The 144,179-nt window shown below is 34.3% G+C and overlaps 13 protein-coding genes across 20 annotated transcripts; 6 read left to right on the top strand and 7 right to left on the bottom strand.

The window, feature by feature from the left end:
• Positions 1 to 380: 380 nt before the first annotated feature.
• LOC120775243 (bystin) lies at positions 381 to 5,321 on the bottom strand. Of its 2 annotated transcripts, XM_040105323.1 has the most exons (8): positions 5,105 to 5,321; positions 4,925 to 5,045; positions 4,620 to 4,854; positions 3,528 to 3,692; positions 1,314 to 1,706; positions 1,134 to 1,253; positions 906 to 1,073; positions 381 to 831 (listed from the first exon to the last, which is right to left on the bottom strand). In XM_040105323.1, the coding sequence occupies exons 1-7, from the start codon at positions 5,231 to 5,233 to the stop codon at positions 926 to 928; spliced, it is 1,311 nt and encodes a 436-aa protein (XP_039961257.1). In that variant the 5' UTR covers positions 5,234 to 5,321; the 3' UTR covers positions 381 to 831; positions 906 to 925. The 2 variants fall into 2 exon arrangements, with proteins under 2 accessions (XP_039961257.1, XP_039961256.1); XM_040105322.1 differs by having other exon boundaries at positions 382 to 1,073; positions 5,105 to 5,320.
• A 407-nt stretch (positions 5,322 to 5,728) lies between these two features.
• Positions 5,729 to 6,882, top strand: LOC120774130 (40S ribosomal protein S6). Its single transcript, XM_040103506.1, has 3 exons — positions 5,729 to 5,806; positions 6,029 to 6,233; positions 6,295 to 6,882. The coding sequence occupies exons 1-3, from the start codon at positions 5,801 to 5,803 to the stop codon at positions 6,828 to 6,830; spliced, it is 747 nt and encodes a 248-aa protein (XP_039959440.1). The 5' UTR covers positions 5,729 to 5,800; the 3' UTR covers positions 6,831 to 6,882.
• A 551-nt stretch (positions 6,883 to 7,433) lies between these two features.
• On the bottom strand, positions 7,434 to 10,132 carry LOC120774129 (general vesicular transport factor p115). Its single transcript, XM_040103505.1, has one exon. The coding sequence runs from the start codon at positions 10,066 to 10,068 to the stop codon at positions 7,576 to 7,578; it is 2,493 nt and encodes an 830-aa protein (XP_039959439.1). The 5' UTR covers positions 10,069 to 10,132; the 3' UTR covers positions 7,434 to 7,575.
• Positions 10,133 to 11,375: 1,243 nt separating this feature from the next.
• Positions 11,376 to 14,051, top strand: LOC120774732 (protein DENND6B). Its single transcript, XM_040104485.1, has 2 exons — positions 11,376 to 12,527; positions 12,925 to 14,051. Exons 1-2 carry the CDS (start codon positions 11,445 to 11,447, stop codon positions 13,699 to 13,701), a joined length of 1,860 nt encoding a protein of 619 aa, XP_039960419.1. The 5' UTR covers positions 11,376 to 11,444; the 3' UTR covers positions 13,702 to 14,051.
• LOC120774733 (histone H4 transcription factor) lies at positions 14,039 to 15,660 on the bottom strand. The gene is made up of 3 exons (XM_040104486.1): positions 14,922 to 15,660; positions 14,546 to 14,862; positions 14,039 to 14,478 (listed from the first exon to the last, which is right to left on the bottom strand). The coding sequence occupies exons 1-3, from the start codon at positions 15,556 to 15,558 to the stop codon at positions 14,089 to 14,091; spliced, it is 1,344 nt and encodes a 447-aa protein (XP_039960420.1). The 5' UTR covers positions 15,559 to 15,660; the 3' UTR covers positions 14,039 to 14,088.
• A 1,413-nt stretch (positions 15,661 to 17,073) lies between these two features.
• Positions 17,074 to 17,778, bottom strand: LOC120775941 (60S ribosomal protein L36). The gene is made up of 3 exons (XM_040106351.1): positions 17,701 to 17,778; positions 17,416 to 17,543; positions 17,074 to 17,362 (listed from the first exon to the last, which is right to left on the bottom strand). Exons 2-3 carry the CDS (start codon positions 17,536 to 17,538, stop codon positions 17,138 to 17,140), a joined length of 348 nt encoding a protein of 115 aa, XP_039962285.1. The 5' UTR covers positions 17,539 to 17,543; positions 17,701 to 17,778; the 3' UTR covers positions 17,074 to 17,137.
• A 1,090-nt stretch (positions 17,779 to 18,868) lies between these two features.
• On the top strand, positions 18,869 to 25,383 carry LOC120774287 (A-kinase anchor protein 1, mitochondrial). The gene is made up of 5 exons (XM_040103780.1): positions 18,869 to 19,018; positions 21,659 to 22,871; positions 22,948 to 23,338; positions 23,605 to 23,738; positions 23,929 to 25,383. Exons 2-5 carry the CDS (start codon positions 21,678 to 21,680, stop codon positions 23,995 to 23,997), a joined length of 1,788 nt encoding a protein of 595 aa, XP_039959714.1. The 5' UTR covers positions 18,869 to 19,018; positions 21,659 to 21,677; the 3' UTR covers positions 23,998 to 25,383.
• A 5,788-nt stretch (positions 25,384 to 31,171) lies between these two features.
• LOC120774780 (sodium-dependent nutrient amino acid transporter 1-like) lies at positions 31,172 to 51,727 on the top strand. Of its 5 annotated transcripts, XM_040104554.1 has the most exons (12): positions 31,172 to 31,294; positions 31,353 to 31,552; positions 40,425 to 40,632; positions 40,687 to 40,776; positions 40,846 to 41,080; positions 41,222 to 41,492; positions 43,387 to 43,490; positions 46,284 to 46,650; positions 46,719 to 46,818; positions 48,388 to 48,564; positions 51,278 to 51,372; positions 51,445 to 51,727. In XM_040104554.1, the coding sequence occupies exons 2-12, from the start codon at positions 31,520 to 31,522 to the stop codon at positions 51,616 to 51,618; spliced, it is 1,854 nt and encodes a 617-aa protein (XP_039960488.1). In that variant the 5' UTR covers positions 31,172 to 31,294; positions 31,353 to 31,519; the 3' UTR covers positions 51,619 to 51,727. The 5 variants fall into 5 exon arrangements, with proteins under 5 accessions (XP_039960488.1, XP_039960487.1, XP_039960489.1 ...); XM_040104553.1 differs by having other exon boundaries at positions 31,172 to 31,552; XM_040104555.1 differs by lacking the exons at positions 31,172 to 31,294; positions 31,353 to 31,552 and adding an exon at positions 31,715 to 31,744.
• Positions 51,728 to 52,560: 833 nt separating this feature from the next.
• On the bottom strand, positions 52,561 to 66,107 carry LOC120775846 (sodium-dependent nutrient amino acid transporter 1-like). Of its 3 annotated transcripts, none has more exons than XM_040106214.1 (11): positions 65,935 to 66,107; positions 57,594 to 57,683; positions 57,304 to 57,523; positions 56,940 to 57,210; positions 56,445 to 56,548; positions 56,176 to 56,365; positions 53,609 to 53,785; positions 53,432 to 53,531; positions 53,067 to 53,243; positions 52,829 to 52,923; positions 52,561 to 52,758 (listed from the first exon to the last, which is right to left on the bottom strand). In XM_040106214.1, the coding sequence occupies exons 1-11, from the start codon at positions 65,972 to 65,974 to the stop codon at positions 52,582 to 52,584; spliced, it is 1,641 nt and encodes a 546-aa protein (XP_039962148.1). In that variant the 5' UTR covers positions 65,975 to 66,107; the 3' UTR covers positions 52,561 to 52,581. The 3 variants fall into 3 exon arrangements, with proteins under 3 accessions (XP_039962148.1, XP_039962150.1, XP_039962147.1); XM_040106216.1 differs by lacking the exon at positions 65,935 to 66,107 and adding an exon at positions 65,800 to 65,879; XM_040106213.1 differs by lacking the exon at positions 65,935 to 66,107 and adding an exon at positions 59,898 to 60,140.
• A 519-nt stretch (positions 66,108 to 66,626) lies between these two features.
• LOC120774044 (serine/threonine-protein kinase ATM) lies at positions 66,627 to 83,342 on the bottom strand. Its single transcript, XM_040103344.1, has 33 exons — positions 83,065 to 83,342; positions 82,904 to 83,015; positions 82,669 to 82,836; positions 82,393 to 82,616; positions 82,231 to 82,329; positions 81,919 to 82,161; positions 81,729 to 81,862; positions 80,090 to 81,080; positions 79,830 to 80,007; positions 79,600 to 79,775; positions 77,353 to 77,491; positions 76,899 to 77,269; positions 76,696 to 76,837; positions 76,493 to 76,613; positions 76,281 to 76,425; positions 75,794 to 76,087; positions 75,373 to 75,637; positions 74,937 to 75,322; positions 74,680 to 74,877; positions 74,279 to 74,432; positions 73,782 to 74,217; positions 73,550 to 73,724; positions 72,945 to 73,445; positions 72,707 to 72,877; positions 72,504 to 72,629; positions 72,053 to 72,421; positions 70,773 to 71,385; positions 70,562 to 70,708; positions 67,681 to 68,060; positions 67,437 to 67,582; positions 67,270 to 67,376; positions 66,968 to 67,207; positions 66,627 to 66,904 (listed from the first exon to the last, which is right to left on the bottom strand). The coding sequence occupies exons 1-33, from the start codon at positions 83,266 to 83,268 to the stop codon at positions 66,723 to 66,725; spliced, it is 8,337 nt and encodes a 2,778-aa protein (XP_039959278.1). The 5' UTR covers positions 83,269 to 83,342; the 3' UTR covers positions 66,627 to 66,722.
• Positions 83,343 to 84,516: 1,174 nt separating this feature from the next.
• Positions 84,517 to 91,666, top strand: LOC120775685 (small nuclear ribonucleoprotein F). The gene is made up of 2 exons (XM_040105984.1): positions 84,517 to 84,694; positions 91,442 to 91,666. Exons 1-2 carry the CDS (start codon positions 84,517 to 84,519, stop codon positions 91,531 to 91,533), a joined length of 270 nt encoding a protein of 89 aa, XP_039961918.1. The 3' UTR covers positions 91,534 to 91,666.
• On the bottom strand, positions 89,282 to 90,428 carry LOC120775684. The gene is made up of 2 exons (XM_040105983.1): positions 89,442 to 90,428; positions 89,282 to 89,362 (listed from the first exon to the last, which is right to left on the bottom strand). The coding sequence occupies exon 1, from the start codon at positions 90,410 to 90,412 to the stop codon at positions 89,609 to 89,611; it is 804 nt and encodes a 267-aa protein (XP_039961917.1). The 5' UTR covers positions 90,413 to 90,428; the 3' UTR covers positions 89,282 to 89,362; positions 89,442 to 89,608.
• A 10,212-nt stretch (positions 91,667 to 101,878) lies between the features above and the next one.
• Positions 101,879 to 122,409, top strand: LOC120774501 (small conductance calcium-activated potassium channel protein-like). Its single transcript, XM_040104180.1, has 5 exons — positions 101,879 to 102,074; positions 102,458 to 102,580; positions 118,446 to 119,429; positions 122,042 to 122,143; positions 122,198 to 122,409. The coding sequence occupies exons 3-5, from the start codon at positions 118,446 to 118,448 to the stop codon at positions 122,246 to 122,248; spliced, it is 1,137 nt and encodes a 378-aa protein (XP_039960114.1). The 5' UTR covers positions 101,879 to 102,074; positions 102,458 to 102,580; the 3' UTR covers positions 122,249 to 122,409.
• Positions 122,410 to 144,179: the final 21,770 nt, after the last annotated feature.

The raw sequence follows: 144,179 nt of genomic DNA, 5'->3' as shown, positions 1-144,179 counted from the left end.
CTGAAAAAAGCCAATGAATTCATTTTTATAATAAAAAAAATAATATACTAATAATATACTATATGCATATTCATCATTAAGTTACCATTTACTTTGAATTCTAATAAGTCCAAGCACTAACATTTTGTGTAGTTGTAGTTATTTAACTAATATCTGATTTGTATCTTAACAATTCAGAACTATTAGAAATTAATGAAATCAAGATATGTTTTCTTATGACAGCAACTAATTTAGGTTAGTAAAAATTTCATTATTAGAACTTAAAGGATCGTCTCAGCGTTACTCTCCGAAAAATCACCGAATTTCGCGATAATTTTTTTAAGTTTAACATTAACTAATCGGTCCGATTTTTTTATAAAAATACGTTCGTGACGAATACAAAATGATATTTTTTTATATTTATTCATTGGGTGTATAATAGTTAAATAAAGTGTTGAAATGACACGTAAAAAAAAGGTATTGTACGATGTCCCCAAAACAAAGCTTTCATAGCGCTATAGAGAATGACGATTAAAATGTTCTTTCCAATTTGGAGCTAGATATCTTCAAAACACTTCTTTTGAGAGTGGAAATCGTTTAGAAAAACACTCTGAGAAAAAAGCGTTTATAGATTGGAGTCGCTATGTTCCCCACTCTGTTCCGTTTCTACATGAAACGTTGTAGTGACCGTAATAATTTGTATTAATTTGTATTTCGTTTTCAAAATATGAGAGAATACAGTGCCTACTATCCGATAATGTATAATATAAATATAATTCGAAATTTTCACATTGGGACGATCCCTTAACAGCTCACTCTGCTTTTTACGCTCTCATTTTGTCCTCTCTTCTTCTAGTTTTTAGATAAATAAAAGCTTTTCAAGAAATCTTGGTTAATTATTGATAACTAGCAATAAATAAATTTACATGCTATACGTTGAACATGTTTACTCATAGCAAACATCTTTATCAGTGTACATTTCTACTGGCATTGCAGCAGTCTCATTGCCATATTCCATCATTTCAATATCTCTACAACTTGATGCCAAAAGTTCTCTTCGAATTTCAGGTGTAATCTTTGGGTGTGATTGCTTTCTGTAATAATAAAATTGAAATATATGAAAATGGATTGAACGAACGAACAATATTGTTTACCTTAATAAATTAAGCAAAGCTTCTTTTTGCTCGGAAGAAATGTCGTTCTTATAACGTTGTGCAAACGTTAATAAGCTTTGATGCCACAATACAGGCATTTCACGTTTATCATTTTCAAATCTGCATAGATATATTCATAGAAATGTAATATAAATAATAAGAAACAATGTAAGGTCTTACCTAATGAAATGAAATACGGCGGCATCGATAACACGGTAAGGTAAGGCATAACGCTTGTCAAGAAAGTAGCGAATAAATATTGAATTTGCTCCTGTATATCCCATTTCACATATTTTGAGTAAACATGCTGATGAATGCAATACCGGAATCGAACTGCGTGCGATGACGCTTCCAAATATAATTGCTTCTCGCAATGTGCAATCGCCAGCCTCTAACAAAGGAAGTATTATACCTTTCATAAAAGCAGCTGGTTTGAATAGTGCTTTTTTTAAAGCATTGTACAAATGCATATTAAGTTTTTTATATTCACAAAGATCGTCTCTTATCCGCGGCAACAAAACCAAATTATAAAACCGCTGAGCCATTGCGTGCGAGAGAACTGAACAAAATATACTGAAATAATGTTAAATAGTAATACTGTTAAAAATTGTAACTCCATAAATAAGTGTATACATATGTAAGTATATATGCGTTTCGTTGATTAAGTACTTATGTTTACATATTTTATGTTTATACTCGTAAATAAAAGTTCAAAAAGCCGTTTGGCAGCCAATGAAGATAAGGCGGTTTACAAATATTTGAATGCTAGCAGTGTTAAACAATTTTCAGAATACAGTGAACAAAAGAAAACTTGAACAGAGATATGTTTTGACTTTGAAAGGACTATTCCCTTAAACAATTTTAGATTTTAAGCTTCAACCAAATATACAATCTTTGAGCACCCACAGAAACGTTTCAATAAAACAGAAAGCACATCGATTACTGTGGTCCAAAAAACCATACTAAATATCTATAATTAATTGAGATAGCGTTTTTCAAGAAATTCGTATGGTACTAATTGACTTTAAAGCGCAGCACGATCTTTGGCATTATAGACAGTCAAACGATTGCAATGATAGGCGATGCACATGAAATAGCTCGATCGATATTAAAAGTTGACATTCCGTTCGATGGTCATATCTTCTCATCCTTCCACTGAGTGGTTTTTGATTTATTGATTACCACAAGTTAACTGGGCGCCTACGACGTTAAGTCCTATAGTGATTCTTTACGGAAACCATATTTAGGATCTAAGTTAAGAGGGTGAATGCAAGTCTAGAGTAACAAATCCTCAAGTGTCTTCACAAGGGACATTTCACTAAGTAGGGTTATCGAAAGATCAGACTCCCTTTGGTTAGCAGGTTTCCAGGCTTTCAGTAGTGGGACGACTCTTCTGACTTTCCAAATATCGCGTATATGAAGAGTGATAAACGACAGGTTGATGATCTAGATTAGATATGCTACTCCCGTCGAGCCTAGATGTTTTAGCATCACGTTTTAGCTTATGCCAACTAGAGCCTTCTCTTCGGTGAAAATGAGCGCAGTCTTTTGTACCACATCTTTTGACCTTATATCCTTTAATGAGCATTTCTTTTACAAATTTTTAGTTGCCAATCAATTTATGGGCAAAACACTAATCTATCATCATGTGACGATCCCATCGACATTAATACCTTACTTCCCTTACTTTTGGAACACCACTCTCTATGTTTCACTCTATAATTTCGTAGATTATACCAAAAATATTAACAGGTGGTTGCAGTCTGACTTAGACTGTACTCATATTTGCTTCTCCAGTTTGAAACTTATTTTCATATTTTTCAGAATTTCTTCATAATTTGTTGATGGAATACCTTGGAAATTTTCATCAATCAACGCAAAACTTTCCCACGCTTCAGTTTCCGAAAGAGGGCTTGATAAAATGTGTATGTTTCATTAATTGTCGTGCTGAAGCCTCATTAAACATTCAACCTCGCAATATTTCCTTACTAAATTACGGAAACTTTCTAAATATATAATCCACTGCTTTGAAAACTACCTTTATCACACCTAACTTAGATTGGAAAATGAGGAATGCACCGCGACCTATGGCCTATTGCTCCCTAACTATATCAGGTTTTAAATCACTGAGTAAATTTTGAGGAAATTACATTAGCCTAGATGTTGTACCCTCCCATTCAATGCCACCATGACTATACCAAAATCTGGAAATTTGGCGACAACCTTATTGCTGAGTGATGAATAAATCAGTATGGTATATTGTATGTGTTTATGACCATATATTTTTAAATTAACTATTGACTTTTTTCGAAAGATATTTAAATGTGGTAAAAATAAACTAAAACGCAAATACATATTACGCACACACTTTTACACATTTGTGGATGTACATACCGAGTTCCTTGAAACATAGCTGCAGCACTCCAATTATGCGGTTCCGTTATAAATAAAATCTGCTCCCAATTTCGTAGTCTTGGAATAATTTTAAATGCTTTCGGCACTTTCCCACTTCGATAGCGCTTCATTACATCCCTAACTCCTTCATACATTTCTCGCACCCTAAAAAGATTGAAAATGTTATAAACTAAATTTCAATTTTGTACTGCGTTCGAAAAAAAGTAATATGCAGCGGAATATTGGTTTTTATAAAATATGAAATAATGAAAAACGCCAGAGATCGTTTATTTTTATATTCTTGCAACCTGCTGAAATCCGGTTGACTGTCTGTCCGTCCATCCGTCTCCAATTTGGAACTTGAGTAAAAATTAAGATTTATAGGAACTCGACACTAAATCCACAGCGACCATATTCACGAACTGTACGAAGGAGTACAGACTGGATATTAACATCACAGATTAAGATCTAAGGAGTTAGATGTTACTGCCAAAATACACAGTCGCAACAAAAAGCTCAAGTCGCTACCCGGGGAAAAGATAAAGAAAGGCTGTTAGCAACAAACAAGGCAACGGGCCGGACGGTCATAAACTACGTCGCACCAATATGGTCGCCTGGATATAGTGACGCAGACGAGGAAGCTTGAGGCGTGCCAAAATAAAGGATGTCTCTTGATGTCTCGGTTCGAACATTTGCGCAGCGAGACCCGCATGCTTCGCATTAAGCGGGACTAGACAACCGCTACAACAACACATGAAATTAAGAGCTGGTGGTAATGTTTTTTATCCCATTAACGAAACAAACGAAAATTCCACACATATCTGCATTAAAAATTTCAGCTGAAGGGTTGAAAAGCGTAATAGGAGATAATATGAAATTGGGTGTTGGAAATTTTACGTTTCTGACATTATTTCTTAGGTCTTACGCACTTTAAGAAATTAAGTTTAAGAAGGTACAATAATACTTTTATGTATGTAGAGGTGGTTCGATGAATTTATTTAATCTCCCCATTTTTTTTTTACCATAAAAAAATAAAAATCTATTACTCCAATTTTAGCCAACCAAATAAAAATTTTAGAAAAATAATCTTACCGGGGGTCTATATCCTCTATATTAAGAGATCCATTATCAGTGAGTTTACTCTGAATATCTTGTTGTTTTTCTTGAATTTTTTCCAGTATGATATCAGATAATTTTAATGTTCGTTTTCCTTCCTGAGGATTTTGAAAACGTTCGAATGCTTTGGCATCTTCTTCATCGATTTCTAAATTATCCATAAAGTCATTTTCAGTGACATCTTTATTTTCGTCCTCTTCAGCAATTTCTCCTAAAATATTTGTTGATTTCGCCAAAAGTAAGTATGTATGTATGCATTACTATTGTTTACTTTTACTAACCTATGTTGACATGAGTGTAGGCTTTTTTCCCCCCTAGGCTAGGGAAATTATCATCGTTAAGTTCCAACTGTTGGGCTTTCGCAGCATCTAAAATTTTTTTGCTTGTTTTGCTATCTAGCACCTGAAATAATTGAAATCCACTAAAATGAATACCTTTAGAAATTTCAAAGTTTTACTAACCGAACTTTCTTCTGCGCGCAAATGAAACTTATCTTTGTTTTTTCGCTTCGTTATTTTACCCTGAACTAATTGCTTCTCCAAAGCTACATTTTTATTTTGAACTAAATTAGCTTTTTTTGGCTTAACCATACTGTTTTATTATTATTCCAAATTAATTTTGAGAGCTCTTTATAAAATCACACGTGCGTTTATTGTTTTTCTAGTTTTGACTTAAAAATGACATTGCTGTCATTAGAAGAATAATAATGTTTTTGTTAGTGCTGCCGTTTAAAGGTACAAATACGAATTTTTGCTATGTAAGTCAACTATGGGTTAAGTCATACGTTAATTATTAGAAAGTGCTACCAGAGATTTCTATTCAAGTTTCAATGAGTTTATTTACTTGAAAAAAAAACCTGAAATATGACTAATTTTAAAGAGATTGAATTAATTATAAGAGATTAATATTATACGCAGATATTGTTCAAATTATTTCTTGAAAGTAAGTGAAGTTTCTGCGAAATACTTAACTTTCTCAATAAATTAACGCCATAAATTTTACATTTGAGTGGTCTAACTGTTTTATCGACAAAAATATACTTATCAATACAACCCTGTAACTATTGTGAATTTTTCTGACTTGTCATCCACCCGAGATTGCCGAGCATACTTTGCTTTCCCTTTTCTGTTCGGTGTTCCATGAATTTGGATTGAAAAATGAAGGTGTGTTAATATTTTTTAGAAAAATATAGTTAAATAATGTGTTTTATACGGAATTTAATAAGAAAACATATTTCAAATAACGTGCTTTAGAGTTGAAGGGTAGATTTTTTAATTATACTCTAGTGATCATAGAGATAAAAGTTGATCGAATTTTGTCGTAATACTGGACTGCATATCTTTGTATATGATAGTGTATAATTTACAAAAGTCTTCAATTTGCAGCTTAACGTATCTTTCCCGGCAACAGGATGCCAAAAGTTATTCGAAGTTGTGGATGAACACAAGCTTCGTGTGTTTTATGAGAAGCGTATGGGACAAATTGTCGAAGCTGATGTTCTCGGTGATGAGTGGAAAGGATATCATCTTCGTATCGCCGGTGGTAACGATAAACAAGGTTTTCCTATGAAACAAGGAGTGCTTTCGCATGGTAAGTAGTAATATACATATATACTTTTTAAACAAAAATTAACAGTGTATTATATTTTAAGGTCGTGTTCGTCTTCTATTGAAGAAGGGTCATTCCTGTTACAGACCTCGCCGTACTGGTGAAAGGAAAAGGAAATCAGTCCGTGGTTGCATTGTAGACGCAAACATGTCGGTTTTGGCTCTTGTCATTGTTAAAAAAGGTGAACAAGAACTACCTGGACTGACTGACACAACTGTTCCTAGACGACTTGGTCCAAAACGTGCCAGCAAGATCCGGAAACTTTACAATTTAACCAAGGATGATGATGTTCGTCGCTTTGTGGTTCGTCGCCCTTTGCCCGCCAAGGATAATAAAAAAGCTACATCTAAAGCACCAAAAATTCAGCGTTTGGTTACTCCAGTGGTGCTTCAAAGGAAACGTAGACGCACTGCTTTGAAGAAGAAACGTCAAGCCGCCTCCAAAGAAGCCGCAGCTGATTATGCTAAATTGTTAGCACAACGTAAGAAGGAATCTAAGGCTAAGCGCGACGAAGCTAAGAGACGTCGTTCTGCTTCCTTAAGAGAATCAAAGAGCTCGATTTCGAGTGACAAAAAGTAAATAATTTTTACTCACTTCTGTAATAAAGGTTAAACTATATTAACTTGGAAAACAGTTTATTTTTATATTTATTACGCTTAAATTGGCTAACGAATACCGGTTTTTAACACATTTGAACGCTTTTCCGACGTTAAGTTCAATTGTAGATTATGACTTTCTTCTTCCACCCTTATATTTCAATGAAAAAAAGGGCCACCGGGAAGATACGACAGAATTATCCACAACAGCTGGTTCTACGTAAAGGGTCCAGTCACATTTATATCCGATTACAACTGCAGCATTCCCTAAAGTATTTCGCCATAACGATATCAGAAATATTTAACCAAGGAGCAATGCTCACTAACTTCAGTATTACAGTTTTTTTCTTAAAAGTTCCATTCTTATCTACAAAGGCTAAAAGTAATTTGCGAGCATGAAATATTGACTTTTAAGTGAACACTATCACTTTTTTATCTGGTCATGGATTGTCACTGTATATAAGCGGACGGATTGTAACTTCTAGTTCATCTACACAATATTACAGACAAATGATATTAAATGTGAAACCATAACAACTTAACCACCCTTAGACTTATATAGGCAAGAAAAGAGCGTAAAAACGGGTTATGCTTTACTTTTATGTATATTAAGGAGGAATGATGCTTAAACTTTTAGAATTATAAATTATGTACTGTTTCGTAGTATACAATATATTTTCCGTATGAACTATGAATTAATTTCTAATCATATATATCCGTAAATTAACTTATACGTTCAAATTAGGATTTTCTTGATTGCCTACATCATCTGTGTTATTCTCATTGTCATTTTCAATAGGTAAACCTGCTGATCGCATTTGCTGCTCATATCGATTGATTTTATTTTCTTGATCAGTCAAGAGCTCAAGTAGATCCTCTTGATCCTTTTGTAATTTTTGAAGTTCGTCGTTTGCTGTGTTAGCGCGGTGCACTTCATCTTCCAGTCGCTGGCGCAATGTTTCAAATTCTCGAGTTATTCTAATGTTCTCTGCACAATATAGATTCGTCTGGAATTGAGCTGCACTTAATGCATTAACCGGTGTACCGTCTCTTGACGGGGAAGTGCTGCTCTGTGCGGCTCCTAACTGGGCTTTTAGCAATGTATTTTGATCAGATAATTGTGTATTAAGGCTTTCTACTTTAGACAGTTTTAGTTCGAGTTCCTCATTTTTTATTTCGAGTCGTCTTGAATTTTGTTGCAGCAAATTAATTTGGCCATCAAGATCTCGAATGATGCCTTTATATTGTGCTACAAGCGCAGAAGCTTCAGAGCTGAGTGTTAATTCCGTTAATTCAATACCATTGACATCAAATCCGCTTACGATTTTTCCTAATAACGCTTCCAATTCTTTATATAACTTACAAAATTCGTAATCCAGCAAAAGATCAGAGGAGGCCTTTGGTCTAATCTGAGGTTGTTTGCATGCTCGATTATAAGCTTCATGTCTTGATACTTCGCTAAGTTTATTACAAAAAGTTTCTTGCCCTATACGTTTAATTAACAATTGGCAGATATCATCTCGTTTTTGATTGGCAAGGGTGTTATCATTAAACTGAATACAAATTCCCATGAGGAACGCGCATAACCCTTGTATCAAATACTCATTTTCATCGTGTTCATTTGCACTAATTTGCGCCGTCAAATATGCCATTGTACCACTTGTGCTGAGAAAAGTTTTAACGGCATTGGGGCAATGTGCCAACCACATGCTCAACAACATCAGAAGACCAACTTTACTTTGCAACTTATACCTATCTTGCTGAAGTAAATTTGTACATTGCTCCAATAGAGTAATCGGGTTTCCTCCTCTGGGACTAGCTAAAAGAACGCGCAACAGTTCTTCTTTCTGTGCAACACTATCGACAAGTCCATGCATAAGAGCTACTGCAGAAAACCAATTGGCAAGTGAATCGGATGAAAAGAGGCCCACACATAACAATTGACCAGTTGAATGACTACTCACTTCAGATTCAGAAGAGGGTAATAACGTTTGTACGACAGCTTGATGGCTCTCCTCGTTCCGAAAAAGGTAGCATTGAAAGCAATACAATACAGCACATCTAAGTGTTAATATCTGCTTCTCGTTTATCATTGACATTAAAAGTACGACAATTGCTGGTCGAGGAGGGTTACTAGGCGCCATAACCATGCTTAATTTATCTTGGTTTTCTTTATCACCTCGAACTATTTCAGCAACTGCATTTATAGTTTCCGTTAGTATATCAGCTGGTACTCCGCTGCCCATTAAAATGTCGCATAGCAAATCGAGGAGATTCGATTTGCGCATAACTTTTTGGCAAGATGATACCACTTGCTGTTGATTACTTGGTGTAACTAAAGCACGAACTACTTGCAACATGCAATGTATATTAGAGACCTTTTGTGGGGCCCACTCATTCTCTTCTGCTTCTTGGGTAATACTGAACATTGGTGATAGCCTTTGGATAAAGGATCCTTCCTTAAAAAATTGTTGATTACTGGAATTATTTTTTAACAAGTTCAATAAAAGAATTAAACAATCCTCAACAACAATGCCCCCGTCCGAACATCCCTCACTTTGAATAATTTCAAAAATTTTATCAAAGGCATTTTCAAAAGCAACTATCTTTTGTATATTTGAGTTCCCCTTTGTTAACTGAATTAGCAAAAGTAGTGCATCATTTCGAATAACTTCACGGCTGTCTGAGAGTAAATCCATTAATTTGGATACGCCCATAGGGCTTACCAAAATAATTTCTTGTAAATCACGAGTTTTATTTGCAATCAACGTAGTAATGAGTTGAATTGCGGAACGCCGAACACGAAAATCATATTCTTCTAAGAGAGTCATAATTACAGTAACATTGTCGTGTACTTTTATAAACATTTCAGTAAATTGCTCTCCAACATTTACTGAAACGGCTGGGTTATCAGTTTCTTCATCGAACTCTTCAGCAGTTGTAATATTACACAAAGTATCTAGGGCATAGCCAATGATTTCTGAATCTTGACTATCATGTTTGAGAATCTGGACCAATGCTGACATTCCTTGTGCTCCAACTTCAATACGATATTTTTTAGATAGCGCCTTCAAAGCCCGACAAGCATCCCGACGATCGTCTAATAATGTTGAACTTAATACACGATCAACTAATTTTTCAACGGTTTCTGCTGCACTAGGTTGATGACCAGGTTCAGTACTTCCAAGCACTGTTTTAAAGCCGCTTTTAAGGAACTCCATCGTCCCACTTTATTTTCATACACAAAAGCTAAAGGTACTAACGTCAGCCAAAACAAAAAAAAAATAGCAATTAATGCAACCTGCCACGGCAAATGTCCACGTCTAATGACAAGTCAAGTACAGGTATGTTAATGATATTTGACCTTCATATAAAAAGTATTTTTTCCAAGGCAGTGAGTTTTCTAAAAAGTTGATATTTATAATTAAACATATATGTATTAAGGCTGGGATTTAAAATAACATCCCTCTATTTTTTGCATGCAGCCATTTTGTTATTGTATAAATAAATGGCTTTAAACCAAAGTTAAATATTGAAATAAGGTTAATTTTGCACTAAATAATTCAAAACAAATATGTAGAAACGAAAGTAAACAAGTAAACTTGCAAGGATTACAACCAGGGGAGTACCAAGTACATAAGGTTTGCTAGTTATGGGGTCTACGGCGAGTTTTCACCCGATTTTATTCAAAGCACAAAGATGCATCGTTGTAAGAAAACACGTTCTTTGAATTTTATTAAGATAATTCACATTGGCCGATATATGTATGTATATATGTGGTATGAAGTCACCCGAAAGTTCGAAAATCTTTAGATTGGTTATATGGAGCTAAGAAAAGCATTGACCTTATTCCAACCATTTATATCCCTTACTTTAAATTATATATCGAACATATTAACCGATATTTTCGGTAAAAAATCCACCTTTGTCTACTTATTTGGTACCTGGGGGCTTGAAAAGTTTTAGTTCGATTTGACCAACTCTTTGGTCATAAGGTGGCCCACCTCGTAGGTACTATTAGTGCAACGTTTTATCCCGTTTCTACTACAGAACTCAACTGACAAATATGTAAAACCGCTAGCAAAAGTAATCATATACAATATATAACGATAATGCATTTTAAATTTTTTTTTAAATATAATTTTCGTAAGTTTAGGCTTTTGAATTAAGCAAATGAGCCATACACGACATACGACATCATATATAGGGTATAGTAGAATATATGTAGTTTTTCTGACAAACCTTCTAACTATTAAGTAATGCCCATATCTATTATTCTTGAAATGCAATGCTGGAATTTTGTAGACGTCCTGTATGCTTGGATTAAAATTTGCCTGAGTTTATCCTTAATTAATGTTTGCGAGAATTTTAAACAAAAAGACACATGAAAACCCTCTGATTCTTCAAGAGAAATTGTATTTATAACTTTAAAAAAACCAAATCCTGCATTTAATCATTATTGGCTATTGGCAGCTCTAAATGTTGGCACTGAACATATTTTTCAATTTTGACAGTATATTTTGTTTGATACAAACTTGTTCAATAAATCTAGGCACAAAAATAGCCACAAGTGAAAGTGCATCGATAAATTTGTAAAATGACAGAGAAATCTATATCAACAAATAATTTAACTGATAACAATGACTGTTTAAGAGTTACAAGTGAAATTAATACTTGTAACGATATTAATCATTGGGCAAACTTTTCTCAATGGATTCATTGTATGTGTGTCATAACATTCGATCTGAACATAGGACAAGCTCTCGAATTTGTTTACCCACCTCAATTCGTACCTTCGGAGACTGAAACTGCTAATATATGTTATATGGCATTTCCGGATTCAAACTCCGGGTGCATGGGTGACACAAAATTTCATATGCGTCTTCGAAGGATACACAAAGAAAGTCACAACGGAAACTTAAAAAAAATATTTCACTCATATAATTCGGATTGTATATCTGCACTCCGTGTAGACGAATCACATTACTGGGGATTTGTGTATTTCCGCCAAAAGCGAGATGCTAATCTTCCGAGAGGTTATTTTCAAAAAAGTTTTATTTTGGTGACGCATCTTCCATTTTGCAACCTTTTCTATAATATTGTGGATCAACTGGCTCCAAGGTACTTTGAAAATGGCAACTCAAATATAGAAGAGGCTTGTGATCAAATAAATCGATTATGGCCCCCGTTACAAGCAGGTGTTTCCTTGGACTTACAGCTGTTTGATAACATTTATCAAATTAATATACCAACCATAAGTGGTAAAAAGTGCGGTACTGTTGGACAAAAAACTGATACAATTAGAAAAACTTCATTGAATGCCTTTTCCACGAAAATTTTGAACTCTGTTAACGAACTAGAATTATATCAATGTTTATGTTTTACCTTGGAGAATTTGTATACTTTATGGGAATTAGTGTTAATTGCTGAACCTATTGTAATTGTTGGAACCTCACCCGCTGATTGCTCACATATGGTGCACAGTCTTGTTTCATTAATAGCTCCAATTGAATATTGCGCTGAAGCACGACCTTATTTTACAATACATGACAGCGAGTTCAAAGAATTCACGAGGGAATATGGAAATACGCCTCCACCTGTGATACTAGGAGTAACAAATCCGTTTTTCATAAAGTTACTGAAAGATTGGCCGCATATATTGCGACTAGTCGATAATCAGGTAAAAACGATTAAGTTTTTGATATATACATAAAATATTTGTTTGCATACTCTCTCATCTTGTTGCTACAGTGTTCGAGTTAAATATATTGTTAAGTTAATTATATAAAAATGTAATGTCTGTCGTCTGTCCGCGTAGACAAGCGATAACTTAAGTAAAATTTTAAATTTTTATATATATTCGATTGAAATTATTGCTTTTATGTCGTTGAATATGTAAAATGACTTCTTGAAATTAGTAAATATAAAATACATATTGCAATTCTTGCCCAACATTTTTAAATATGTATTGTATAAAGTTTTTGAAGCTTTCAAATTGTGAGAGTATAAAATGTTCGGTTACACCCGAACTTAGCCCATTCCTACATGTTTGAATATGATTTTTAAAATATTTTTAGATTAATATGCAGCAACATCAGCAACTCCAAAAAAATATTAGAAATTCGGATTCTGTGACATCATTCAATTCAAGCAGTACAGGCAATATAAAAAAAGGATTACCTAATGCAAGCTCCTCTTTGGTACTAAATACGAGTGCAACTATCAGTGACGGTGCGCTCCCGGGATTGTACACGAAATATAAGCCTTTTCTTAAAAAAGACAAGAATTTAATTAAAAAAGTAAAAGCGGGGGTTAAAACCAAACGACCTGATCATGTGCAAACAGCATTATTGCGCCGAAATTTATTGGAACTTACGCAAAGTTTTATGATACCTCTGGAACGGTATATAGCTTCATTAATGCCCTTACAGAAAGATATAAGTCCATTTAAGTCCGCACCAAATGCAAATGCTTTTAAATTGGAGGACTTTTTGGCGACTATTGAACATTCCGGACCACATTTAACTTCGCCTTTAAAAGGTGATTGGAAAGGGTTGTATCGTAGATTTTTCAATTCGCCAAATTTTCGTGGATGGTACAACTCAAGACATCGTGAACTACAATTAACCCTACAAGACTTGCAACTTCAAGCACTTTCGGTTGCGAACCTTGAAAAATGGGCGCATGATAAGCAAGAGGTAGAAATAATAGACATGATACTTAAGTTAAAACAAAAAATGAATCTATATACCGATACCACTAATAACAGTGCTACTCAAGACCTAATACGTGCCCAAATTAATTGTATGAAAGACCTTCTACCTAATGACTTAAAAAATGTGGTTAATATTTGATTACTAAGCTGCCAAGTGAATGGAGCTACTGTTATGGATTATTATTTTTTTTTAGAAAGTTTTCGTTTTAAATAAATGTAGGTTAAGTTAAAGAATTTAAAAACACGTATTTTTTTATGCAGGAATATAGTATATATTATCATAACTAATAAACTAAAGATATTCCTATTCTAGCAAACAACTGAATTAGATTTTATAAACGTACACATATTATTATATACTTAGATTGTTTACTTATAACATATTGTTATTAAATAAAACGATTGCGTAGGAATAGTTTAATGAAAATAATATACTCATCTAAATACCCATGGTACATAGTAAAATTGAGTCATGCTTAAAACTGTCAATATGTATTTGTTTATTGTTTTATTGGAATTTATGGAATCAACTCTCATTGCCTAAAGGCAATGATATAACAACTTCACCTACTAATTGTGCTTCATTTGGATCATTAGCAACAATTACACGTTGATCATGTTCGTTAGTCATAGAGACAATCTCATAACAACTACTATCTTGTGTTACATCAGATGCTTCCATGGCATGGGGTGACAAAATTTGTTTAGTTACTTCTAGGCTTTCAATTCGCAATGTTTCAAGTAAGTAAAAACCATTTTCATCAATACGATATGTAAACCGTTTATGTCCTGATGGTAGTTTAAAGTCATGTTTCTTGATCAAATGCTTTGACAGATATTTACTATGCTTGAATAATTTATCGCAGCAATGACACATGTAAATAAAAGGACTATTGCCATGAACTTCCAAACAATGCTGAAATTTAAGTTTTTGGAAATTGATCAATTGAAAAATACAAAAGAAATTAACGACATTGCCTTACTCGTCTTAATAAATTATATGTCCGGACAGCATAATTACAACCAGATTGCTGACAACGATGAACTTGATTGCTATGAATGTGATTCATATGTTTTTGCAAGTCGCTTTTTCGTACACAACGATGTTCACATTCAGTACATTTGAAAGGCTTATCCTTCAGGTGCCGATAACGTATATGTGTGGCTAATGAACTTGAAGACGGGCAGGACATATTACAAAGACTACACTTGTAACAATTTACATGTTTTAAGAAATGAGATCTTAATAGTTTCTCTGTCGCAAAATATTTAAAACACTGGTCGCATTGAAACTTGTGAGCTAAAATTAAAAAAAAAAATCTATTGTCAAATGTATATCTAAGTAAATTAAATACTGACTATTATTTTCAGGTTGTCTTCTTAGATGATCAAATAAAGTAGTCCTAGTCCTAAATACTTCGCCGCAGTGATAACATGCTAGTGATTTTTTATTCGCGTGAGTAAAGATATGTTCAATTAATCTATACTTATTTTCTAAATGCTTGTGGCATATGCTCCATTTGCATTTAACTTTTGGTCGCGTATCATTCGGAGATTTCTGGATCTCGTATTCAAATAATGCATGCTGAACAATGTGATCTTGAAATTCAACTATAGACACAAATGTTCTTTGACAATCGGTCCATTCACAAAGAAAGTTACTCTTCAAATCGGGGATCTTATCAGCTTCTTTTGGACGCGCACTGCAACTAGGAATATTCGGATTTTGCTCACATTCATATTTTCCTCTTACTACAAGTGAACTGTAATATCCATGATAATATAGGTGGCGCTTAATTTCGGTATAATCAGTGGTAAAAAAGGTGCATTCATTCCAAGGGCAATCAAATGTTTCATTATCTTCTTCAACGTACTCATCCAAATGTATTTTTATATGCTCATTCAATTTCCAATCATCGTTAAACAGATCAGCGCATTCTTTCCATTGACACTGTACTGGGGGAAACATTTGCTTATTTTTCTTTGCAGAAATCATTTCACTATTTGTTCAAATTTTCTAACTGCACTAAAATACTGAAATACCTGTAATTCCAGGTGATGAATTTCGAGTAAAAATCGACTATTATCGATAAATATGATGAAGAGTTTTATTATTATACTATGTTCGGACCGACATTGAAAAGATTTTGAAAACACATTTGTATGTTGTGGAATCTAAGTCGTTCGGACTGACAATGTGTGTTTTCTATGAGTTTTCACTGCCAACCATCAATAACGGCATTCTCTTGCTCTTGCAAGATTGCACGATGACACAAAATGCAAAAATCCTATACCGAAATATGCAAGGCCAAGAGAGCACCCATTGCAGAATCTAGTGATATATGACGGCACGAAAATAAACATGGGTTTAGTCTAATATATTTTACAGCCATTGCAAATAATTTTCTACGTGTGTTTGTTGTTGTGCCGATGCACCAAGAGGAAAATTCTGCAATTTTCTGCATCTTGCAAGGTTTTGCAAGAGCAAGAGAATCCCTCTAATATGAGAATATCAAGTGGCAGCTGTATTTGTATATGGAATGTAAACAAATATCAAGTGACAATTTTGGGCCGGCAAAATATGTCTTCCAAAAACATCGATTAAACTAGAGCAGGCACCGATTATAATGAGAGGAATGTAAGTTTTCAAGCAGTTTTCAGCGAAAACTGTGTTTTCGTTTGACAGATTTTACATGGAAAACACAAGTTTTCGTGTGAAAACCAGTTTTTCCCACGAAAACATGTTTTCGTTGTCGGTCCGAACATTATGCGTTTGACAGGATTTTCGTTAATTTTTTGACAGTAACATACGGCAAAATATCATCTAACATGTAAAATAAAGTATGATCAAAAAATTCGAAATTGAGTGTTTCATTGATTAAGATTCACTACTTCAAATTACACATGTACATATGTTCAACATTTTAAGGTTCTGCTATTAGATATAACCCAGTTTTAACCAATATTTAAGTTTTGTTTCAGTCACGTTCCATTTTATGTGTTTCATTCTTTCCCCTGTGAATTGTTCTTACGTTATTTTGCATTTTAGGTGACGACTGTTTAAAACACACGTTTGTTTACTCAAAGCTTGTTCAGATAATCACTTTTCTATGTTCTCTGCCCAAAGTACCCCTCTTTTCTTTTGTTTCAATATGATGCAAATTTTGGAATCACCTATACTTAATATTTTGTCAGAAATTAATACTTTTAACTATGGTGAGAGAATATAAATAAATGTATAAATTCCGTTCTAAAGTGGCATCCATAAATATCTAGAACTCTTATTCACTAAGAGAATAAATGGCACGTCATTTACAAGCTTACAAAAGTATTTACATGAAGTTTCACTACAGAATTTAATTGAAAACAACGCCAAATGCTTTGTTAAAGAACTGAATCCTTTAATAGGAATCATAACATTTGATAGCCAAATTGTCGAAGCCTTGTCGTAAATTAATATTTGGCAAGTATTGCCTCTTTGTATAAGTTAAGAATCACAACACTTTTCACAATTCTTTTGTAGAACACTTGTTCTTATTTTATTTCTAAGTTTTCTAATAAACATTTTTGCTCAATTACTTTGCGTGAGTTTGCGCCTTTCTCATTTGTGTGAGGATGTTGGACAACTCCTCACGCTTCCTCTTTGCACGAATGTGTGTGCCTAAGCGACGTTTTAAAAATTTCAGGGCACGTTTATCCTTTGAAACTTTCAACAATTCCATGGTTCTCTTCTCGTAGGGAGCATGTCCAACAACTTCACGAACCAAGTCGCGCATGAATTTAGTATGCCGGGTTTGAATCTAAAGACATTGCTATTAATAAGTATATACGAATTATTTATTTATATACTTACGTTCTTCAAACGGGATCCTCTAAGTCCCTTAACCTTTTTGTCTCCAGTATATTTAACATTCTTCACCTTCGATGTTTTATGTCCCTTGTTGAGACCAACGCAGAGTTCGTATCGTACAGCCATTATTGCTGAAAACAATCCACATAGTGAACATAATTTATTAAACAATTCGATAATGTAATAAGAAAATATTGTATCTAAAGTCTCCCGTATTATTATAGAATTATATTTTGTGATGCAAATAATAATTTTAGATTTTTATAAGAAATTTCAACAACAACCTACCTTAGCAGCTGTCAAAAGGCGGAAAGAGCGTAGAGTTGACAAACACTTTCTGAAGTTTCCCCATTTTGGTTTAAGCATTGCCAACATAAATAATTTTTTCAGTAAGCTTGAAGCGTTGCATTTATTACATTTCATAATACTCAACTTAAAAATTTATGTAAATAATGCTAATTCCAATAATGCGTTATCGTTCGTTAATTTACAATACGCAAACGACTCTCAATATACATATGTACATAATTTATAGCTAATCTGTATATATATGGTATCAAAAGGGTAACATTTTCCCTTTGTTGAGTTGGGATGAAAACATTCCTATGGAGCATGAAATTTTATAGTTTGCTGTGTCAGATGGAAAATAAAATTTGGACAATTGAAATTCAAAATAAACACAATTGCCTTATTATTTAAATTATTTAATATATTCACAAAATGAATTAAGTGAAAAGCAAATTATTTGCTTTCTAATAACAATATTAATGAAAATAATTAATTTATTCCTTTGGCACACTGCCAAAAAACATACCCACGTATGTTCAAATTTTACCCAATATCTTTTGACATATATCATAAAGTAAGGTTTGTATTATTGCTTAAATGGTTAATTAATATAGATTTCATAAATTGCATATTTATTTGCTTTGACCATTAAAAGTTCTGATAAAGCTTAAAAGACCAAGCGGTAGCACATATTCACATATGTACATATATTTTTTAAAACGACTTCGAATATCGAAACTAGAATTCGAAAAAAAATATCCACAACAAGATTGCCAACCGTCAACAATATTTTTTTGCATGGTTACTTTCAATAAAATATGTTTTGAATATTTTTTATTAGAGGAAATATATATTCGATTCGTGTTTAAACTTTCGCATAGACTGTTATAACAGCATGTTCTTCTATTAACTAGTTTTGTTAAGTTACTTTTCAACCAAATGGATTTCTAATTTAATTTGTTTTTTTTTTAACCTGAACCCGTCTTTAATACTTTTAAAATCATATTTTTTTCATACATTTAATTTCATCGTTGATATTGACAGACTTACAAATAACATAGCTGAGATATTAATTTTTTTCCAATTGCGCAAAGTGGCAGCACTTTTCGAAATATGTATTGGAAATTTTGTACGCCGGCCATATTGTTATTGTGTGTATGAAAGAAAATACTCTAGACACGTGTTTAAAGTCGCAATTTTTTTGTAAAGATTACAGAAAATTGTACAAAGAATAAAATATATATCAAAAGCGATTAATTTAAAGCATTATAAAAGCTTTGAAAGCTATATATATTTGTTTTGTATTGTGTTTAATAAGGTAAGAGTGAAGGAAAGAAAATATAACATAACCTAGTATAATTGGTGAATCCGAACACTAAAACATTTTGTAAACATATTTCTTTTTGTTATCAATATTCTTTACAATAAATTTGTAATTATTGTAAAAAAGATAGTTGAAAAATCTTGTGCAATATAATCAATACTACTTGATCCGGAAAGAAGAACAACTACAATAAGTGGGTGATAAAAGTATACCATAGGTTGTTAACAGAGGTCGGATTGAGGAAATTCACATACTGCATGTGTGCATTGATAGAAATTTACACGAACAAACACTACTTAATGTTTAAAATATGTATAATATCCGTTTATTTGTATAAAAAATTGTTTAAACAATCATAATCATTATAACTTTTTGTATGAAGCGAATGTCTATTATTTCTTATGTTAAAATTTATCGTTTCTTTCGTCGTTGTATAATTATATGGATATTTTTAGTTTGTGGTCATTGATTTAATCGACTCAAACCTGACTATCATCAAGTAGCACTACATCTCTCTTGAGCTGCGCACACATCGTTCAATTTAAGAACTTAATTGAGTGATTTACATAACTTTAAATTTTAATCTTAATTATTAATGAGAAAATATTACATTTTATAATTACATATAATAAATTTTGTTGTGGCGAATGAAATATAGTTTTATTATTTTTATTATAGTTTTTGGCAGATTTATGTCACAAATGGTTTCTTATAAAAAGATTCTAGTTAAAATTACAATGGGGATCTCAAAATCTTCAAATGAAAGGTTGTTGCATATTTCTTCGAAGCGTTGCTATACGATTACACAAATATTTGTTAGAAAGCTTTGAAAAAACTATATAAATTATTAGACTGTGATTTATATGTGAAGGAAGAAATGTAATATGCTTCCTCATCACATGTATGTTGTATATGATGTTTTTGGTACCTCATTATATTATTGTATATGTATCACTGTTACATAAATAAATGTGACTTCTGTTTTTTTTTTTATTGAGTTTATTAATTACTTCATATCTTTTTTCGAACAATTAACCTTTGTTATCCAGTCTCCGTTATAATACTAAGATATAACTTTTTTGTTTTATAGATAAATAATGTAATACTTCCAAATTCCTCCAATTATATTTAGGTTGTGCAATATGTAGTTGATCTTTGTGGACGAGAATACAAAGCTTATGTGATCACAAATGTCAACAAGAGAAGAATGTTGGCAATAAACTATCCTAATGTTGTTGTCCCAATAGATAACATTGCTAAGTTTTTAAGTATTTCAGTTTGTGCTTGATTATGTAGTATTCTGGTTGTCGTGTACACAAAGATTTTAGTTTTAAATGTAAAAAAAGCAGTTGTTGAAATTAATAAAGTGTAATTGAATGGATTGGTTTTATTCAATCGAATGTGCAATTTAGATTAAGAGAGTCAAAATATATACCTCAATAAAAAATAAAGTTGTAATAAAATTCCTTGATAATAACTTTTGTTAACATTCATAAGATTCGAAGTTTTATATATGCACATTTACATTTTAACATTTACTGAGCACATTTGGTAATATGTTTTCGTTGGCATCTCGAATGCATAATCTAAAAATACGTTTCTCTCAGTAGGAACTAATTTTTTTCGGTAAAGAATTCAATTATACAAAAAGTGGAAACGTATTGGTGTTGAAGTGTGTTAAAACATATTATCGTAAAGATGCTAAAAAGTAGTGATACAATTTATAGAAGACACGTGATTTTATTTAAGTCATTGCAAAAGTTTTAGAATATATCTTCATTGCAAACAGTAGATTGCAAAAGTATTTCTTTTAATTGTTTTTGCAAAATTTATTGTACAAGTATTTTTTTTTAATTGTTTTTGCAAAATTTACCTGAAATGAATATGTTAACGAATTTAAAATCGTATGGATTTATTCTTCCTTATGGCCGATTATTTCAGCGCATAACTATTTAATTTTTGACAGTTTCAATGTTAAAAATTAATGTTACATACACAAACCGAAATAAGGATGTTATGCTTTACGGCGCCATATATAGAAGACTTTGTTATGTAGATACAAATGTATGCATATTTTATACGTTTTGAAATGTTCAATATAACTTTTTATAAAGTTAATACTATTAAATAATAATGAGTCTTTTGCTGTTTAAGTCTTTAGTATTTTAATTACAGTAATTGTTTGTTTTTATGTTTTATGAAATTATTTTTTGATCTAATTAATCAGTTTTGGACACCACTTATAAATTACAAGTACAAGTTGTAATATTGTATCATTTTCAAATTATAAATTTTGACTATAAAAATAGAAAAAAATTACGAAGTGTGATTTTTGTTTTCTAGTTTTCATTTATGAAAATCATTGCATAAGTTATGTTTATATTATATGTTTCTTCGTTTATTTAATTTTGAACTTAAATAAAATTTTTGTAAGCAAAACTGCATTGGTACGAGAGGGGTTTCCATTAGGAAATATATACATATGAATATATATTCAGTAAATATATAATACATGTATATGTATATATGTATATTGTATATACATATATAATGTTTTTTTTTATTTAACGTGTGTGCAGAGAAAAATGTTACCACCTCATTTTTAATAAATTAAAATTCTCTTTTTTCTAACAGTTTTCAATATTCAACGAAAATGGTATCTGGTCGTCCCCTTTTATATTTGTCATTGCCGGGAGTAGTATTTATTCTCGGTGTTTATTGGTATCGACGTCGCAATAAAAATCGTTCAAATGGAGACAGAACTGAAAAAGAACAAGAAAACTTAAATACACATAACTCAAAAGAATCAAAACACCAAATAAATGGAAGTTTTATGCAAAACAAGTCACATCCATTACCAAGTGATTCAGTCAATATAAATAATAAAAATGAAGGTGAAGAGAGTCCAACCGTCAGACTTTTTGGTAAATCAGCTCCAATCAAAATTGTTCAGAATTGCAGAGGTTCGCCTGTTAAACAACAACAGGTAGTCGATTCAGAGGTGCTTAAAAACAAAATACAAAGCGCTGAAAATAAGGTACTTCGCTCCATCGATGAAGACTTTGAAAACTTATCGTCACCAGTTGATTTGCCAGATTCGGTGAATAATCGTATTGCCTTTTATTCCCGTAATGTGAATTGTAAAAGCGATGCACCTGTTGTAATAAGAGCTACCCGTACACCAAAAATCTCACCTGAAAATTCTTTCCTTGAAAATAAGTATACCAAAGAATGTGAAGAAAATAATAATTTAGATCTTATAGAAAATGTAAAAAATAATAGTGATGCAAGAAATCAGCAAGGACATCCAATTCAATCGTCCACCAATATCACACTCAAAACTACTGAACAGAGTCCAATACTGGAAGAAAATTTTAACAAAGAGAGCGCAATGAACATCTCTTGTCAAGATGTTGATATTACAGAAAATGGGAAACGTAACGTAGATGCTGCCAGTCCATCATTAAGTTTATGCAGCGTTCAATCTGGCGATTCAGGAAAAGGTTCAAGTTTACCCCGATCCGAAGCAAATCGTGCCAAATCTACATACGAATTCTTTCTGCCAAATAGTTTTATAGGACACCTGTATGGCAGAAAACATTTTTTTATAAACCAGATCAAAGTCAAAACTTCGGCGAATGTACTAATACGCAAAACAAATTATGCTGGAAAATTGGTTTGCATTTGCATTATCGAGGGTTCTGAGAGTGAAATAGAAGCTGCTTTGGCAATGATAAGACAACGCCTCCCTACAAAACGTTTTCCTAATTTTACTATGAATAAAATACAATCTGCATCTCCTCAAACTGTAGTTCCTTTATCTGCAGACAGTTTACTTAATTTACAGGCAAGTGTGTAATTATGAAATATGTTTTATATGCTTGTATTATCAGCAACTGACGATTCTCTAATATTTCCTACAGCTTAAACTCATCGAAAACATTAATAACGATGTAATTGTCACTGCTGTAGTGAATGGCGCACACATGTTCGTACAACATCCTTTACATCCCTCACATCCTTCTCTGACTGTTCTTCAAAAGTGTTTGTATGACAGCTACACTTTGAGTGAAGCACCGTTGTTGCCTGGTATCGAAATCAATGCAGTTTGTGTACTCCCAGTAAAAGGAATTTGGTATAGAGTACAAATAGTCGAACAAGACGCTGAGGATAAGCAGCGTTGTGTAGTTAAATTTTTAGACTTTGGAGGCTATATGAATGTACATTTCAATGAATTAAGGCAAATTAGATCAGACTTTATGTCTGTACCATTCCAAGCCACAGAATGTGTTTTGTCTAACGTGGAACCGATAGGTATGTACATAAGTTAAAAGCATATATATTTTTATATTAATATTGTGATCTTAAATAGTGTACAGTCAGAGTCAAAAGAAAGTGTACATCATTTGTTTACTACATACTACATTGCTTGATTTATTTAAGTTTTCCTAAGTGATATAATAAAACAATTTATAGGTTTATAGGTTTTAAAATGGTTATGGAAAAACAAGCAATGTAATAAACAAGTGTTGTACACTTTCTTTTGATGCTGACTTTATATCGTACAATTATTTGTCTAGATTCCATGTGGTCATCGGAAGCTGTAGACGTATTGTGTCAGCTAACTAGGGGAATTGTTTTACAAGCACAGGTAGCGGGATACAATAGCCATAATATACCGGAGATTTACTTATATGCTTATTTGGGTCCTGGTGTAAGTATATTGTTATTTGTCCATTATTTTTAGAAGAAATTAAGCTAATTTTAAATCAATTTGTGTTCTGATAAATGTATATTAAAGCGACGATTCCAACTAAATATAATATTATATATAAAATACAAGTTTTTTTCATATTAATATATTTTATATTATTAATATATAAATTATATTTGCTTCATTTCAGAATATTATTTTCATAAACAGGGAACTTGAAGCAAGAAATCTAGCTAAATGGGTTGAGTTGCGAGACTGATTCAAAGGAGTAGAGAGTTTTTGTAAAAACTGTTAATAGAAAAGCCACAATTATCATCTAATTATTTTTAAATATTTAAAAGAACAAAACATCGCTATTTAAAATTTAGAAATAGTAAATGTATTTCATTAGGTAAGTTCTCATGCGCATAGGTTATAAAATAAATCACTTATAGGAGTTGTGAAGAAGGCGTCGTTGAAGCATCATGCGTCATGACAATAGTCATTTGTTTCAAGTGAATAAACCTGTTGTAAATATGGAAGACATAAAAATTAAATCGCGAAAATTGTGGCGATATATACATACATATATCTAGGAATATAGCAAGCAATAGAAGGCTCGTATTAATTCTGCCGGACAAAAAGTTTGAAATAAACTCTTGTACATATAAATGAATATTAAAATATTATTTATGTTATAAATAATACAGTTTTAGGTCTCTTATTGATGCATAAAAACATGTTTTAAACATAAACTTATGTACGTATATTTTTTTACCAAACCTAGAGAGAACTAAAAAAGCAGCTATTTTTGCTATAATTTGCTGAAAGACATTTTGATGGAAATGAAAATAACTGGAAAAAAGTAAACTCGTTAAAACAGGAAATATAATTTTAACCGGTATTTTCTTTTACATACATACATACGTATAAAGCATTTGTGACTACAAATATTGACTGCCTTTTTATCGATTTATTTACTTATTTGAGTATGTTGCATTCTATCCAGAATGAAGTTGCATCAAAATGTCTCCTGTATATTATAACTGAAATTTATAATTGAATATGTAACAAGGTAAAATAATATTTTCTTAAGTAATAATTTAGACCATTTAAGTAAATATAAGTAGTACGCTAAACTGTAATGTATAAGTAATTGTTCAGTTATTCTTCTAAAACGTCGTATTTATTTTGCACCTCAGTAATGCCCAAATGGCATGTTTTTTACCAGAATGAAAGCCCATTAGCCCTAGTGTTAATTATTGTTTGATTCAGCTTAGTTAGTTTTAAATAAAAATTGTTAGATCTATATTTATTCATAAAGTGATTTAAAGAAACGTTATAATGCTGAATATTACAATTGGAGTACACTTATAATAAAACAATGGAGATTTAATATTCTGAAGATAACATAATAATATAACGCTTTGGCCATAGTTCTTCTGCACTTAAGCAAATTACACCGATAGCTACGCAGACAACCATTCATTTCCTCATCTATAGTTTATGTATCGAAAATTGCTAATATTTGTATCTAACATGGATTGTGAGGCCTACAACTCAAGTGTTAAATGTTATCAAGACTCATAAAGAGTAATTAAATAGGCGATAGATATCAGTTGACTCAAAAAATAAATAATAAATATAACGTTATTAAATCATAAAATTCTTCTTTTAATTAATATTGGACGCATTAAAACATTTTAACTTATTTTTTTTACTTCTTAAATATACATTTTTTTTCTCAAATACTTATTATTTCTTACTATTGCTATTACATATTATAAACAAGTAAGGAAGGTTTGGGCTTAGCATGTGCAGATACGAATGATTTTTTGCAACAATATTTTTTCTTTGGGCAATTGTAATAAAAATGTGGAAACTAATTGGGCGACGAGCTACACGATGGAAATAAGATTGAAATAGAGATAAAGAAATTGCATCCAGGCGACCATATTGGTGCTGCGTAATTGAGGACCGGCCGGCCGATTGCCTTGTATGTTGCCAACAACGTTTCTTTGTCTTTTCCCCATGTGCTGCCGGCTAGCGACTTGAGGATTTTGTTGCGGCTCTGTACCTTGGCGATAATCGCGGTCGTATGGGGAGTGAAGGAGCATAGACTATCAAAAGTTACACCTAAAATCTTAGGGTTATTGACAGTCGGAATTTTGACGCTATCGACTGCAATATTAAGTTCAAGTCTATACTCCTTCATCCAGTTTGTAAAAATGGTCGCTGTGGATTTGGTTGGGGAAAGTGTGAGGTTCCGTGTAGTGAGGAAACGAGAAAGGTCGGAGAGGTAGTTGTTTACTTTCGAACACATGCCATAGATTCTATTGCCCGACGTCAATATCGTGCAATCATCTGCGTACGAGGTTATGGAAACCCCTCTCTGGAAAGTGGCTGTGGGAGTTTCGAGATGTAGAAGCGTTAAACAGCAACGGGGAGAGGGACACCACCCTGCGGAACCCCCGTTTAATTCTTCTCAGTTTAGATGTTTCACCTCGAAATAGCATGGATGATTGACGACCGCTCAGGATTCATGGTCCACCTCTTCAGTCCTGGAGGAAGCGTAGTTTTCTCGATGTCCTGCAGTAGCGTTGTGTGGTTGACTGTGTCAAAAGCTTTTGATAGGTCCAACGCCACGAAGATCGTTCTCTTACAGGGTGGTTTCTGGTTGAGGCCACGAAGTGCTGTGGTGGTGCTGTGCACTTTTCGGAGTCCATGCTTGTGCCTGGCTAGGCTCAGATGGTAAGTGAAGGTCGGGAGTAGCAAGGCCTCAAGTGTCTTCCCTACTGGAGAGAGGACAGTTATCGGACGATAGGACTCCCCTTTGTTGGAGGATTTCCCAGGTTTCAGTAGTGGGCCCTATCTTCCGACTCTCCACACATCGGGTATTTGAAGAGTGGTCAGCGACAGGTTGAGGACCTTGGTGAGGTAGCTTACTCCTGTCGAGCCGAGATGCCTTAGCATCGAATGTATCAAAAACATGCCGTGATGGAGAATCTTCATCAGAAACTGAAAATTGTCTTGCATGTCGAAGAAAACACGCATCGCCATCGCGTGCCGGAAAGTCGAGTATCGAGCGGTCGCAGAGGCTTGCTCAATAAAATTTAAAGACTTCTCAAGTGCCCGCGCGGGAGTCGAGTATCGAGCGATCGCTGCGGCTTACTAAGTGTTTTACCAAAAATTGCGCCGAACCAAATGGTATGTGCTATGTTTCTGAAAAAGTTAGTCTTAATCATACACATTCTGTACATTTTTTAAACAACATACGTAGGTACAATAACCTTTTTCAAATGAAAAAGAAATAATTTTATGCTTACTTTTAAAATAGAGGGACAAGTGTATCATCTAATAGGTATCCTTCTACCATCATCGGGCCAAAGTCTACAATTCTTGCAAACCTATTTCATTTCAGACGTAGATCAGCTATCGTTACAATCAAACATAGCGCCAATGCTAAAAATTTATTTAATTAACGAACCACAAACCGCACTGTATAGCAACAATATATACGTACGGTTTGGGACCCGCAACCTATCTACCTTTCAGTTTTCTGCTCTGATCAAAAATCTAATTTTGGCAGGCCAAAAATGATCAACATTTTGGTTAAACTGTACTTTTTTTTTAAAGCCGCCATTTTGTCAGTTATTGTTTTTGTTAGACCGCAGGTCCGTATTATCTAATAGAAAAGTTTAGTTTTTATCCAAGCAGAAGGCCGAAACGTTGCAGCAGTTAAGAAGCTTTTTACCGCCGTCGTAGATTGAATTTAAATCAAAATTAATTTAATTTTGTCGTGTTTTCTTATAATATGTTAATTTTTTTTGCTTAAAATCATTTTGTAATTTTGGACAATTTTTTTATAAATTTCGGATAAAATCATAAGCTAGTATCTGCTATATGTGCATATAGCAATAAAGTAATAAATCGTTTTATGCGTAAATATTGACACGGAGTTGTATCACACGCGCGACAAAGAGTTTATGATTTGATTAAAATCTTTTAGTTCGTAATATACATATGTATGTATGTAGGTGCTCATGAACATCTACACAAATTTTGTTTCAACGCTGATTTGGAAATTTCTCTGACAACTTGAACACAATCTTTTAGCGGTAATATATTCATGTAAATAAATGTTATTTGTTCTTCATTTCCTCCTCTTATCTCCCGCCGGAAGACAGGTAAATTTTTTTTCCTAGGTTGGTACAACTGTCCTTAATTATGATGCCAAAAATTAGCGCGATCCGTCAACCAGCGTGTTTACAGCAGCTGCTTATGTCAGTCGACCTCAGTAGTGTTTATCGAATTTTACAAAATTTGTTAACGTATTTGTATTAAATTTTGAACAAACACCCAACAAATATGATTGAGCAAGCACCGTATTCATCTGATATGACCCCCTCTGACTTTTCTTATTCTCCACACTGAAATATCCACTTCGCGGAACACGCTTCGACTCAATTGAAGACATAAAAACCAATTCGACGCGAGAGCTGAAGGCCATCCCGGAAAGTGCCCATAAAAATGTTTGGACGATTGGAAGAAGCGTTGACACATGCGCATCACTTCAAATGGATGTTATTCTGAAGGCGATAAAATAAGTTTGGATGATGATTGAAAAATTTTTGTTTTATTTATAAATTCCCGATACTCTCTTGACTATCATACAGCGGCAGTAAAATCTCTTGTATTTGTTGTGTGCTGGAAAAAAAATTTATACATTTCATTCAGCCGTTCTCAAGTTATTTGTTTCAAAATTCTTTGTAGAATATGGTCGGACAAAAGCACGTCCAACGATTCGATTTACGTGTGCTTTGTGTGGTAGTAAACGAGGGCAAGAAGAAATATCTAATATCATCAAATAAACAGTTATTGCACTCGCAACTTGACTCCCACGTTACTGTTTATGGTCATGACTTTGAAGTCGTAGATAATTTCGTACCAGTATTAACACTAACAACGATGTCAGCCTCGAAATCTATAATATGTCGCAGATTTACCGAGTTTCACACAGAATTTAATTGCGTACCTCTGCTCTAACGAATGCTGTATTTTCGGCTTGCGTCGCGCGAAAATGTTTGTCCTGACTCTACAGGTGCTCAGAGACAACTAATCAGCCCCTCGCTCGTTAGCTAGGAACGCCCTCTACTCTCGGAAGTACAATCGCGGCGGAAGAAAATTAGTTCTATTCCGCACAAGCCCTGTATGTACCTTTCCTCACCACTAATATGATAAATATAAAAAGATAAAATGGTTATATGTATGACCTATAGCTATGTTATATGGTACATTAAATATGATATGATCCATTTATAATTTCGCCGAATAACCAATATTAAAAATTTTTTAAATAAAATTTTGCCAATACTTAAATCTTCTTTCATCTTTGACTTAAGAGTATAAAGTGTTCGGTTACTTCTGAACTTAGTTTTATTTACTTATTTTCACATGGCGGGAGACCAGCCAACACCTGGAGACGGGAAGTCGAAGCAGAAGCACAGAGAAGTGGTTATTTTTGGAGAGAAATTAAATTTATAGCTGTAAATAAAATTAATTATAATTTGTTTATTGAGGCCCTATGTTCCACCTAAGAACTACGGGAAAAGGTATATATGTATGTATATATAAATCTTCTTTCATCTTTGACTATTTCAAGAGTATAAAGTGTTCGGTTACTTCAGAAATTAGTTTTATTTACTTATTTTCAAATTACTAACTAATAAACACTACTAAACAAATCTGAAGGAAAATTTACGATTGGTTTACTAAGGGATCTACCTTGACTACAACTCTCCGCTAACATCACAGTCGTAGTTTAGTAGTTTAATGTTGTAGATTAGTCCTTTCATATTTTATTGATATGATTTTTTTGTCTTTTCATTCGAACTATAGCCGTCATTAGATACTTTCGGCATTTGTAAGAATTAAAATTGTTGTATGTTAAATTTTGTAAAAAAAACTTCTATATACGATTTTAAAATTCGTTTTCAGCATAATTATCATAATGCCTTTACTGAGAATTATGTTATCAATATTTGCAATAAACTTTGTTTCTCAGGTAAAGTCAAAGCGCTGTTGTAATCAAAACAGAGTAAAGAATATTAGATATCCTCGAGTTATTAAATATTTTAATACAATATATCTTTTTAATATTTGATTTCAAATCAGTTCGTCCATTGTATAATAAGCCGTATCCATTTTGCTCGTTACAGAGTTACAACATAAGTTTCTTGACGAAATTCACTTTGTAAGGTTAACGGATTTATTGATTTACCTTTGGGGTATCTCAGCTTATATCCTCAAGCCAAAGGACTAACAAAAATCAAGGAAGAAACTCATCTCGTCAGACTAATGTTTATAAGTAATAAACATAACAAAACACACAGCTGTCTAAGATATGTATGTTGAAATGATTCACAATGTGAACTTAAATATACATACAATATAAGAACAATTGATATCTGTACCATCAGAACAAACCCGTTTTTTACTTTCATAAATATTACTTTCATCTACATACATACGTATATTCATAAGTAAATGCTATATACCTAAGGTACTTTATTTATTCATATGTTCTTACATACATACATATGCATTTATTTATACATTTATTGATTTACGTCTTCCATATTTATACCCTGAACAGGGTATATTAAGTTTGTCGCGATATTTGTAATACCCAGAAGGGAGCGTCGGAGACCCTATAAATTATATATAGTATATAAATGATCAGTATGTTGAGCTGAGTCGATTTCGCCATGTCCTTCTGTCCGTCTGTATATATACGAACTAGTCCCTCAGTTTTTAAGGTAACGTTTTGAAATTTTGCAAACGTAATTTCCTCTTCAAGAAGCTGCTCATTTGTCGATATCGGACCACTATAACATATAGCTGCCATACAAACTGAACGATCTGAATCAAGTTCTTGCAAGGAAAACTTTCCCATTTGACAAGATATATTCACGATTTTTCATTTGGTATCGATTATTTACTAAGGCAACAAAGCAATCTCCGAAGAAATTGTTCAGATCGGCTCACTATAGCATATAGCTGCCATACAAACCGAACGATAGGAATCAAGGGCTTGTATTGAAAACTATCGCATTTGACGTGGTATCTTCACAAAATTTGGCATGGATTACTGTTTAAGGTAATAATATAATCTCCGAAAAATTTGTTCAGATCGGTTAATTATAGCATATAGCTGCCATACAAACTGAACACATAGTTACTTAAAGGAATGCACCTGTGAAGGGTATATTAGCTTCGGTGCAGCCGAAGTTAACGTTTTTTCTTCTTTTCCATATAAAAAATCATATTTAATTTGTTCGTTTATATGATTGTTAAGCGCATGAAATTTTTGTAAGATATTGAAACACAGGTAATATTTGTTTTTATGTCTGGGAGTTTTCTTATTATTATTTTTTCATTATCACGGCAATATTGGTGTGTTAGCCGAAAGATTGACGCTCTTGCTTGTTGCAAAATTAAACAGTGCTTTGAAGACAATTGTAAGAGAAGGCTTTTAAACAGTTCCGTTCTGAACGCCAACAAATCCACAACTCTAAGTGAGAAATACTTTAATTCAATGTAAAATTTGTTAATATTTTTTATAAATTTTTAAAGGCCGACTTTATGTTTATTGATTACGGATTTTAGGAGCACCTAATACATTTGAAAATTTTAATGTGTGTTTGTGTATATGCAGAGAAAGTTGAAAATAACGTATAATACGTACTTTTAAAAAATCTAATGAAATTATTATAAATTAATACTAAGCAAATCAAGACATAATGAGTACGGAAAATGGTGTTCTCAGTATTGAGGTAAGTAAAAAAGTATAATTAATAAGTTCCCGGAATTCTAAAAAGCACCGTTTATTTTATTGTTTTCCCAAAGCAAACGTGTTACTGATTATATATACACATGTTGTATATGTTGTGTATTAAGACGCATAATTTTCATTGAAAGTTTACCGACTTTATAAGTAAACACATCTATGTATGTATGTGCAAATAGTAAGTAATTATATAAAATTTTGCAATCACTAACTAGATTAGATTTATTTATGAGGAATGCACCGCGACCTTTGGTCTATTGTGCCCTCTCCTAGATCACATGGACTCACTTAGCCCCAGCACGTCGATGAATTCCAAAATTTTACTGGGTGCTAATGAGTCGATGCAATTCCTGTCCGGAAACATGGATCCGAGGGCCTTAATCCTGCGTCTGCAGACTGCTGTGCAGTCGATCAGCAGGTGTTCCGGTGTTTCAGGCTCCATGTCGCAGAACCGGCAGTCAGTGCAAGAAGATAGGCCCATGTTATATAAATGCCTATTTAACTTGCAGTGGCCAGTATAAAATGCGACCAAGAGCCTAAGCTTATTCCTGGGGAGGTTGATTACAACTTTGAACCTACTCATGTTGTACCCTCCCATTAGCAACCTGGCATGCCGCATGCCATGAGTTTGTTGCCAATACTTCTCTCTGCACACTCTCTCTTCTTTGCGAAGTAGCTCCTTTATAGTATGGGGACCCACCCCTGTAAAGGGTTCAGGACCTACCATTTTGGTGGAGGCTGCGGAGCGAGCGAGCTCGTCTGCCAGTTCGTTACCGGCTATTCCTTTGTGACCTGGCACCCAAATTAGGTGCACCTGGTTTCTTTCCGCAAGGCTGTTCAGCCTTTCTCTGCACTCCTGCACTAGCAGCGACTTGATCTCGTAGGAGGAGATCGCTTTTAGTGCCGCTTGACTATCGCTAAGTATGGCTATCCGCTCATTGCGATAGTTGCGATGGAGGTTTATATCTATGCACCGACTTATGGCAAAGACTTCCGCTTGGAAAATGCTCGGAAACTCCCCCATAGGTATAGAGAGCTTGGTGCGTAGACCCGCGATCCCTGCACCAATTCCCTCCGACATTTTTGAGCCGTCGGTGTACCACCTCAAAGTGCTGTTTCTCAGAAGCAGTTCCAGGGTGGAGTTGTTCCACTCATCCTTGCTTCCGAGGGTGACCTTAAACTTCTTAGTGAAGTTAACCGTTTTGGTAGTGCTGTCCTTCGGGAGGAGGGCGATTGGTATATTACCGCTAATCTTTTCCATCCTCTGGGACGATATTACCTTTCCTTTGCCAAACCCTTCTGACGTTATTTGCAGAAGCGTGCTCTTGGCTACTTGGCCGATAACCAAGTGCAGCGGTGTGAGTTCAAGAAGGGCCTCCATAGCTGCCGTTGGGCAGGTGCGCATTGCGCCCGTCATGCAGACACAGGCTAGCCGCTGCAGCTTCGATAATTTAATTCCTACCGAGGTCTGCGACGCTACTGAGGCCCAGGCTACCGCCCCGTACGTGATTATCGGACGCACTATCATGGTGTACAACCACCTAACAATCCTTGGCTTACAGCCCCAGGACTTACCCGCCAGCCGATTGCACACCATTAATGCCTTTGTTGCTTTGACCAAGGTCAGGTCCACGTGTTGCTTCCACCGCAAAGTGGAGTCTAGCGTGAGACCAAGGTTTTTGACCTGGATTGTTTTCGTCTCATCTCCGGACAACATGACCTAGCCAGCGTAGCCACTGTCTTTTAATTCGCTGAACTATGTCAATATGTAATATATCTTAGCAAAATTGAACGGACACATAATTTTGGATATTCTATCTAATGCCGAAAGTATGTAAAATTCATCCAGAAATTACACAAACTCCTATATATTACATATAATGATTTTCATTATTCTAACAAATCTTATGCCGTATATGTATGCTCTAAAGTATAGCTGAGTAATATCAAAATCATACATACATAGATATACATTTAGAGAGTTTAATCTGTTTTAAATAAATCTTTCGAAGGCCCTCTGAAAATAGATTTCTGGCAGTGAAACTCTTTTTTATACTCTTGCAAAATGTTTCCACAAAGTATAATATTTTTATTCACATAACGGTTGTATGTATCACCTAAAACTAATCAAGGTACATAGGTATAGAGTTATACATATGCACACACACACAGGATGATGAGAAAAGTTGAAATCCGGGTGACAGTCTGTCTGTCCGTCCGTCCGTCCATGCAAGCTGTAATTTGAGTAAAAAGTGAGATATCTTGATGTAACTTGGTATACGCGTTCCTTAGTAAAAAAAAAATACAAGTTCGCCCACAAAACACTATTAACCGGAAGCTTATAAAGTGCTTTAACTAAGCACTTAATTAAGATATAAAACTCTAATTTGGCACATGTGATCGCAGTAGCAAGTACCATCAGTAGGCAAAAAATTTTGAAAAAGTGGTTGTGGGCCCACCCTCTAATAAGTTTATTGTAATAGTAACTTTGTGTATCAAAACTTCCTTGTGACTTTATACTGCATGTATCGGCCAATATGTGAGATATTTCAATGAAAGTTACAGAGCGTGTTTTACTCATAACAGTGCGTCTTTGTTCCTAAAATATAAAATATAATATTGATCTAGCCCCCAAATAACTATTATTAGAATTTTCGAAGAATTTCATTACTCCATATAATTGGTTATTGTATGTGAGCTACCATAATGAAACCTAGGAACATTTTTTAGTATTGGTTATGATAGTTTAAAGATAAAATCGGTCGATACTACCCCAACTCCCATATATTACATACTATAATGATTTCGCAGGTCCCAAGATATGTGGTTTCAAATCTAAAATGTTGGCTCCAATGACACCGTTATGACTCAATTGAGGATATAAAAGCTGGATCGAAGAAGGCTCTGATGCTCACGTGCTATGATGACTGGAAGACGCGTTGGCATAAGTGTATTGCAGCGGGAGGGGTATTGAAGGCGATGAAATGGAAAAAATTCACCTTTCAATTTTATCACAGTAGTAAAAAAACGGTGTTTCAAATATCTTTTTAGTTTAATTATGTATTTGTTCTTGTTGTTTTATAGAGTGACAAGTGGTAAAAATAATTCTTTGCGGAGAGCCATTCACGAAAAATTAATCTGACTACAAGTACATCAAATATTGCGGGAAGAATTTCCATATGTATCTTACATATTGACCTTCATACCATATATGGTATAAAGCCAACGTGAAGTTTGAAATTCTTATATATTTTCTTATACCAGATTGACCAATATAGAAGGTGTAAAATCAAGCGGATGATTGAAAATCCGTATATTAGGTGTATGGGGACTAGGAGAAGTCTAGATCGAATTTCATTCATTTTAGGCGAGAGGATTTACTGTTATTAGAAAGAGATTATTTTTGAATTTCATTAGGATTATTTTACATATTGATCGATAGATGCAGTATAAAATTAAATAGAAGTTTGGAAATATTTATATTAGGTATATGAGAGCTAAGGGACGTATTGATTCGATTTTGTGGCACTTTGTATTTTGATCTCCATATGTTAACTGATGTGTGTTTGGCACCTGTTCGCTTACGACGCGAAAAGCTTTTCAGGCGATTTTTTCTATAACAAAAATTCCAACGAGTTTGCTTGACTCAATACTACGATAATAAGAGATGATGTCGGAGCTTTACAACAATCTCCCATACTTTAAAAAACTTTAAACCATTGTTGCCCTGCAATATTGTGATGTACCAATTACAGTTTTGTATCTTAATTTGTGGCTTAGACATGGCATTTTATATTGTATGTTTTTCTGAACGAAGAAGTTATCCGTTTCTACCAATCTACAATACTGATGCTCTTATGATGCCAAGGAACACTTGTAAAAAGTTTTTTACTCAAGTTACAATGTGCATTGGTATAATTCTTTAATGCAGTTTTATAAAGTAAATTTTATGTGCAACCTCTGTTTGTTATACTTATACTTATGGTACATACAACCCATGTTTAACCCACATATGAACATATATGACATTCTGGTTACACAATAGTAAAATTTACTTCATGTTTTTACCAGCGAAATTTATTTTACAAAGCTGTAATATCTGGCACCACATTCTATAGAATAGTTTCAGCAGGTTCACATTAATCTAAATTTAAAATAGGTAAGGAAGAGCTAAGATCGGGTGTAACCGAACATTTTATACTCTTGCAAGAATCAAAGTCCGAAAAATTCCTTTCGGAAAATATGGGAGGGGTTAGTATTGAACCGATTTTATCTATATTTGTCAGTAACACAGACCACATGCTACATACTAAATAAAAATTTGATTTTAGTTACATAGGGGCTAGTAGGACAATTTTTCGCCCAATTTTATCTATTTTAAGCAAAAGTTTTCCATACAAGCCCTTGATTCCGATCGTTCGGTTTGTATGACAGCTATATGCTATAGTTCACCGATCTGAACAATTTATTCGGAGATTACATTGTTGCCTTAGAAGACAATCTATACCAAATTTCGTGAATATATCTTGTCAAATGTGAAAGTTTTCCATACAAGCCCTTGATTACGATCATTCGGGGTTTGTATGGCAGTTATATGCTATAGTCAACCGATCTTAACAATTTCTTCGGAGATTACATTGTTGTCTTTGAAGACAATCTATACCAAATTTCGTTAATATATCTTGTCAAATGTGAAAGTTGTCCATACAAGAACTTGTTTCCGATCGTTCAGTTTGTATGGCAGCCATATGCTATAGTTAACACATTTGTTCAATTTCTTCGGAGATTACATTGTTGCCTTAGGAAATAACATATACCTAATTTCGTTAATAAATTTTGTCAAATGTGAAAGTTGTCCATACAAGAACTTGATTCCGATCGTTCAGTTTGTATGGCAGCTATATGCTATAGTTAACCGATCTGAACAATTTCTTTGGAAATTACCTTGTGGCCTTAGGAAATAACATATACCAAATTTCGTGAATATATCTTGTCAAATGTGAAAGTTTTCCATACATGCATTTGATTCCGATCGTTCAGTTTGTATGGCAGTTATATGTTATAGTGGCCCGATATCGGTCGTTCCCACAAATGAGCAGCTTCTTGAAGAGAAAATGACGTTTGCAAAATTTCAAAACGATATCTTAAAAACTGAGAGACTAGTTCGTATATATACAGACAGACGGACAGACGGACAGATGGACAGACAGACGGACATGGCTAAATCGACTCAGCTCGACATACTGATAATTTATATATATACTTTATAGGGTCTCCGACGATTCCTTCTGGGTGTTACAAACTTCGTGACAAACTTAATATACCCTGTTCAGGGTATAAAAACAGACTCACTCAATCATTTTCATTGAGATAACTCACAAATTGGCCGATATATGCGGTATAAAGTCACCCGGAAGTTCGAAAGTCTTTATATTACGTATATGGGGGCTCAGATAAGACCGATTTAGCACATTTTTAATACACTGAGTTTTTATTATCGGGATAGGATTTTCTCTGAATGAATAGATTGACCGATATTTTCGGATAAAAGTCAATTATAGATCTCTAGCGTGTTTAAATATGGATTTATTGCGCTTTTAGTAGTTCTCAACAGTACCGCTATATGGAGAGTTAACGGGGTTATTTCCCGATTACAAAAAAATTTACAGTATCGGTAGGGGTGCTAAATGGATTTGTCTTGAGTGAATTTGGCGATTGTAGCTTTAATGGTCTAGGAGATATACATATTAAACCTATTAGAGGGCGGGGCCACGTACACTTTTTAAAATTTGTAGCCCACAGGTGCACCTTGCTACTGCGATCCCCTTCGCCAAATTAGAGTTCTATATCTTATTATAGTATTTAGCGATGCTACTTTATACGTTTTCGATTAATGGCGTTTTGTGGACGAGACCACTACCCGTTACGCCTATCTACGAACTCAGTCCTACTTTTTTTCCAAGGAACATGCGTAGCAAGTCTTATCAAGATCTTCAATTTTACTCAAGTTATAGTTTTCACGGTCGGACAGACAGACAGTCACCCCGATTTCAACTCCGCTCTTCATCCTCATCATTTATATATATATATGTATATATAACCCTATATATATCTATCTCGCTTAGTTTTAGGTGATACATTCAACAGTTAGGTGAACAAAACTATTGTACTCTGTAGCAATATGTTGCAAGAGTATAATACAACTTTTAAGTTGAGTTATTAAAAACCGGTATTAACATTACCTGTGTGAATTTTTAATTATTTACATTATATTATATATATTCTTGCTTTTACTCTTAAATTGAAATATTTACATTTGAATATTTGTATGTTTGCCCATATGAGTACTCGTTAAACTTGATAATCTCATGTTGCACAGAGAACAATGTTTTTACTCTCCAAAAGTCATTTGTAACACTTTGAAGTAATCCACATCGATTAAAGCCTGTTACAATTTCGTATATATTACACGTTTCTTGGCACTTTGGTGAAATCAGCGCCACAAAGCGTCGGTAAGGAAGAAAACTCAGTAAGAAATTTTAAATGCAGTAGGTAGGTAAAAGTGTTGTGACTTCGTCCTCTGACATAGACAAATTTTGTAACTGGGAAAATGAGGAAACAGCGGAAAAAGCAACGATACTCTGCGTTTCATAATGTATTTTTTTTTCAATTTAGTAGCATTTGATATTAGAAGGTCTATTTCACATTTTTCCATCATGATCTTAAACTGTATACAGATTACTATATTTAATATAATAATCTTCCTGTTTCAAGTAAATGTTTATTTCCACTTGAATAACAATTGAGATATCTTGATGAATCTTGAGACAAAAAAATATGAGTTCATAGATGGGCTGCCATGCCCGTAAAGCGCCATTAATCGAAAACCTATAAAGTTCCATAACTATAATTTTACATGGGGGATCGCATTAGCAAGTGGCACCCGTGGACAAAAAATTTTAAAATGCAGAAGTGGCCCCATCCCCTAATAAATTTAATGTACATATATTTTAATCATTTACCATCGCGATGGTGTGATAGGGTTTTATTGGAGCCGTGGTCAAAATTGGTCAATGGGCGTAGCACCGCCCACTTTTAGGTGAAAACACATACATATCTGAGGATCCACGCTACCGATTTCAACCAAATTCGGTGAGTGACATTCCATTGTTAAACTACAACCAATTTTAAATTTCATTTGACTTTTCCATCTTTCCTGTGTACAAGTCAAGAAGCAATGAATTTAACCGGATAAAAATGTGCGCGAATAATGCCTAAATATGGTATTCTGCGTTGGATTCCGAGGTTGACGTTGTTGATGCTGTTAATGTTGGTTCCAAGATAGGCGAAGGCGAGGTCGAAGTTATGACTCAACAGTGACATGGGAGCCTAATCGCGAGTACGACAACTGTTTGCTTGGTGGTAGGAGATATTTCGTCTTGCCCAGAGAAAATTTGACAATTTGACTTTTAGGTGAAATCCCATATCTCGGGACCCGACCAATCGATCTCGACAAAATTGAGTACGTGGCATTCTTGGATTTGCCTTTAACGAAGGAAAACTTTAAAATAGCGCGAATTTCGTCGTTAGTGAACTCCATGTTTACACGTTTATACCTGTTGAACGCAATATACAAATTAATTATGGATAGCGTCGTTTTGTAGGTTATGTCAATAACCTGTATAACCAATATCTGAGTTATTGATATTTTTAATGTATGATTGACCGTCATTATTGGTATTTCCTTTTCGAGGATATACCTGTATTGTATATCCGTCAACATGTGTGACCGTATTGTTGGGAACATTTTTAGGGAAACGCTTTCTAAATATTCTGTCTACCAAGAAAGGGATGAACGATTCAGATCTCCGCATGGGCCATGAATCATTTTGTTAGTAACTCATCAGTAGACTGGAACTTCCTCACGACGTATTTTGTCTATGAACCAAATCAAAATGTGCAAATCGCAGTTAGTATAAATAAAATGCTGAATCATAAAAAATTAAAATTTGTCTTAAAAAATTGAGGTGAACACTATTCAAATTTAAAGGTATGAAAAATGCATGCTGGCCGATTCTCAGATCTACCCAATAAGCACATCAAAATCAATGCAGCGAGTTTCAGAGGAGTTTTGCAGCAAACACCGTGACTCGAGAATTTTGTAAAGTACTATATTAGATAACTCACACGCTGGCCGCTATATACGGCTAAGGTTTGTTAGAATAAAATAATAACATCAGTAACATTATACTTAAATTTAAAAAAAAAACATTATATGGGGAGTGGGCGTGGATATCGTCCGATTTCACTTATTTTCACTTTATCGAAACAATATCGAAATAATTTAAGCTGAGCAAATTTGAGTGATATATGGTAGCTTGAATAGTAAAATAAACATATTAGAAGTCCAGCCCTAATTTTTAATAATTCTCAACCCTTATTATTGCAATCCCCTGAACCAAATTCCGGTGTTATATCTTCTTTAGTGCTTCGTTATGCATTTTATAGGTTTTCGTTTGAAGGGGTTTTGTGCCCTCATCTACGAACTCGTCCTTACTTTTTTGCCAAGGAACACATGTACAAATCTTCATAAAGATAGATACATTTTTAATCATGTTATCGCTTCAACGGGCGAACGGGCAGACGGAAGGACAGACACACAGTCACTCGGAATTCAGTTCGCCTCCTCATCCTGATCATTTATGTATATATATTATATTGTATATAACAAACAACCGTTAAGTGAACAAAACTATTATACTCTGCAGCAACATGTTGCATGAGTATAAAAATTGATGTAAACATTTTAGACACACCTTAAATAATCAAATATTAAAATTAATATTCTTCATTTATAGATGCGCAGAAAAAATGATAAAGAAAGTAAACAATTTCAAGGGAAAGACTCAATTGAACGTCCCAATTGGTCAAACGGGTTAGAATTTCTCATGTCATGCATATCAATGTCTGTTGGACTTGGGAATGTATGGCGATTTCCTTTTACAGCTTACGAAAATGGTGGAGGAGCGTTTTTGATTCCATATATTATCGTTCTCTTCATAATAGGTAAGCTTCCATAAAAATAATATAATAACTGCTAAAATGGTATTTTCTTTTAAGGAAAGCCAATGTATTATCTCGAAATGATTTTGGGTCAGTTCTCAAGTAAAGGTTCGGTGAAGATTTGGAGCATTTGCCCCTCTTTCGTAGGTATGTACATATTTATACCAATAACAACTTTCACACTGATTTTATATAATTAGGTTATTTTATTTGTAGGCATAGGGTATGGTCAAGCGTTCGCTACAATTTGCATTATCACTTACTACTCATCTCTTCTGGCATTGACATTATATTACCTGATAGTTTCATGTCAATCGGTGCTTCCGTGGACATATTGTAGATCCGAATGGGGTAACAATTGTATCAATTCAAATCCAATTGGAGATGGGAGAGAAAGCAGTATTGAAAACCCCGCAATGCATCTACAAAGCAGTTCTGAGCTCTACTTTTTGTAAGTTTTGAAACAAGCGCCCCAATTATATATTGTTTAATACTTTTTAATTAATCAACAACATATAGGAATATATACAACCATTACATTAAATGTATATATGTACATGTTTTATTTATTATGTTTCTTTACAAACTACAGAAAAGAGGTTATAAAAGAAAAGGAAAACATTGAGGATGGACTAGGAATGCCAGAATGGAAATTAACTTTAACACTTTTTGTCTCGTGGATTGTAATTTTCTTGGTTATCATGAGAGGCGTAAAAAGTTCCGGCAAAGCGGCTTATTTTTTGGCTCTGTTTCCTTACGTAATACTCGTGGCATTACTAGTGCGTGCAGTTACACTGGAGGGAGCGGCAAAAGGAATAATGTTTTTCCTAGAACCAAATTGGCATGAACTACTTAATCCAAAGGTATGCTATTTATATTCTATGCTGTGCATAATGCACGATCACATTTATAAAACGGTTCAATAAAATTAGGAAATTAGGATAGGAATCAGTACGTTGGAAAAAAATTAATTCCCTGAAAGGGCATACCATTAATTTGAATATCAAATGCATATATTGTAATATATACTATACATGTATCTATATATATAAGTATAATGAATACGTATACCAAGTTTCATCAAGATATTATGTTCTGTGCATCATGTTGCGAGAGTATAAAAAACCTTAAAACCCAGCTAAAAGCAACAACTTTCCATGTTCTCATTTGAATAACAAATTTATTCAACACACATTCTTAAAGAAAGAGAAAGTGAAAAGAAAGCGTAAAGCTAAATAATAAATATGGTTTAAAAGGCTAAAAATCCAGCTTTTAAAGATTCTTATAAAAAAGGATAAACAGATGTAACTGAACATTTTATACTCTTGCAATTTGCAAGGATGAAAGCTAGAGAAATACCTTAAGAAGCAAGACGTCAACCAGAGCATTGGAATCCAAGCAAATTTATATATACATAAATAATAATAATTTTACATATTTTTGGCATTAAACTATAATATATTCAATTTCATATGTTCAGTTAATTTTGACGAAAGTTTGAAGATTTTATATTAGGTATATAGGAGACAGTATTGATCCAATTTTTGTCTATATTTTTCCAATATTACATGTAATTAAAAGACCACAAGCTAATAAAATCCCCCAAGGTTTCATCAAGGTTCCTCACGTACAATCACCAAATATATGGAGTAAAGTAAGCCGGGTGTTCGAAAATGTTATCCATTCGAGACACAAAGTTACACCGTTATACAAAAACATGTTTATCTATTTTATTAAGATAAATCACATATTGGCCGATATAGGATGTATAATGTAGGATGACATAACCGTATTACAGTGTGAAAATGAGTGAAATCAGAATACAACCACGTCTACTTCCATACAACACAATTATAAGTAATTAATATAACGGAGTAAATATTTGAAATAATGCCTTTGAAGTATACCACCTTATGACCAAAAATAGTATAAATGGAAGCAAAACTTTTCAAGCACGTGGGTACCGAATATGTGGACCCCAGAGTCTTTAGTTTTCTTTTTACCGAAAATATTACTATAGTATCTCTGATTATCAAAAATGGTTTAAATCGGGTCAATACTTCTGTTATACCCCATATGCCTAATATAAAGATTTTTTCTGTTGGACTGTATACCACATATATCGGCCAATATGTGAGTTATCTTAATTGATCGTGAATTGAGGGTGAAAACTCGCCTAGACTCCATATAACTAACAAGCCAAAGTACATGAGAGTATTACCCCGGCTTTAATCATGGCAAGTTGCAAGAGTATGAAATGTTCGGCTATGCCCAAAATTGGCACATCTTTACTTCTTTAAACTATATTATGTTATTAGGACAATTAATGTCGCATTTTTCTTACGACAGAAATTGGGTTGGACAAATATACATACACATACCATCGTTTACCTACTATATTCGTTCAGGAGAATAAAGTTATTTCATTTTATGTCGCTTACGTTATACTATTTTGTAGCTAATTTGTTACTACAATGTATCTAATCTCTTATGAAAAATCAAAATCCCATCTGAAATACATAGTTACTATTTTGTGGAGGCGGACGATGTTTATTGCATCCGTTCACGCAGTAGTCTGAATTTTACAGAAATTACTTACCTCTTGGGTAAAGTTTACAAAAGTAGGCAATTAAACAGTAATAAGAGTAATTGTTGTATTTAATGATGATAATTTTAATTGACTCGTTTTATATAGAAGTTGCAGAAATATTTTAATAATTACGTATATTATAAGTTTCATATAAATATATTTTACAGGTGTGGAAGGAGGCTGTGGTACAATGCTTTTTCTCTCTGGCAGTTGGACTTGGTCCCATAGTTATGTTTTCTTCTTATAATCATTTCGATCACTGCATTTACAGGTAAGCTAGAAAGTAGCAACTTAAATTTATAATTATACTTGCAACTTTTTTTGGTGACACAGACAACCAATGGAACTGTAACAAAATAATCAAGAGTATGGTAAAAACCATACTTTTAAAGTGCATTAAACGAAGAGGTAGTCTGAAAAAGTAGGGAAAGGTTAAGTTCGCTTACAATATTTTATACTTTTGCAACTTGCCAGGACTAAATATTAGGTAAATACCTTAAGGTGTAAAACGTCAACCAGAGGATCCAGAATCTAAGCTATTTTATATTTATGTATATAACTCAACACTGACCGCTATATTTGGAATACGGTTTGTTAGAGAAACCGAGATAATTATATGTACATAGTACTATATGTGGACTCGGGTAACTCATTTATTAATTTCACATATTTTTGGCATTAAACTACTTATAAAAAAAACAGAACAAATGGTTTTTTCGGCAAAATCAATTTATTTTATTCAAAATAGTCTCCTTCTGCTTTAATACATAGCTTTTTGCACGGTCCAAAAGCATATCGAACGAGTGTTTTAGTTCGTTGGCCGGTATAGTCGTCAGTATGCCGGTGTAAGCCTTTTGAATGAACTCCAAGTCTGCATAACGCTTTCCTTTCATGGGCAAAAGCATTTTTCCGAAAAGGAAGAGCCATATCAGGTGAATACGTGGAGTGGTTAATGGTTAAAATGTGATTTTTGGTCAAATAATCATCCTTCGAATGTTGGAGTCTGAGCAATTTTTGGTCGTCATTCAATTTGTGCGGAACAAACCGTGCACACACCTTTTATAAGCCCAAATGTTCGGTCAAAATGTGATAAATCAATGTTTTGGAGATGTTCAATTCCAATTCCATGAATTTCAATGATGATTTCGGCTGATTTTTGATGAATTCACACACAGTTTCGATGGAATTCACATGTTGATCGTCATTATGTCCTCACGACCACTTTGAAAACGTTGAAACCACTCGTGCACTTTGCTATGGGATATGCAATCATCGCCATGAACTTGTTTAATCAATTGAAACGTTTCGCTAAAAGTTTTACCAACTTCAAAAAAAAAATTTAAGGTTGGCTCTTTGTTCGAAGTTCATTTTCGCACCGATAACACAAACATACTGACACTTAAAACGCAAAAACTCCACTTCCAATCAATGAAATGTCATGAAATCATAAAGGTACCAGACTCTAACCAGGGGCGCTAGATTCAAAAAGTCCTGTTTACTTTGGAACACACCTTGTATAAATAATCAGGATGACGTGACGAGCTGAAATCCGGGTGACTGTCTGTCTGTCCGGTCCGTCCGTGCCAGCTGTAACTTTAAAATTGAGATATCTTGTTGAACTTTAGTAGATATGTTCCTTGACATCTAATGAAGTTTGGTATTGTAGATGGCGCAATCGAACCACAACTACACCCACGAAACGCCATTAAAGAAAATCCTCTTAAGTGCCACAACTAAGCAGCAAATTAAGATAAAGAACTCAAATTTGGCACAACGAATCACAATAAAGAAGGGCACCTGCGTATTGAAAATTTAAAAAAAAGCGCGTGGCCCTGTCCCTTAATAGATTTAATATATACATATTAGTATATATATTCTAAACAAAAAAAAAAAATAAGCAATTTGAAATTCCATCTGACAAAGCATCAATTAACATAACATAACATTAGCGGAATAAAGCTTTGCAAGAATAATGTCTTTGATTTGAGCCATCGCAAGTGACGTCTGTTGACTTTACTCAATAAACTTGTAGATAGGTGATGGTATGTGAGGTACCTTAATGAAACCGAGAGAGCATTTAAATATACTGTGGTATGTTAATGGTATGTGGTATTGGCTGAAATAGATAAAATCGAGGATGATTTAGTATAATTTTCGCTTTGATTGTAATCCATTCACAATTTCGTCGAACAATTATTGAACCCTTTCGCTACATTTTCCATCTGAAGGTATGTATTTAGTCGGCTGTTATCCTTGCAAGTTGCAAGAGTATAAAATGTTACGCTACATCCGAACTTAGGCCTTCCTTACTTATTAAGACTGTTTTTGTTTCAGTGTGGACAGATAGTGAGACCCCTTCTGTTCTTGACAGATATGCTTTATAGCAGTATACCAGAAAAATGCAAACACGTAAGTTATGGCTGATGTTTGTATTCTTCCTTCTTTGTAGCTTCTTGTGACATAACGCGACATCACGACATAAAGATCGCGTCTGATACGAAAGATCTTTTTAAACTGTAATTAACGAAAATAATGGCAGTAAGCATCTCTTTACAACACATTTTCTTTTACCTCCGTGTCGGAGTAAGCGTTCACAACGTCTTCTACGAATCCTTTCACCCTGCTAGAGAATATACATATTTCAACAACTTGGGATCATTCTCTGATTAGATTATAATTAAATTGACTGATTCATTTTACTGCCAAACATACCATCACCAATATAGTATATGGTGTAAAGTCAACCGGATGTTTAAAAATTCTTATATTAGTTATTTGGGAGCAGATTTTCATCCAATTTCAATCGTTTTAGGAGAAACCGATGCACCATTATTAGAGAAAAATTCCCACTTACTCTTGTTAAGATAGCATACATATTGGACGATACATGCGGTATGAAGTAAATTGGAAAATCCAATGAAATGTTAGGTTACACCCGAACTTAGCCCTTACATACTTGTTTAAACTATATTTATTATGATTGTGAGTATACATATAGGGGATATACGTACAGTTATATGATGAAGATATAAATACCTACATATATAATGAATTATATTTTCAGGGATGCTATGATAGTTACAACATTAGATACCTTTACAAGCTTACTGGCTGGTGTATCTATTTTTGGCATTCTTGGAAATTTGGCTCATAACCTTCAAATTACAGACATCAAAGAGGTCGTCAAAAGTGGTACTGGTCTTGCCTTCATTTCATATCCGGATGCCATTGCAAAATTTCAAGCAGTTCCACAGATTTTCGCCATACTTTTCTTTTTCATGCTGTTCGTATTGGGGGTTGGATCCATTGTGGCGCTACACTGTACAATTGTCACAATAATATGCGATCAATTTAAATCACTTCGATACTGGAAAGTAGCACTGGTGACATGTGTATGTGGATTTCTCGCGAGCATAGTATACGTTACACCGGTAGTGAATATTCACCACTAGATATTTATGTAATATTAATATATATTTAAATTATTTTTCGCTTTCAGGGAGGGCAATGGATATTAAATTTAGTGGACTTTTATGGAGGAACTTTTGTTATTTTTGGCCTAGCGATTTTAGAAACGATCAGTATTTCATGGATATATGGTAAGCTTGCCAAAGTCTAGATATACAGATATGAGAGTAATCCATTAAGATGAGCAGTATATTGTATATAACTATCACAAACGAGAAAAATGCAATTTTGATTTACAGAAAGTTGAAAAAGTAGTCAAGAGGAAAGACATGTGCAAATTTTAGGATGGATAGGATGAGTTAAATGTGGACGTTGGGCTTGGCACCTCACTGCTTTAGATAAAATTACCATTAATCGGGAACCTGGAACTTGTCATAACGAAGCTGCCAATTAAGCCATAGAACTGTAATTTTACAACGAATCGAAATCTTTAAAAAGTGGGAGCATGACAAATATTTTCAACTCCTCTTGCGCACATTGTAGCCTCGCCCGCTTTTTTCTTCTGATAATAGTGTGTCTGTATAACAAAAGTCAATACTTTGCTTAGCACCCATATGCCTAATACAATTATTTTCGAACTTCCGCTTTACTTTATACCACATAAGTATGTATATCGGCAAATATATAAGCTTGGTGAAAACTTGCTTTAGGCCCCATATAACTAATATCTGAATTTTTGATTCTGTTAAGTATGAATGAATACATTGGGATAAAACTTTGCACGAATAGTGCCTTCAAAGTATGCTTTATGACCAAAAATTGTCCAAATCGTTGAAAAACTGTCAAGCGCCTAAGTACCGAATATGTGGACCACAGTACCTATAGTTGACTTTTGACAGAAAATATCGGTCAATATGTGAGATATATGCGTAGTTACCTCTTCTACTCTTCAAGTCAGAATGACGTTTATTTTCAATAATGGTTTGCCTGCGACTTCGACAGACACCGACAATGGGTTCATGACATTGTGATGGAGCACTTGAACATGCGCAAGGTGTGCGCGAAGATGGTCCCAAAAGTGCTCACAGATGACCAGTGCGGCGAGGGGAAGTGTGCCAAGAAAATTTGAACATGTGTGAAATTAGAATGCCTTCCGTGACGCCTTCCAATGCATCGACACAGAAGGAGCCTATTTTGAAAGTTTTTAAAGAACTGTAACGATTGGTTCAATAAATTTTTTTAAAACGATTCAGTCTTATTACTTTCCAAGCAAAACTCTACAAACAACTATTAAGTGAACTCTTTTACTCGTAGCTATGTATGTACATGTTGCAGCAGCATAAAAATGTTGCTAAAAAATTAATTCATTATTCGATGAAGCGGTGAAAGGATTGCAATCATATTTGATTTCTTATTAACATATGTATATTATAGGTCGTAGATTTAGTCTCTTAACTATATTTTGGTTCTTATCCAAGCCATAGGTACTAAAATAAACATAGGTACCTCAACTTATTAAATTTAATATATTGGGTGTTTTTCTACGGCTCTGATCCTTGCTAGAGTAAAAAATGTTCAAATTCACCCGAACTTAGGTCTTTCTTACTTGTTTATTATTGCTATGATTAGATATTAAAAGAAACAAAATACATATGCTTCCACATATGTATGTATTTAACATAAAACCACATACTTATCTTAAGTGTGTAGTGAATACACTATTTCATTATGGCTTTACGAATTGCAATACTTTTTTTTAGGGATAAACAATTTTTGTGATGATGTTCAATTCATGACGAAGCGTGAGGTGTCTTTTTACTGGCGGGTGTGTTGGGCAGTTCTTACTCCATTGTCAATGATCGTAATTTTTGTATACTCGCTGTCATCCATCGAGCCTTTGACTTATAGTGCTAAGCTGTATCCAGACGCTGCAAATGGTAAGGCTAATTCATATTTCATATTTCTAAATAACCTAATTCACTCCTAACATACTGAACCGACTTTAGTAAAATATATACAAACATCTCCAGTTTAATCCAACATAAAGATAGAATAGTTTTTATCTCAATTATGTGAATGTCAAAATAATTCATACATAAAAATACATGTGTGTTAATACACACGTGTTTAGAGTATTTGAAATCTTTTTCTAATAATATGTACACGCTTAAAAATTAAAATCCTTTCTGTCGTCCGATCATCATGCTTAAGCTACTTAATTAAAGGTCGTGAAATTTTCTATACTCATTTTGCAGGTTGATGGAAATGTTGAAAATTCACAGAAACTGTGAAAAAAATTTCATACATAAGAACATGTGCAAACTTAAAAAGAATAAATATAATATATAATTATAATTTTCAGAAAAATACCAAGAAAATTCATTATTTTTTCCATTGACAACTACACAGTACAACAGCTAATCTGGGGGGTGAGAAATTCCAAGTCAGGGTGATGGTGCTAGGTCAGTATAGTAAAACCCTCAAAGGGTTTGGCGTTCATATGTGTAAAATTTAGAAAAATTAATAATTACAGTTTCTCAAAAAAAAAAAAAAATACATATACATATTAATAAAAATAAATAAATAAAATTAAAATAAAAAATTATAAAAATGTTTACTTTTTTTTTTAGTAGTTTATGGCCAGAAGTCTTTTGTTTTTTTTTAGAGAAACTGTAATGCTTAATTTTTCTAAATTACTTTCCGCCTTTTTTAAATTTTTTATTAATTTTTTGTATTTTAAAACAGTTCTTTTTAAGAACATTACATAATATTATATAACCAGAGCAAAAAAATTGTGTTGCGCTGCACGTACCTTTCCCACCTTACCGCTAGTGCGAGATAAAAAAGACTATTTAATATCAAATGAAAATATTTTTCATTCTGATTTTTATTTTGATTTTCTTTACTTTTTATATATTTTTTAAATCTACATATTTAATCAAATGTATGTATATACATATGTATGTTTGTGTATATATAGTGACACACGACATGGGGTTGTTTTTAATTGTACAACTCAATGCATGTGCGTATGTGTGTGATGATACTACAGGTATATGAATTTATTTTTACATACATACATACATTTAGCTAACAATGCTAGTTGTATTCATAATTGTTAATTGAATGAGTAATGCATGTACACACATAAAAACGATTGTTTATGTATTGTATGTTAAGTACGTTTTGTACTGCCTCAACATTATCTACGATAAGCATGTTCAAAGATATTTGAACAACCATGGTACATCAAACCATGACGCCGCGGCTTCCACTTTTGATCTTAGTCATAATACAGACGTGACATATTTGCAGTACTCATTGTACGAACGGCTTAATTTTAGTTTTAGCAATTTTCGGGTTTGTTTTGGTTTCATTTCAGATATTAATTACAATTTCGAATATGTGACCATTTTGGCCGACCACTTTTTGCCATTTTTTGGTTTCTTGGCGCAAAACTGCGACAAGTAATTTTCACAGGCTTCTCTTGAAGCCAACATTACTCCATTAAGGGAGTTCTGCATTGATCGGAACAAATGGTAGTCCGATGGTGCAACGTCAGGGCTATATAGTGGATGCATCAAAACTTCCCAGCCAAACTCTCCCAATTTTTGCAAAGTCATCAAATATGTGTGTGGTCTAGAGTTGTCCTGATGGAAGGCAAAGCCTTTTCTGTTGTTCTGCCCATATTTTTCGATTGCTTGCTTTAATCTCATCACTTGTTGTAAAATGTAGAATCAATCGTTCTACCAGACTGAAGCAGCTCATAGTGGATGATTCCTTTCCAATCCCAGGAAAGGATTAGCACAACCTTTCGAGGCGTCAATTCTGACTTTGCGACCATTTGTTGAGCTTCCCCACGCTTGTACCATGATCTGTTTTCCATATTATTGTCGTATTTGATACACTTTTTATCTTTTGTTACCATTCGCTTCAGAAATGGTTCGATTTTATTTCGTTTCAGCAAAGAATCACAGATGCTAATTCGGTCTATTAAATTTTTCACAGACAATTCATGTGGTACCCAAACATCGAGATTCTTTTTGTAACCATCCTATTTTTTTATGATTCAAAACCGTTTGATGATGAATGTTAAGTTCCTTAGCGATGTCATGGCTGCTTATGTGTCGGTCCTAGTCAATATTTTCCATAATTTCATCGACTTTTTCAACGGCAGGTCGTCCCAAGCGAGGTGCATCTTTCATATCGAAATTTCCAGAACGGAAGTGAGCGACCCATTGGTGTGCTACACGAACTAGTGTAGCATCGTCTCCGTAAACTTCACAAATTTCATTGGTGGCTTGCGTGGCATTCTCCCCGTTTTTATACAAAAGTTTCAAAATATAGGGAATTTCTTCATTACTTTCACTAATTTTTGAGCAGCTGTAACTTTTTTTTTACTTTTAACCCGAATTTAATTTAATTTGGTTGAATTAAGCTTAAAATCTCACCTTTCCAATACTATATGATTTTACACAATGTGATTTGTAGCACTGGAGATATACGACTGCAACGAAATTTATTGACATAATACGAAAAGATTACCCAATATATTGTAGTATACCTATAGTATGAGTATATCTTAAACTTTTACCCTTAACATGAACCCAGTACAATACTTTGGTTATAGAGTTTTTTGTTATATTTTAGTTTCAGGATGGATTCTATTTACGATTGGAATGGCTCAATTTCCTCTCTGGGCTATATGGAGTATTTCTACTCATAGGAATGAAGGAATATGGAATGTAAGTTTTCGAGCACAATCATATGTATTATTAAAACATATAATGAACAAACTTTATATTTTAAAATTCTAGTCAATTCGTTCATCTATCAGATCAAGTCCTAAATGGGGTCCTTCTAAAGAAAAAAATAGACAGGATTGGATTGCATACAAAGCAAAATGTGCACAAGAGAGTGCAAACCGAAATAACGAAGGAAAAATAAAACAGTTATGCCAAAAGATTTTCAATTTAATAAAGTCATCATAGTAAACAAGTTAATATGACACAATATCTGTATAACGATACTTTGATGTTTAGTTTTTACAAATCGGAGTATAGTAAATAAACATATTAAATTAACAGTGTCTAAAATGGATATTTATCTCCCCGTCCTCCCTCACTTTGGGCACAGGTCGGACTAGCAGGCAAGCAGATTCATTTTAAAAAGGCATAATAGAATAATAATATAACAAAAACAATTCACTTAATACTTCTCTTTTTTATTAACTGTATGAACGTTCATTTGTTGAACAACATAAAAGAACATACTACAAATAAATTTACATATTTGCTGATTTCAAGACGTTCTCAAGAATGGGGACTGTCTTAACCCAACACCTGGCCGATTTCGAAAATGGATCCAAAAAATTATTCATGAATAATCATTACATTCATTTAAATTGACACTTTGGTGTAGCTTTTGGTCTGGTGGAATCATCGGTCCACACTTCTTTCGAAATGAAGCTAGTGACACCGTTGCTGTCAATGGAGAGCGGTATTAATCGATGATAACTATTTATGTCCGATTGCGATTATTTCAAGAAATTGTGATAGTGTTGAGATTTAACACCATTAGACTACTTCATTACTCGAATATTTGAAGTTATTGGTCTTTAGCAATAAACCAGATTCTCTTCAAGCTTTAGAAGTCAATATTGAAGGTGATATTCATGACAGACGGCTTGATTTAGTGGAAAAAGTACTCGAAAATTTGGTTCATCGAATTCGTTCCTGCAAAAGAAATCGTGAAACCCATTTGAATGATGTTATATTCAAAATATAATTGTATCGATTGTACTTAACATTAAAAAAACAACATTTGAATTTCCTAAAGAATTAGTGTTTTTTGTTTTAAGTAAATCATATCACCCTTATTGAAAAACCATGCGCATATATGCATATCGAAGAGATATGGTACACATTACTCACTTATATTGCCATTTATCAACTTTATTTCGATATGCCTATTAGATAATAAATATTTTGCTTAAACTTGCTAAGCGCCTTTTCATTTCTCTCTTCTTCCCGCAACCTCTTCAGAGATTCCTTGTGCTGCAGCCATTCCACATATATTTCTGGATCTGTTGGGCCCCACTGCTGACTCGGAGATATCGATTTTTTGATTGTCTAAAATGTAAACAATTCTTACAATAACGTGAATGTTTATGTATAAAACAATTTAATTTTATATAATTACTCTTCTAAAGGTAGCTTCTTTATGAATATATAAGTACCAAATACCCCACAACGGAAATTGAAGAAATCCAAGTAAGAGTAATATCCAGCCGACAACTGTAATGATTAATATGAATGCATTCTTTATTATATATGTATATCTGGATGATTTCATATGAAAGACATGATTATGCTAAAAACATAAAAAATCACAAAAAGTTCTACCACATTAAACATACATATACATATAAGTTACTTACTTTCGGCAGAAGAGGGGTATGACCACCCTGCATATGTTAAAGGTTCCATGACCGCAAGTGAATATATAAAAATGACCGCCAATAGTAATGGAGTTATTATGCCCCAACAAAGCCGCCAGTAAATGGACACTTTTCGGTTGGTCATGAATTCCACGTCATCACAGAAGTTACGCAGACCTACATATACATACATCCATATATACTTATGTTAATGAAATTATACAAGTACTATGTATATTTGTAGAAGTTTGAAGGTTTGTACATGCGTGGTAATAGAAAAACAACAATGCATGGAAAATAATCGTAGGTCTAATGTTACATACATGTTAAAAGATAAAACTACTCAAAACGAATACTTTCCGTACCATAGAACCATGTTATACCGATTATTTCAAAAACTGCTAGAGAGAATACTATGTAAGTTCCAGCGAAATAGTCCACAAGATTAAGAATCCATTGTCCACCCTAATAAATTGAAAACCACACACACAAATTAATCGAATAATTATTGGTTTATTAGATATGATCAAAGTGCAACTCACCGGCGTCACATATAATATACTAATGCCAAATTCGATTATTGTTGTTATCAATGAAACAAGCCAGAACCTTTTTAATTTGAATTGGTCACAGATAATTGTCACTAAAGCACTTTGTAGTGCCGCTAAGGTGCCGATCCCGAGAACAAAAAGCATGAAAAAAAATAATACCGCAAAAAGCTTTTCGGCATTAAAAATTAATATTTTCTTAATTTATGAAATGGAAGAAGGTATATTTTGCAGATAATAAATTTAACTACGCATTACTATACGGATAACTGTGATCTTAAGTTCGAGTACAATAACAAATCTAGTGCAACATATGTATTGCGAGAGTAACGAACAAATTTGTATGAAATTAAAACATATAAAATAATTCGCAATATTTGAATGTTTGCTTACAAAATAATTTGTTCACAAATCGTTTTAAAGTGAAATTGTATACCGATGTTTGTTTTGCTATAGTTAGCATCTGAAATATGTACATATGTACATATATACTTGTAGTATATTTAGAGTGTACAAGTATAACAAGTAAGAACGCTTATCGAGCAGTCCATCTTCTTGAAATTTGTGTGAATAAAAATGTGTGAAGTAAGTTCGGATGTAACCGAATACTTTATACTCTCGCTATATAAAAGAATCTAATTAATGGGAATATTTTATAATAAACAAGTATGTAAGGAAGTACCCGAACTTAGGGTACAAATGAACATTTTATACTCTTGCAATTTGCAAGAATCAAAGCACGGGAAACTCTTTCAGGTGGTGGCAAAACTTTATATTAAACAAGTAAGGAAGAACCTAATAAGGAGTAACCAGTTACTATACATAGATAATTCATACACCGACCGACATATTCGAAAAAAGGTTTGTTAGAAAAACGAAAATCACTATATATATATTTTTTTTATATACATATTTTATCTATTTTTGTCAATACCTCATACTATTAACAGGGCACATACTAAAAATATGCTTCCTGGGTTTCATAAAATATCTCACATGCAATTACCATTCTGATGTTCGAAAATCCTGATATTAGCTATTGGCTAGGTTAAGTAGTTTTTGCAAATTTTATCTATTTTAGGGCTAAAGGTACAGTGTTATGAGTAAAACACGCTCTCTCATTTTCATATTGGCCGATATATGCCGTCACCTAGAAGTTCGAAAATTATTGTATTTGGTATATGGGACAATACTTCCTAACCCTATTCAACCAATTTTTGACGTTCGTCATACTGTTGACAGGAAAGCATAGTCCCTGAATTTCAATTATAATATATCTCAAATTTTGACCGATATTTACGGTCAAAAGTCAACTATAGGTACTGGAGTGAACAATTTTAGTTCGATTTGGACAATTTTTGATCATAAAGTGGCATACTTCGAACGTAATATTCGTGCAAGCTTCTTCCCGTTATATTAATAGCTTCTTGATTTGTACACTATAAAGTGAAAGAATAGAGAAGAATCAAAATTTTCAGCCTCCAGGTGTTGTATCTATTTTGATTCGTTTTAGGTGATACAAACCACCGGTAGGTGAACAAACAAACAAATCTATTATACTCTGTAGCAACATATTGAAAGAGCATAAACATGTTGTGTAAGCAGTCAACCAATACATATGTATGTACTATTCGAAGAAATCGAGTGGGTTATATCAGCTTGAGATTATAATATTCAGTGTTATCGCAAATTATGAAATCCTTTCAATTTTATCAAATCAACCAACACAAACAATCTAACGGAACGTCGATTGGGTTGGAAATCACTATATTGTTTTGGTATATTGGGATTAGGTGCAGATAAAAGCTGATTGCGTCGACTTTTGGCTCCACTCCAGTTACTCACGTTTTCGCGCAATTTTATAAATGTGACAATCACTTATGATATATGGAAGCTGGGATATTTCGTGAACCAATTTCACACATTTTATATACCATCAATATTATACGTTTTTCTTGGCTTCGCTAAGATATCTTACTATTGAGTGATATATCGGTAAAAATCCAATTCGAAATTTAAATTAATATAAGGTATGTATAGTGATCACAGTATGAGTTTCATTATGATACCTAACAGATTGAATTTTATGCTAGGGAAGTGAAGTTATTAATTAAACTTGGATTTCATTTAGAAATCCCATTATTAAATTTTTATACCGTGTCCTATGAAGTCCCTTTGTGCTAACTCGGATGTAAAACTTAACGTTTCCTACATAGCCATTATATGAGAAGTGGGCGTGTTTATCTTCAGATTTCACCTATTTTTACAGTATATGAAGCGGTGCTAAAATGACTTAGAACTCAGGAAGTTTGGTTTGAAATAACTTTAGTGTATTGCGAGACATAGACATTAAATCTGTTTAAGGGCGTACCACTCCACAAAATTATGATATAAAATTACTACATTTTTAAATTGTAATTTATATTCCATAATAACTGTCTGACACTAATTGTGTTTCGCACTGAAACTAAAGATCAGCCAAGAATGAATTTATGAGTTTGAATGTATGTATGTAAGTATATATGCAATCGAATTGTTTACAAATTTGTATCTAAACTCACTTGAGGTACAAAATTGAATTTAGCAATTGCATCAGGATATGAAATAAATGCTAATCCAGTGCCACTACGCACCACCTCGCTAATATTTGGTGCATTCAGGTTAAGTGCTAAATTTCCTAATATTCCAAAAATAGTAATGCCAGCCACAAGCGATGTAATGGTGTCCAATGTTGTAACAATCATAGCATCTCTAAAAGGAACATTTTTGATAGGATGTACAAAAATACATATTACAACAAAAAGTATTATCAAAAAATATCAGCTTTTACCTGTAAACCTTGTAACGAAATTGATTATGCGACGAAAACGCAACAATCGGTCCAAAACAAACAGCTAAAGAAAAGAAGCACTGAACTACTGCTTCTTTCCACACCTGAAATTCATCAAGAATAATTATACAATCATTAAAATTTAGTAAACAATTTTGAAATTCCTTTGAACAGTAATACATACTTGAGAAAGATGTCGAAAAACTATTTATATATTGTATATATGTATGTACATGTATTCAACAAATTAACATTATAAACTCTTTTATAATGCTAATCACATATTTCTAATGAAATTTTTAAAAGACTAGATACATTTATAATAACAGAATTATATAAAATTGAATTAAACTCTTTTATAATGCTAACCACATAGATCTAATGAAATTTTTGAAAGACTAGATACATTTATAATAATAGAATTATATCAAATTGAATTAATTGAATAAGTCATATTAACACTTATTATGCATACCATACAAACAATTTTCATACCTTCATATTAAGCAGTTTATCCCATTCAGGTTTTAGAAAATATATAATTCCGTCAACAGACCCCTCTAAAGTCACTGCCCTTATTAGCAATGTTATTAAGATTACGTAGGGGAATATTGCCAAAAAGTATGCAACCTTTCCCAAACTTCGCATGCCTTTTATCAAAATTAAATATGTAACTATCCAAGAAAGCAAAAGAGTTAATATAAGTCGCCAGCTTGGAATTCCAATCCCTTCAGATATATCGTCCAATTCTCTCAAAACAGTGTTACTATAAAGTATTTTCAATTATTTACTCAATCTTCATTATTTTAATTTTTAATATTTAAGTAATTAAATAAAATACCAACAAAATACTATTTACCTGAAATACAACTCGGAGCTGCTTTGTAATTTTTCACTTGAGCTAACATTTTCACTGTTTGAGAGACTGGAGCCGACGCAGTTTAGCCACTCTTCCCTACAATACGCCCATGGCAAGGGCGATTGAAATGATGCGATGAAGTAATAAATAGTTACAGCTATTAAAGCCGAATAGTATGTCAATACGGCAAACGTTGCTATTGCCTGCCCGATGCCCACACCTAAAGGTGTACCAGTTATGAGGTCCCGCAATGAATAATTTATGAAAAATTTTTAATTTTGAATACGCACCCATAAATATTGGACAAGCAGACCACATCTTCACGGAACTTTTACTGGCAAATTGGCCCAAAAGAGCTTCCATGTAGTACATAGGTTTACCTATTAATAATTTAAACATACTATATATTAAATAGATTCGACCTCGCTTTGCTGTGGCTGTGGTATACATTAAATACTATTAAAATAAACTATTCAATACAGAGAAAATTTTATTTACAAATTAAGGCAAAAACGTTATTGCCTGCATTCGAATTTAACGGAGTAGTTTTGCTCACCTAACGGTTGTTTGTATCATCTAAAACTAAAAACTTGCAGATGGGCGTAATCGGGCCAGTACCAAGCGCCATAAAGCGAAAGCCTACAAAGTGCCTTAACTAAGCACAAAATTATGATGAAGAACTGTAATTTGGCACAGGGGGTCGCAGTAACAAGAAGCACCTGTGGGCTAAAAATTTTGAAAAAGTGGGCTTGGCTCGACCGATTTCAACCAAACTTGGTACGTGATTTTCTTTTCACATTTCTATGTAACAGTGCGAAGATCGAAATAGGCTGCTACATCGCCTTCTCTCCATATAAGACAATTTTAATTTTAATAATATAACAGGATAAAACTTTGCACGAATAATGCCTTCAGAGTGCCAACTTATGATCTAAAATTGTTCAAATTCAGAAAAAACTGTTCAAGCCCCTAGGAACCGTTTATTTCGACCCCAGTACCTAGAGATGACTTTTCCCGCAAATATTGGTCATAATTGAAATTCAGGTAATTCAGATAATCCTTTCCTGATAGTGGTACGTGGATATGTAGAGAATGGGTTAAATCGGCTCAATACTTCCCTCAGATCCCGCATATAAACTCGACCTAGCCCCTATATAAAAACATATAACATCCGGGTGACTTTACTCCATGTGATTTGTGATGATATGTGAGGCACCTTAATGAATCTCAGGCAAAATAATTTTCGTTTTTCTAACACCCCCTTATGTCGAATATGTCGAAGAGTGCATGAGTTACATATATCTTTTTCTTCTTCTTTACTGGCGTAGGCACCGCTTAGGCGATTATAGCCGAGTTAACAACAGCGCGCCAATCGTTTCTTCTTTTCGCAACGTGGCGCCAATTGAAAATTCCAAGCGAAGCCAGATCCTTCTCAACCTGGTTTTCTAACGGGGTGGGGGTCTCTCTCTTCCTATGCTTCCCCCACGGATACTGCGTCGAAGAGCTGGAGTGTTTTGTTCATACGTACGACTTGACATAGCCAGCGTAGGCGATGTAGTCATGTGTAGAAATTCACGCAAGTGAGGAAAGTTCTCTGATTGCCATTCACTTGGGAGTGGTCAGAAACGATTATTTTACATAGGGCGATTTAAAAAATATGATTGAACCAATCGTTACAATTCTTTAAAAACTTTCAAAAATTCCTTCTGCGTCGATGCAGCGCTACCAGTGCGATTTCCAAGTATTGAAGGCGTCACGGAAGGCATTCTCCGGAATAGTTTTGAGAGCCGAGGTGCATGCTGCTTGGATCCCCTCTGTCGTCTCAAAATGCTTGCCTTTCATATGCCTTTTAAGGCAATGAAAAAAAGTCTGAGGAGGCCACAACTGGGCTGTAGGGCGGCTGCGGAAGCGTTGGAATGCCGACCTTGGTTAGATAGCTGTTCACAAGAAAAGGTGGGATGCCTTGTCGTACCCGATTAACCCTTCGTTTGAGTCTCTTGAGGACTTCAACGTAAAAATTGGCGTTGACGGTTTGTCCAGGAAAAACAAATTCATTGTGGACGATGCATGCTTGATCATATAAAGCGCGCACGCTCCGAAGTACAGTCGCGGCGGAAGAAAATCAGTCCGATTACTTTCCGGCCAAACGCTGTAAACATATAATTGCTTGGATTCTGATCCTGTGGTTGACGTTTCGCACCTTGAGGTATTCCCCACACTTTGATTCTTAAAAGTTGCAAAAGTATAAAATGTTCGGTTGCACCTGAACTTAGCCCTTCCTTACTTGTTTCCTATACGTATTGTGTTAAGATATATGTAAACTATCTGTTAAGTTCGATCAACTGGCCACTGTGTGTTAAATTTTACTGAAATCGGTTGAGTAGATTAGGAATTTTACCCCGGAGAATTTTATTTTCGAAACTACTTTTACAGATTTTTCACACTGTTATGATCACTTTCCAATTTTTCTCGTAAAACAAAAAATTGTAACATTTGATCTAATCAAAGTTTTTTCTGAAGTCTCATCAAGAATGAATGGTGCACTTGCAAAAATGAATTTATCAGACTGATTGTTAAGGGTTTTAACTGCTTACCAATAAGAAATAGTACAATTATGTATGGTACCAGGAAAACCCCTCCACCATTTTCATATGCGATGAATGGAAACCTCCATATATTACCCAAACCAACTGATACAGATATGCAAGACATTAAAAAATCCAATTTTCCGGACCAATTTTCCCGATCATTTTTAACTTCAGCATCGATGGGGGCCGTATTTTTTTTATCCATTTTATTTTTAATTCCAAGTGAAATGCGACTATACTGCTTTAAATGTTAAATTAAACTAATATTGCGTTTATTCCAATTCGGCTTGCTTTTGCTGTCTGCATGGAGTGTGTCATAAGACAGATACCGCGAAAGTAATAAAATAAAACTGAAACTTGAGGCGACCGAATTTATTGCAAAGCCTAATGATAAAACAATTTAGACGTCAATAGAATGAGTGCAGAATTCCATAATTTCAAGATTAAATTAACAGTATACTACAGCAATTTATTGCATTGCTTACTTCTGTGTTAGTGAAACTTATGTGTGTGAGTTAGTAAGGAATTAAAATTGTTGAAATTAATTGCTTTGAAAATATCGACTGGATAACAAGTCATTCCAAAGCTTTATAAGTGTGTGTAGTATTCTATGTGATTCTAAAGGTCTACATGGGCGACAGTTGGCAGATATAAGAAGATCTTAGAAAACCGTGGAATTGTTAAGCTTATCATTTCAAGAATGTTAATTATTTTCGAACGCTAAATATAAAAATTAACAAAAAATGCTAACTTCGGGTGTAACCGAACATTTTATGCTCTTGCAAGTTTCAGGATCAAGGGACAGTCTAAATACCTTCAGGTGTTGGCAATGTTAAAATTGTAGCGAATAGATTCAACTTCGTTGTTCGACGAAATGGTGAATGGATTACAATCACTAAGTTTTATTATTATATTTTACTTCCCGTCAGCGAAAGTTTTGCTAAACTCATTTGGAGCATAGAAATGGAAGGTCTGAATGCAAAAATGCTTGATCGCAATCAAAATATGTATATATGGAGTAAAGTCAGGACAAAGATATGTATATTGTTATTAGTAAAACATGCTCTCTTGATTTCACTAAGGTACTAACCGATATATACGGTATAAAGTAAAAGTTCGAAAATTTATATTAGATATACTACATGGGGGCTAAGGGAAGTATTGATCCGATTCAGCCCTATTTTGGGAGAGCATATTATTATCGAAAACACATTTTTTCCGAATTTCACAAATATGTATATCTCACAGATGTGACAAGTCAGCCATAGGCACTGATACTCCACATGGTATGTGGGACTCGAACAGTTATGGTCCGATTTTTACAATTTTTTGACTCGAGCTGCATATCTCAAAGGTACTATTTGTACAATGTTTTATCTGAATATATTCGTTGATGCTGTATTTCTATACTGGAAAATGGAAGAATTATATGGAGTTTAAAATTGTGTTATACAGGAAGTAGGTATGATTTTTACCTGATTTCGCCAATTTTCACACGGCTATATAGAATGTCTGAATAATATTACATACGAAATTTGATGGAAATCCGACCACTAGGTCCCGAGATATGGATTTTCTCATAAATGTGGGTGGTACAACGACCATCGACCGATTTTGACCTCGGCTCCCATAAAGCCTTTTTATATCAGCCTGAGTGATTTTTCGCTCTTTTAGTACTTATTTTTTAACAAAATCGTTATATGGGGAGTGATTTCATACATTTTCAGACAGTCGGTATGGGCTTTATGATATTTGCTCTAAGCGAATTGGTAGTTTAGGAGATATGTACCCATTTTTCAAAATTTTCAGTTCACCGGTGCCCCTTGTCATTGCAATTCTCTGTACCAAATTATAAGTTTGTGTTTAATTATGACACTTTATACGTTTTCGATTAAAAGCAGTGATCCGATTACGCCCATCTACGAACACGTATTCACTTTTTTGTCAAGGATCACATGAACCATGATTCAAGGCATCTCTTTTTTATTCAAGTAATTGCCTGGACGGACTGACAGACATTTAAAGATACATAACTTTATATCTATTTTGATTACTTTTTGATGATACAAACAACCGTTTGGTGAACAAAACTATTATACTCTTCAGCAACATGTTGCAATAGTATACAATTAGATGTGTATGTATGTTGTAAGGAAAGTTTTTCCGGCAAATGCGACTGACTGAAACCGATGATTTTTTGCTAAAGGTGAACCGAAATAGTATTTGCCGAAGTCGAAAATAAGTTAAGTCTCATTTCCTATACGATCAAAAGCTAACTTATATATTACATAATTCTGGACTGTACGGGCCCATTCAAAATATACACAATTTTTAACACAAGTACTTTATTTGCCTTCAATTAATTACTGATAAGATTTCAACTTGTCCTTTGTAAATTAACCAAACAAAGGAGATACTCCGTTGCAGCAAAGAGCATGTCTAATGAATTTTCTTTAGTGCATTGGAAAAGCTTGAATTAATAAAACAAGGGCATGTATACAAGAAACAGCACCTAAACTTCGGAGCATGGGTGGTACCATTTACATACATACATATGTATACATATGTATAAACATGGTATACACTTAAGTACGTATATGCGATTGAAATTCGACCAATAGAATAGTTGAAGAATTTGAACAAAATCTAAAAAAAAATTGTAGAAAATAATTTACAAAAATAAATTTAAAAAAAAATTAAATTTACAATTTATTCTCGCACAAAATCATTTCTTCTGTTTCTGGTTTTGGCTTAATGTAAACAGAATATTAGGAAAAATACTGTTGCCGATGTTAAAACCCTTTTGAGTGCACAAAAGATTTATCACGCAAGCTCGTCGGATTACGTTTATGTCGACTTGAAAGCCGCGGATATGATTTTTAACGTTGAATCGAAAGGTGATGTGCGAATTGTGTCTGCTACCCCGTTGTCCATGCTTTTTGTTTAGTGTGTTTGTGTACAGATGTGGTGAGTTGTGTTGGTGTTGTGTTGTGTTATGGTGTCATCGGCTGTGGTGTATTGAGCTGTGTTTTGCTGGGTGCACCAGTTTTTCTCGGGTAGAATGGGTAGGGACTTATCTCATTTAAACAGTAAGTATTACCTCCGGGTTTGGCATCTTATATCTGTTCTTGTTTATGATTTTTAAATCGATTAGATTTTCTTTTTTTGTTGTCAGTTTTTCCATCAGATAGAGCACATTTTTGTTCAATATTATTTTAATACCGGCAAATCACTTAGAAAATGTATTTTTCTGTCTTATTTATGTTATAAATTATCATTTGATATGTAATACCAATTTTAGCTCCGATGTTGTTTGAAAAATGTATTCCTGTTAAGAGGTCGCTCTATAAATTTTCGAATGAAATCGTTCTTGAACGCCAAATAAATTGATTTTATTGAAATATTGGATGACGTTCGAACCATGAATAATAACTGGTTGGTTTCGTGAACCAACTTGATAGTTTTTTGAAAAATGCAGTAGAAATTGTGCTCGCATTTTGTTAGAATATAGCTCTTGAGCCTTCGCAAGAGCACTTGGTAAGTCGTGTAACACCAATGTAGAACGTATCTTATCTATTGGGTGTTTAATCCCATTATAAAAGTTCGGAGACCCGTTTTTAATTAATTATGTTAATTTCTTATTAACATCATTATAAAATTCTATTAGAGTTCTAGGCCCCTGCCTCAATCCAATATCTTGTTCAATTTTATAACAAGGTCGCTTTTCTGCGAATGCGATTGGCATTGCACGTACATAAGTAATTTTGATACATGTTTTTCGGAAGCCAAAATCACTTCACGACCTAAGCTAACATCTCCTACATGATTCGATTGCAAATAATCAGTAATATTGTTATACACATTAGCCCTCAAATTGACTTGATTCTGTCATATAAAATGTAGTCGACATTATATCCTCACATACGTTGGTATACGTATATACTGCAAAAATAGTTTTTGAGATTTATGCAAAATGCTAACATGATTCCTTATTGCAAATGTCGGGAAATGCTGAACACTTTTTCGAGAGTTTGAAGAGTAATTGGACCTAAAGAATTCAGCAAACATATTAGAAATTGTGTGATCGTCATTGGACATAGTAGTGTATTGAACAAAATAAAAATATTGAAGTGTAATTAACGTAAACCTGATCTAAGGTCTTACCAAACTTGTTTGAAATTAAATTAATTTGATTAGGACCCAACTTTGACATTTCATCTAGGAACTCGTTAAAACATAAGCGAGCACTAAGAGGAATGATGCAATCATCAATAGATTTTCATGATACACAAGTTAAATTGAAATCTCTTAAAACAATCATGGAATTAGTATTATTAGCCAGGGAGGAAACATTATTTATTAAAGAAACATGCAGCTTATATACAGATAAGTCCGATTGAGGCGGTATATAAGATCAAGTTAGTTAAATATGGCCACTATTGGCGCAAATTCGAATGCACTTAAACTCAATGCAATCGGCATGAGGAGCATCGAGTTCTTCAGACGCAATTGAAGAATGCACAGCAAACAGGATACCTACCACCTCCTATCAGCCGGTCATATCTAAAGATTCCAAATTCGCTATAGAATATCTCATTATCAAAAGTGTGTGGCTTTAGCCAAGTTTCTGTGAAGGCAATGATTTTAAAATTACAATTAATGCTAGGTAAATACAGATCATTAAGTTTTGTATTAAGACCTCTAACATTTTAATAATAAATACTCAGCGAATTATTGTTGATCAGTTTTTTCTTGGCACTTTGGGAACAAATACAGTGGGTTTCGTATTTGAAGTTAAGTTTTCGGACGTCTGTATCGTCCGTTTTTAAATTTGACGAAATATTACGCTTTATAACTGTGGTATCCGCAGCAAATCTTCAGATTAAAATTAACTTTTTCCGCTGTATTACAACTAAATTTTTATTACCATACTTAGAGTTATTTGGCGGCGGATCCTGAGAAGTTTATAATAATTAAAAAATAATAATTTTGTGCTAATAGTGGAAGATGTACTTTACCCTTATGACAACACATAGTGAAGGAATGTGTTTTACGCATTGTAGACTCTGAAGCAAAATGCTTAGCTAAACAATGCCTACAAACCAAATTCTTAGAACCAATATGAAAGAGATCACAATTATGCGGTACATTTGAATGAACTTCGCAAAGGGGCGGAATTATTACCAACCAAAAGCCAAGGAAAAGCCTTAAGGTGTAAAACGTCAACCAGAGGAGTCGGAATCCAAGCAATTTTATATGTATATTCAAATCGTACGCTGATCAACATATTCAACATAAGATTTGTTAGAAAAATGAAAATCATTATAAGTATGTAGTCTCGTCCCGATTTTACCTATTTTTGCCAGTACCACATACTAAATATTAACATGCTACATATTAAAAAAAGATGTTCCTTGGGTTTCATAAAGTACCTCACATACAATCTCCAATCATGTGGGGTCAAGTGTTCGATGTTCGAAATTCGGATATTAGTTATATGGGAGATAGGTCAAGTTTTCACCCAATTTTATCTATTTTAGGTACAAAGATACACTGTTATGCGTACAACACGTTCTCATTTCCATTGAGATAACTCACATATTGGCCGATGTATGCGGATAAAGTCACCCGGAACTTCGAAAAACTTTATATTAGGTATATGGGAACTCTAGGGGTTTGAACAGTTTTGTTTGGATTTGGACATGTTTTGGTTGTAAAGTGCAGTACTTTAAAGGAATTATTCGTGCAAATTTTCTTTCGTTGTATCAATTTCTTTCTGATGTGTGCACTGGAAAGTGAAAGAATCAAGTGGAATTTAATATTGTTTTATATGGAAGTAGGCATGGTTGTAGTCCGATTTCGCCCATTTTCACACTTTGACATAGGAATATGAAAATAATAAACTTACAAGATATGTGATTCACCAAAAAATTACCGGTGCCACGTGCATCGTCCAACTTTTACACCGGTTCTCATAAAGGTCTCTCATACCATCTCGCAGGTAAAATTTCATTATTGATTTATTGCGCTTTCAGTAGTTTACCGTTATATCGGGTGTGAGTAGGGTTATTTTCCGATTTCATCCATTTCCACACTGTCGGTAGGAGTCCTTACAATATTTGCGCTGAGTAAATTTAGCTGTAGCTGTAGCTTTGATGGCTTAGGAGATATATACATTGAATTGCCCACAGGTGCTACTGCAATCCCCGGTGTCAAATTAGAGTTCTATGGCTGTGTTCGAGCTGCTTAACTTGATACTCTGTTGCTGATGTTCAGCTGATACTTTGCTACAATACTGCAGTCGTACTCGTCCTTACTTTTTTGGCAAGAACAAGCATTCCAAGTTTCATCAAAATATCTTGATTTTTTCTCAAGTTATCTTGCACAGACAGAAAGTCATCCGGATTTCAACTCGCCTCGTTATCCTCATCATTTATATTGTATATATACGTATCTATATCTATCTCGATTAGTTTTAGGTGATACAAACCAACAACAACCTGCAAGAGTATACAAATTATTTTTATTTACGGTTCAAATGGATGGCATACATATGTATACTGAAAAATACCCACAAGGCCAGTTTCCACGGTATGTTCGGAACTTTCTACAATGGAATAGTCATCAAGTTACGCCAATTATTGGCATATCGCCCGGTTATACAAATTAATTAAATTGATAATTCAATTATTTTTTAATGCATTATTTGCAATACTGATGAATAATAACCTCATCTTCCTGCAAGTCAACAATTCTAACTTTTATTTTTTATTAAAAAACGTGTAAGCAAACAATAATAACAATGATAAAATAAAATACATGTGATTGTATCTATAAATACGGATCCCATCCAGGGTATAGACGACAAAGATTTTGTTTGGAAATAGCATCATTTATTAACCTTTGCACTTGAATGTCAGTATTGACGGTACCTGTGATGTTACTTAACCTTCCTTCTAACTTATGCTGTACACATAAAAGAGCACGTTGTGCAGTTAAATTTTTCTCATCATCTATAAAAGAGATTTATTTAACCATTTAAGTGGAAATAAAACTCAATACTCATAAAATTGTACCTTTAGATCCAGCTGGTGTTGGCACTACATTCCAAATATATAGCGGATCATATAGTAAAACTTCAAGAATTGTAATTATTACGGAATGATTTTTTCGCAAAACTTCCAGAGTTGATTGGCATGCTTTCTTAAATACCCCACCTGTTTCACAAATGCCCATTGGCGCAATCATATCTCTGGTTAGACGAAAGGGTACGGTTTCTGGGGTCGGCATTATTTTTCCTTGCTCAAAAGCAATTCCTGCAACCAATTAAATACATGTTTAACAAATTTTCCAAGTTATTGCTCGCAATTTTCAATACCGAAATCGATATGAATTACTTCAGCAGATTTCTCATCAATCAGTATATTCTGAGTATGTCGATCGCCTAGACCCACAACAAAGCCAACCATGGAGTTCACAGCCACACTATATTTAAAATATATAAAAATGAGTACATTTACAATTTTATTATCAACAATTAGTGACCTGTTGGTGTAAGCTAGGCGTCGTTCAAACCAAATACCTGGAACTACAAATTTTTCCATCAGAAAATAATGGAAAACGGGCTTTATTTGCGCGCATATTTGCTCGTAAATTGACAGTCGTTTTTGTATGTCGGATTTAAGATGTTGCTGAGCACAAATAAAAAAGTTTAAAATATTAAAATATTAATCAGTTACAAAAAGGATGTAAACTGAAGTAACTTGTACATTACTGAAAAAACTCTTACCATAGATATTTGACGGCACTTATAGGGTGTGATATCAGCAGGCCGATATTTCCGATGTGCGCCAGCCTTGTCGCTTCCACTACCCAAATACACACCGATCGGTACAGTACTTTCACACCACTCTAATATTCCACTTCTCCTTGAGAGCGGTACAACTTTATAAGTGCGAATATTAATATTCCGTTCACTCGTTTTCGGATCGTGGGACAATAGTGTGTTCATTAGGGAAAAATATTGCTGCATTACAGCATCTTGACGTAAATCATCTCGACCTTTTAAAAGTTGAGGCCGTGATTTTCCATCAGAACATAAACACTTGAGTTTTTTTGGAGCGTTTATACCTCCTACTAGTGATACGCTTTCTTCCCACCGTACGATACCTAAAATATATATGAAAATACCATAAGACGGACTTGACACATGATAACATTAAGTTAAGAGAAGCAGCGCAGTCGGCATTGAGTCTTCAAATATAAATTTCCGAAATATGAGCGACATATTACAACGAATTTCGAATCCTGCCCTTTTGTCCACTTAATTGACCGCACATAATGCGAATTGGTTGGTTCGTTGATTTAGTATGGGGGTCATGGATAAGGAATATCGATTTATATTTTCCAGTTCTTTTCTGGTGTGCTAACAGACGACAGAAAAATTTCTTCGAATTCAATGTAATCATATTAATTCAATTTATTTAAAAAGTAGCCTCATGCCAGTTTTTTCGTAGATATACTTATATGTACATAGTATATGATAAGCTTACAAGAAGTAAAAAGTTAGGAAGGGCAAAGTTCGGGTGCAACCGCACATTTCAGACTCTAGAAACTTACAAGAATTAATTCAAGGGTAATACCTTAAGGACGAAAACGACAACCATATGATCGGATCCAAGCCATTGTATATACATATATATACCAGATACTTTCCTAAGTAAATAGGACTTTTTGAATCTAGCGCCTCCTGGTGGCGCCATCTATGTATATGTCATGACATTTCATCGATTGGTAGTGAAGTTATTGCGTTTTAAATGTCAGTATGTTTGTGTTATCGGTGCGAAAATGAGCTTCGAACAAAGAGCCAACATTAAATTTTGTTTTAAAATTGGTAAAAATTTTACCGAAACATTTCAATTGATGAAACAAGTTTATGACAATGATTGACTATCCCATAGCAGAGTGCACGAGCGGTTTCAACGTTTTCAAAGTGGTCGTGAGGACATAAATGACAATCAACATGTGGGTCAATCAAAATCCGTGATCACCGAAAATTCCATTGAAACTGTGCGTGAATTCATCAAAAATCAGCCAAATCATCATTGAAATTCATGGAAATGGAATTGAACATTTCCAAAACATCGCATTTTGACCGAACATTCGGGTGTGTGCACGGTTTGTTCCGCACAAATTGACTGACGACCAAAAATTGTTCAGAATCCAACATTCGAAGGACGATTATTTGACCAAAAATCACATTTTAACCATTAACCACTCCCCGTATTCACCTGATATGGCACCGTGCGACTTCTTCCTTTTCGCAAAAATGCATTTGCCCATGAAAGGAAAGTGTTATGCAGACGTAGAGGCCCATTCAAAAGGCTTGCACCAGCATACTGGCGGCTATACCGGCCAACGAGCTAAAACACTCGTTCGACATGCTTTTGAACCGTGCAGAAAGCTGTATTGAAGCAGAAGGAGACTATTTTGAATAAAATAAATTGATTTTGCCGAAAACACCATTTGTTCTGTTTGTTTTTTTTTAAGTCCTGTTTACTTTGGGACACACCTTGTATAGATTTATATATAAAACTCATACACTGACCGACATATTTGAAATAAGGTTTGTTAGAAAAACGAAAATCATTATATCACACATACATGTATGTCTTATATGAGAGTTGGCTGTAATATCGACACGATTTTACTTATTTTTCACAATACTACTCACTATTAATTTCCAAATACTAATAAAAAGTTCCCTAAGTGCGTTAAGGTACGTACCATCACCAATCATATGGAGTAAAGTCTGCCAGATGCTTGAAAATTCTGATGTTAGTTATATGGGGGCTAGATCAAATTTTCGGCCAATTTAATCCATTGTAAGCACAAAGATACACTGTAAAACATGCTTTCTCACTTTCATTTAGATAACTCACATGTTGGCCGATATGTACGGAATAACGTCACCTGAAAGTTCGGAAATGTGTGTGTGAAGTATAGGGTATATGTGAGTTAAGGGAAGTATTGACCCGATTCAATACATTTTTGACATATTCTCAGTGAAGGATTATCCCTGAATTTCAATTATATATCTCTCACATATATATATACTCTGTTTCTGGAGTATTTAGTTATTGATGTATCGAACTTTTAGCAGTTTTTAACAGTACCGTTATAAGGTTTTAATAGGATTTATCATATGCGAATTTGAATATTTTGACTTGAACCGTTTGAAAGATATGTACGTTAAACCTATTAGAGGGCTCGGCCACACCCAACTTTTCCAAATTTTTAGCCCACAGGTGCCTCTTGCTATTACAATTCTCTGTAACAAATTATAGTTCTCTAGCTTAATTAAGTGCTTAGTTATGGCACTTGATAGGTTTTCTTTTAATTGTGTTTTGTGGACGTGGCATTGGCACTTTTACCCCCTTATTACCATCTTCCTAGCTTCATCAAGGTATCTGAATTTTTACTCAAGTTACAGCTTATACGAATGAACGAACAGACAGACAGTCCTTTCGGATTTCAACTCGGCAATCATCCTGATTATTGATATATACTATATATAACCCTATATCTAACTCGATTAATTTTAGGTGACACATACAACCGTTAGGTTAACAAAACAAGTAAATAAGTTACTTTGGAATAATTATACTTACTTATTATTGTGTAAGCCTTATTAGGTAATACTGGAAGTTCAATTGTCGGGCAATGAACAGCGTCTAAGCATTTCATTCTTTTTAATTTGTCACATAACGCCATAGTAGAGCTCTTGCCACAATCAGCGTCTGCGAACTTAATTAAAGCTGAAACAAAATCAATAAATTATTTAAAATTTACTGGGTGTAACGGGTTTAACAGCTTGCGCACCAGGAAATATCATTGCCAATTGTTTAGCAGATTGTGCATTTGACGAGTTTCGCCCCTTTGTAATTATTTCGGCAGCAATGGTCGAACGACTATTACTTGATTTTCCGCCTGTATCATCAAAAATTAACGGATACAACTGATAAAGTGTGTGATGTGGATGATCTTGTACGCAGTTAACTAATATTTCTTTAATGATTGTAATAAAATCCACTAGTTTCGTATTTAATCTAGCGGTAATCTGATTCAAAGCGCAAATAAACTTATAGGAAGGAATTATATTCACATTTTCCTTTATTTCTTTATACAATGCTTCATCTTGCTTATTGGCAAACCACAATGCTATTATCCTGTATATTGCAGCATCAGAAAATCCAGAATCAATTTGACAAAATTTCATATAATTCTTAACAGCAATACACAAGTTAGTTGTGCGTTTCTCCTCAATAAATTTTATTTCCGTTTCATCCAAATTTGCGTACTTTTTCATTATGATTACACCATGGTTAATATCACGATCTCTGTGTTGTCGACCAATTGAATCCGCTGTTTGTCTGTTTTGTTGAATGATTTGACATTTCAGTTTAAATTCATCAGAATTGATGTACGCATTCGACTACAAACAAATTGATTGTAATTGTGAAATCAGTGGAATTGAGGCAGATATATACATTTACATTGAGTGGGTTTCCACACGAACTCTTTTGTCGCTCATTATCGGAAAACTCTCTTTTTGTGTTGTTAATTTTGACTGTCGGACAATTTTTCGAATTCCCTTTCGAATCACATTCTAAAATTCTTGAACGCTTCATATTTTTGATTAGCTAATCTTTATGCTATTTACGCTTATTTTGCAAACATTTCCATTATATTATACATATTTGCATATTTCATACAAAAAAATGGATAATAAAATACAAATTTCCGAGCATATAAATATTCATATGAAGTCAAGTGCCGTTGTAATCATGGATATAATTTAAAAAGAAAAGCAATGCCGAATAACGTAGCGGTGAACTGATACCAACAAGAGCACAAAGCATGCCACCCGAGCACAAGCGGCAGTCGGGTCTAAGTAACCCGAACGGATCCGGATTTTTATCGGGCCAAGGACTATCAACTCGTCACTCTGCCTCGAAATTACTTTAAAAATGTTTTCCGGCACGACAACAACGACAGCACGAGCGTCACGATCTCCTCGTATTTCCTCGATGTCCCCTCGTCAATTAAACAAAGAAACCGTTTTGGGCGACAAAAGAGTCCTCGCGTGGACAAAGTCATACTTGTACATATTCACGATCGGCATATTTCGCTATTAATGCGTATGCTTCTTTTTGGTTTTCCTTTTCAAATTCAGCTGGTTTTAGTTGTCCTAAATATAAAAAACTTAATTCATCATTATCACTGTGTTTTTGAGATTTTAATATCTTCTCCAGGTAAAGCATAGATCTATTAAACATTTTTTCTAGAACGTATTCAAAACTTTGCGAATTAGTCTCCAAGAGAAATTCTCCGTACATTCGCAGAGCACGCGCTTGTTGTGGGCAAGCGCCCAGTTCTTTGTGCGTTAATATATGCTTTAACAATGATTCAGTTATTTCAATACTTCCGCATCGAAAAGAAATTTCTGCATCTTCAAGTAATAAATTAATCTGCAATAATTAATTTAATTTAGAAATATTGTTTATTTGTTGTTAGCGTTTTTTAATGTCGTTATTTTGTTGAAATACCTACCTTAACGTATTCGTTTGTAATATCTGCTTCTCTAAGGGCTAATATGTTACGTTTCGCCAAATTAATTTCACCCGATTTTTGGCATTCTTTAATGATATTTAGCAAACCAGTTTCGGTCGGGCTATACTATATTAAAATAGGTGTATAAAATTAAGTTGTAAAAATCCGTGTTCACATATGTACATACATATGTATATACTCACTTTGAAAAAATCAATTATCCTTCTTTGCCCACGGACTCCAGCTGTGTTAAACAGAGTTATCTGGTGCGACAGTATAAGTTCTTTGCAATAAAAGTTTCCGTATTTTAAATTATTTTGCAATTGCCACTTTAAAAATATCGATTTAATATCTACATCAGAAATAAACTGGACCTATAATTTATAGTTATATAGTCAGCAAATATTGTCACCATACTTTTAATTAATGATATGAAATTACTTGACAAAAATCCTCAGTCTGCTGAAGTATATGCAACCATGTTAGATATTTGTAAACACTTTGGAGACATTCGGTGCTTATTCCCATCAAATTGTAAATTACGCATTGTCGGGCATTTGCGATGGCGGCTAAACAATTGTGCTGTTCACGATTATATAGACATTTTAAAGCATTGAAGTGATGCTTCTTAAATTCCGATTCGGGATCATTTTCCATATTTACTTTCAAATGCCCTTCCACGGGAGTATCCCATTGACATAATCTCCAACATACTTCATAGTCGACTGAATTAGCAGTGTCTTTATTGCCCAGCTCATCGAGACATAAAATACCGTTTCGTTTTAATGCTGTAGTACAAAGTGTATTAGACGATGTATTCTTAAATGAGTTTTGAAGTATCATTTCGGACCAGTCGTTGTTTAAATTAAGAAATTCCAAACGAGAATTTAAAGGCGAAAGAAACCCAGATATGGCATCGTAACAACCAATGGATTTATAAGCCTAGAAATAAACAATTTATAATATAGTTCATCAATTAAATATATTTTACATTATATTATTACATATTTGACTTATATTTTCACAATGCAATATTATAATATTACCTTTATTGCTACTTCCTGAAATGATGGATTTTTTAAATACTCCTCTACTTTGGACTGCTTCTCATTAGATGCACTCTCTGACAATGCCCATAATTCAGTATACATAATTGTCATAAAAAACGCCTGGCAATGGTTACTAGCTTTAGCAACATACAGCAAATTCATTGGCACAGAACTGAAATAGGAAGACCCGATTTAAAAAAATGCTATAAAAATCCCTAAAATAAATTACCACTCATTATTTAAACGAATGCATTCACATATTTTTAGAAATATTTGTATTATCCGCTTGTCTTTATAAATCTCTTGAGCTGCAATCTGTTCAGTTTCGCCCTTTCCAAGAACCATATTCAACGTTTTGAAATAATGAGCGAGCATTGACATAATACTATCTATATGTCGCTGTTTATTGGACATTAAAAGCGTAATAAAAGGCAAAAGTATTTCATTCGCCACATACATATCTCGAGAAGCCAAGTTACAGAGTGCTGTCCAACCGCAGCTTTTAAGCACTTTACTAACAAACACACAGATCCATGTCTCCCACTCTAGTGTCTCTGTCGAATTTAAAATACATAACCAATCCACAGGTTCAATGACAAAACTTGGATCCCAATCTTGATTTGCCTTCTGATCGCTTTGAAAAATTGCCAAATGCGGGTACAATTCTGGATTCAAAATTATTTTAATTATCAACCTTGAAATGGAAAAGTTTCAACAGTTACGTACCTATAATAGATTTTGCACATTTCGAATTAATTAACTCAGTAGATACTCGAAACAAAGCTTCGTAGGTAATTGTATTGAACTGCATCAATATTTTGTCCAATACTTTTGCAACGTTCATCGAAAAGAGTTCGTTACCGTCCATTGAACTTGTGATCTAAAAAGGAATGAAGAGAAGATGTTTAATGCACACGTTAATTATTATTAATATACTTTCAATAAGATCCATTGCAAGAATGAAGTTAAAGTTCTGTCACTTGACTAAATATCTGAATTATTAATAGAAATTCTGTCTTCTATTAAAATTTCAAGGTCAATAGCTGTATTGTAATACTAAAATCGAAGTGTTATTCTATTAAGCATACGTGTCTACCGACAAAATCATTTATTCTGCGTATACTTACGTTGTCATAAAAGGATGAATTCTTTTCAAAATAGAAAGAAGTATTTGCTATTTCAAGGGAGCCAATTTCCCCAAGGCATTTCGCTGCCTCCAGGCGTAAATATTTATTGTGAGCGTTACAAACCACTTCCAATAATCGACGGATCAAATCACAAAAAGTATGATCACTTGTGCATATATTATCTTTAAATTTGGTTATCTAAAAAAAGTTAAATATGATCATTTAAGAAATGCAAATAAAAATATTTCAAAACTTGCATATTTTCTTAATGTGCCTAAAGTGTCGTTACTGCATTTTTGCATTAAAATTGAGGATTCCAAAATATCCAGCAAATCTCTGATATTGTTGGGAGAAGCAGATCTTTTGCTTTGGATTTCACATAGCTCCATAAATTCCTCTGAAGCCGGTAGTTGAGTGAAAATCAAAGTATTCTCGCCAAAATCGGTAATTAAATGATGTAATAATTTCAAAGATAATTTTGATTTTTCAAAGGAATCATTTTTAGCGATGGCTACCAAGCATTTTGTTATCACATTCAAGTGATTACTAATCACTTCTTTACCTCCACCAATTGATATAAAAGACTTTTGGAAAAGGCATTGCAAAAAAAGAAGTCCCATCATTTGCAACTCTGAGTATTGAACTGCAATAAACAATTTAGTCTGTTATCTAAATATAAAATCTTCCTTTTACCTGTTTGAAAACATTGAGATAAAAATAAAATCGTATCACGAACAAAATACTCAGCAATATTTTTCTCTCTTGTCGAAGTAATATGTGTTGGAATCGAATCAATAATCATATCAACTGCTGTGCAATATTTATAAAAGCAGGAGCTTCTCTCATTAGAAAATATACAAGCGTATACATCTGCTTTAAGAGCACCAAGAACCTTTAAAAACTGAAGGGGATGACTACAAAGTGGAGAAAACCACGTTTTCGTTTCGTCTTCATCAATCTACAAGAAAAAGAAATTAGTCAAAATGTACATGTGTATATAACTTCGAGAGTTTAAAAGTAAGGAAGGCATAAGTTCTGGTGTAACCGAACATTTTAACGAACCCCGAGCTTTCTTCTTAATATTTTTTTTTTTTTTATTATGAGCTTGACTTACCAAATATAATTTTAAAGATTGTTTAAGAGATTCGTAATTTAAGTGATACCAAGATGATGTGCCATATAACGTCGGAAACTCAAAGGATGCCGCAGATAGACTATCAACTTTTAAAATGCTACAGCAAAAATATATTGGTTTCCAATGAATAATTCTTGACGGTGGTAATTTCCACCCCAATCGCTGCATATTTCCATTTAACACGTTAATATATTTCTTGTAGCTTTGGGTTTGGGACTCCGGACATAACGCCTTATGCGGCAACATGTATGCCTCTAAAATTGGAAGTGCATTCTGGAAATTTATCAATAAATAAAAGTATTAACCCTCATGCTTTTATTTCCCCATAACATTAATTGTTATATTAAAGTTAGATTACCATACTGAAGTTTTAAGGTTCTACTTATTATTACTTTAAATATGATATAATTATGTATATATTCCATATACCCATATTTTTTAATACAAGACATATTATATCAAATACCTTTATAAGTTCCTCGTCAGTTGCGTATTTATTTAGTTTTTTTAAATCTCCATTGGGAATATATAGTAGCGTACATGCCGAAATTATTGAAATGTTATCCATCATGAATTCATCTTTGTTTGTATAACAAAGAAAATACGGAAATCTAAGGAAAATTTTATAAAAATATACATATGTATGGATCGAAAATAAATATGCCAATAATAATTTACTTTGAAATTGGCCATTCTTTAGATATCCATGATGAGATTAAACTATTCATATAAGGTTTTATTAACTGGGCCTGCGAACATCCGAAGAAACAAGAGACCTGTACAAACTCACAGAAGTCCGCTAAAATTTTATATTACGAAATAGAGAAGAATTATGTATTAACTGTAACTGTAGAACCAAATAGATATATGTACATACATACCTTCCGTTAATTTCCTTGCGGCATAGAAATTCCCCAATTCAATTAAGGCATTTTTCTGGTAATATGAACTGAAAGCAAATAGAGCCACTAAGAGTTGCGTCACTACTGAGTTACGATTTTGTGCCAGATCTGTTGAGGTGTCCTGTAATATAAAACTGTAAATAAATAATCAAATAATCCTTGCATTATTGTATCACACGTACTAATAAATGTTTCCAATTTATTGCAGAAAACAACTGTTCAGACATATTATAGTGCTCATTAATGTGAAATGTTGTGGATGAACTTTTCAGCCAACCAGTATCCATTAAAGAGGTTATCGTGCGAATCAATGAGAACTGAATTTGAAGCGACGGGAAAGATAAAAACTTCATCAAAGATATGCAAATGCAAATGAAACCGTCCTTCATCCAAATCCCTTCACAATTTCGCGAAATCAGGCGAACACTGTCTATTAAATTGCTTGTTATTTTTACGGGATAATTTTTTTTATATGCTATTTTCAGTAGTGATGTTAATGCCACGAACATGTTATCCAATAGTTCATTGATTGCGTAGACATATTCGAAAATCTCTAAGATTCAATAAAATAGTGACAATAGTTTTTATTATTAAAATAAATATATATATATATATATATTGCATATGTTAGTGTACCTGGAAGCATGGCAACTAATCTCTCGATGATTTTAAGATCCATATAATATAATCTAAAAATTAATTTCAATTTATCTACGAACCATTCGCCAATAGGTAAGTTTTCTGCTACATTGCCGCTTTTCCCCTTACAAAATATCTAAAAATCGACAATAGTGAACATATAATTAAAATTGTATATATGCTATATATATATATATATGTATATATGTATATATATATATATATGTGCGTGTGTATATGCTCATATAATTAAGGTTTTACATAGCACTAAACAAATCTACCTATAAAAGTGATCTTATTATGGAAAAAGTAAACGGAAAAATTATTTGATTAAGACGCTTCATTGCAACATGTTCATTCACATGTTTTCATGTATGTGCATATACATATATAAAAAATAATTTTAAATGATTTTAACATATGTATTAAAAAGCATAATTTTTGGCTAATATTTTTTTCTTGTTCTACCTGCATATCTGATACTTTATAAAAATTAAAAAAACCTAGGGAAAAGGTTACAAGTTTAATTATAGCTTGTTTTAGTTATAGAGCTGGAAAGAATAATATTAAACATATTTCATATCAAGTGTACGTAAAATCAAATATAATAATTTTTATTATAATAATTTATTATAGACAAAAAAACCTATTGAATTTTATATTTAAAAAACCACTCTAAAATTTAGAACAAATATCAACATTATTTAATAAAGGACTGTCAACTCGGCACCTTTCCTCGAAATTACTCTTGAATGTTTCTGGCCCTACAATAACAAAAACTAGAAGAGAAAGAGATGGAGTTATATATTTATAAAGAACAAGGCATGTTAAATTCCGTCCGTACAAGCGAGAGCTTTAGTTTAAATTAGAAATTTTTGTATTTCTGAGGGTAATGTAGCTTTCCATTTTTTATCTTTTTATTTCCTATAAAGTTTTTTTCCGCCAAAAAAATTGTTATGTTGAAAAATTTAATTGAAACCGATAGAAAAGTTGACCTGTTTTATTTAAATGGGATATTGAATTTTTGAAAGAGCTAAGCTGCTATTGCATTTAGAACCTTTAACATTTAATTTTTAATAAAACTTTATATACCATAATGAATTTAATTTTAGATAAAATAATGTGCTTATAATCTCTTATATACATATATTTGGATTCTTATGGGATTTTTATGGCATTTTTAGTTAATGGCATCTACTAAGGGCTCATATGCTCTGAAGCAGCTTTGTCATATTATTTTTTCTATACATTTTATTTTTCCAGCCGTCAGCGGCAGTTTGCACACAAATCACGTTGCAGTTTAGTCCTACTTTCGTTGAAAGTTTTAAAATCCTTCTTTAGATAACCATGTCAATTTTCAAACATAAAACTTATATTTTCTTTATACTTTTTCTATTATAAGATCAATTTTTAATAAAAATAATCCAGTAATTTATATAATGTACATATACTTGTATGTCCCCGACATATTCGTAGATGATTCTATTTTTTATGAATGTGATTTAAAAAGTAAAATTAAAAATTAATTGTTTTAAAAAAATTAGTGTAATATTACTTTGCTTATAAAATAGCCGTAAAACGCAAAATGGTTGCTGTGCCAGAACTTATGTGCGGCACTGTATATAGTTCAAAATGTTTCGACCAATAACTTAGGTCATTTTAATGGAAAAACGAATATGATTTATACCGATTTGAAGGTTTAAATGTTTTTTAATTGAAAACTTATCTACCAAAAGTAACAGGTATTTAAGGCAGGGTAGCCTGCTTTAGAGGCTTTAAAAATCGATTTTTTTGAGATGTTTTTTGGGAGAGAAAGAAATCATTTATTAAAGCGAAATTTTTAGGGTTTATAGTTATATATTTAAACATTATCCCCCGAAGCGAAGCAACCAATTTTGACAATTTTAATAAATTTCGTTCCCACGACACGGAACGGATCCGAATTTTTATTCGGCCAATGTTTGTCAACAGTATATATATTAATAAATTATGCTGCTTCACATAATCTTTATAACTCGGTGGCCTTCCGTCATCATCGGCGTCGCGACAAATTATGTCTAAATTATAATGATATGGATTGCCAAAATTATTTTAATTGTTTTTGATTTTGTTAATATTTTAACTAAATGTGGTGTTTCTAATTTTCATCAACGTTTACAATTCTTTTAAAAGCTTTTCCAAAGACAAAATATCGACAATTAACAATCGCACGATATTGTATATAATTAATTAATATATACATACTTTTATCAGTGGAAGAAGAATGTCTAAATCATGGCGAATATTGAAAACATATCGTGATATATGATGAAACGCATCATTCTGGTAAGTGTTACTGGCACATAGTTCAGCCAGAATACGAAGCGATATTAAGCGAATTTCCGCCCAGTCTCTGGCCTTACTTTGTAAATGTTGGGAAGCTGCAAAATTATAGAATTTTTATTGACAATAATTGCCAAACTTATAAGATTTACCGCTATGTGATAAACTTGTTCCTAAAAAGTTTATCAACTCCTCCAATGGTTGCGTTTCCAAAAACTGAGTTAGTGCCACACTGGATGTAAAAGTTGTTATAAATGATTCCAAATACTGCAAAATTTCTAATAATTCTGTTCGCTCTATATTTCTTGGATCATTGCTTTTTAATTGAAACTGTGGAAGAAATAGTAGTAAACATTTTAAAATTAATATTTCAGAACATTTAGATATCAAATATATAAGTGAGAAATCATACCTCCATATGACTAAGATAAAATCCAATGCGTTTAATTAGCGGGCACTGCGTTAAATTTTGGTTAGTAAATACTCCATAATGCAGGAATGTTTTCATTAGATCTGCCAATTTATTTAGTGATGTCATATCCGAAACGATACTAACACAAGTCGTTTGTTTTGAAATTTCTATATTCAGAGTACGCATCAGCAGCTCATAAGTATTCTGAAATAAGCAATTTCCGAGCTCTTTTGAAGAAACGGCATCTGCATCAGCCGCATTTTGGCTTGATTTTAGGGTTTTACCATGTTCCTCCAAGCACACAAATTTTATATTGTATTTGTATTGGAGCATGTTTAAATTAGTGAAATGCATTTGAATTTCATCTTCGCACGATGTTTTTGGAAATATTTGACTTTCATTTAAGAAATTTATAACTGCAATAGCGCATGTATCGTTTATAAGAGTAATATCGACGGGAGAAATATTTAGAAGCATACTTCTAGCATTTATTTTCTCGTTTACTTCATAAGCCCATATTACAATTTTTTCAACAATGTTGGAATTTTTATCTATACCACAAATATCTGAATGTATTAAAATTTGACGAATGGTTTCAAAAGCTTCAGATCGCCTTAAAATACTATTACTAATAATAGATTGAATCAGATTGTTACTTGATTCGTACGAGAGTTTTCCGCATTTTATTAATTCTTGTAACAATATTTGTTTCTCTGTTATAATATCATTATTTTCGGAGGACTCAGATATTAAGAAATTTGTTATTTTTTTCCATGTGCCCTCACTATAACTTATGTAAATTTTGTCGTTAATTGACGACATATAGTCTTCGAATTTTAAGATCGCTATCAGACTACGTCGTATACTACGCCAAATCACCGCATTTGCCGAAATATTTAACACGTTTGAAATAAATTGAAGCAGCTCTTGATAATTTGATACGTTTATAATATTTCTTTGTTTACTAAGGAGGGCAGCCATTATTGCAAACCTGAAATTTTTTAAATGTGAGTAATTTATTTAGTTTTTTGATAATCTAACTGAATAGTATATAAAATTTAGAAAGAAAGTGAGAGATAAAAAATGGTTGGTTATAATCTCATCCAGATTCACATCTAAATAAATTAACTGTGTTTTATATCCTCATAACATGTCAGAATCGTATTGAAAGGTTGTACTAAGTTTTTAAAACATAAGTAATTCTAAACTAGCAATATAAAAGTACATATGTATTATACATACAATATATATTCAGCGACAGCGACCTAATCAATCACGATCAAACGTGACGTGAGTATCGTCTTCAAAGTTCAAAAAAAATAGTGCAAACCCTGAGCGCTTATTTGTTCTAATTCTAACTTATTTGTGAGAAGTATCATCGCTTTATTTTTTTAATAAAAAAACCTTAAAATATATAAATGAAATAAAATCCTTCTTTTCTTAAAATCCTTTTTAATTATTTCTTTTCAATTCCTTTTTTAATGATCTGTTTTCATATTTGCAATCAATCAACTTAGATATTTAGTTCTAGAAAAAAAAACATTAACAACTGATTTGATTTCTGCCCACGAGAGGCTTAATATACTGTATATACAAACAAAATTAGGATAATTTTATATATTTGACATGCAATACGTACCAAGTTTCATTAATAGTATTGTCATTCTGAATAAGCCGCAACACGATATCTAAATTGTCCGAAACTTTTGAGACTTTTTTCAAAGGTTCATCCAACTTCGCAAGGTCGGTATTAGAATTAATATGCCAAAATATCTTACGAATACAAGAACAAAGTTAAACAAACATAAATTTCTATACATAAAACATACCAAATATACAATATCACTAGCCATTTCAATGAAGTTCTCCATATATTTTTCACGCCCACATTGATTTGCCCTTTGAATTGTTGCCCTTCTTTCTCTTATTTCCAATTCCACTATAGATTTTAATTTGTTCAGAGTCTTCGGCCAACTATCTTTAATGTTAATTTTCAACGTTTTAAAACTGCCGTTATTAATATTTGGGTATATGGCATGTACAGATAAGTATACTGATACGCAAAATTTTTCCTAAAAACCAAAATATCATAAGTGGACATATTAACAACTATAAAGATTGCGATAATTATAATGATTTACTTTGATTTCTGGCTTCAATTGTAAATTATACATATCACACAAAACTGGTAATGCATCCTGTAGGGACTCGCAAATCGTATGATGATAATCTATAGATAACTGAGGAATAAAAGGGCAACAAAATAGCAATTCGAAAAATTTTAACGAAATATTTTTAATTACCTGTGAGATAAAAAAATAATATAATTTGATAACATCTGACTTTTTGCGATCATCATTGGCTCTTCGTGCAAAAGGCATTATTTCAGGAAAGTAATCTACAATTTCGTCTTGTATGTGTACATGTTGAACGGCTAATTCGATAGTTTTAACTATGCAGGAGAGTACTTCAAAATGAAGAATCTCATCACCAGGAATTGTTATTTCAAACAAGCTCGAAAGAATATCTGATGTAAGGAATATTAACATTTGAAAAGTCTTATAAGATAATTCACTTACTGCTATATTCATCAACTTTCAATTCCCGAACATACAAAGGACTTTTATATATTCCACGTTCTACAATCTGAATGAACAAGCTACCAAAAATTTTTACTGCACTTGTAGTGCTAAATCCACTACAAAATGCCTGGTAAATTAAAGATTTTGATAGAAAGTTATTTTCATCTATAAAAAAAAACAAACAATATCCATTAATTTAAGAGCTATTGTAATATAAATTTAAAAAACTTACTTTCCAAATTGTAATCAATTATTTTATGAATAACTGAACGATAGATATGATTTTTGTTGAGCATAGCTTGAATACTTTTTTGGTCTGTTAACTCCACAACTTTAGAAGCATGCTAAAAAAAAACTATGAAATTAATGCTGTATGAGTACGTCTTTACAGACCTTTAGAACAGCATCAATAGCACTGGAAAATATTTCATTCAAAGTAAAGTCTTCCATGTGTTTACCACGGAGTCTTTGGATCAGGTCATCCTTGGAATTCACCAAAATTATCTCCAGGCGTTCCATTGCTTTGTTTCTAGTAGTTGTTTTGTCAGAACGTAGTTCTGGACATAACGCCGCTATTTGTTGCAGTTGAGAGGACATATTTGTTTTACAAAACTATGTCGAATTGCCTCCAACAAATTTAAAGTTTTTTAAAATTTCCAAGATTACTTGTAGCAATTCGCGCCTGTTTAAAAATAAATGAATAACGAAAGTAACATATGACATAAAAGCTTTATCCTTCTCAAAGCAGAAGCAACGTTACCAGATTATGGTTTACGCAACGAAATATGTGAAAGCTTTCAAAACGACGTAAACTTTTGGGTTTTCTTCATTGGTAAAAATGAGAAAGACATAGTAGAAAAATTTATAATTCGTTATTATTGCAGAAAGAAGAAGAAGTTGGACACAGAAGAATTATGAGCGCCGAGCGCTCGAAAAAAAATAACCCTGGTCGGTCCAACACCACGGCGTTCATAATTCTTCTGTGTCCAACTTCTTCTTCTTTCTGCAATAATAATTAATTATATATTTTTCTATTATGTATTTATCATTTTTATCAATTCTCGTTCAGTCTCGAATATCTAGAGTATCGATAATTCGAAAACGATCAGTGCATGAATCAATAGCTCCCATTCGAATTTACAACAGGGATGCCATAATTTCGAACATAACCTTGCCATTTTCGTTGAAGTGAAATGATTCTGAAGTTTTTCATATTTTTATAAAAATAACATAAAAACCAATTTTTCTTATTTATTAACTAAATAACATCAATAATTACATGTATATATTTGATAGAAAATATATTTTTAACATCTGAAGGCGTGTTAAGTGTAAAAGTGAGTTTTTAATTTCGGGAAATACGATGTTTTTTCACTAAAACAAAGAACATATTGTTTTCAAAGGCAAGCGCCATACATATTCGTAAAGGTGAATTAAAAACGAGTATTTTAAGACATTTCCCGTGAAAATTGGTGCACGTTTTCGGAAAAGCCGCTCTCCTGAACATTTACCGAAAATTCAGAGGACGAAATTACGTTTGTTTTTAATTTCAATTGCCAAAATTTTACGTTCCATTAGGCACAGCAAAATGTAAAACTTGTTTAGACAATATGAAATAATTACACCCCAACACAACATAGAGGAAAATGTTTCAGCTTGGAACACAGCCTAAGTGTTAACTTTTTACACCTTATCGATAAATTATATTTGTAATTGAATTTCTCGATAAATTTGAATATTGGCGAATCGCTTTTCGTACATGTGTAGCAGATGCTTATTGATAAACGTGTGTAGTGTTTATTACCGGTGTTTTTTTGTACTGCGAGATTTATATAAAATTTAATCATGTCGGCTGCTATGCCCATTAATCCAAAACCATTTCTTAATGGTTTGACTGGTAAAGCGGTCATAATAAAACTAAAGTGGGGTCACGAATATAAAGGATATTTGGTTTCCGTTGATGGCTACATGAATATGCAGTTGGCCAATACCGAGGAACATACCGCGGATGGTCAAGTGACAGGTAATAATTTCTTAAAGCAAAAGCGTTTCGAACTTTTACTGAATCGGAACGTTCTAACAACTATATAGGCTACCTCAAGATTATTTAAGAACTAAATTCTACTATGACAACAACTACTAGATAATGAATACATATACCAAATGTGTATATTGTAATATTTAACCTCGGATCTGTGCCTGAAAATTAGAAATTTTTAATTTGCTTAAATAATTTGTCGCAATTTTATGACTGCACTTTCATAGAGTTGATCATTACGCGAAGCTTTTTTTTTGTTACATAAAAACAACAAATTATTTGTATTGAAAAACTGTAGTTATGCACTGAAATGAATGTTTTGTTCTTTAATGATATTTATTCTTTATTGGCGTAGACACCGCTTACGCGATTATAGCCGAGTTAACAACAGCGCACCAGTCGTTTCTTCTTTTGGCTACGTGGCTCCAATTGGAGATTACAAGCAAAGCCAGGTCCAAGCCAGCGTATCCGCAGTGTTTTAATTCGCTGAATTATGTCAATGTCGTTGTATATCACATACAGCTCATCCTTTCATCGAATACGATATTCGCCGTGGCCAACGCGCAAAATACCTTAAATCTTTCGTCTCATGCCTCTGCACTATAGCAAGACGGGAATAATGAGTGACTTATAGAATTTGGTTATTGTTCGTCGAGAGAAAACTTTACTTCTCAATTGCCTACTTAGTCCGAAGTAGCACCTGTTCGCAAGAGTAATTCTACGTTGGGTTTCCAGGCTGACATTGTTGGGGGTGTTGATACTGGTTCCAATTTAGACGAAATTATCTACGACTTCAAAGTTATGACTGTCAACAGTGATGTGAAAGCCAAGGGAGTCGCCTTGTCTGAAACCTCATTTGGTATCCGACGGCTCGGAGAGCTTCTTCCCGTCCTGACAGAGCTTTTGGTATTGCTCAACGTCAGCTTACACATCCGTATTAGTTTTGCGGAAATACCAAATTCAGACATTGCGGTATAAAGGTAGCTCCTTTTCGTGCTGTCAAAAGCAGCTTTAAGATCGAAGGAAAAGGTGGTGTGTGTCGATTCTCTTTTCACGGGTCTTTTCCAAGATTTGGCGCATGGTGCATATTTGGTCGGTTGTTGATTTTCCAAGTCTAAAGCCACACTGATAAGGTCCAATCAGTTTGCTGACTATGGGCTTTAATCTATCTCACAATACGCTCGATAGGACCTTATATGCGATAGATAGATAGATAGATAGGATTAATGAGGTTCTGCACCGCGACCTAGGGTCTATTGTGCCCTCCCCTGTATCACATGACCTCCCAAAGCCCCAGCAGTCTGAAAAATTCCAGTAGTTTGCCGGGCGCTAGTGTGGTGATGTGATCCCTGCTGATAAAGATGGAATCCAGGGCCTTAAGCCTTTTTCCACAGATTGCTGTGCAATCCAGGATAAGGTGTGCTGGTGTTTCCTGTTCCAGGTCGCAGAACCGGCAATTAGCACAGGAGATCATGCCCATGTTGGACAGGTGCTTCCTGAGCTTGCAGTGCCCTGTGTAGACTGCGACGAGGATTCGGAATTTCTCACGGGGGAGGTTAATTAATTCCTTAAACCTGGAGAGGTTATATCCTCCTAGGAGCAGCTTGGCGTGGCGCATACTTGCTGCCTGCCGCCAGTGCCGCTCCCTATCCTCTCTCTCCTCCGTGCGGAGCAGCTCCTTAAGAGTGTGGGGTCCTACTGCTACGGACGGCTCTGGTCCCCACATCTTGGACGCTGCCGCCGTGCGGGCCAGCTCGTCTGCCTTCTCGTTTCCTTCTACTCCCTTATGCCCTGGTACCCAAATTAGGTGCACCCGGTTGCACAGGGACAGGCGGTTTAGCCTTCCTATGCATTCTTCTACTAAAAGCGATTTGGTCTCGTACGATGAGATCGCTTTTAGTGCCGCTTGACTATCGCTGAGAATAGCTATGCGCTGGTTGCGATAGTTGCGGCTGAGGTTGATTTCAGCGCATTGACTGATGGCAAGAACTTCAGCCTGGAAAATGCTTGGGAAGCAGCCCATAGGTATGGATAGCTTGGTTCGCGGACCCGCAATACCTGCCCCAATGCCTTCCGGTGTTTTCGAGCCATCTGTGTACCACTGAATGGTACTGTCTTCCAGCAGTCTTTCCAGCGTGGAATCGTTCCACTCCTTCTTACTGCCTAGAGTTACTTTGAAATGCTTTTTGAAGTTTACTTTCCTTGTTGTGCCGTCTCTTGGGAGGAGGGCCAGCGGTGTGCTCTCCGCTAGAGCGTCCATCTGCCTGGAGGACATTATCTTCCCTCTCCCGCAGCCTTCTGCTGACATTAGCAGCATGGTGTGCTTTGCTGCTAGCTTGATCACCTTATGCAGCGGTGTGAGCTCTAATAAGACCTCCAGTGCCACTGTGGGGCATGTACGCATTGCCCCCGAAGCACAGACACATGCAAGTCTTTGCAGCTTTGACAGTCTCTGAATCATAGAGGACTGTGCTGCTTTGGTGGCCCAGGCAACCGCTCCATAGGTGACGATGGGCCTTACAATCATGGTATACAGCCATCTCATGATGTTTGGCTTGCATCCCCATGATCTGCCGGCTAGGCGTCTGCAAATCATAAGTGCTCTTGTTGCTTTGGACAGCGTTAAGTCCAAGTGCCTGCTCCATTTTAGTGTTGAGTCTAGGGTGACGCCAAGGAATTTGACCTCCCTAGACATTTCCACCTCTGCGCCTCCAATTGTTAGGGTCCTCAGGCCCGGAAGAGATCTCCGCCTAGTGAATGGGATCACGGTGGTTTTTGCTGGGTTGATGTTTAATCCTACCGTGTTACACCATTCCTTCGCCAATTTTAAGCCCCTTTGAACAATGTCACAGAGAGTGTTCTCAAATCTTCCTCTCGCCATTATGACAATGTCGTCCGCGTACCCTTGACATCGGATTCCATTGCTGGTGAGCAGCTCGAGTAGTTCGTCCACTATCAGGCTCCAAAGCAGAGGGGACAGTACTCTACCCTGTGGGCAGCCCCTCGTGGTGCCAAGACGAATTTTACTTCCTCCAACTGTTGTTTCTGCAACCCTAGTGCGCAGAAGGGCTTCCGTCCATCTGCGTATCGAGGGATTTACGTTCCTTCTCTCGAGTGCCTTGATGACGCTAGTGTGAGACGCGTTATCAAAGGCCCCTTCGATATCAAGGAAGGCGCAGATCGCAACCTCGCCATTATCCAGCGAATCCTGCAGCTCAGACGCGAGTTGGTACAGAGCGGTGTTTGTAGATCTACCTGCCCTGTACGCGTGCTGTCCGGCATGTAAGGGTGCAATCTTCAGCGCTTCCGATCTAATATGGTTGTCTATTACTTTTTCCATCCCCTTCAGCATAAAGGACGTGAGACTAATAGGCCGGAACGATTTGGCTAACGAATAGTCTCTCCTCCCTATCTTGGGGATGAAAATCACTTTTGCTATTCTCCACGGTTCGGGGATATACGACATCGCCAGGCTGTCTCTCATCAGCCCCAGCAGGTGTGGTAGGAGGATATCCATACCTTGCTGCAATAGGGCCGGGAAGACGCCGTCCACTCCCGGTGATTTGTAGCTCGAGAAGGAGGCCAGTGCCCATCTGACTGAGTCAGCAGTGAACAGAGTCCTTGCCGTCAGCCAGTCTGAGCGATCCGGCCTGCGTGTGACCAAGGTTGGGGTTAGGTCAGCTTGAGCCGTCTCCGGGAAGTGCGTTTGTAGGAGCGTTTCTGCCCTCTGCTCCGCGCTTGTCGTATATGTCCCGTCCTGTCTCTTTAGGGATAATACTGTGTCCGTCCTACCCTTCGACAACGCCTTGTGCAGTCGAGCTGCCTCCGGGGTCGAGGAGACGCTATCACAGAATTTCCTGAAACTGTTTGACTTGGCAAGCCTAATCTCCTTGTTGTAGGCTGTTAGGTGCCATTTGTAATCCTCCCAACTGCCTGTGCGCTTGGCTTTGTTGAACAACCTACGCACCTTCAGTCTGAGGGCTGAGAGTTTACTGGACCACCATGGGCAGCCTTGTTTGCTGGTGGTCGCTTTCAGTGGACAGGCACAATGATAGGCGTCCATAATGGACTGGGTTATGGCACTCAGTCTGCTCTCCAGTCCATCTGTGGTGGACCTAACATCCGCCTGCTCCACTACACTTATGCTTCTACTTAGGGTCTCTTTGAAAGTGCCCCAATTTGTATTTCTGGGGGTACGAGTTGGAGGTCGGTCCCCGACTACCACCCTCAGAGCAAAACGAATGATTCTGTGATCTGACAGTGAGGGCTCTTTTGATACCCTCCACTGCGAGATCAACCCGATCATGTTGTCATTGCTTAGGGTAATGTCTAGGACTTCCCTGCGGACACTTGTTACGAAGGTTGGCTCGCAGCCCACATTCTCTATGTTAATATTATTACTAAGTATAAATTCAAGCAGTGACTCACCCCTCATGTTGCAGTTCGTGCTTCCCCATTCCGTGTGATGAGCATTTGCGTCACATCCTATGGTCAGGGGGAGATTGTTGGATTTACAATACTCCACCAGACCAAGTATCGATGGGGGGGGGGGTGCTGTGGCTGACTCTCCCGGAAAGTATGCGGATGCAAGGACGAAGTCCGATCCTTCCTTGTCCTTCACTTGCACCGCCACCAGGTCTTGCGTTAGAAACTCTGAAATACAGAAAAAGTCTATATCGGCTCTAACGACTACACAAGATCGGGGTCTCTCGCTAGAGAGATCCCAGATTACCTTGCTCCTTCTCATGTTGAGGCCTCTTACCTCTCCTTTGAACACCCAAGGTTCCTGGATTAGAAGGATGCCCAGGTTATCCGAGATGAACCTCTTCACGATGACTGCCGAGGCTGCCGATGCGTGATGTAGGTTCACCTGGGCCACTTCTATGCCGGTGCTGGAGCCTACAGAATCGGTTCTAAGAGAGACAGGTCCCCGTCTTCGTCCCCTTCATCGACCTGCATCTCCAACCCTTCCAGAAGCTCCTGGGTGGATGGCATCTTTTCTTCCTGCCCGTTGCTCTCGTCTGCATCCGCGGCGGTGGTCGCAACCTGCCCAGCCGAGATGAGTCCGCTGGGGGATTCGCTATCCTCCCCCGAAACCACAGATGCAGTCGCCTCCTGCTCCTGGGTGAATGACATCTTTCCTTCCTGCCCGTTGCTCTCATCTGCATCCGCGGCGGCAGTCGCAACCTGCCCAGCCGAGATGGGTTCGCTGGGGGATTCGCTGTCCTTACCCGAAGCCACAGCTGCAGTCGCCTCATGCGCCGCTGGGCGGGCTACGGGAGGAGCTGGTGCTACGTTCATCCCCGTCTTGGCCTCTTGGCTCGTGGACGCAGCCTTGGGCCTCCATGGCCGCATCATAATCTTGCCGAAGCGGAAATTTAGTTTGAATCCCTTCAGCCTTATAAACTTGTAGGACTCGTCGTCCATCGTGATGTTGAGGTTCCACCCGGAACCCACAACACTGCTTGCTACGATTTTCCACGCCGAGGTACTTAAACCTTCGTTCTGGTTCCTCACCAGACTAAGCACGAAGTCGTAGCTATCCTCTGCACTTCTCGGAAAGAACGCTACCATGCTGTGTGTTCGCGGTATTTCCTCCCCTCTCTTTACACACAGGGCCGGGCCCTTCCAACCCTCGAGCCTTGGCGTGATCTCCTTCAGCCAGGTGGCCGACTTCTCTTCCTGGCAGTCGACCAGCAGCATGCCGCCCTTAAAGAATATGCCGTTATATGCGATGTTGAGGAGACTTATCCCACGGTAGTTGGCGCAGATTGTGGTGTCTCCCTTTTTCTGGATTGGGCAGAGCACACTTCAATTCCAATCGTTGGGTATGTTTTCGTCCGACCATATTTTACAAAGAAGCTCATGCATGCCATTCAGCAGGCTGGGGAAGTGTTGCCTCTATAATTTTAGTATGCTCTGGGCATCGGTTACTAGATCACAAGAGTATGCTTGAAACCTTCTGTTAGTCGCTGCCCTTTTTCGAGCATTACCCTGGTCGGCCAGCTTGTCAAGCTCTTCATACTCACGTATTTTAGGCTCTCTCTTTTTCTGTCTGCAAATGCGTCTCGCTTCTCTCTTCAACCCTCGGGATAGTATGTAATAAAAGAGCTATGAAAACTCCGTCCAGCCTTAATTAAAAAGCCGAATATCTCGAGAAGTATTAATGATAGCGATTTTGACCTCGGACCTTTTTTGTAGAAAATAAAATTTCCTACAAGTTTGTGATGAACATTTTTTCTATAGCTCTTGTCATTTACGAGATATATACAAAAAAATGCGAATTTTATGGAAAATGCAGGTTTAGAGCCCCGTACTACCTCGCCGGTGTGAGTTACGACTTTGTTGCGATGGGCACTTTTGTAGAGTGAACAATTATGAGAAATATGCGTCTAAAGTCAAAGCGATGCCATAAAATAACTCTGATCTGTAGGAATTTAAAGAAAAAAAATCACGATTGTAGTGTATTTTCTATGGAAAATTTTTACATGTCTTGGTCCAGTTCTTAATATTAATATTAAGGCTAAAATTTTCAGGGAATTTGTTTTAGGGTATTTCCAAAGAAATTTCCTGACGGGACTGAAAAAAATTAATAGTTAAAAAAACACCCTAATGTACATATATAATAAACCATTTAATTTTTTGTTTTCTACTCATATAATTACATAAAACACTTATTAAAGTATATATACATACATACATATTAATGCAAACTATAATTTTTTATTGCAGGAAATTTAGGGGAAGTTCTCATACGTTGTAATAACGTATTATATATAAAAGGCGTAGACGATGAGGATGAGGAGGGTGAAATGAGAGATTAAAGTTACATATGAACAAAAAGTGGAAATCCCAAGATCGTTGATAATCTTTCAGCAGGTTTTTAGAATTAAGTTATGTAGTCTGAATATAATTAAAATTTGTATTAGAATTTTAATAAAAATTTAAAAATATATACTTAAAATTTCTTTTAATTATACACTTTTAGGGATTTTAAATCTTAAAAGAGTATTTCTTGTGGTAAGTTCTCGTACAAAAGAAGTAGTTATGTATGTGTAATAAATAAATTGAATGGTGGCATCTTGTCACCTGTTAAGACTTTTGAACATATACCCTATGTAATGCAGCCAATGTATTTTGAGCAACTCGTTTTTCTTATCCCGCTGCTGTAATTGTTCTGTCTTCCGGCTCGTCTTCAGACAAGATTTGTCGTTTCCTTAACAAGTCATTCTCATATAGTTTAATTGTAACGCACCTACTGGGTATGGGATTATTGTATTATTGATTCAGATGTAAATTTAAAGACTTTGTGGTGTTATACAAAAGCCATTCTTTGAAAATTTTAGCTATGTATATGCTTCGTGTCGTTACCTTGGTGAAATACCCACGGTGAGGTTAAAGCCAATTTTTGAACACTTTGGTTTAAGTTGTCTTTCAATATTTTAATATAATCTTTGCTATTCATCGAACTCTACAAATACTAGATTTCTGGTGATAGTAGCCGACATGCACACCCAAACCATTACAGAGCCTCACTTATGCTTAATTGCCACGGCTTCATGTGCTAAAGATGTAGAATTTGTTTTCGTTTAGTACTAGTACTACTGTTTCAGAGGGATGGGAAGTCAAGCCGTTTAGCTCTATTGGTATTAGAAATGTAAGGCTTCTTCCTTCGTGTCCTACCATGAACATTTATCGCACTATATAGTGGAGGCACTGACGGTTCATTCTTGAAAAAGATTTACTGGTATTTTAACAACACTACTCTTCGGCGTTTTCTTAACTGCTCGTACAATGTTATGAGTTTGGGTATCACTCACGAGGGCGACCATAATGTTAGCAGCTTTTGTATCACATCGCAATTCAAAATTGTTTATATTTTTAGACAATTTAGGCTATTTAACCTAAGATTTACCCTTTTTACCACTAGGAATCAGATCACTGCCACGCCCACAAAAGGCCATTCATCGAAAACTAAATTAAGACTTAAAACTGTAAACTGGTAAAATGGATGGCGGTAGCAAGGAGCACCTGTAGGCTACAAATTTAAAAAAAATGGGCGTGTTCCCGCTTAATAGGTTTAATGTACATACCTCCTAAACAATTAAGTTAAAATAACCGAATTCATATAGGACAAATTCTATAAGAACTTCTATTGACAGTGTGGAAATGGATGAAATCGAACACAAATCAAGCATCAATGAATATATTCGGATAAAACCTTGAACAAATAGTGCCTTTGAAGTACGAGTAAGTCCCATATACCGAATATTTGAAACGCGTGCATTTAGTTGACTTTTGCCAAAAATATCGGCCAATTTGTGAGATATACTATATTATTGAAATTCGAATAAAACGTTTATTTGACAATAATAATAATCCCTGTGTCAAAAATGGGTGGAATCTGGTCTCTTTGCATCCATATACATAATAAAAAGATTTTCGAACTTCCTGTTCACTTTATACCACATGTATACATAAAATTGGTAAAATCAGTCGAAAACTTGCTTTGGCCTATCCCGCTGAATTCACTTCATTAATATGATTATAGGAGGATGGAGTCATGTGTAGAAGTTCACCCAAGTGAGGAAAGTTCTCTGATTGACATTCACTTGGGAGTGGCCAGAAACGATTCTTTTACATATGGCTCATGCAGCTCACAACTTCCGATATTAGACCAAGTATCCTCTGGGTAGCCAAAGAACATTCGTTTGAAGGCGAATTAAAGTGAGAAGGCGCCTCGGAAGCCTCGGAAGGGCATTTAAAAGAAGAAACGACTGGCGCGCTGTTGTTAACTCGTCTATAACCGCGTAAGCGTTGTCTACGCCAGTGAAGAAGAATAGGTTTATATCAATATATTTATAAAATTGCATGAAAATAAGTTCTCAAGTATACCTGAGATATTTCGATTTAATGCAATCAGATCTTCCCCTGCCTAAATAAAACCTATATAATGATTTCCGACTTTCTATCTGACTTTAAACCGTTTAGGTTGGTCAAAATGTGTGATAAATGTTTAAATGTTTTTAAATGAATTATCCGTGCGCATACCTATTTAGATTCATAACACACGAAAGCTGAAACTTACTTCTCCTTGCCTTACGCAAGCAATATTTCGAACTCTCCACTTTCGTTTTCAACAATTAGAACGAACCAGTTGAAGGATCGTAGGCTAGGAGGGGCCAGGGGACGAAATGCGACATAATTATTTTAGTTAATTTTTTTATTGTACATATATGTATGTATGTGTAATAAGTATAACCCCTTACAGTTGGAAGGTCAAAAAAAAACGATTTTTCCAGATTTTTTTTAGAAAAAATTTAAATTCATTAATCCAAAAGTTTGCACACATTTTATGGTATCTTTTAACTGTAATTTAAAACTTAGTATTAGTAAAAATGTTTATTTGGATAGAAAATGCAGCTGATCTCCGGGAGCTCCTCTCGAAAAAGACGAATCCTCTGAAATTAAAAAAAGGGATTTCGTTAAATCAAAGGACTCAAAGGAAGAGTTTGAAGATATCTATTTCCAATTTGAAGAGAACATTTTTAACGTCATTCGCTATCGCGCTATAAAAGCTTTTATTTTTTTCTACGAAAAACTGTCAAAAAAAAATCGATACTTTTTGTTCAAACCGCCGCCATTTTGTCAAATTTCAAAAAAACAAAAAAAAGCTTCCATAGCAACTTTCTTACAGATTAATAACACGACTCCACAAAAAAATGTTCGTTTTACCCAGAGGATAACCAGTCTAAGACCGGAAGTCGTGAGCTGCTTGAGCCATATGTAAAAGAAATCGTTTCTGGCCACTTCCAGCTACTCCCAAGGGAATTTTTCCGCACTTGCAAAAATTTTGCTCGGAGAATGTTGGACAATATTCTATAGATATTATAATTATAAATAAAACAGTTACAAATTTTAAGCCGTGAAACAAATGTAACTCTTTAAATGGTTTAAAATTAAACGTTCCTTTCATTTATTACTTTATATCCCAAATGAGCGGCATTTCTTTTAAAATAATGTGACCAAATCGTCTCGTCTGTTATACTTAGGGTAACACGTTGCGAAGAAATGAAGAAGTATGTGTACTTATTTATGTAGAATAAATAAATGGCATTAGCGAAACAAACTCTCAAAAATGCATAGTAATTGTAAACAGGTGGAGAAGCCACCTTTCGTTCCTGACGTCAGATTAATGCAATTCGCTGAAATGCACCACAAAAAGATAGCGGAATGAACTTTTCGTAATTTCCATCGTTATTGCTTTGTGCCCAAATCATAGTCACGCATTCACAATCGATTCACGTCTATTGCTTAGCTCGACAACACAAAAAAAAAGTTTATTGCCTTGAATATGGATTTGATGGTTTCAAGTGTCCAGATTATGAATTTATTCATGAAAGTATTGAATGTGCTTTGGTTTTTGTGATTAATGCAAATCTTATATGGTATTTTAATAAATTATTGGCATCTTAGCAATTATATAGTTGGGGTACTCACAACGTGTCATAAAGCATCGTAAAATCATAAAATCATAAATTTTTATACTAGTTTAACAAATTTGTTGCTGGATTGCGTACTAAAATAAGTTTACGTAAATACAACTCTGAACGCTACGTTAAAGTCACTACCACGCTATGGAAGCCTTTTTATTATTTTATTTTTTTTTAATTTGACAAAATGGTTTGAACAAAAAGTATCGAATTTAGCTCTTTTTTTCGACAGTTTTTCGTAGGAAAAAAAGGAAGATTAAAAAAAAATAAAAACTTTCATAGCGCGATAGCGAATGACGTTAAAAATGTTCTCTTCAAATTGGAACTAGATATCTTCAAAATTCTTTCTTTGGGAGTGGATACCGTTTTGAAAAACACCATTCTGAGAAAACGGCGTTTAAAGATTGGAGTCGCATGTTCCCCACTCTGTTCTCTTTCTACAAGAAACGCTGCAGCGACCGTAATAATTTCAATTTCGATTTCAAAATTTGAGATTTGTTGTTACAGTGGATTTTTCCCTGATCCCTTAACGGCGTTTTGTGGGCATGACAGCCATCCGATTACGCCCACTGCCTTACTTTTTTGCCAAGGAACACCGCTACCAAGTTTCACGATATCTTAATTTTTACTCAAGGCACAGCTTGCACGGGCGGATGGAGAGGTAGTCACTCGGACTTAAACTTTTCTTGTCGTCCTGATCCCTATATCTTTTTCGAATAGTTTTAAGTGATACATACAACCATTAGGTGAACAAAACTCTGTGGTAACATGTTGCAAGAGTATAAAAATATAAAAAGAGCAAATCTTACATAACCATTCATCGTTTCATAAACTCTAGGCACAAATATATCCAAAATCGAACCTATATCGAGGAAAACAAAAGCCATGTAGTCAGTCAATCTTATTATTGAGCATTTAATTATTGTTTTAAGTTTTTGCTACCTATTTGTAACTGTACATATGTATATGAAAAAATTTAAAACTTGCAGAAATCCTTTCTGTTTGGCACAATGTTGAAAAAAATACTATATTTGACGCAAAATTTGAAAATATGTATGTATGTATATACTTACAAACATATACGAAGTTTGTATACAATTGTTGACAGACATGAAATAATGAAAGCGCGAGCAAAACACATATTAGTTGCTGCATTGTTCAATGTACATATTCATATAGATTCATTCTACATAGTAGCATTATTATATTTATAATTATACAAGGGGATCCGGCCACGCGTTGCTATGGTATACATTTTATACTATTATTCATATAAAAAAAACTATTCAATACAGTGTATTTATTTTATTTACAAATAAAGGCGAAAACGTTTTTGTCGCTATAAGAATCCAAGGGATTGTGCTTGAGGTTTAATTTTGAATATGTTCAAACAAACAAGTTTCATTGGAAAATATAACGAATTTAAAGTTGCTTTCTCAATGTTTGGTTACCAGCCTTTCTGTCCAATCAATTTTTCGCTTAATAGATTGTACTTAATAAACATGAATAATAGACATGGTTAAATGAGATGTCCGCTTAAGAGAGCGTGCATTTAATAGAGCTTTCACTCTATTTTTTATTTATGAATTGTTTTAACTATCCTATCTTCTAAGTTGGTTCAAACTGGACACAGTGTGCTAAATTTTACTAAAATCGGTTCAGTAGTTTAGCAGTCCATGGCGGGCAAACAACGTGAGCTTACTTTTTATATATAAAGATTATAAATATTTTCGTTTTTTTAAATCTGAAATAAGAAAGTTCACGAACTCTGCATTTGAAAAAATAAGACAGTTTCGATTTCGTTATTAAACTAGTATATTATATCCAATATTATACTTTCAGTTAATTTTGTTAAGATATCTTACATACTGACTGTTACATATGGTATAAAACCAACCGGAAATTTGAAAATTTTATAGTGTGTATATGGGAGATAGGGATAGTATTGAGCGATTTCATCTATTTTTGGCCACAGAACACACTATTAACTTAATAAAGTATTCGCTGGGTTTCATTAAGGTACCTCACATACAATCACACATTATATGGAGTAAAGTAAACGAGATGCTTGAAAATTCTATTATTTGTTATATGGGGCTTAGGGCATTTAGGTTAATTAAACCCACTTAATTTTATTAAAAAAGCTCACATATTGCCGATATCTGCGGTATAAAATAAATCAGGAGTGCGAAATTATTTCGATTTGCGCCTCTTGCCGAATTGCAATAATATATCTGACAGATTGATCGTTATTTCTGGTAAATAGTTAGCACCAAGGGGCTTGAGTAGTTATGGTTAGATTTTGACAATTCTTAGACTTGGGATGGCATACCTCAAAGGCACTATTTGTGCAAAGTAAAAAAATTATGTGGAATTTAAAATTGTGCTACATAGGAAATGGGTGTGGTTGTAGTCCGATTGCGCCTATTTTCACAATATATTAAGTACCGAATTTGGTGGAAATTTGTTTCGCAGTTCCGGAGATATGTGATTTCTCCCAATGTGGGCCGGGCCATACCCATTGCCAATTTTTTTGTCGGCTCCTGGAAAGCTCTTTGCACCATTCCTCATATAAAATTGTATGTCTTTCACGCATTTATCGCACTTTTAGTAGTTTTAACAAATCCTGTAATGGGGAGTTGGCGGTGTTATCATCCGAATTCACCTATTTCCACACAGTCGTAAGAAAGGTCGAAAAGATTTGTCCTTGTGCAAAGATTTTCAAAGCACAAGTGGCGCTTCTTAAAGGAAATCGTTATACCGAATTTCAGTTTTATATTTTAATTTGCTGCTTTGTTATGCAATTTAAGGATTTTCGATTAACCTATTAGTGGCCAATCATAAATGGGGAATGGTTATAATTCAAATTCTTTATTTTGCCATAGGATATAAAAAAAACTATTTTTTCACATAAGTCATGGAAATTATTTATGAGGGTGTACTCAATATGGTATACTGGTCACGTAGAGGTGAAATTTTTCGAAACAGGACCTCACAACACAAAGTTTTTAGCATATTTTTTTACATTCCCTGCGAACTCTGGCAAGACATATAACACAGCACAATTGTTTTTCGGGCCCGTATCATCTTGAGCCAAACCATCAACCGTAGATGATGATGGACGGGCCTTTTTCTGGTTTTCCTGCCGTATAAACTTTATAGTCTTTCTATCTCACGCTTTATGTTTCGTTATTTCTTATCAAACCTGGGGTCTACTGAAACTCTCCTTTTTTAATTTTTTCACACTTTTCCCAGCGATCCCAATGGTTCCGTTTTAGCAAGTATTGGTTTTCCACTGGAAAAGTCGAAAGTATAGCAAAATCTAGAATGAATTGCTGCCGCCCAATTTATATACGCAAATCGTACCTGCTTTCCAGGAATAAATTGTTTTGCGGGGTGGTGTCAAAAATATTTTACCATTGATTTTCCAATGGATTTTTTTATCACGAAACACAACCCATTGCATATTTTTTTCATTGTGAGATTTGTAAGCTCGTACTTGGAACATTTTATCATTAAGTAGCGATATTGTTGTCAAAAAGATAAATATTCCTTTTGATTTTACGCAATCAGTTCTTCAACATAACGGTAGAAACTACTGGGCTACCTGGATCATCGTTCAAACAGCAGTACAATGCCTCACGCGGAAGTTTATGCTATCCAGAGATTATCAACATGGCTATGCACTTTTTGATATCAAATGCGTCAATTCGAAATGTATGCCTGTTGTTTTGATTTGCTTATAGTATACTGTTGTATATAAGAACTGTGACTTGTACGTAAAATATGTTTTCGAATATTTGTACTGGATTGGGCTCCATTAGATCTTGCTTATGAATTATTTCACAATTGTATGTGTACACTACTTGTGATTTTTTGAAATGATTGTATGGGGAGTTCCAGGGGGTGTGCCACTGGCATGGGTGGATCGGCCGTCCAAAGTTAGTGGGGGTCGGTCATACATTTGGACTCGATTGGAGCACTCTAAATGGGTCAAAGTGGGATTTTTCAAAATTTGCCCCTATCCCAAAGTTCGACCCCAATTGGGGACATCAAAATTCGTTTTAGAGGTATGGTTCCTTCGGCAAAGTATCTTATTTTGATCCCTAGAATATGATTTTCATAGAGTAATGGGCAATTTTTAAATCGACCTGCCCTACTGTACACTGTATCCAAACGAGTACAGCGAGATATAATCCTAAATTAAGCTTTCAATATGAACAATATCTTAATAAATCGTTATTAGTATTTTATAAAACTATTTATTTTATTATTATTAACACAAAGATTTATATGTGGCTAAATGAGTCTTCGACCCCCCTCACCGCACAACACTGCCACACCTCCTACTACATTTTAATTACATTCCATATTCAACAATAACATGCACGAGGACACCACACATGCGGACACCAGTAATTAACAAAAGGACTGCATCATCGCACTCAACATTCCATGCGCTTAATTATTCATTCGTTTGTTTATACTTTTTTCGATACAGCGATCAAACGCTTTCGACGTCAATTTGAATCAGGCGCGACCTGATGTGTTTCGATATCATTTTGTACAACATCGATCCCACACGTTTTTATTTCCCTATTTAATTTAAGCGGTCAGTGGGGTAATTTTTTCAAAGAAATTGTTTGTTTTTTTTACACTTTCTGTTCCCTTATACACTTAGAATTAATGTAGAAACCCACTTTACCATTGGAAGGTTTCGAAAAAGGCCGAAAAATAATAATACCGCCGACGTTCGGAGCGCTCGGAGTGCACACCTCAAACTTTAAACGGGTTTTTCTCAAACACACACCTTTTTAAACTGGCGGACATGATTCCGGTCGAACTACTCAACCGATTTGCTTAATTTTTTTTAATGTTCACAAAACGCCTGGCTATCGTCCCTATTTTATTTATATTTTATTGACAATGTTATGACAAAATTTATGTAAAAAAACATGGGGAAAAATTGAAAAAAAAACGTTAATTACTTTTTATTTATCAAAACTTTTTCATGATTCTAGTAGGGACGATAACCATTCACATACTTTTTAAGAATAAATTGGGTTTTTGTGCTTCAGATGATCCAAACATGAGAAAACCGGTCTGCCAGTGAAAAAACACATCTATTCACCCAGGCAAAATAAAATAAAAAAAATTCCGAAAAAAATTGTTTATACACTCCACGATATACATACCTCATTATATGTGAAAAAAGTTTTATTGTAGAATAAAAATTTCTATGAAAAAAATGTCAAAAAACAGGCCAGATTACCCTACTGACCCCCAAATATACATACATATGTATGTACATATGTGTTATTGGACAAGCTACTTCCAATGCTCGTCTGCAGCACTCTGTGAGGATGTTCAGGCCCTCTCTGTTCTCTAGTGAAATGTCGGAATCGTAGGAATTTTTTAAGCTCTTGCAAGTGCAACTGACAGTTCATTTTCCTATATTTCCTGAAATGTTCTGTCCTGTCTGCGCTCCCTTCCAGTTAAACATTATTGTAACGGTTATCCTAAAGTAGTGTTGCTCAATAAATCTTAATTGGGCCGGCTTATTTATCAACTCTTTCGACATGAGTGTACTGTCTAATACTTCCTGCCGGTTTCTTTGCCATCATGCGGTTAATTTGTGCTGCATAATCTAATTTAATGTGGTGACGTATTAACTAATTATCTGTGTATTCTTGAGTGTCACTCAGAAGCCCATTCTCAGCATAAAGTTTAGAGAATCTGTCTGTAAGCTCAGACCATGAAGAACACTTACATAGCTCAGTGTTTTCTACGTCACTCGAGGACTATATAAGATCTACCTTGATTTTATCGTTTCAGCCATTGCGGAGAAATTGTCCTCACCCACTCAGAAATAGCGTATCGATAAAAACGCGTCAAAAGTTAGGTGCCGATTACACTAAGTTACGCGATTCTTACAAATACAATCATATCGCCGAAAGTATTTGCCAGTTGAATTTTAAAACTTCAGAAAATATTCTAAAATATAGGTACAATCGATAAAAAATCGATTTTTTGAAATTCACAGGTGAAATAACACCATAAAGCGTAATTTAGCTTGTGAGCATATGTATGTACATAGAGGTGGTAGTTTGAGAAATGTTGATTAACCTAAATACTCGTCCAAACATACTTACATAGAAGAAATTCCATAAAAAGGAATTTATAGAAATGTGCAATTGTAATAACCGAAAGTATAACAAGTGCTCACAAATGCATGCTTATTCATACCCACATGTACACTTACATGTATGCATATAGATAGTATGTACACGTAACTATGTACATATGTATGTATGTGCTAATAAACTCACTATAAAGTTCCTTTCAATTTAAACAAGAGTCTAGGCTATAGAGATTGAGATAACTGCCAGGTGAACAGAATATACACATTACTAAAAATGAGTAAATAATATTCGGACATTCTTCTTCAACAAAAAGCACATAACTATGCATGCTGAGGAAAATAAATAATTAGCGACACCAGGAATAAAGTTGGTAAGCTACCCGTCAATTGAAAGCACGAAAAGGTGAGCGAAGCAACGACAGTCGCCGAATCGAATCGTGGCAACAGAAGCCAAAGTTTAGCCGAGTGCATGCTGAACGAAGCAGAAATGTAACGAACTTTCACGCAACAAACAACAACGACGGTGTAAAGTTTTTGAATTTTCAGTATCGCACAAACAACATAAACGGAAACATCGTATTGATAAGCTGTGGAGAATAAGAGAATAGCGCCGCGTTCGTTCCGATACCCTATATTAGTGCCCTAGTGTATCCACGCCTCCTAAATACACTGAAAAAATTAAGGAATATGAATCTAATATGAAAAATATAAGCACCAGTGAAAGATAACGGTACAAATACGTGCTAATAATATTTCACTATAATAAAATATGAATAAATTAAGAAGAAAAGCTGAAAAGTGTGCATGCGTGGATGCAAACGTAAATTTTGTTATACGGATGTACATATGACTGTTTATATTTACTTAGTTTCGTAGTGAATTGTTTTATAAAAGCAAATGTAAGCATATACTACATTTTAACAATGCAGTGTGTATGTGTTAAGTGAATTTAAATGTTTTCATTGCACTGACCTATAGTAATAGTTGTAAGCGGTGCATATCTTTATATATACATATATGTATATATGGTATATAAATGTGTACATACATATCTCCGATGAATATTTTAAATATATGCACATTTTTTACTTCAAAATATATGAATTTATCTAGATACATGTTAAATACATACATACACACATATGCATTTATTGAAGTCATAATGGTGTGCTTATGCGAAAGCCGTATTTATGATTTTGAAGTTGCAATATTGCCTATGGATCTGTGAAAACAAAGGTAATTTATTAATTGCAAGAGTTTATTATAAGAATTTAATATATACTATGTACATAGTACGTTCTACTATATGTAGTATGTAAAGTCATCCTGCGTCTCTGATCGATTAAGTTCAAATAGTGGAGACACGAGTGCAGTGCACTCTGCATACAGATATGTATGTACATAAAAGTATATTTGGTCTAGATATACATACATACATATGTATGTACATGCATAAGAATATATGTAAAGGCAATTAAAGTACATGAACCACATCCTAAACGCGGTCCCAAGTACATACGTACGTATAGACAAATAAATATGTATGTATGTACAACAAAACGTATTCTTTTGTGTGCATACGTACAAAAAATGAAAGTACATACATATGTACATACATAAACTATATACTTTATATGTATTTGGTGTATTTATGTGTACTGCGACTGCTGCTATATTTAGTACACAATTTATAAAAGCACCATGTACCTACATATGTATGTGTGTGTACATGGATGCATGTGGATACATTCCTATGTAAGTGCACATGTGCATGTACACTTATAAATATAGTATATATGTAATTATGTGCACAAACTCAGTGGGGATTTATGTGTATGTATCATACGCCGTGTACAACTTACGATATTCCTGCAACGAATGACGACCATCGTTCGCCGACATCACATCAAATTTGTCTACAATACAATGATAGATTTGTATTTGTACCCCGCAGTTAAATCAGCTGGTTATAAGCTATAAGTTAAACTAGTAGCAGACTGTCTTTTTTCCATATACTAAGCGAAATGTGCTTTTTTACATTATGAGGATTATCATGAGATAGATTTTGTTTGCAGTTATATTCGTTTATTTCTTGATTTTGGATATCTCTCATTTCAGAACAATAAAACCATTTGCATACTTGCATATAGACAGATATGTAAAAATACTTAATGCAATGTCTGAATAAGTTGGAAAAATGGTTTAAACTTAAAGATAAAGCTCGTACATTTTGAATATTTCTATACATATGTATGTATGTGTTGTTTACCATAGTATTGAGTGCTGGGTATATCAATTACAGATTGATTGATTACGCTTAATATCTGATGTGACAAAGTTTGTGTTCGAAAGTAGTTTATCTAATTTTCAATACGGACATGAGTACGTTCCAATGACCGGACACGGATAATATTTTGGTAATATTTCGTTAAAATTATCTCCGATAGAATGACAGGATTTTATAAAATTTTCTAAGGCAATTGTGTCCCTTTTTTAAATCCTTATTAAATTCTGGCGTCTTGAGACAGTTTTTTTAAGAACAATACGTTAAATTATAAAAGGAAACAAATTGTCTAGCGTTGCTGCCGTCTTGTTCGTGGTGGCTCAACAGAAATTAATGGGAGAGTTGTCAATCATTCACTCCTGGTTGACATTGAGACGCATTTATTAGTTCATGGCAGGTCCTCATATATGGTCAGCTCTCTTAACCGGACAAAAGCACTGCGACGGCGAGTTCGCGGTTATTAGGAATTTCACTGTATATTAGTTCCTAAAATAGAAAAGTAAAAACTCGTGTATAAAAAATTAATTAACTTTTTTATATACATAAATTACAATAAAAATATTAAAATATCATTACATATACATTAATTGCACTAAACTACAGCCAAGTGGGTATTTCAGATAGTCGCTAATTAAACGCATTTAGAAAAGAACATATGTAATGGGTTGTCAAAAAAGTCTTGCGGTATTTTTATTGAATTTTTTTTTATTGAAATTTAGATGAATTTTTGATGACTCATGCCCAGCTCTTGACCGATGCTACGGCTGCTACTATGCCGGTCTCTTTCGACCAATTCAGCGATTTTATCGCAATTTTCGACGACAAGCCTTTCCAATTAAATCACTACACGCTTTAGATGATACCTATGTACATAAGTATGTATATATAGTATATGGAGAAATGAGAAGATTTATTGATCTATAGCAATTCCGTTAAGGTTGGCTACGTATTCATTTCAGGGTGTATGTGTCTGTAAATTCCTATGAATTCTGTTTATGAAGTATCCTGTAGTCAAATCAACTTGTTATAAACGACTGTGGTTGGAGGTTACTAATTTAAAGAAGTACAAAATATACAAAATAATTGGTTTTTGTTAAATTACAAAAGTAATTTTCAGACTAGTTTAATTTTGGATGTAAACTAATATAGTTCCTGATTAGTTTTGTGTTTTACTGCACGGTGTGTACCAGTTTGGTCATATGCATAAAATACAAATATATATGTACCTTCATATGTCGTATGCATGTATGGATATGCGAGTACGTATGTATGTACATATGTGCCCTTATTGACTACCGCGCGACTGCAGTTAATTTTTCTTTCTCAACCCCTGAAGGCACTCCTGTTTTACTTACATACCATATGCATGTATATGTATATGTTCATAGAATTTTAACCAATACATATACATTAATACATATGTATACCCATATATTCGTATTTCTATAAATATTTCTACTCACCGCTTATAAGTATATAGAATGTTTGTTAAACTGTATATCAACATTTCGAACATATGTTTAAACAATTCCTAAGGGTCATAATACATACATGAATGTGGTATTATTTATATATGTATGTATGTAAATACGTGTATGACGTTCTTCTCTTGGCTTTGTGGCTTACCTATTTGATCACAAATCATGAACTGCTGCAGGTGACATTTAATAGCTGGCATGTTGACAATACGGTGTCATAGGCCTTGTAACACGCAAACCAAAATTAACGATTTTCTCCAAATGCCGAAGGTTGAACATATTTTACGAATACCTTGCTTCCAAAGTTATCATCAAAATTTATAAATATTTAAGCTATTGAAGATAGAAATGTCCTAATTATTTATTTAGGTTGGAAACAGCTATGCGCATGTAAGCACTGAAATCTGTATTTCTTCTTTATATTTCGAAGCCGAAAGCTCATTTTATCGTAATAGAATGCATATGAAGGAATACATAGTTATACATAGTACATACGTAAGGAGCGTTCCAAAGTAAACAGGACTTTTTGTATCTAGCGCCCCCTGGTGGCGCCATCTATATATATGCGTTAGAATCTGCTATCTTTAACGATGGTCCAGTGAGAATTTCATGACATTTCATTGATTTGAAGTGAAGTGATTGCGTTTTAAGTGTCAGTATGTTTGTGTTATTGATGCGAAAATGAGCTTCTAACAAAGAGCCAACATTAAATTTTGTTTTAAAATTGGTAAAACTTTTACCGAAATGATTCAATTGATGAAACAAGTTCATGGCGATGATTGCCTATCCCGTAGCAGAGTGCACGAGTGGTTTCAACGTTTTCAAAGTGGTCGTGAGGACATAAATGACGATCAACATGTGGGCCAATCAAAATCCGTGATCACCGGAAACTCCATCGAAACTCTGCGTAAATTTATCAAAAATCAGCCAAATCATCATTGAAATTCATGGAAATGGAATGGAGCATTTCCAAAACATCGATTTATCACATTTTGACCGAACATTTGGGCTTACGAAAGGTATGTGCACGGTTTGTTCCGCAAAAATTGAATGACGACCAAAAATTGCTAAGAATCCAACATTCGATCGACGCTTGTGACCAATTATTTGACCAAAAATCTCATTTTAACCATTAACCACTCCCCGTATTCACCTGATATGGCAGCGTGCGACTTCTTCCTTTTCGGAAAAATGCATTTGCCCATGAAAGGAAAGCGTTATGTAGACGTAGAGGCCATTCAAAGGCTTGCACCGGCATACTGGCGGCCATACCGGCCAACGAGCTAAAACACTCGTTCGACATGCTTTTGAACCGTGCAGAAAGCTGTGTTGAAGCAGAAGGAGACTATTTTGAATAAAATAAATTGATTTTGCCGAAAACACCATTTGTTCTGTTGTTTTTAAAGTCCTGTTTACTTTGGAACGGACCTTGTATATACCTGAGAAAATAAATTATTTTATTTATAATTAATACACATATTTGTAAAGGTATATGAAATATGTATACTCTATATATGAACATTCATATACACATAGGTAGGTTCATATTGGTGGACATTTTACATCAAATTATTAATTTTATGTCTTATTTTACTTATGTATATAAATACATATGCGGTACATTGGATGTCTTAATGTTCTATACATATAGATTGTAATTTATTTTTTGTACGTATAACAGATGTAATGTCAGAGAGAAATTATCCAGGCATGTTCTGAAAATCATTTTGGGGCAATATTTTTACAATTTCATTTCCATGTTCTGGAAATCGATCTATAGCGGTTTCAAATAATATTTTATATTTAATGTTTATGTAATATTCATTACAATATAGCTAACGGGGGGTTTTTCAATAGGGACACTACAAAAGTAGACCGATAGGAACAGCAAACAACGCTATATTTTTCCTCGCTCTTCTGACATTTCTCTTCAGTTAAGTTTGCCATTTTATCATGGAAAGATACACAATCAAGAACGAGTCGAAATTATTAAAATTTTCTATCGAAATTAGCAGCAATCCACACGTAATCCATGAGTCACCATTGTATCCCGAAAAAATTACGGTTTGGTGCGATTTATGGGCGTCATTGGGCCGTACTTCTTCCGTGATGATCAACTCCGGCCCGTTACTGTGAATGGGAATCGATATCGCTCAATGACAACCGAATTATTTTGGCTCGAAATGGATGATATGGATTTGGACAATATATGGTTCCCATAGGACGAAAACCAAGTTTGGTGAACGTGTTACTTATCTCACGAAATGGCCCAGTCAACAATATAATATAAAAATACTTAAACTTCTGCATATACATATCTATTATATACATACTTACATATAGTATGTGAACGTTTTTCAATAAACTTTATGGGGGAAAAACAAAACTTCAAAGCAAGGGCTATTTTAGTTTAGTTTAGAGAATCACATGCAAATTTGAAACAGAGTTTCACAAAAGTAGAAATAGTGGCTGTTGAAGAAAAGTGGAAGCTACCAGCTACATTGCTAAATGTAAATAAAAAATTTACAAAAATGTTTATTGAAATGAGTAAGTAAGAATGGTTCTATAGAAAAACCAGAATCTCTCAGCAGCCAAGATTCTTGATTACATGTTTCATACTGCGAAAGATAATATTGTTTTGCACCGCTCAATTCTGAAATCAAAGGTAGTAAAGATATTGTAAAATTGAGGTTTACAAATACAACAAAAGTTCATTCATAAAATCATCGAAATTATGTTAAAACCCCCTTTTCTTAAAAAGAAAATATCTTCGTACACAAATGTTTTTACCAGAGCTATATGACTTCCATAAATGCATCTTATTCAATCGTACGATTCCGAATTTTCGCACAAATAAAGTTTTTTTTCTAGAATCCACTTCATGATTTCTGATACCGCCCTTTAACTAAGAGTAATATCGGTAAGCGGTGTCTACGCCAATTAAGAAGAAGAAGAAGATTATCGGTATCATTTCCAACTGAGCGTTGATACGAAGATTCAGCGAAAAACCTAAGACTTGCTACCAATATTCCTAAATTATGTATGATTTCGATGAGTATTTCTAAAAATGCTTGCTTACTTAGCCATTAGCTCGGATATTAATAACAGACTGTAAGGGAAAACTTGTTCATTTGTAATAGGGGAAATTCTCATACATTCGGGACTGCAAGCAGGGAGGAAGTTTTTAACCTCAGTCTGACCTCGAACGCAATCGCACCTCTGATCTCAGAAAGTCTTATAGAAATCTTAGAAATAAACAGTGGGATGTGTACCATAAAAAAAAATTTAAAAGGTCATAAAAAAACTGACACATACGAACGCCAAACCCTTTGAGGGTTTTACTATACTGACCTAGTACCATCACCCTGACTTGGAATTTCTCACCCCCCAGACAATAATCCTAAAAATGTTCCACAGTGTTATTCAACAAGGATCCGAGTAAGTCAATTGACGATTGGACGTTATATAAAGCGGGACTTGCAATATATAAGTTCGAGATAAGAAAGGCAAAGAGGACTTCATGAAAAAGCTTCTCGGAGAAAATGGAGGATGGTCGTGAGTCCTCTAGGTTTAAGCGTATCCTTGCAAATAACCCCGTCCCGTGGGTTACCTTAAGGACGCAAATGGGAAGTGGGCCTTAACCAGTGAAGTTACACTTCGGGTGCTCCTTGATGCTCCCTTCTCGACCAATACGTCCCCTGTGCTGCAATAGGATTGCGCAAGAAGAATCAAGATTTGAATCTTAAATACTTAGCATCTATGAGATTTACTGGAAGATCTCAAAAGATGAGTTGCCCGAGGAATGGCTTGTCTATTCCCTGCCTAAAGCCCTAGCGGAAACTTTAAGGGGTCATTCGGGTAATGTGGCCTATTTTTTTGACATTTTTTTCATAGAAATTTTTATTCTACAATAGAAGTTTTTTTCACATATCATGGGGTATTTCGTGGAGTGTATAAACAAATTTTTTCGGAGGCTTTTTGAGGACATCTGTTGAAGAAATGGCTGGGTGAATGAGATGCGTTTTTTCACTGGCAGACCTGTTTTCTCATGTTTGGATCATCTGAAGCACAAAAACCCAATTTATTCTTAAAAAGTACGTGAACGGTTATTGTTTCTACTAGAATCATGAAAAAATTTTGATAAATAAAAAAGTAATTAACGTTTTTGTTTTTTTAATTTTTCCCCATGTTTTTTTACATAAATTTTGTGATAACATTGTCAATAAAATAGGAACGATAGCCAGGCGTTTTGTGAACATTAAAAGAAAATTAGCAAATCGGTTGAGTAGTTCGACCGGAATCATGTCCGCCAGTTTAAAAAAGTGTGTTTTGAGAAAAACGCGTTTAAAGTTTGGGATGTTCACTCCGAGCGCTCCGAAGCGGTATTATTATTTTTGGGCCTTTTTCGAAACCTTCCAATGGTAAAGTGGGTTATTAATTCTAAGGGTATAAGGGAACAGAAAATTCAAAAAAAAAAATTTCTTTTTTTTGAAAGTTTTTGAGTTGTTTTTATTTTTTATGAATAATTCAGAAGAAAAACAATTTTCTTCGAGTTAACATGTTTACCTTGTCCACAGACGTTTTCTAATGGACTTTTTATTCGTTCGCATGTTTTGTTTTGTTTATTAGTTATTGTCGGCTTTTTATTTTCATAAAACTACATATTCAATATCCTTTAATGAATACAAAATCAATTGGTTTTCAATTGATTATTAGTACATAATTAAAAATAATTAAAAAGTCAATGAAGAAATAAATTATATTATAGTTTGTAGTAAATTTTCAATAGATTCGAATAAAAAAATTATTAATTCAAGAATGAACTTTGTGTATACTTTTTTGGTATTTGGCTACTTTAAATAGTGCCGCCCTAGGCACTAGCCTAGGCGGTAATCCATAACTGAGCTAGAGTGAAACGCTTCAATTATGTTATTATTTAGGTTGTCTACTTTCTCTGCCAGTTTTGAGAAGTTTCTCGCTTTATTGATCAATTCTTTTATGTTCAGATTTTAAGTCAGGCAGCATTCAATTGTGTGCTCAGTCGATGTACTAGAATTTATAACGGCTTTACCGATATCGGTTGATAGCCCTAAGGAGAATTTGAACTGACATTGATGGTCCAGAAGAAACCATCCAATGACAGATCATGTTCTTAGGACAGGTGTTTCCTATTGTTATCTCTAATACTAGTCTTCCTTCCTTCTTAGCGGTTGATTGTATTGCCACTAGATCTCTATTTATAAAATGTAGTACAAACCCTTGTTTATATAATACATATTCTAGGGTTCTCACAGCTGAATTCACTTTTTATTTACTCTTACCTGACCTTTGTAGGTCTATGTCTCCTGCGCAGGAACAACGCTCAGCTCAGCCGCGGCTATTTTGTAGATTGATCTGTGATGGGTTTATTATAATCCTCTTAGCTGAAAACCAACCAATGCTCGCGCAACACCATTGTTTAGGAGAGGTAGGATCGCTTAGTCACTGTTCACTCCGTAGCTGGTTTCAATCAGTTCAAATATTGCCAGATTAGAAATGCACTTCGTCTCTCAACCTTAGAAATTAGGTGATTTTTGGTGAACCAAAATTACGTTTTTCATAGAATTGAAAAACTGGATGGTCATTTTAGAGGACAAATATATGCCTGGGGTACTCACAACGTGTCATAAAGCATCGTAAAATCATAAAATCATAAATTTTTACACTAGTTTAAAAAAATTGTTGTTGCATTGCATACTAAAATAAGTTTGGGCAAATACAACACTGAACGCTATGTTTTCGGATCACTATAACTTATAACTTTATGAGACTATGTGAAACCCCTAACCAAATAGTATGTACAAAATATGTGGACAAAAATCGCAGTGATTCGATGATTTTTTTTGCAGCCAATTTAAAAAATGTAGTGCTGAGAAAAAAACACAAATAAAAAGCATTTTATCGAGTTTTCTCTAGGTGTGACTCTAGGTTGGTCAATTTCCTAAAATTTGTCGGCATGGAAACATCGACCAATTTTCTGCAAACAAATTGATATTTTACACTAAAACCATTCTTTCATGCCATATATGTAAGTGCAATATGTTTATAAGTTTTTCGAATACGTCTATTTATATATATATGTACATATTTATAATATAATTATTAGCAATCATCAATTTCCGGGCCGAATCGTCTCGGTTTTTCTGAAAAATGAATCTGTGGCTCGTTTGCAGCCGGCCATAAGTGACGGCAACACAGCTATTGTCTGTGCGGTAAAATAGTCTATATTATTTATAGATAGAGATATACATATTTATGCTCTTAAAATATATGTATATGGTACTCGCATGTACTACTGCGCAAAAATGGTCCATTCAACACAGTATTCCATATATACATACATATGTATGCATGTCTAAAATCTTATAAGATACATTAATTGGAAATCTGAAAATGGTCAGAATTTTTCACCTTTTTTATCTTGTCGAATTAATTTTTGTGCCACAGCGACTTTTATAAAAAAATATCAAATATTATACTAACAGAAGCAAAAATACAGACACACATTGATTGTCATTCATTTAATTGGACTTTATTTATGTTGCATTTTTTTTTTTATTGGGGAAAACAATTTACACAACCTGTGACTGTTTGTTCGCCCTAGAATAAAAATTGAGAACTTAGTACATGTGTTACTTTACTCTGAAAGGTGGGCGGAATCGAACCATTGCCACCGCCAAAAACTCCATTAAAAGAAAATTTGTCAAGTGCTATAACTAAGCTGATAATTAAAATACAAAATTGTTATTGGATACAGCAAATCGCTGTGAAAAGGAACACCTGTGCACAGAAAAATTTTAAGGATGGTTAGATTTATATTTTATACTCCAGCAACTGCAACAGCATCATGCTTCGCAGTTCATCATTTCCGTCCAAAGGGAATTCAGACTTAAACCAGCTTCCGTACAAAGTTCAAATAACTAGCCGGTGGAACAGAGAAGACTTTAACTTAATAAATTTCCCGTTTATGTCTGATGAGACCGATTTTCATCTAAACGGAGCAAAATTGACATATATGGAGTTAATCAAATCCAGAAATAATCCTCGAGACGGAACTTCACTCAGAACGAGTCTCACAGGAACTTTCAATGAGCACCGTTATTTAAATATGTTGAATGAGTTGTTTTAGTCAGGACTGCGCCGAAGACTACCCTTTTAATAGCGTTTAGTTCCAGATACAAAACAAATTAATATCAAGAAATTCCATTTTCCGCTGGCCTCCTTACCTCACTGCACCAGACCTTTTTGATGGGGTTATGTTAAGCAAGAGGTATACAAAACAAAAACCAGAAATCTGACTGAATTGAAGCAGTCCATTAAATCCTTCAGACCGCAATGAAAAATTTTCTAATAGATTTAGATCATTTTCGATCCATAATTTTTGAAAATAATTAATTATTAAATATTTAAAAATTTCCTATACAATAAGAAAATAAATGAGAGGCATTGATTAAAATATTTATAACGGTTAGTTTTTGTAGCAGGAATCGTGCGCGACATTATATGTATGTTCTTGAATTTAACCAAACTCTGTGATTATATCTTCTCAAAATTTGTTTTCCTGACAGCTCACAATACCATAATAAATATGTTTATTTATTTATTGCACATTTATACGCAATTTGTATTATTATTTTGTATATATAGTACTATAGTTTTGTTTACCTAACGGTTGTATGTAACACCTAAAACCAATCGCGAAAGATATAGGGTTATATATATATAAAAGATCAGCTGACGAGACGAGTTGAAATCTGTCTGCCTCTCCATCCCAGCAAGATGTAACTTACATATGTGTGTAATTGGACCGCTGCCACTCCCGCAAAACGCCGTTAATCGAAAACCTATAAATTGCAATAAATTAAAAAAAAAAAATAAAGTAAAGAAGGGCTAAGTTCGAGAGCAACCGAACATTTTATACTCTTGCATCTTGCAGGAATAAAAGCCAGGGAAATGTCTTAAGGTGTACAACGTCAACCAGAGGATTGGGATCCAAGCAATTTTGTATTCTGCAAAAGATTTGTTAGATAAACGAAAATCACTATATGCAATATATGAGAGTAGAGGGTAGTATTAACTCGATTTTATCTATTTTTGCTAGTAACATAGGTATACTATTAACATGTCACATACTAAAAAATTGTCCCTGGGTTTCATTAACTACCTCACATACAAAGATCATATGAAGTAGAGTCAGCCGGATGTTCGAAAATCCAGATATTAGTTATACGGGGGCTAGGTCAAGTTTTCGGCTAATTTGATCTATTTTAAGCACAAAGGTACACTGTTATGAGTAAGATACGCTCTGTAATATTTGCCAATATATGCCCGAAAGTTCGAAAATGTTTATACTAACTATATGGCTCAGGCGAATTTGGTTATTTTGGCTTGAGAGGTTTGATAGAGTATATACATTAAACCTACTACAAGGCGGGGCTACGCCGCCATTGTAGCACTTTATATGTTTTCCTTTAATGCCGTTTTGGTCCGATTAAGCCCATCTACAGACTCGTCCCTTTTGTTGTCAAAGAACATGTATACCAAATTTCATTAGGTTATTTCAATTTTTATTCAAGTTACAGCTTGCACGGACGGACGGACACACAGTCACTTAGCTTTCAACTCGTCTCATAACCTTGATCTTCTTCTTCTTTACTGGCGTAGACACCGCCAGTCGTTTCTTCCTTTTGCAATTCTCAACTTTTCTTTTTTCTCAACCTGATCTTTCCAACAGAGTATAGGCCTTCCTCTGCTTCCCCCGGCGGGTACTGCGTCGAATGTTTTCAGAGCAGGAGTGTTTTCGTCCATCCGGACGACATGATCTAGCCAGCGTAGCCGCTGTCTGTTAGTATGCTGAACGATGTCAATGTCGTCGTATAAATCGGACAGCTCATCGTACGTTCCATCGAATATGATATTCGCTGTTGCCAATGCGCAAAAGATCATCTTCCGCAGAACCTTCCTCTCAAACTCTTAACGTCGACTCATGAGGTGTCAGGACGGGAATGATGAGTGACTTGTAGAGTTTGGTCTTTTTTCGTCGAGAGAGGACTTTATTTCTCAATAGCCTACACAATCCGAAGTAGCACATGCTGGAAAAAGTTATTCTGTTATTATCTACGACTTCGAAGTTATGATTACCAATAGTGACGTGGGAGCCAAGTCGCGTGTGTGACGAATGCTTGTTTGATGAAAAGAGATATTTTGTCTTGCTCTCGTTCATTACCAGACCAATGACATCGATATTATTGGCGTACGACGGCAGCTGTACACATTGTGCCTTCTCGATTCAGCTCTGCAAATCGAATTATTTTCTCCAGGAGTAGATGGAACAAGTCGCACGATAGGAGGTCGCCTTGTCTGAAACCTCGTTTGGTACAGAACGGCAAGGAGAGATCCATCCCTGACGGATCTTTTGGTATTGCTCAAAGTTATTTTACAAAGCCGTATTAGTTATATGGGGATACAAAATTCGGAAATAGTGAAATAAAGGCATCTCCTTTTCATGCTGCCAAAACCGGCATATAGCTTTGAAATCGATGAAGAGGTGGTGTGTGTCGACCCTTTTTCACGGTTCTCCTTATCAGTTCTTTACTTGTATAGTTCGCCCGCAATATATCAGCCCCCGTCGCTTTGTTGATCTTCGGACGTGTAATTGCTATCCTTCAACGTCTTCATGGTCGGGCAATGACACGACTTCCAAATCATTATCTGTTGGGAAATTGGGTTCACTATCTCGTGGTGTTACGCTTTCACTGCAATTCAGCAGCCTGGAGAAGTGTTCCCTCGATGATTTCAGTAGAGTCTAGGCATCAGTTATCAGATCACCTCTGGGGGTTCTACAAGAATACTATGCTCCGGTCTTGAAACCTTTTGTTAGTCGCCACAGCTTTTCGTAGGATTTTCGAGCATCACCTTTCAGTTGTTTTCTCTTCACTGCGATACGGCACTCTTCATCGCATCAGTTGTTTATTTGCCTTTTCCGAAAACGAATGGTTTGTTTTGCAGCTGTATGCAAGGAGCTTGTCAAAAATAGTGAACACCGACTCCATATTTTACCTAATCAACATAGTCCTAATATAATGTTTTTAAAATAGCCGCTTGACTTTAAATTTTATTTATTGGTCATTTTTACACCATCAGAAAGAATGCACTTCCATGAACCTAAAGCCTACTGACTATTTAAAAAAAAGCTTGATATTAAATAATAAATATTTAAAATAAAAAATACAAGATAAAAATACGAAACACAAAAATTTGGTTGTGTGAATGTTTACACATAAGTTTTGAGGTTAAAAATCTATATGTAGAAGTTATAAATCTTTTCATACCTACAACTTTGCATATACATAATTTATTTCTATAGGACCCGTAGTTTCGCTGGAAATCGAGATAAACCATTCCTAGTCCTTAAAAATTATTTCAATTTATATTATTAATTCGGTCGTCCAGGTCGTGATCGAAACCTAATTTTATAATGTAATGATTGCCGTTTCACTCTTTGATTTTTTACCATTTTTCCGATATATTAAATTATATATGTACATATATAATACGTACACACACGCATATATACATATGCATACTTCCTAATGCAAATTATCATCATGCTAAATGACGTATTTAGCCCATTAACGCTGTTTTCTTATTCACTTACAGATATAGTATATGTTTATGTGTGTGTACATACGCCAATTCACTTTTCCTCAATTTTAATTAACGTAAAATTTTCAGCCCCATTGCTTTTGAGTAGACTATGTTGCCAAGTACTCTTAAGAGCTGGTGCATAGAAGGCAAACGTGAGCAGGCTTATATGGATACGGAGAGCATCGTCAGAGGAAAGTTGTGCGTATATACATATGTATATGTATACTAAGCATGGAAGTGTGTATGCATATAAAGCAATTAAAATTAAATTATTTGTGTATAAGCAAACGTTTCTTTCATCGCTATGACCGCCATTAAAATATATGCCTGTGTGCGAAACAATATACCTACATATACACACACAAGTATGTATTGCATGCACATGTGTACAGTACGTCTTCGGTAAAAGCAACACTCGACAATTTCAATCTTTCGGTTACAGCCAAACAATAACAATTTTTCAAAAAGTAAGTGTTTACGAACACAAACTGTAATCGACAAACTAGATTCTTAACTAGAAAATCAAGTCAACGATTTCAATTTGCGCTTCGGGTATCCGAATTTGTAATAAAAATGTTTTAAGTTTTTTAAGATAATTATGTTAAATACTGTAACTATATAATATTATACTTATTTTTGAAAGTGTGGAGTGAACAAAGGACAAATTGAAATCATTTACCTGATTTGAACGGACGACAACCTCAATAAACATTCTACCCAAATTTTTGCCATTTGCTTTTACAGAGTTCATGCTGTATATACTTTTTAAGCACAAGTGCGCATGCGAAATGAAGAAACTCTTTCAGCACTCAATCGGATGGAAAACTTTGCGTTAAATTTAACTGTCAACAACATCATTATACGAAAAATAGACAATAAAATCAACGACCTTTGCTAATAAAATAACAACATGAAGCGTCTACCTTATATTATAGGTCTAGAGATAAGATTTCATATTAGAAAAATTTTCAGACAGTTTTTTTATTGTGTGACTCAGTAATGTCTGTACACGCGCCACACGATGCACACCAGCAAAGAGAAAATATGTCACATTTAACAGTTTTTCTTCGATAAGGGCGAAAATGAGAGCCAGGGTATTGAAAATGTGAATGGTGTTTATGAACCTGATACTGTAAAAGTCAATCGCGCGCAATTTTGTTTTGATTAACGAAGAGATGTAACACTAGTGAACGCAAAAAGTCTTAAGGACGGAATTTCCGTCTGCAAATCGCTACTAAATCATAACAAAATCGATTAATTTCTGAAGCCAAGTAGTAACTCCGGTTGAAAAGCAAGTCAATTACTACCTAATAGGGATTGACGGCCAAGAAGGTTTTTCTATGTGTTTGGTGGCATTGGCAGGGTATCATCTGTTATGAGCTGCTTCTCTACAGTCAAACTCCAAATTCGGATCTCTTAACTTACTGTATGCTAATCTAGCTGTCACCTATGTCTGTTGCTACAACAACGAGTAAAATAAATTTGAAGAAAAGACATTGCACAAATATTTAATTAAACTTGAGTAATTTTTTTTGTGAGTTGATCGTACCAATTCTGAAACTTTCTTTGGCTTATGCATAACAACTTTACAAAAGGCCGTCACATGATCAAATACATACTTTACGATTTTATGAAGGATATACAGACAAACATTCATTTTTAAATTCTCTATTTTCCGGAGTCTGATTGTATAGTATTGGCGGTTCTGGCTAGTTCATTTGCCTCACGGTTACCAGGAATAACACTATGTCCTGGGATATCACTATGACGAAACCCAAAATATTAATAAATAATACCTAATAAAAAAATTTGTGATTTCAAAGCGCTCTTTCCCACTTTTCTCTGGAAGGGAAAACAATATTTGGGACCGAATTTATATTCAATTAAAAAGGATTTCGAAAATCCGTGTTATTGGATATAAATGGGCCTTAAAACTGTTGTGTAGAGCCAGTGAGCTACCCGAGGCGGTAATACCCATATCCAAATCGTTTTCTCTGGATTTTTCTCTAGAATACTCATGTCGCGAAATTGTAATTTTTTCTGGGCTTAAGTTGTTATACCCCGAACAGGGTATATTAAGTTTGCCACGAAGTTTGTAACACCCAGAAGGAAACGTCGGAGACTATATAAAGTGTATACATATATAAATGATCAGTATGTTGAGCTGAGTCGATTTAGCCATGTCCGTCTGTCTGTCTGTCCGTCTGTCCGTTTATCTGTATATATAAGAACTAGTCCCTCAGTTTTTAACATATCATTTTGAAATTTTGCAAACGTCATTTTCTCTTCAAGAAGCTGCTTATTTGTCGGAACTGCCGATATCGGACCACTATAACATATAACTGTCATAGAAACCGAACGATCGGAATCAAGGGCTTGTATGGAAAACTTTCGCATGTGACGTGGTATCTTCACGAAATTTGACATGGATTACTGCTTAAAGTAAAAATATAATCTCACCGCAAGGGTACTTTTTTAAAAATATAATTTTGAGATAATCGTGTGGTGTACATATTACTTGTACTAAAGAAGGTCTAAATTTCAAATAGAAGGTCGGAACGAATTATATATGTATATTTTGTCAACACTTGTGGAAAAATCTTAAACTCCTTGTTTGAAATTTCATTTATTTTATGCTTTTGTTAATTTACAGATGTCCATTCAAAAGCTAGCCGAAAGCACAAATTCAGGTTATGTCAGCTCTGAAGAAACTGATTCATTGCTTGTATCCAATACGCCAAAATGTAAGTCCTCCGTATTACGACATATAAAAATGAGCTCAGTAAATGGACCAACAACGACGAGCATGTCTTCTTCCTCGACCGGCAAGCCAACGTTAATACGCCAAGATCGTACTTCCACTTATCTTACGAGTCCTCAGCTATCCCAACAAACTCGTCTTGGATCAGAGGAAAGCGTACGCGGTGTTGGGGGAGATGATGACATCGAACAGGGACTACGACCGGGAGTAGTACCTGATATTGAGGTACATGAAGATAATCCAAATAAACAACAAGCGACCCACAAAAAATTGGAGTCGAACCATTTAAAACAGCAACCAGTACAACAATCGAATTCGCGATCGCAACTTCAACAACAAATTTCTCAACCAACCATATCAATAACGAATTTGAATACGTATCAGACACAAGAGTATGTTAATCCTCAAAGTAATCCAAATTTGGGAACATCATCATATCAGAATCTCTCTTGTGGTATTCCCACAAGCGCTCAAAATCGTTGTCGCGCTTGCCGTAACTGTAGTCGACGAGCATCAACTACGCCTCTCTCCACTACAGCTAGTGCCGGCATGGATCGCTCAACATCGAAAGACAGCGTCAAAAGTGCCTTTCAACAGGGTAACCTGTCGATTTCCAGTTCGGCGATGCAACAACACGCACCACCGTCTCTTTTAGTTACTTCGTCGCCTACGAATGGATCTCGCATAATCCGTCAAAGCTCTCAGCCAGAGTCCAGTACTACAGCCATTTGTTGTGGCGCACATAGCTCTTGCGGTCACTCGCACACAGTTCCGAACGTGTCACTGAAGATTTTGCGAGATAGTGCGACCGATGGAATTGCAGGCATAGCTGCCGATTCCTTACGCATTAACGGCGGCATGCGACCATTCAAACAGGTAATCAAACGAGCTGTATTTATGTAAGTACGGATCTAAGTCTATAACCATTTGCACGCTAGGGTTCATACTCGTACTTTCAAAGGAATATGCATAAGAATAAAACTCATTTACCATACATGTTCATATTTACATATTCATATTTATATATATTTGTATATACGAGTATTTACATATGTACATAAAAATCATATATGGTAAACTTAAATGTTTCGTAAAATGTATTATATAAGCATGTCCTATTTCGCATTAAACACTACTCATGCATTAAAAAGGTTAAAACACGAAGTAAGGGAATAATATATTCTGTCAGTAACAATTCTAACAGTGCCTTTTAAATAAGAAGTGCCAAGATTTTATATATTTACATAATTCGAATGTATTTTTGTTCTTCTTAATAAATATGTATAAGTATGCTATTTTTAATGTAAAATAAATTTACAATTAATGAAATCGAAATTATCATGTACATACATAGCTGTCCTTAAACTCTATACAAACACTATACTTTTGTAAGTTAGTTTGTTTTCAAATTCATTCTTCTCTCCTGGCATATTTTCGCCCTGAAATTAACTCTCTCCATTTCATTGATTTTCTTCAACTATGCATTTCTGTACTTCTAGATAAGCCTAAAGCCAAAGCCAATATTGAAAAAATATTTTTTTTTTAAAGTTCATCATTTGTCGTTACAATCTATATGAGGGTGTGTACTTTGAAAAATTGGTTGATTGACACCTCTAAGAAAGACTCCTTAAGTATGAGCTTTTAATTGTAACGGGAATATGCTCCGCCTGCGGATTTTTTTTCTTACACGCTACAAATATCACTTCCAACTTCTTCTTTATAGACGTAGACACCGCTTACGCGGTTATAGCCAAGTTTACAACAGTGCGCCAGTCGTTCTTCCTTTTCGCTCTTTGCCGCCAATTAGAGATTCCAAGTGTAGCCAGGTCTTTCTCCACCTGATTTTTCCAACGGAGTGAAGGGGTTCCTCTTCATCTGCTTCCACCAGCGGGTAATGCGTCGAATACTCTCAGAGCTGAAGCGTTTTCATCCGTTTTTGACCTAGTAGTCGCTGCCTCTTAATTGGCTGAACTACATATGTCAATGTCGTCAATATACTTATCTCGTACAGCTCATCGTTCCTTCTACTGCGGTATTCACCTTTGTCAATGCGCAAAGAACCATACATCTTCCGCAGAATCTTTCTCTCGAAACGCCTACTAACCAGCTATTGTGATCGCCCATGCCTCTGTACTTTGTGCATACGGGGATGAAGAGTGACTTGTAGAGTTTGGTCTTTGTTCATCGAGAGAGCACTTTACTTCTCAATTGCCTACTCAGTCCGAAGTAGCACCTGTTGACAAGAGTTATTTTGTGTTGGATTTTGAAGCTAACTTTGTAGTTGGTGTTAATGCTGGTTCTAAGATAGACGAAATTACTTAACTTCGAAGTAATAACTGTCAAAAGTGGCGTGAGCGCCAAGTCGCGAGTGCGACGACTGTTTATTTAATAACAGAAATTATTTTGTCTTGCCCTCGCCATTTGCATCGCTTGCTTGTCCAACCTGGAGAAAGTAGAACTAACTTGCCTGAAATCTTATTTGGAACGCCTCGCGGAGTTCCTTCCCGATCCTAACGGAGCTTTAGGTAATGCTCAGCGTCAGTTTACAGAGCCGTATTCTCATTTTGCGGGGATCTTGCTTCCAACTACTTGAAAAATATTTTATTTCATAAATTTTATAGGAAATTGAATGCTCTAGAAAATGGTCTCCTCAGGTTTTATCGTAAACTTAGCCGTTTGAAAGATATTAACGGTTGAAGTTTGGCTATTTTAAGACAGATTTTTTTTCTTTTGAATTTTATATTTCAATGAAAAAAAACATCATTTTAAACGGTCATAGTCTTTTAGGAAATTTTCTTTTCTACAAAAATGGTCTGTATAATTTTCCTTTTAGGTTAAGCGTTTCCGAGATATTCATCGTCAAAAATCAACGCAAAAACAAAAAATAAATTTCCTACAAAATTAGAAGTTTTCGAATTTTTAATATTTTTTTTCGTTGAAATAATAAAACTTTAACCGTTAATTAATTTTAAACGGTTAGGTTTACGAAGCAAAACGCGAGATACAAATTCTTCTATCTGACAATAAAAAAAAAAATTGAAAACCATTAGGCGGAGGACCTTCCCGGTACAATTAAGAGCTCATAATCGGAGAGTCTTCCTTAGAGGTGTCTACCAACATAGTTTTTCAGAGCTCTGAGAAAAAAAAAACCATTCGCCCGTCTATATTACTCTGCTAGTTGTGCATATTAAGGCAACCCACAAGCTTTGATGCAAATATGACGAGCGCTTCGTTTGTTAAATATTTGAAAAGTATAGACAACTTGGTATTTATGAGATAATTCCTTAACAACCAAATAAAACTGATGTGAATAATGCTGAAAATAAAAACATTCATTCATATTAAAGTTTGCTAAGATTATTATATTTACAGTTTTTTCTTTTTTATAGACATAACAGCACATACGCATAACCTTACCATATACATATGTGAATTTAATATGAACATAATTAGTAGATACATAAGTTTTACGAAACCTTTTTCTCTAGGGTGTTCTTCTAATGCCCCGAACATTGTCTGAGAGCCGAAAATTACGCCTAAGAAGAGCTTTTACAGAAGCAACTAATGAGACACTCCAATGCTCTAAAATGGTATTTAACGACATTTAAAATTTCAACTAATCGTTTCAAGTACTTTTCATTTAGTTAGAGGAGCCCAATGTATGCCTGCTTTTCCAAAATGCACCGTTAAGCTAGATTAAATACTTTCAAACACAATTATTTAAAAAAAAAGCAAGTTTAGATGAATTTGAGTACAAAAAACACATATCATGTGTAGTAATGTGAACGTACATACATTTGTATGCACATCAATGTAAACATTTATTAGTATTGGAGATTCCAAAAAAATCTCTGTGAAACCACCGTATGTATAATAAATTTTATATATGTAGCTACATTTATATGCCTTCCTCACTTAAATATATGTATGTATGTTAGTTAAATGTTCACGTTTTATTTGCATTTCCTATGCATTCACTGCCACACCGTTTCCTGCTTGTATACGTAGATATGTGTGTATGCATTTGTACCCGCATGCTAACATCCAAAGTAAACTAAAAAGCATCAACGCGATGCATTTCAGGATGCTGGGAAGTGAAAATGTTATTTGAATGCCATGTACAAATTGGTGCCATAACCTGTTTACAAGCATCATTCAACCAAAAGTTTCCGTAAGTTAAGCTAACGAAATTAATTACTTACATAAATTATAGTAAACACTGTTTGAATCATGCAACGAGTATACATATAGTATGGATTATCAGGGAAGGATTATCCTTTAATTTCAATTATATATATTACACATTGACCGACATTTTCGATCAAAAGTCAACTATAGGTACTGGGATCCAAATATTCGGTACCTATGGGCTTGAACAGTTTTTGTTGGATTTAAACAATTTTTGGTCAAAAGGTGACGTACACTAAAGGCATTATTCGCGCAGAGTTTTATCCCGTTATATTAATTGTTGCTTGAATTGTGTACTGGAAAGTAAAAGAATTTAGTGGAATTCAAAATCGTGTTATATGAGAATTAGGCGGGGTTGTAGTTCGATTTCGCGTTTTTACAACGTGTCATAGAAATGCGAAAGAAATACTACATACCAAATTTTGTCGAAATCGGTTGGTTGGGTTCCGAGATATGGGATTTCACTAAAACGTAGGCGGTGCCACGCTCATTGTTCAATTTTTAACCCGCTCCCTATAAAGCCTTGTTATACTATTTTGAGTCTATGGTGCATTTAGTTATTGATTTATCGCGCTTTTAGTAGTTTTGAACAGTAGCGTTATATGGAGAGTAAACGGGGTTTTCATCCGATTTCGTCCATATTCACACTATAGGTAGTAGTATTCGTGCTGAGCGAATTCGATTGTTGTAGCTGTAGTGGTTTAGCATATATGTATATTAAACTTATTAGAGGGCGGGACCATGCCCTCGTTTTAAATTTTTTTCCTACAGGTACCCCTGTCTACTGCGATCCGCTGTGTCAAATTTGAGTTTTACAAGTATATCTTAATTTGGTGCTTAGTCATGGCTTTTTATAGGTTTTCGGTTAATGGCCTGATCATAACCCAACATCTATCTCGATTAGTTTTAGGTCATACGTATAACCGTTTGGTGAACAAAACTATAATACTCTGTAGCAACTGATTGCAGGAGTATAAAAATATTTCTGTATAGTTTTGGAAGAAAGGCAGCAATACGTGCATACAGTATTATTTGATATACATATCTATATTTGAAATGCAGTTGAAACAAAATGTTTCAATTCAATTGAAACTCTACTTGGTTAATAGAAAACTCTACTTAAGTTCAATTTTAATATTTTTCATGTGTTTGTTGTATCTAGTGAACAACAGATGGCGCGTGATACACTTAAATGCACTTCTCTGGTTTGGTGCTCGAATTCGAATTCTGTGTATATGAATTTTAATACCGTATTTTATGACAGGGTGCTTAGAGAAATGAAAAACGGTTGTCATAAAAAAACCGTTTTATAACAAATCAAAGGAAATAGCGCAAAACAACAGGAGTTTTTACCTTTGATTAATATAGTACATAATAAATCAACTTGGTGATAGTGAAATTCACGGAGAGTTGAAAATAATGCAATAAAAAATAATTGAATTAACCTTTGAATTAAAATTGGTTTCTTTTATGATCCCGGATTAAAATTTAAAAGAATAATCCAAGCATATAATTAAGAATTTTTACTTTAGTACAGTACTCTTACTTATGGCATCGATTGACTAAATTTGCTACATATTTCATTAATTAAGAGTTTTGAGACAATAATGTGCACCGATAATAAATATGTATATTTGTATTTAGCAGTGTATAGCGTTTGGTGAAGGAGATATATTGAACTTATTTAGCATGATTCGGTGGTAAAACCGACTGTTATAAATGCATGCGCTCCCTTAATTTCAGTTGATCATGTCGACTTAAGTGTTGATAATATTAACGATAAGTATTAAGCAAAGCGTCTAAGTGAACTGCAACTGGTTTACGTGTTCTTTTGGTATTAAAAGAAGGTTGGTATTGTAGATGGGTGGAATAGGACTTTTGTCACATCCACAATCCTTAACCATTCATAAGATGTAATATTATTAAAGTAATATTATTCGCAAAAATAAATTGAAGTCGGTTAAATAGGATTATGAGATATATCGGATTTCACCTAAAGGTGGCCGATGTCACGCCCATTTCCCAATTTGGACACCGGCTCCAATGAGAGTATTCTGTATCATGCAGAACGGGAAATTTATTAATATTATATTATCATATATGATAAACGTTCTCTGATTTAATTCTTAACGTGATATGCATCAATATATCTTAAGTTTTACTCAAGTTACATTTCATCATTTTATAGGTTTGATTAAAACTAACCATAATAAGTAAGGAAGGGCTAAGTTAGGGTGTAACCGAACATTTCATATTCTCGCAACTTGTAAGAAACTAAGTTCGAGAAATTTCTTCAGGAAAATATAGGAGTTGATTTATGTACTGAAAGGTGAAAGAATCAAGTGGAATTTAAAATTGTGCTATAAAAAATGTAGCCAAATTCGCTCAATTTCACACTGTGACAAGAGAGGAATGTCACGTACCAAATTTAAACGAAATAGGTGGGTTGGGTGGGTCGGGTCCCGAGATATGTGATTTTACTTAAAAGTTGGCGGCGTCACGCCCATCGTCCAATGTTTACGCCAGCTCTCATAAAGCCCCCTCATACCATCTCGAGTGTAAAATGTTGTGTCTCTGTCATATTTAGTTATTGATTTATCCTTTTTTGATTATAGCTTTCAGTAGTTTTTAACAGTACCATTATATGGGACGGGGTTATCTTTCGATTTCAACCATATTTACAGTGTCGGTAGAGGTGTTTAAAGAATTTATCCTGATTGAATTTGGCTATTGTAGCTTTAGTGGTCCACGATCCCCTGTGGAAAATTATAGTTCTATGCTTTATTTGAGTGCTTAATTATGGCACTTATAAGTTTTCGTTTAATGGCGTTTTGTGGGCGTAGTAGTGGTCTGGTTACGCGCATCTACGACCACATTACTTTTTTAAGAAGAAACATGTGTAACAAGTTCTTAATTTTTACTTAAGTTACAGCTTGCACGGACTTACGGCCGGACAGACAGATAGTCACATGGATTTCAACTTGTCTCGTCATCTTGATCATTTATATAAGTATACACCCCATATCTGTCTGGATTAGTTTTAGGTACATACAACCGTTAGGTGAACAAAACTATTATACTCTAATAGTAACACATTTACATTTAGCTTGCTTTGAGATTTTTTTTACACACACAAGTTTTTAGATGTTTTTCAGCAATATTAGTTGGAAACAAGTCAATAAAAAATTATGTAAATTATAACACTTTGTAATAGCATTTATCCATTCAATACCTAAGGTAGAGTGTTCCCTGTACATTTGCGTGTACATACATATCTTATACATTGTTTACTCGTTCGTGTCATCTTATTTACACTTTATTTCTTTTTGGTTTGTTTACATTGTCGCGGTAAATATTATTAATAACATGACACTAAAATTATTAAATAACAAATTAATAAATTATGTAAAATAAGGATTATGTTTTCATCGTTACGATGACACATTTTAAAACCACCACAATGGCACTGTTTTGTAATTTTGATAAAAGGTGTTTATGTAAAAGTAATTTCATTACATGGTTATGACTTCGAACATACACATATGCATCTAATCATATGAGAGCCTACTTAGGGTTAGTAATTTAGGTCTAAGATAGTGATTCTACGTTTGTGACGCGATCTGTCGGTTAGGCATGGACTTTTGAGGCCATGTAGTATTTAAATATAATTTAAATATAATGCCATATTGAAAGCACACGAGTTGGTAAAATATGTGCTTTAAGTCACACGGTGTTTATTGATGAGCTGTTCAATTGAGTTATACACTTGCAGCATGTTTCAAGAGAGTTTATTATACCCATCACACTTTTCACTTAACCGTTGTTGGTAACACCTAAAACAAAATGAGTCAGATATAGGATTATATACATATATCATGATGATGAAACGAATTGAATTACTGTCTGTCTGTTCGTCCGTCAGTGCAAGCTAAATACCCGTTATGTGGAAAGCCGAAAGAGTGGTTCCACTACTGGAACCTTCCGAGAGGACGATTCTCGTAGTGGTGGCCTTGTTAAAAGCTTTTGACACAGTCAATCACACAATATACTCTAGAACATCAAACAATCCACGCTCCCTCCAGGGCAATCATCCGTACTGTTTCGAGATAAAAATTCCAAATTGAGAAGAGTTAAACAGGAGGTTCTGCAGGGTGGTGTCGTCTCTCTGTTTAATATCATCTTTTCGAAACTCCCTTAACCACCAGAGGGAATAATGATGTCGTGCAATGAAATCGATGACATGTGCTCCAAAGTAAACGTCCCTTTTCGCTTCTTCGCTGCAGGGAGTCTAACACTCTCCTCCACTAAATCCATAGCGACCATTTTCACAAACTGGCAACGCTCACTTTTAGATAAAATCACATAACTCGAGATCCGTCGAACCGATTTCAACCAAGTTTGATACATGGCATTCCTCTGACATTATTATTTTACATTGTGGATTAAATCGTACTATTGTCATGCCTTCTTTCCTTATAACACAATTCTAAATTCTGTTTGAAACTTTCACTTTCCAGGACACAAGAATGAATTATATGTATATGTACATATGTACTTATATATTAATAAAACTTTACATGAGTAGTGAATTTGAGATGTGCCACCATTTTACCAAAAAATGTTCAAATCCAACTAAAACTGTTCAAGCCCCTGGGTCTCGAATATGGGGACCCCAGTAGCTATAGTTGACTTTTGAACTTGACTTTGAATTTCGGTCAATGTATGAGATCTACAATTGAAATTTAGCGATAATCTTCTCCTAATAATAGTATGAGAGAGCGAGTTTTACTCATAACACTGTATCTTTGTACCTACAATATACAAAATTTGGTGAGACAAGTGACTTACCCCATATGTAACTAATATCAGAATTATCGAACATCTGACTTTACTCCATATGATTGGTGATTGTGTGCGAGGCACCTTAATGAAACCCAGGGAACATTTTTTTAGTATGTGACATGTTAATAGTATGTGTTGGTGTCAAAAATAGATGAAATCGGGCCAATACCCCAACCCCCATATACTAAATATAATTACTTTCGTCTTTCTAACAAACCGTATGTCGAATAAGCCATATATGTATATGTATGTGTTATACACATGTTGCACCTTCAAGTATTTCCCTGACTTTGATTCCTGCAAGTTGCAAGAGTATAAAATGTTCGGTTGCAGTCGAACTTAGCCTTCCTTACTTGTTTCATATTCGCTTACATACCTATCAGAACAACCACTCTATATTCAACTGAAATGATATTTCAAACTTCGATGTTTCAAAGCCAATGCCTCACGTATTTCCTAATATTAGAAAGTTTTTCATTGAAAACAATTATTTTCGGTCTATACTTATGTGCACACATGCATATGTATATATATGAAATAGGTACACTTTATCAGAGTGGTACGAGTTACCCGAGAATGTGTTGAGCCTTATGTGACGAAATTGTGATGCGAGTCAGTGAGCAGTGTGTTAACCACGTTCCTACGTGCTTCGGCTGCCACCGGTCGTGTGTGTGGTTGGACATTATTACGTTTATTACTATTTATAGGCAAAGTATGGCCACTTAATACAACAAATATCCAGGTGCACTGCTAACGTTAATATTCACAACTGGCGCCCAAGGGTAGCTCTTCATCAATAATTTATTCTAAGCAATAAACCGACCGACTACCAAATGCAGCAAAATGGTTCGAAGGAATAACAAACAAACAATAAAAAGTAGAAAGTTACATCCTATTTTCGTAAGCTCATAATGATAAAATCAAACGTAAATTGATAGGTTAAGGTGGAACCATTAGGTAGGCATAGTTGCTATTGATTATTATTAATGTTATTAAAGGTATTTGTTTTTGAGGGTGCCAAAATGAAAAAAATACACGTTGCATATTTTAGCCATCACTTCTGATTGATTTGGTGCTATTTGTATGTATGGTAGGTATTTATTTATATTTACAATGTCGTTTTGCCCAAAATTGTGATGGTGAAATGAATCGCATTAGTTACAATATTATGCCATTCGGTATAAACTCTTTTACACGATGTCTGAGTTGACTCGTTTTCAATATTAACAGAGCCATAATTTGCTTTACCAAAAAAAAACATAACACCTGTCACAAAGTTATTCACAAATATTTACTTACATATAAAACTCTGTTCATACACACCTTGAATTAGCAACTGACTATTAGGGATGTTCACGACCGACGATGTTCAAAAATACACGTATGTTTGTGGGAACCTGTTTCACACTGTGTAATTTATTTGTTCGTATTACTGTCTGAATTACTTAATTTCATACAAATAACTTCACATTAAATCTTTTTGTACCCTGAACAGGGTATATTAAGTTTGTCATAAAGTTTGTAACACCCAGAAGGAAGCGTCGGAGACCCTATAAAGTATATCTATAAATTATAAGTATGTTGAGCTGAGTCGATTTAGCCGTGTACGTCTGTCTGTCTGTCCGTCTGTCTGTCTGTCTGTCTGTCTGTCTGTCTGTCCGTCTGTATATATACGAACTAGTTCCTCAGTTTTTAAGATATCGTTTTGAAATTTTGCAAACGTCATTTTCTCTTCAAGAAGCTGCTCATTTGTCGGAACTGCCGATATCGGACCACTATAACATATAGCTGCCATCAAACTGAACGATCGGAATCAAGTTCTTGTATGGAAAACTTTTGCATTTGACAATGTATCTTCACATGGCCATAGATTATTTTCTAAGGCAACAATGTAATATCGGAAGAAATTGTTCAGATCGGCTTATTATAGCATACATGTAGCTGCCATACAAACTGAACGATCGGAATCAAGTTCTTGTATGGAAAACTTTTGCATTTGAGGTGGTATCTTCACGAAATTTGACATGACAGTCTTTTGTGAGTTATTTTAATTTCTTTAATGCTCCTTCAGAATAGTTCAGTTTTCCACAAAAAAAGTGAAATATTCCTGTTTGCGTTCTTGGTTCACAATTTATTCGCCATTATACCAGGTGTTGATTCTATTGAACTTCTTGAATAAATCCCTAAGGTGGAAACTATGAACACATTACTCACAATAGTTATGGTTTTTAATTGATTAAATGCTTTAAACTAACAATCGAAAAAATGATATTTCCGTGTTTAAGTATGGCGATTATCCAGTGGCGTAGCTACAACTTCGGGCGCCCGGGCCCAAGGATGTTCTGCCGCTCCCCTTTATCTACCTACCTACAAGTTGCATGGGGTGGTTCGAACAAAAGTGAATTTTTACAACATATCTTCGATATTAAGTATATAAAATTTAGGAACTAGAAGCCACGCAAATTCTGAAGTTACAAAATTCTCACAATACGGTTTTTGAGGAAATTGATAGTAAATTTATAAGACATCTTATTAAAAGCCATAGAAAAAACCCATTTTCGCCCTATATCTTGTACACTTTTGACACAATTCGCAGGAATTTTTACCCGAATTGGAGTTTTTAAATACCATTTTTGAAAATTTGGAGAAATAAAAGTATTTGTGACATTCAAAGCATAGGGTAACTGTGAGAGTGACACGTCGCTAGGCAAAGCTAGAAAAGTGTTTTCTTTAAGTTCTATCACTATTTTTAAGAAAGATATAAGCCAAAAGATATAAGACAAATTCAAAGATTGAAGAGTATTCGAGTAATAATTAATATTTTACATTGTATTCAGATTATTACATTGTGAGTGTACAACTCTTTATCTTTTATAATAAATTTTGTAAAAAAATTTGTTGAAGTATTTTTCTGAATATTAAAAAACAGCGAAGATCGTTTTGCCGCCCCCAAGAAGTTGCGCCCGGGGCGACGGGTCCTTTGCAAAACCCCGGTTCTTTATTACAAAAAAACTTTCGAGTACGTAAATGGGCGTAATCAGACAACTGCCACGTCCACAAAACGCCACTAACCGAAAACTTACAAAGTGCCAAAACTTTGGGGATATAAAAGTGTTATTTGGCACAGGGGATCGCAGTAGCAAGGGGCACCTGTGGGCAAAAGACTTTAAAAAAGTGGTTCTGGCCCCACCTTCTAACAAGTTTGATATCTCCTAGACCAATTAAGCTGCAGTATCACAAATTCGCCCAGCACAAATATTATAAGAACTCAGAATCAGAGAATCTCAAGGAGAATCCTTTCCTGACAGTATTAACTATGTGCATAAAAAATGGATTGGATCGGAGCAATATTTCTCTGCGTCCCCAAAAACCTAATATGTATAAGATTTTCGAACTTAAGGGCGACTCTATATTGAATATATTGACCAATATTTGAGTTATCTTAATGAAAATTACATAACGTCTTTTGCTCATAACAAAGTATACTTGTGCTTAAATTGGGCGAAAGCTTGACCTAACTAACCCTATGTAACTAATATCGGGATTTTCGACTGACCTTACTCCATATGATTGCTGATTGTACATACAATAGTGAGGTATCTTAATGAATCAGTGAGGCATATACTACATGTGTTTAACGATTTTCGTTTTTCTAACGAACCATATGCGGAATATGTCGGGCAGTGTATAAGTTATATATAGTAAATGTATGTATGTATACAATTGTTTTTAATCCGATCCTATGGTTGACGTTTTTTAAGGTATTTCCTTGGCTTTGATTCTTGCAAGGTGCAAGAGTATAAAATGTTCAGTTGCACCCGAACTTAGTCTTCCTTACTGGTTCAATTTAGATTTTTATCGCACATTTATATCATGAAATATTAAACAATAATTGGTCGAAATCTTTAATCATTATGTTTGTTGAAGAATAAATATTTGCTTCAAATATTTCTTGAAGTTTGAGAACAGGGAACGTTGGAGGCAGATTACGCACGGCACCTAATTTGCACATAGTATGTGAAAAACAAATTTTCAAGTAGAAAATGCTCTGGTTTTGGATTAATACATATCTCATATCTCGATATTAATTTAATACAGATAATTCTCGAATTCAACAATTTATTTTATACAAACATCTTGTTCTAATATCATTATAAGAAAGTTGCTCTTGAATAAATGTTTGATTTGCTCCCTAGAGTATGTATATAATGCGTATAAAAAACTTTCATACACACACAAATATATCTACACGCATACGTATGTATGCAAACATAAGATTTACTGGAACGTTTTCAATAGATAAATTCTGGCGGCATGCCTTTAGAACCAAAAAATGATTGATGATTTATACGAAAACTGTATAATTATGGTGAATAGATATGAATGCCTAACTGTTAATGCAAGTGTTACTGTTGGTGATGGAAGAAAAACCAAAAGCAATTATCAGAACTCGTAGTCGTAACGATTATGTATATAGTTAATACCTTTCAATAGAATAATACTTGCCATAAAATAAGAGCTTTATGATCGGCTGATTTTTAATATTATGTCTATCTTTATTTTTTGGGTAAAATTTATTTGCTTGGTGAATTATTAATTTAATTAAATTAAAAATTTCGCCGTTATATGCAGTAGATTAATAAAAAACAAGTAAGCAAGGGCTAAGTTCAAATGTCAACCAGCAGATCGGAATCCAATAAATTGTATATATATGTACGTTATACTATATATAACTCATATACTGACCGATATATTCGGCATAAGATTTGTTAAAACAACGAAATTATATGTAGTATATGGGAGTGGGGGTAGTATCGACCCGATTTTATCTCTTTTAAGCACAACAATATACTGCTCATAACAGAAACAAAACAAAACTTGTTCTGTAATTTTCATCGCGATAACTTAAACTTTGGGCAATTTATCCCTCATAAAGTCACCTGGAAGTTCGAAAATCTTCATATTAGGTATGTATGTGCGGGCTCCGGGAAGTATTGACCCGATTCAACCCATTTTTGATACACAAGTAACTATTATCAGGAAAGCGTTCTGTCTGAATTTTAATTGCATATCTCACACATTGACCGATATTTTCGGTAAAAAGTGAACTATTGATACTTGGGTCCACATATTCGGTACCGGAAGTTTGAACAATTTTGGTTGGATTTGGACAATTTTTGGTCGTCGGCTGGCATACTTTACAGGAATTTTTAGTGCAAAATTGTATCTCGTTCTATTTATTACTTCTTGATTTGTGTACTTGAAAATGAAATAATCGAGTGGGATTTAACTTTGTCTTACATGGGAAGTCGGCGGGGTTGTAGTCCGATTTCGCCAATTTTCGCACTGTGATATAGGAATATGAGAAATATGCTATGCACTAAATTTAGTCAAAATCGGTTGAGTGGGTCTCGAGATACATATGTATGTCTTTTCACCTAAAAGTGGCGGTGGTACGCCAATCGTTCAATTTTCACACTGACTCCTATAAAGCCCTCCCGTACCAGCTTGGAGATGAAATTTAATGTCTCTGGCGTATTTTGTTATTGATATATACATAGTATTGCGATTCTATCTGAATATGTATATCTGCCGATTTAATTTATTTTCACACTGTTGGTAGGAGTTCATATAATAGTTACGCTGAACTAAAGGTAGAACATTTAGTAATTTATGAGATGTGTATATTAGAATTATTGAAGGGCCAAGGCCACTTTTTAAAAATTTTTTTGCTCACATGTGCCCCTATCTATTGCGATCCTCTGTAACAGATAACAGTTTTATATACTAATTTAGTGCTTAGTTATGGCAGTTTATAGGTTTACGGTTAATGACGTTTTGAGGGCGTGACAATGGTCTAATTACGCATCTATGAACACGTAATTTTAAAGAACCCGCATACCAGCTTTCATCAAGATATCTAAATTTTTACTTATGTTACAGCTTCCACGAATGGACGGACGGACAGATAGACAGACAGTGACCCGAATTTCAACTTTTCTCGTCATCTGGATCATTTATAGTTATATATACAATATAACCCTATATCTATCTCGCTTAGTTTTGGGTTATACGTACAACCGTTAAGTGAACAAAACTATTTACCTTGTAGCAACAGGTTGCAAGAGTTTAAAAAATAAATAAATTTATAAAATGCAGTGACTGCGAGCACAAAATCATATAAATCTATAGATCGTGAATTTGAATAACACCATGACTACAGTGTGCATACTAGGAGGATAATTATGCAAACTGAATTCTGTCCACTCAAGCAGACAGATGTTCACACTATTGTAAGGGGAAATTTGGTGATTCAATATAATAAAATATAAATTTCGAAACATTTCAAACTGACAAAATAAATTAGTGAATTTGCCAATTGTAAATAGGTTGTACTAAAAAAATATAGTAATTATAAATGATATATAAAATAAAGAGTGATCTGTTAAAAAATGATTCTAGAGTGGATTTGTATTGAAAAAATTCATATATTTAGAAGTAGCCCAGATTGACCCATAAGAAATTATTTATTCTGAAACCAGTTGGAACAGCTGAATATTGGCCAGTACTGTATATTTGTATCTAGCAAATACTCAATTTATCTTCTTTGATGTTTACAATCTTCACTGTTTTGACGTTATCAATGAATAAAGCAGCGCAAATAAGCTTGGATGCATCGGTTATTACTCCAGTAATGATGCAATATCCTTCCTGAAACCAGCCATCTTTATATATAATATATATGTATATATTAGAGTGATTCAAAAAAAAAATTTTTTTTTTTCGTTTGGTACTCGGAAAAATAGGTTCCTAGACACCTCTAAGAAAGCCTCTCCAAAAATCTATTCATAATAATTTTTTTTCATTGAGTTATAAAATTCATAAGAAATAAAAAATGTTCCCAAAAATAATCAAACTTTAACTGTTAATATCTTTTAAACGTTTGGGTTTACGAAAAAATCATAATAGACCTTTTTTGTAGAGCATTCAATTTCCAACAAAATCTTAGGAACAAGAAATTTTTGCAAGTAATTGGAAGCGAGATATAAATTTTTCTATCTGATAATAAGAAAAAATAGAAAACTGTATGTAGGAGGACCTTCCCGTTACAATTAAAAACTCATATTTGGAGAGGCTTTCTTAGAGGTCTCTAGGAACCTATTTTTCCGAGTACCAAACGAAAAAAAAATTTTTTTTTGAATCACTCTAATATATATATTTTTATATATGTATATTTGTATAATACAACACTTTTAATTTTTAACAAAGTAAGAGCCGCTACCGAGTCCTTTTTTTCTAAACATAGAACTCGCATTTTTTGTAAGAAGATACGTACATTTAACTTCAGTTATGCATTTATAATAAAACAAACGCCCAATAAATTCTTGAATGTGCGTTACTATTTGAACTAGATAAGATTGTGGCAAATCCACTTAATACAACATAATTAATATTCAACTGACTACTTTAAATATTCGAAAGGCACAGGCAATGAATTGAGACTTTAGTAGAAGTAGTAACACTCCAATTGAAAATACAGCCGGTCGTGAGTTGTGCAATATTTATAAAAGTATTATTTTACCAAAGACAAATTTCATTTATTATTGCATTTAGAATTTCTAAGATTATGTACTATGTAAGTGTCCTAATTAATAAGAGTTAAGAATATACATCCGTACAAAAAATATGAGCCTTTGAAAGTGACATGTGAAACACGCTCAAAAGAGCAGCGTCTATTCAAATACCATTCTCAATGGAGTGGGCTATCTGAAAGCGCCTCAAATAGCTTTTCTTCTTTTGTAAATATTTACCGAGTGCAGTTGTATCCATGTACAAAATTCATAGCCTAGTGATGAATATGTCAAACGTAGTGTGAGAATATTTTAAATGAGTATTACGATTTTGAAATAAATTTTAAAGCAATGTGTTAAAATAACATCATGGTTACAATATTTGATTTCGTTCTCAAAAAACTTCAGACTTAAAAAAAACTTGAAAATTTGCCATTTAAAATATCCATCCAATATCTTCCACACATTAGGTTACTTAACAAAAAGGTAATAAAAAGACAGAAGCGGTGCAAACGAATTGTGTTTGTTAATCGCGTGCTAAACGAAATACTTTCATAGAGAACATCCTTGTGACATGTTTTCCAACTCTTTCATACATTTAAGGCACAAACCACAAATTGCTGGTATTACTCAGCGTCTTCAAAGTCGAGTTCAACACCGACTTTTTCTCTTAAAGAACGGCGCACACTCACAAAATGTTGAGTTTCTGCAGCGGAGTAAATTCGAGCACACATCAGCGTTTAAAGTAGAGATAAACAAGCGAAGAGAAACTTTTCGTATAAGAGAGCTATTTAATATTGATGTTTGTAAGAGAAATGAGCTAAGGTACCCTAATGAATTTAACAAGTAAGGAAAGGCTAAGTTCGGGTGTAACCGAAAATTTCACACTCTTGCATCTTGCAAAGATCAAAGCCGGCGAATTTCCTGGTGCTGGTAAAATATATATATAAAATTTATATTATAAAAATGTTTCAAAAGACTTAAATATCCACTATTCGTTGAAATCGTGAATAAAATACCATCAATTTTGGTCTTATGTACTTGGACTTAGTTTTATTGCCATATTTTAGTTCGCGACACCCAAAGTTATATTAAAAACGTCTTCAAATTAGACACGTGTGATATGTAATACTAACTCGACCGGAGATAGCAAATTTAATATATTGAGATTACCATAGGAGCGGCTTTCAATATACATATTATGGATATGAGGCTTAGGCCAAGGTCTAGACCAATTCCTTTCTAATTCGGCGCTAAACCTCATAATTTTTAAGAAACTTGTATATTTAATTTCATTCGAATACAACACTTTGTGGTCAACTGGAACCGTTTAAAGTCTGGTAGAAAAACGTTTTGGGGCAGAGAAAGGAACGGGATTGCAACAATTTGGACATTACTCAGGTACATATACTTGGAAAAGTATATTTATAGGTTTTCTTTAAGTATACAACTCATACACTGACCGCCTTATTCTTCATATGATTTGTTAGAAAAATTAAAATCATTATATAAAGTATATGTATATGGTTTGGGGGTAGTATGGAACCAATTTTATCAATTTTTGCCAATACTACATATTAATAACATGCTACATACTAATAAAATATTCCCAGGGTTTCATTAAGATACCTAATATACCGTCAGCAATATGTAGTGAGGTCGGCCGGATGTTCGAAGATCCTGATGTCAGTTATGTATGTATAGGTTAGGTCAAGTATTCGCATAATTTTATCCATTTGTATGTAATTACATTATATGTATGCGGTACAAAGTCATCGGAAGTTCGGAAATCTTTATACCAGGTATATGGGAGCTAAAGGAAGAATTTACACGATTCAACATATTTTTGAGACACACACATGCTATTATGAGGAAATAATTCTCTCTGCATATGAATTATGTATCTCAAACTTTGACCGATATTTGCGGTAAAACGTAAACTATGGGTGCTGGGATTCAAATATTCGGTTTTAGTTGATTTGGAAAATTTTTGGTCATAAGAGGCATACTTCAAAGGTACTATTCGTGCTAAATTTTATATTAATTGCTTCTTGATTAGTGCACTGGAAAGTGGAAAAATGGAATTTAAGATTGTAGTTCGATTGCGCTCATTTTCGCGCTATAACTCAGGAATGTCAGAAGAATGTCATGTACTGAATTTAGTTGAAATCGGTTGGCCGGGTCCCGAGATATGTGTTTTCACCTAAAAGTGAGCGGTGCCACGCCCATCGTCCAATTTTTATCCCGACTACTGTAAAGCGCTCTGACACTATATCGGGTGTAATATGTAGTAATACTAGCAAACGTTAGTTGACAAACCTATCACACTCTGTAGCAACATGATGCAGGAGTATGAAAATAATTAAACAATGTATATAACTACATACATACCTAAACATTAATTTATTGAGTATAAGTATAATGAAATCTCTAAACGTTATGTAATTTTAAGAATTATTTTAATACTTTTTTTTAACAAAATTTTGAGGAAACAATATTATCGAATACCCTAATATGCACTAATACATAGAATTAGAACATGAGCATTTTATAAAGTTCGAGGAGCCACAAGTAAGGGAGCCGATAGTGGCTTAGTCATTGTCTCTTGGCCGTTAACCACGATTGCATTCGCAATCGCCGATTTATGCCGTCAATGCATTCGGCAAACGAACTTTATTACGAAATGCTCATTTGCTCAACATTCGCTACACGTGTATCGTCGGACCAACTCATTCGCCATAAGCGTTCATAGGGTGGATACGGCGTATCAATATCGTTGAATCGTTGCTCTATACACATATACATACACAGGTACCACTGTGGACATACGCAATAAACGTAATTTCTTCTTCCAAAAACTACTTTTACTCTTGTTTCCTTTAACGTAGTTGATTCATACAACAAACCTACATAAGCACATCCAATTAAACATTAACTAATACATGCTTAATAATGGTACAATACGTGTGCGCGCTTATTTAAATATGTATGTATATATGTATGTATGCGAAGGAGTTGACTTCTTTGTATTTGCCCCACCTTGTGGCAACTTGATGACATTTCAAACGACTAACGGAATTGAACAAAACAATACTCTGTGTTTATAATTTACAACAACAATGTGCAAAAGAGAAAGCAGAAAGCAGAAATAGCAATTCGTCCTATTGATAATTTACTCAGATTCGCTGCTTATATTTACTTCTACTTCTGCTATTGCCATTTTGGTTTCCGTTGCCGTTGAGTGGTTAGTGGCACATTCAGTCTGTATTGTGTTTACACCCCTGCCTGACGTAGTACGTGGACTCGAAGTTTTAAATGTGACTCGTGGCCGATATTTAACAAAATTCCTATCAAATAAATAAAAAATAATAAATTTACAATAAATATGTATATAAAATAAAATATCGCCTGGAAAATATAATGCTACAATAAAAGTATATATCTAAATACATTTCAGACCAGAAACGTCTCCATTTTAACATCTTTTCGCCAAAAATTGTAAGGACGGTTTAGCTTAGCAAAACTTTACATTACTTATTTAGTGAATAAAATGACTACAGAGTATTCATATTGGATAATGCTGCTTTAATAATATCGGTTTTTGGTGATTTGATATTCATCGATTATTCTGCGAAAGCTAAGGTAACTACATCGTCTCGTAGCAGCGGAGTTCAATCTCTTTCGTTCGCGAAATAACAAAAACTCAACATGGAAATGAAGTGAATAGAAAAAAGAAAATGTATCTATCTTGTGAGCGATGAATGAGACCCGAAAAAGTTTGGCATTTTATTTTTCAGAAAAATGGCATTATATATTTTCGGCGTCGAAGTGAAAATTAAAGTGACCCGCAATGTAATCGAAATGTGTAGGAGTTAAATAATATTATACATATATATGTATATAAAAGAGTGTCTGCATTTGTTTGCGTACACATGTACTCAAATGCTCAAGTTATTCATCGACGGACATGCTGTAGGAAGTAGCAAAAAATGTTTGGTGGAGTTTTCTTCGACCTTGCTCAAATGAAAGAAGTATCGACTTGAAAGGGTCGCCGCAACTATAGAAAAGGCAATACACACCTTAAAAGGAACTCCACGCTCTCTTGATAGTTTGGCACCGACAATACAACAATCCAAATGTAAACGATAAATGGCAAGAGGCGGACGTAAAACGCGTTGAATGAATGGCAGACAATGTGGGGCTTGTACGCAGTCTGAATTAGCCAAATCTAAAGCATAGACAACTTTTTATGGAAGAAGGCACACACACTGTGTACATGATTTATGAATTTTCATATAATATTAAGTTTTTATCATCTCATTGTGCTAAGCAGTTTGAGGAGAGTCATGTTGACTGATTAAAGGCAAATTGCTACATACCTCAATATGTGTTATATATGTATGTATGTTCACATGTGCCTTTTTGTGTAGTGTGTCAATGTGTGTTTGTATTCGAACATATGTAAATTTATGTTCATGTTATTGCAAACGAGCACACACCCAACATGACGTATACGCAACTTTTTCGTCATGTCCATTCCGATACTGGGCACTGATAATATAGGGGCATGTGTACTTGAATATCAGCATAGCTGATGTGATACTGTAATGAGTGCACACAATTAAATATATCCATAGTGAGTTATGTGTATGATATGTACATGAACATAGTAACTAAGTATATAAGTATGCATATATATGCTTCTGCCACCCCTCATACTCCATATGCGCACTATGATGCTGGCACGACGAAATCACGATTTATGAGTTAAAAATTGAGATGTGCACTTTACATTTGTTGTTTCGTACTACAAACACTTGATTTTATAACAGTGAATAGCAGTGCTTTAATATGAAAAGGCCCTCAATTAATGTACTCTTGTGGCAATATTCTCTTGCCTATTGTCATGCATACTTATATAAATACTATTATGATGTGAGTTTTTTTAATATAGTGATACTTTCACATCCCATTCTTGGCAATGAATGATAATTACACTATTAAAGTATACATATATGTATGTGCCGTCCGTATGTTTGTGAACCATCAATGATATAAGCTTGTATTATTCTTCTCAGTAATCTACACCAATATTTGCGAGTGTGGATCAATGTAATGACACAAACGTGCGCACGTGCATTGTATGAGGTTAACTATTGATTTTCGTTCATATTCATTTAGTGTTCTTGTTTTTAGCTTTAAATGCAGCAAGTGAAAAGGGAACGTGGTATGGTTGTATAAATGATATTTTGCGTGTATGTCTACGTTATATGTATGTATTTGTGTACTGTGCGTTGGAAGCGGACACAAATGCCATAGATACCGCCAATCGGCAACTATTTTCCGATGGTAAAACGAAAAACGAAGAATTTCCCGGATAATGTTGCAATATTGCCAACAGTGATGACCGGTAGGACGCGTGAAGAGGTAGTGAAATAAGTGTCTTAAGCACATCAAATGTGATAAAATTTTAGTGTACATTTGGATTTCAAAACGATTCTGAGAATTTTTCAACCGTCCTGCATTATTCAATAAAAAATTATTTGATTTAATTAATTTATAAGCTAACAAATTTAGAAATATTTATCATATATGTACATATGTATGTATATGCTTGTAGTTTTCTACCCAAACTTTTCCAGTGAGTTTTTATACCTCTGCGAAAATCAACACTGCGCCAAATTTAATATATTATAATTAAATAACAAATAAACGATAAACAAAATCTTAAGCATTTATTGCGCGGTTCGTGCCGAATATTTACAGTATAGCTTAAACATTTCGCCCGCCAATAATCATAACAAACGTAACAAAAACCTCGACAACAACAATAATATAATCAACAATAATCAAATATTAATAAAATATCGTGGCCAATTATATTTAAATATGTTAAAGCTGTGAAAAAGACACTGTTAAACAAAAACGGATTTCGTCAAAATCCATGGTTCCAGGTAAAACACCATAAAAATAACATAAATTTTATTGTATGCAAAATTTAATTGTTTAATAATTATTTTAATCTTTCTCACACTAACTACAGAAGAGTCATAACTCAAAAATTTTCAAATTATCATGTTATTGAAATAAAAATAATAATTTTGATTCTAAATTATCCTAGTTCAAAGTTAAAATTTAAGCATTTAACTAAATTTCATAATTGTTTTATAAGTTTAATGTACTTATCTGATAGACTACATCATAATTTATTACAAACCACTTAAAATTAAAATGAGTAATTAGGAAAACTTAAAATAATATAATATAGCTTAAATGTGGGCCAAAAAATAAGTCACTAAATATTTAGTGAGTTTATTGTAAACAATTTTGACAAACCGTCTTACGACACGCTTTTACCATCATCAAATAATGTGTATTTTTGCAACACTTTTTGTTATGTTCTTAAGAATAATTTCACTGGGTGTTAATTGAGCACCATTCAAATCACGACAATTTCCACATTTTATTATAATAAACACTTAAGAACTATATGTATTAGGTCAGCAGCGGAAATGCCGAATTTCCTTAATATTTCCGCAGTTGCCATGTTTGGCTTTCCAGTGATTCAATTTAGCTTTTTTCTGTAACTATAAACATGCATTTATACTCATTCTAAGGCGTATAATTATATACAGTAGAGGCCCGCTAATCCGGATCAATTAAAACCGGCCCCTATCCGGAATATAAGGAAATCCGGATTACCAAAGACATATTAGAACTATGTATTATGAAAAAATATTTATAAATTTCCGTTTGTTTATTATAATAAATAATACACATGTTCCAAAAAAACAAAAAAAACGTAAACCAATAAAGCATAAAAGCGAATGTAGTGAATAATAAACATGTGATCCGGATTAGAGAATACGGTCGGTCCGGATTACAAGGGACATAACCGAAATTTTGAGTTTTTTAACCCTGTCCGGATTACAGTGGAATCCGGATTAGGCCATGTCCGGATTAGCGGGCCTCTACTGTACCTCAACAAGTAAGTTCGGATGTAACATAACATTTTATACTATCGCAATCTGCAAGGATCAATAGCAGAGAAATACTTTCAGATGTTGATAAAATTTTAATATGTTATAATACGTAGGTTGCTATATATATTTCTGGCCTAATAATGTAAAAAGGCATATTTATCAACGAAATTTTTTTTTTTATTTTTATTTTTTTTGTTTTTATTTTTATTTTTATTTTTTATTTTTATTTTTTTTTTGTGTTTTGTCGATTGCTGTTTTGTTTTAAAATGTTAAATGATGAGTGATGTTATGCTAAAAAATGTCAAACTTTCCAATGGAAATGTCAGATTGCACCTGACAACACTTAGTGTTGCCCTAGGCCAGAATATATATAGCAGCCCTCGTATGTAGGGTAAGGATTCAACATTCATTAATCGACCAAAGCCTGAAAGGGTTACAACCATATTTGGTAACTTATTAACTTATATTATAGGTCGTAGATTCACTTAGTTTCATTACTATTTTTTAATTCGCGTCCACGATATTTATTTTTATTTACACTACGGTCTACATTATATTCTAGAAAACTTATCCACTTAATTTCATTAAAATAGCACATATTGACCGAAACGGTAAATTAAAGTATGGTGAAAGACTAGAGGTAGTATCGACAAGATTTTTTTCTGGCATTACAACTAATTACTATAAAAGGTTGCTGTGTGAGTTTCATGTAAAAACGTTACATATTGACCCATAGAACTATAAGGTATAAATCAAACCGGAATACGCAAATCCTAACACCCTAGTGTTCTAGTGAAGAACAATTCATACTATTTTATCTATTTTATGCACAAGGAAACACTGTTATTAGAAAGATACGCCCTCTGAAATTCATTAAGATAACCCCCAAATTGACAGCTATTTTAGTCATTAGTATGTTCGAATTATATATCGGGGCAGTGTTAGTCTTGACTTCATTTTACCTATTTTCAACACGTAGAAAAAGATTTTCTCCGCATTTAAATAACGTATCCTACAGACCGATAATTTAGTCAAAAAGCAGTCATAAGCCCTGTGGCCAATGGAGCATCACCTAAAGTGCGTCACGCGCATTACCCTATTTTTACACCAGCCCCTATGAATGAAGCCATTTCCTACCAATTTATTATTTCTGGCATATTTATTTATTGAGTTATCGCATTTTTAGTAACCGTTATATGGGGATTGGGCGGAGTTATAATCGGATTTAGTTATTTTTACAGAGCTTGGTATCCTATTATGCAGGTTAGTTTTGCTATTTTATGGATGGTCGGATTCCCCAAATTTTCTCATGGTGCCGAGAAACCTGTGTACCACTTTTTGGTCAAGTTATGTTACAGATTGCACACTGTAGCACTTCTGTAGCAACACAGCTAGAAAATCATCGATTTTTTTTCAATCTATATCGATTTTTGATACTGCAATGTGGGTACAGCTCTTACCGCGGGATAATGTTCTGATGTATATTGAAAATGCTTCTAATGATATTCAAATAATCAACACTCTTTTTTGTGACAATATACATATATAAAGAACTTTAATTTAGTTTGGACCTTTAGGTGTCTTTAGAAAAAATAATACTATATGTATATGCGTATACATAGCTTTTAAATTTTTTTGTATTCTTGAGCGAGTTGTCTTTACAAATTATTTTTGCTGCAAAAACTTCAAGAGCAAACTTCACTAACTGTCACGAAATATGACATCTTATAAAGATTAAATTATATTTATTATGTTCAAGTTTTGAATTTCAGCTTAAACAGTCTGTAATACTAAATCCAACTGTTTGCTCCTCTTGTGAACTATATTTATTTCTTATATATTTCGAAATATCATTTATTTTAGACACATAGATAATTACGTACGTAATCAAATATCCGTATACTACACTCTGTCTATGAATAAAAAGTTTAGTTTAGTTTGTTATCACGGTTGTAAATATGCCTCCTTCTAAACTTTTTGTAGCACATTTCTCAGTTTTGAATATTTCATAAAAAGGCAGAAAGAACCAACTTGAGTGAGAG

The sequence above is a fragment of the Bactrocera tryoni genome, chromosome 4 (genome assembly GCF_016617805.1).
Source record: "Bactrocera tryoni isolate S06 chromosome 4, CSIRO_BtryS06_freeze2, whole genome shotgun sequence".
Lineage (NCBI taxonomy): Eukaryota > Metazoa > Arthropoda > Insecta > Diptera > Tephritidae > Bactrocera > Bactrocera tryoni.
The sequence above is the reverse complement of the archived record's forward strand: the minus strand, read 5'-3'. Positions and strand labels throughout refer to the sequence as shown.

Bases quoted from the DNA above. Each gene is read 5' to 3' on its own strand.
- LOC120775243 (XM_040105323.1), bottom strand. From the start codon at position 5,233: ATGGTTAAGCCAAAAAAAGCTAATTTAGTTCAAAATAAAAATGTAGCT. The intron at 1,254-1,313 runs GTAAGACCTTAC...ATATCTATGCAG, and splicing joins GCCGTATTTCATTTCATTAG to ATTTGAAAATGATAAACGTG. The intron at 1,074-1,133 runs GTAAACAATATT...TTATTATTACAG, and splicing joins GCTTTGCTTAATTTATTAAG to AAAGCAATCACACCCAAAGA.
- LOC120774130 (XM_040103506.1), top strand. The intron at 6,234-6,294 runs GTAAGTAGTAAT...TTATATTTTAAG, and splicing joins ACAAGGAGTGCTTTCGCATG to GTCGTGTTCGTCTTCTATTG.
- LOC120774129 (XM_040103505.1), bottom strand. From the start codon at position 10,068: ATGGAGTTCCTTAAAAGCGGCTTTAAAACAGTGCTTGGAAGTACTGAA.
- LOC120774732 (XM_040104485.1), top strand. From the start codon at position 11,445: ATGACAGAGAAATCTATATCAACAAATAATTTAACTGATAACAATGAC. The intron at 12,528-12,924 runs GTAAAAACGATT...AAATATTTTTAG, and splicing joins TGCGACTAGTCGATAATCAG to ATTAATATGCAGCAACATCA.
- LOC120774733 (XM_040104486.1), bottom strand. From the start codon at position 15,558: ATGATTTCTGCAAAGAAAAATAAGCAAATGTTTCCCCCAGTACAGTGT. The intron at 14,863-14,921 runs GTCAGTATTTAA...TTTTAATTTTAG, and splicing joins AAGACAACCTGAAAATAATA to CTCACAAGTTTCAATGCGAC. The intron at 14,479-14,545 runs GTAAGGCAATGT...CTTAAATTTCAG, and splicing joins CATATAATTTATTAAGACGA to CATTGTTTGGAAGTTCATGG.
- LOC120775941 (XM_040106351.1), bottom strand. From the start codon at position 17,538: ATGGCTGTACGATACGAACTCTGCGTTGGTCTCAACAAGGGACATAAA. The intron at 17,363-17,415 runs GTAAGTATATAA...CAATGTCTTTAG, and splicing joins GAGGATCCCGTTTGAAGAAC to ATTCAAACCCGGCATACTAA.
- LOC120774287 (XM_040103780.1), top strand. From the start codon at position 21,678: ATGGTATCTGGTCGTCCCCTTTTATATTTGTCATTGCCGGGAGTAGTA. The intron at 22,872-22,947 runs GCAAGTGTGTAA...TATTTCCTACAG, and splicing joins ACAGTTTACTTAATTTACAG to CTTAAACTCATCGAAAACAT. The intron at 23,739-23,928 runs GTAAGTATATTG...GCTTCATTTCAG, and splicing joins ATGCTTATTTGGGTCCTGGT to AATATTATTTTCATAAACAG.
- LOC120774780 (XM_040104554.1), top strand. From the start codon at position 31,520: ATGAGTACGGAAAATGGTGTTCTCAGTATTGAG. The intron at 48,565-51,277 runs GTAAGGCTAATT...GTTATATTTTAG, and splicing joins GTATCCAGACGCTGCAAATG to TTTCAGGATGGATTCTATTT. The intron at 51,373-51,444 runs GTAAGTTTTCGA...TTAAAATTCTAG, and splicing joins GGAATGAAGGAATATGGAAT to TCAATTCGTTCATCTATCAG.
- LOC120775846 (XM_040106213.1), bottom strand. From the start codon at position 60,096: ATGGATAAAAAAAATACGGCCCCCATCGATGCTGAAGTTAAAAATGAT. The intron at 57,684-59,897 runs GTAAGCAGTTAA...AATTATTAATAG, and splicing joins AATTGTACTATTTCTTATTG to GTAAACCTATGTACTACATG. The intron at 57,524-57,593 runs GTGCGTATTCAA...GTACACCTTTAG, and splicing joins TGCTTGTCCAATATTTATGG to GTGTGGGCATCGGGCAGGCA.
- LOC120774044 (XM_040103344.1), bottom strand. From the start codon at position 83,268: ATGTCCTCTCAACTGCAACAAATAGCGGCGTTATGTCCAGAACTACGT. The intron at 75,323-75,372 runs GTAAAAGGAAGA...TGTTTATTGCAG, and splicing joins ATCTCAATGTTTTCAAACAG to TTCAATACTCAGAGTTGCAA. The intron at 70,709-70,772 runs GTGCGCAAGCTG...ATTTTGTTTCAG, and splicing joins ATTGGCAATGATATTTCCTG to CTTTAATTAAGTTCGCAGAC.
- LOC120775685 (XM_040105984.1), top strand. From the start codon at position 84,517: ATGTCGGCTGCTATGCCCATTAATCCAAAACCATTTCTTAATGGTTTG. The intron at 84,695-91,441 runs GTAATAATTTCT...TTTTTATTGCAG, and splicing joins CGCGGATGGTCAAGTGACAG to GAAATTTAGGGGAAGTTCTC.
- LOC120775684 (XM_040105983.1), bottom strand. From the start codon at position 90,412: ATGCTGCTGGTCGACTGCCAGGAAGAGAAGTCGGCCACCTGGCTGAAG.
- LOC120774501 (XM_040104180.1), top strand. From the start codon at position 118,446: ATGTCCATTCAAAAGCTAGCCGAAAGCACAAATTCAGGTTATGTCAGC. The intron at 119,430-122,041 runs GTAATCAAACGA...CTTTTTCTCTAG, and splicing joins GCATGCGACCATTCAAACAG to GGTGTTCTTCTAATGCCCCG. The intron at 122,144-122,197 runs GTATTTAACGAC...CTTTTCATTTAG, and splicing joins CACTCCAATGCTCTAAAATG to TTAGAGGAGCCCAATGTATG.